General features: G+C 43.9%; 1 protein-coding gene across 4 annotated transcripts; it reads left to right on the top strand.

The window, feature by feature from the left end:
- The first annotated feature begins 22,633 nt into the window (after nucleotides 1-22,633).
- On the top strand, nucleotides 22,634-131,390 carry SFMBT2 (Scm like with four mbt domains 2). 4 transcript variants are annotated; one of them, XM_039730921.1, is made up of 22 exons: nucleotides 23,329-23,426; nucleotides 34,028-34,106; nucleotides 35,695-35,855; nucleotides 40,989-41,083; nucleotides 43,789-44,029; nucleotides 68,735-68,823; nucleotides 71,885-72,131; nucleotides 76,914-77,011; nucleotides 89,310-89,411; nucleotides 90,065-90,212; nucleotides 95,777-95,859; nucleotides 98,923-99,049; nucleotides 103,568-103,681; nucleotides 104,961-105,003; nucleotides 105,607-105,677; nucleotides 106,657-106,796; nucleotides 111,144-111,253; nucleotides 118,234-118,409; nucleotides 119,846-120,018; nucleotides 121,792-122,040; nucleotides 123,098-123,226; nucleotides 125,215-131,390. In XM_039730921.1, exons 3-22 carry the CDS (start codon nucleotides 35,750-35,752, stop codon nucleotides 125,353-125,355), a joined length of 2,682 nt encoding a protein of 893 aa, XP_039586855.1. In that variant the 5' UTR covers nucleotides 23,329-23,426; nucleotides 34,028-34,106; nucleotides 35,695-35,749; the 3' UTR covers nucleotides 125,356-131,390. The 4 variants fall into 4 exon arrangements, with proteins under 4 accessions (XP_039586856.1, XP_039586854.1, XP_039586855.1 ...); XM_039730922.1 differs by lacking the exons at nucleotides 23,329-23,426; nucleotides 34,028-34,106 and adding an exon at nucleotides 22,634-22,691; XM_039730920.1 differs by lacking the exon at nucleotides 34,028-34,106 and having other exon boundaries at nucleotides 23,303-23,426.
- Nucleotides 131,391-133,696: the final 2,306 nt, after the last annotated feature.

Here is a 133,696-nt window from a genome sequence, read left to right as displayed (position 1 = left end):
TGGAGTTGAGTTAGGGACAGGGATGAGGATCAGGATAGGGATGGGGAAGGGGATAGAAAGGGGACAGAGAGAGAGGGATGAAGATGGAGGCGGGGATGGGAATGGAGTTGAGCAAGGGGATGGGGAAGGGGACAGGGATGGGGAAGGGGACGGAGGTGGAGATTGGGATGTGGAAGTAGTTGGAGATGAGGATACAAAGGGAACAGAGAGACAGAGGGATGGGGATGGAAATGGAGACAGGGATGGGAATGAAAATGGAGTTGAGTTGGACAGGGATGAGGATCAGGACAGGGATGGGGAAAGGGACAAGGGACAGATGGGGAAGGATGGGAACAGAGGCAGAGGTTGGGATGTGGAAGAAGTTGGAGATGAGGATACAAAGGGGACAGAGAGAGAGAGGGATGAAGATGGAGGTGGGGACGGGGAAGGGGACAAGGATAGGGACAGAGGTGGAGATTGGGATGTGGAAGAAATTGGAGATGAGGATACAAAGGGGACAGAGATTGAGATGGAGACAGATGGAGATGGGAATGGGGATGAAAATGGAAATGCAGTTGAGTTGGGGATGGGAACAGGGAAAAAGATGGGGACAAAGACAGAGATGAGGATATTGAAAGGGTTGGAGATGGGGATGCAGTGGACACAGACACTGAGACAGAGGCAGCCATGGGAATGGAGATGGGAATAGGGATGGAGATGGAAATGGGAATGGAGATGGTGATGAGGATGAGTGTGGTGATAGGGAAGGGGATAAGGATGGGGATGGGGATGGGGAAGAGGTTGGAGATGGGGATGCAATGGGAACAGGCAGACAGAGAGAGGCATGGAGTTCAGGAAATTAAATAGAGGGAGGATGGGGATGGGGATGGGGAAGAGGTTGGAGATGGGGATGCAATGGGAACAGGCAGACAGAGAGAGGCATGGAGTTCAGGATGGAAATTAAATGGAGGGGTGGATGTGGAAGGGCTGGGAGGTGTGGATGCAATGGGGATGAAGATGGAAACAGATCAGGATGAGACAGAGATGGAGATGACAATGTGGATGTAGATGAGGTTGGAGATGGAATGGGGATGGGGAAGAAGATGGAGATGAAAAGGGAAATCAGGATGGAGGTGCAGGCAGAGACAGTGATGGGGACAGGAGTTATGGACACGGATGAGGACAGAGATAGAGGTGGGGATGGTGATGGAGATGAGGATGTGAGGTCCTGGAGGCAGCTGGGATTGGGGAAATTGTGCTGAGGTTGGCAGAGCTGGGCTGGGGGAGTCCTGGGCTGGGGAGGGTGGATAGGGATCCTGTTGGGATTTGAGATGCTGGACTGAGGGACTCCCAGAAGTGTTTCAGGTGTCAGATGTGGAGGTCCCAGCAGGGTTTGGGTTGCCCTGGCTGGAGAGGTCCTCACAAAGTTTGGGATGCTTAATTGAGGACGGACACTGGGCAAGATTGGGGTGCCAGGCTGAGGGGTTCCAGCAGGGATGGGGATGCTGGGTTTGGGAGGTCACAGCAGGGTCCTGGTGAGGTTTGGGGTGCCAGGCTGGTGAGGATCCCAGCAGGATTTAGAGTGCTGGGCTGGAGTTAGTCCTGGTGGGATTTTGGGTCTGCTGATGTGGTTGTGTTCTCAAACTGCAGCCTCAACTCTCTTTTTTTTTTTTTTTTTTTTTTGCTCCTCTGTGTAATAGTGCTGCCACCCCCCTCTACAGCCTCCTCCCCACAGGGCAGATTTTGTTTTTTCTCTCTTTTCAATACACTTGAGACCATCTTTAGAGAGCACTGGGGTCACATGGTGAAATTTCCCTCCCTGATTTTTCAGGCTAGGAGCTTGTGTTTAGTTACAAAACCAGAGAGGCTGCAAATCTTATCCTGTCATATGACTCTGAGGGATGGCGTTAGAAACAGCAGTAAATGTTATGAGAAAAGAAAATCATGGGAGCTGGCCTGCTTCCCAAATAGGTCCAGTTTACAACACAGGAGGGAATTGTGTTGTTCCTGATTTGGGAATCCCCTGTTCTGGGGAGGTCATTAGTGCCAGGCAGTTTAGGCTGGAGCCATGTCCCTCCTCAATTCAGTCAGCACATCGCTGAAATAACAAACATAGTCCCTCCTCCTCTTTTTTTTATTTTATTTTTATTTTTCTAAGGGTGAATTGAATCTTGGCTTGATTGCTGTTCACTTAGCTCACTGACTTTAATCATGGTTTAATCACAACTTCAGCCAGGAAGGTGGAAGTTTCATCTCACTAACTCATTTTCAGGTGATTTTGTATGTGCAATTGTTAGTTTCATAAAAAGGCTCATTCCCCTGAGCTGGTAAATCTGATTGTGTTTTGCAGTCAGTTGCCTTTATATTAAATTCTAAATCAAATATTAAAGTTGATACTTTTATGTAAGCCAGTTGAACACACGGTATGGGGAAGCATCTATTAAGCAGGTACACACTTTAACAGAGATTTCTCCAGGCTCTAACTTTTTTTGCATTTTCTCAGATTTCCTAGGTTGCTGCTATAAAGACATTTTCAAGAATTGCTGGATGGTAATTATTCCCCTGGGAGGTGCCTTGGACTCTATTTGCCCAGGTACAGAACAGCAATTGGAGAAAACAAAAGGGGGGGAAAAGGACATTTAACCAAGATGAGTATTTCTTAAACAAAATTTCAATTTCTCTGCAAAGCCTGTAAATTATCTGTGATGTATCAGGGTCTTGCCCAAGGGGACAATTTCTCAAAAGCTCCCTCGGAGCCATTGCTGCCTCCTCCCCGTTTGCAAGCTCAGTTAATGGTGATTTCTCCCAGCTGCTTTATCAGCAGGACGAAGTTGTGCGAGGCCTTATTTCCAGGTGCTGACAGTTTTACAAGAGAGCAGGGTGCCTCCCATGTGTGAAAACACTCAGGCTCCAGGAGGGCAATAAACAGAAAGCCTTGATTTCCCCCTCCCCGCAGGAAGAGGCAGATGCCCTTCAGTGGCCGCTGGTTCTCCACACTCCTCCGTGAAAACACAGCTTTGCCTTATCAAAAGCACCATTTGCACTTCAAAATATTTGTGTTTTCTGAACGCAGGCAAAAAGTCTTGAAGTTTTGTCTGTATCCCAAGTGGAGTCCAGGAGCTTTGGTTATTAAATTCTAAACTTAGAATTTTGGCAATTAAGACACCTCACCACTGGCTCCCTGCTTTTCTGGTTTTTTGTTTTGTTTTGTTTGGGTTTTTTTGTTTTGTTTTGTTTGTTTGTTTTTCTTTGTTTTGTTTTGGTTTTATTTGTTTTTTTTTTTCTCTTTTTTTTTCCCCTAAAGTTTTTCTCTCTCTGAGGAGACTTTAGCGCCCCTTTCAGTATCTAAAGGGGCTCCAAGAGAGCTGGAGAGGGACTTTGGACAAGGGCATGGAGTGATATGATAAGGGGGAATGGCTTCACACTGGCAGAGGACAGGTTTAGATCAGAGATTAGGAGGAAATTCTTCCCTGTGAGGGTGGGGAGGCCCTGGCACAGGGTGCCCAGAGCAGCTGTGGCTGCCCCTGGATCCCTGGAAGTATCCAAGGCCAGGCTGGACAGGGCTTGGAGCAGCCTGGGACAGTGGGAGGTGTCCCTGCCCATGGCAGGGGGGTGGAACTGGATAATCTTCAAGGTCCCATCCAACCCAAACCATCCTGTGCTTCTAACATTTGAAAAACACCCAGCAAAAGAAAAAGCAAGTCAAGTAAGCACTTATGCAAGAAGTAGAATTTAATAAAGGAATCTTTAAAGAAAAGAAAAAAAACTAAGAAAATTTAATTAAAATATTAGGCCATGTGCTTAAGCATAAAATCAGATACACCAAAGTGATTTCAAGTGATAAGGAATGTGAAAACTAACCCAGGTATTTATGAAAGTACAAGGAAAAAAAATGAAAGATGGAGGAAATCTGTGAATTTTCTACAAGAACTTCTATAAGTATAGAAGTGTATATAAGTAATATAAATAATACATAAGTATATATTATTCTATAATACTTCTATAAGTATTCTACTCTATGACAGAATGGAAAACCAAATTATGGAAACCACAGAATATACCTTAATTTCCCCATCCTTCAAAAAAAGTATTAGCAAGTGAAATTAACTTAAAGCAACATGAGCAGTGATAATACAAGACAAGAACAGGTTAAAAGGTGAGAGGAATCAAGACTTATGAATTCAAGAAGAAACCTGAAGAAACCTAAGCAAAAGTAGCTGTGAAGTGGGCAGGGTAAAGTTTGGTTCCACAGGAAAAGGGGAAATGCTGTGGCTGGCTGTGAGGAGGGGAATGAGGCTGTGAGGAATCAGAGACCCACCAGCTTTATTCCAGTAGCCAGGAGGACACTGGTAAAAATTACAAAAAAAATCCATTTATAAGCACCTAGCAGATAATAATGTAATAAAAACCAGCCAATGTGGATTTGACTAGAATAAATCGTGTCAAAGAAGTTTTATTTCTGCTCTGAGAGGATGACTGGGTGTATCTTGTACTTGGGGAAGGTTTGTGTTGCTGCCCCACAGTAAAAACCCATGAGCCCTGCAGGAGCTGAGCCTGTAACCCTTCATGAGGTTAGGGTGAAAATTAGGAATTATTTCATTAAACCGAAGGGATGGTTCCAGAGTCAACAGAAGGGAATGCAGGGCATGGTAGGGAAGGAAGGAGGCAGAAAGCGGCTGGAAAGAGCATCAGGAGATGTACATGTCCTGCAGACAAAATGTGAGTGGGTAACAAAAAAGGTATTGCAAAGAGGAATGTTGCACCTCCCTGTTTCAGGAGATGATCTGGAGAGTTTTATAGAAAAAATTGGGCAGTTGCTGGGTTCAGCCCAGTTTTGCCGTCACACAAAGATGTGCTGGAGTCTGGAGAAAGCAAAGAAGAATGGCAAACATTTAAGAAAATAAGAAACAGAAAGGAAATGGGATATTTCCTCCTCCAGAAAAAAGCCTGCAGAAATAGTAGCTGTCATTGGAGGAACAGGCTTTGTGGCAGAACTGTTCTGGTGCAGTTATAAAATGTTAATCAAGTTATTGGAATTTTTCTGCCTCAAAAAGACAAGTCAGGTTTTTTTAATTGTTTAAAAAAAAAATTAAAAAAATAAAAAGTGTTTGCAGCACTGGGGAAATTGTCCAGCCCATATCTGACACTCAGCACAGGTACCTGCTCACACCCAGCTGGGCCTGGGTTCAAAACAGACCTGAGAGCAGGACAAGGCTTTTCAAGGCTTCCTCACTCCAAGGGCACTTTACTGTGAAAAGTGCTGGCTTGGGATCCAGAGGGATGCTCTTTTTTTAGGTCTGCTCCCTTTTGTAACATTTCCAAGGCCTTGGATGCCCTTAGTGCAGTCCTGGTTTGGTGACAGGATGAAAAACCCAACTCCTGTTCTGCACAAGTTACTTTTGGGTGGGAGCCACCTTCAGATGTCCCTTTTTGAGACATCTCCTGCCTCCTTTCACAGCCAGGGGAGAGGAATAACCTCTTTCAGGACATCTTCCTTTGACCATCCTGGTCAGATGAATTAAGTCTGCTCCAGCTCTGGGCAGTTCAGCAATGGCCTCATGTCAGAAAAGAGCCACAAAAGCATCAGTGTCCATTTTTTTATAGCAACACAGTATTGTTTTCTTCAACTCACTTGCCTCCAAAACACTCAGGAGTTTTGTGCCCCCAGAGTCCCCAGCTTGATGGTGGGGATGAGGAAAGACAGTGGCAGGTCTGCAGGTGGTTATTGTGGTCAATTGGAGGGGGACACACCAAGCTGCACTTTCCAGGATGATGCTCATGGAAATTATTCATCTGGTTTTATTTATCATGTGGTGAAGAAACTACTTCTGAAAACAAGATCTCTTGAGAAAACTTCCTTAAGCTGATACTTGGAACAGACTTTATTCATGCTGCCAGCAGCAGTGATCCCTGCTGATTAAATAGTAGCTAGACCTTATTCTTGCTGAATTACCCATTTTACAAGGCCTAGCACATTGAACAATCAGTTCCAGGTTATATTCATAAGCAAGAGGCCAACACCAATTTTTTTTTGTATCAGCCAGGGCTTTGTATTGCAGGGTACTCCAAGGAGTAATTGTCAAGGTAATTCTTTTCTATTTTCAATAAGTGCTTTAGCTGTGTTTTTATGAGATGTTCAGTGTCTTGCTCACAATGAATGGGAATAATTTCCCACTTTACAGGGCCTGTGGCATTGTTGGCTTGGAGCTGTGCTTGGCTTGGAGCTGAGGCTCTCCAATATTCCAGCCTTGCTCACCCTGGCTGTGTAAGCCAGAGGGGCAGGGGACACCTGCAGGTCTGTGCCCAGCTGTGAAAGGCAAAACCAGGAAGGTTTCAGCTTCCCTTTCCCCCTTCCCTCATTCAGAATACCTCAGCTCTGCAAACCAGCCCCTTGGTGTCACTGTCATATTTTCTGGAAAAATCCCTTTGCCAGGATTTCTCTCCTGGGAAGCTGAGAAGCCTCAGAGAAAAAGGAAAACAATATTATCTCATTTGCTTCTCCTGTGTTTTGCTTCTTTGGAATGTGGTTTGGAGATTGTTTATCCAGCAGGTGATTGTTTCATTGTTTTCATGTGAATTGTTTTGACTTAGTGACCAATCACCATCAGGCTGTGTCAGGGCTCTTGAAGGAGTCATGAGTTTTCATTATCATTCTTTGTGTCTGTCTGGATCCTTTCTCTATTCTTTAGTATAGTTTTAGCATAGCACTCTTTAATTTTATATCGATCATAAAATAATAAATTAGCCTTCTAAGAACGTGGAGTCAGATTGATCAATTTCCTTCCTTCGACCCCAGAAACCACCAGACCTGAGCACAGCCCACTCCTCTGCATGGCCATCCCTTCAGCCAGGACAGAGGGAGCTCCTACAACAGCACCAAGGAAACCCTCACAGGTCCCACAGCCCTGTGGGATGATGTCCCTGCTTCAAGCTGGACTCTCTTGAGGTCACTGAGTATCACCCACATTCCTGCAGAGGTGAGCCCTTGGCAGGGGGTTGGGCTAGATCACCTTTAAGGTCACTTCCAAACCAAACCATTCCATGGTTCTAAGATGATCCTTGGGTTTGTGACTGTTGGGACAAGGATAGAACTGCTAGAAAGGCTCAACATTTGCTTTTTCAATTAATTTCTTCCTTGAAAATTAAACTTGTGTTGTTTTTATGTAAGAATGTCCAGATGCAAGTTCCTTCCAGCTTAAGATACATTTGAATTTATGGCCACTGAGACCTGGGCAAAATTCTCTGGGTCTGAACTGCAACAGAGTGGATTTAGGCTGGCATCAGGACACCTTTTCCAGGACTAAGGATAGTTAAGAGCTCCAATAAGTTGTTGGGGGCAGAGGGAGAAATTCTGCCATTGGAGAATTTTAAGAATATCCATCTTTTTAGAATCAGTGAATAATGTAGGTTGGAAAAGATCTCTAAAATCATCAAGTCCAACTATTAATTGAGTCCAACCAATACTTTTCTCTCAGGGAGAGCTGGGCAATTCCTACCTGAGGTGGGAGAATTGCTGAACTGATCTCCTAAATTCCCCATGAACTGCATTTTCTTGGCTGCCCTGCTCCCCTTTGCCAGCCTCTATCTCCAGCCTGACCTTGTGTTGCAGTGGTTTATTGGACAGACAGGAGGTGTCCCAGTCCTGTGCTTTTGGAGATCTTACTCCTCTCAACATCCTTCCAGTTCAGGAGGATCAGACTCCTCCTCAGGATAAAAATAAAAAAAGGGTAAAGAGAGGAAAAAATCCAATCAAATACAGTTTTGTTCCGTACAGCTCCTCTGTCTCTCTGGCAGACCTGAGGTTGTCTCAGGAAAAAGGAAGCTTTTTTCCCTGCACAGTCATGGGTCTGGATGAATCCTTTCAGGTCTGGATGTCAGAATCTGACAGCCTGGGTGACTATTTATGCAAAAAGATCAGTTAGGAAATGGAGACCTACCCTACTGGAGAAATGTTAAATATTCACAACATTCATGTAGCACGAAACAGAGAGGACCTTGGCTATTTTCCTCTGAGTTCTATCTCTCATTGGGAGCCTTGAAATGAAATGCTAATTTGCCAAGACCTGGTGAATATTCCTTGCTCCCAAGCCTTTCTCCATTAGCACTTGAAAACCACAGGCTCCTTCACAAGCCACCCTTGATGTTTTATAAATGTTATAGCTGAGACATCGCTTCTACTCCCTTTAATGCATTTTTTACAGCTGCAGCAGAGATATTATTTCCATTCAGGCTGCAAAGAGTCATCATGGAAGGAACCTCAGTTACCTCTCCTGAGGTGTTCCCAAAAGAGCACATGCTACCTAACCTTAAGATAATAACCTGCTCAAGGACTCCATTTCACATTTACTGTGCAATCTCAGCTACAGAGATACAGGTCAGGAGCGTGATGGATCCTTACAGGTACAAAAAAACCTTTCAGAAGAGAGCTCAGCCTTGGCTGAATTTCACATGGATGGATTTCCATGAGAAACAACAACTGGATGTGGAAGAAAAGGGGTGTTAATAGTGTTTGGATTAGAAATGCTGCAACAAATATTGCAACAAACAAACCTGCTCAAGGAAGAAACCTCAGTCAAATCTGCCTCTGTGATACCTACAATGTTTCTTCCCAGGGATTGCCAAATAAACCTCACCAACTGTCTTAAAACTTGATTTTTACTCACTTAGAGGGTCTCTGATGAGAAACATGCACACACAAGCCCATAATGATCCTAGTGGATATTAAATGGGAGGAGGAATTAAAGCAAGGAGATATGTATTACTTTCCTTAGCATCCTGGGGATCCTGCCCAGGAAATCAGCCAGTTTGATTCCCACCCCAGTTCATTATCCAATGTGCAAACATTGGGTGTGCACTGCAGAAGGCTCAAAGATCTGCTCAGCTAAGCCAGTTCTTCCTGAGGACCTGCTGGAATCTCGATTTTAGGTTTAATCCCTTCTTAGTGACTTCATCTAGTTAAGCAAGGAACAAAAGTCACAAAGATAACACCAAGGGGAGGATTGCTCATTTCTCCTGTGATGGGTAGCCTCAGATCTGGTGGTGTTTACTTAAACACTTTGCTCTGAATTATGCATTTCATTGAAAATAATAACTTGGCTGTTGTTATTTTGTTTTACACTACAATATCCAGTGGTTTTCCAAAGCAGTGAGTAGTGAGGTTGCTTTGGTCAGCCCTGTATTTTATGAATTCAAGGGGAATCTTTTTTCCTGATTCCAGCTGGCCTTAGATCAGAAGTGTAAATCTCACCCTTAGATGAGACCCGATACGAAACAATCTCAGTTGAAAGAATCCATGTACCAGAGCTGTGTTTTCACATTTTAGTTCCCAAACACTGGACACGTGCCACAATGTACAACTCCTTTTCAGGCAGAATTATTGCAGCATGAATCTGTACACACTCTGAGCCCAAAGCCTCCTTCAGCACTGGTGGGGAGGCTGTAACTGCAGGGAGCTGGGTCTGTTGCTTTTGAGGTCTTTAAGATGTAGCCCTGCAGCCAAAACTGGCTTTCTGGGCTTCCTCAAATCGTGCCTCCTCACCCCATGCCTGAATTTATCTTCTGGAAGGATCCTTAAAGTTATTTACAGAGAAGTCCCAGTGCTCACACGAGCACAGCTGGCAGACAAAGCTTTCTGTGGCTCTGAAGCCCAGCACTGTGTGGATGCAAAGCTGTACAAAATGCCTGCCAGCTGCATCCCAGAGAAGCTGCATCCCAGAGGAGCCATATTTTTACTGCATTTCCATCTTTAGCAGGAGAAGAGGAAAATATTTGAAGGAGCAAGGCAGCAGCTGCTAGAGATGATCCTACAAATCCATCCCACCCTGCAGCCCTGCTCTTGCTTTCTGTAACTGCATGGGCAAGACACAACTTTCCAATTTGAATGATTCTATGAGTCTATAACACAGCTGCAAGTTCTTTTTATAACAAAAAGGGTCAGAAAATTGCTTTACAGAGTGATGTACAAACCCCCAGTCACTGTATGTGTCTGACACCAGATCTGCTCTTTAAAAGTTTTTTCCTGGCAATGTTGTACCAGTGAAGGAGTGGAGTTTTACAATCACCTTCCTCTGGTACATGCAATTGAAAAAAGGCTTTTAACTGGCCTAAATTTTACTTATTGCACCAGGATAGTAACTCTACAGGCTGAAAACAATTTTTTTTTTCAAGGAGATTTGTGCCTAGTGACTCACATGAGTTCTGCAGAGTTCTAATTTTTTGGCATATCTCAAACTGGGGATGCCAAGCCTGGAACTTTTCCTTCTTGCCTGGGAGGAATAGGCCTGTACCATTCAATAAGAAATTATTTTTAACCCAATACTTATTTCAAGCTCAGCCTAAATGGTATTTCTACTTTCTTCTACTGTATTTTTTCTGTTTTCAGCTTCATCCTAATCAAGGGCTGCTGTTTTAACAGGTGACCCCTTAGCTGATGCTGATGTAGGCCATATGTTCTTTTCCTCCCCATTTCTTCACTTCTGGATGTTACAGCTGAAATCCAAACCCCTGAATGCCCAGGGATTTCCAAAGGCCAGAAGACATCTGCTTGCCATCACAGATGTTTGCAAGTTAACACATGGATGAAATAATATTAGTCAGTGAGATTCAGAACTGATTCAGATTTCCACAATTAAGCATAAATGGTGCTTTGATGAAGATTTAAACAGGGATGAAAAAATTGGAACATAGTAATTACTGATTTCCACTCTTCAGACTGAAGACACCCAAATCAGCTTGGTTACAGGAATCAGTCTTGCTGTAGCAGGAAGAAATGCCTGTGTGGACTCATTTTTCTCTCTTTTCAACAGGGAATGTACTACAGCAGCTTTGTGGTTTCTGGGTAAGTGTGTCTGCAGCACGGGTCAAGGCCAGGCTGGACAGGGCTCTGAGCAGCCTGGGATGAGACACTGAAATGTTTAGGGTTTGGGGATGGTTCCAACATTTGCCCTTTCATGTTTTGCTGCTGCCAGGTTTGCATCCCAGAGGGGGAGGAAGAGTTTCTGGGTGTCATTTCACTCTAACCTGCCTCTAGTGCTATCAACAAGAACCTGAGTTAGCCTCACCTCCTGCAGCAGGCTCTAACACCTGGTCCAGTGGAAAACATCCCTGCCCATGGCAGGGCGTTGGAACCAGATGATCTTTAAGGTCCCTTCCAACCCAAACCATTCTGTGAGTCCAGGGAGGCAAGCATGAATTTGGAACCCATACCAAACCAAAGAGGTGAAGTGGGAAATGGTGGCTTAGGCTTTATATAATGCATAAAAAAAGAGAGATGTGCCAGCAGAGATGAGTCCCACAGGGATATCTGGGTGATGTCCCTTTTCCTGGGGGAGCCAGCACAGCCACATTCAAGAAAAATGCAGAGTGAGTTTGTGTCTCCAATAAAGCTGAAGTTTTCGCTCTCCATAAATACCGTGCTGCTCAATTGCTGTGTCTATACTGATCTCCACAAGAAAACATCCCATTTTTTTTCAGTGGGATCCTATTGGCTGAGGCAAAAATAACTCCAGAAATCATTTATTTCTTCAGAAAGTGTGGGAGTACTTGTCCCTGCTGCTGTCAGCTCCCATCCATCCATTTTATCAGGCAGTATCAACACACTCTCTTCCAGCGAGGACTGCTCAACAGCACACAATAAAATTGATTCATTACTCATTTTCTCCTTATTATCTTTCAATTGCTCCAGCTCTTGATACCACTTAAAGTGGACATTAGCTCTTCGTAACCAGTGTGTGAATGCTTTATCTCCAAGCTTTCATTACATCTATTTTCATTTAGTATCATTACACCATGTGTCTTTCTCATGAACTTCTTATAATGCCTTTATACACATTTGTGTATGGCCTGTCATGGTGAGGAGTGAGAACCCAAATGGATTTCTTGGAAAAGCTGCCCCAGGTGCTCTGTGGGTGAAAATGAGAAGCATTTAGTGCTGGAAAGTGGTTTTATTTACAGGAGCTGGCTCGTGAGCTCTCCAGAATGAAAAAGCCCAGAATCGCTAAGAATGAAACTCAACTTTTGTGCTTGTCTTTGGCATGAAAACAAAACTGATTAAACTCCAGGAGGGGCAAGACTTTCTGTTTATAATTAGCCTTGAAATGGAGATGGGAGCCGAGAGCTTTGTTTTGGGATAGAGAGGAGGACCATTTAAACTTCTGTCTGCTTTGGGAAGGATTACCGCGACAGTGAATTTAATACAGTTTTGCAAACTCTGATTTATACTCTGGAAGGAAAAATCTTCCCAGTTTCCACACTCTTGCAGGGTTTAATTCAAAGAAGTTCAAAACAGTGTAGCTCCAGTGGAGCAAACCTCACAAGTACCTGCAAAATTTTGTCCTACAAGTAGTTATCCTATGGGGAATTTCTGCTCCCTACTGGAATCTGTGGGACCAGGGGTTCTTCTTGGCTTTGGGTTGGGTTTGGGACTCTTCTCAACCAAAGGTCCAGACCAGGGTGTCTCACAGGCTGCTTTGGGTCTGGAAACCAGTTTTGCTTTATTGAGACAGATTGTAATTAATACTCAAATGTGGAAGTCTGAAAGTCTCAAGCATAGATAAAATATTTGCTATTTACCCTGGAGGGAGATGAATTTCTTTTCCAGGTCCCTGCAGTGACTTCTTCCCCCAATTACAAAGGGGATTAATACTTCAGCTGCACTTATCTCAATATCTCCTAGCTCAGACAGATGAATACAACCTTCAACATTTCATGGGATCAGATTTCTTTTTAATTAAAGCAGCCCTTTGTTTCACTGTGGCTCTAAAAGTCTTATTTATCATTAAATCCTTTAGAAGTCTCTTAGGAAAATAATTTCCTGCTCCCGGTTTTACTGAGCCTTTGGATCTCCTATCTCTTGTCACCTGTAACAAAGTGCTGTAGGAAGGAGCAGTGCTGTATTGCTTTCATGTTCTCCATCAGCTCTGATATGGATGCTTGTTATAAAGCTTCATACATAATATATGCCATGTCTTAAAGCAGCCCTGTAAACGACTGTACAGCTGTAAAGGTTTCTTAACTCAACCAGCCTCCAGCTAGCAGCTATAAAAAGGCAGTTAAGCAGATTAGCATTAAAACTACCTGGTGAGATGAAAAATGGGGAGGCAGGACGGATCCTTGGAGTGTGACCAGTCACGTGGGGAAGTCACCTTTCTGTGCCTCACACCTGCAAGCGCTGGCACTAATCATTTTTGGGATATTTCTCTGTAATTGCCTGGTTTGCCCCCACAAGGGCCACCTCTCTGAGCACACGCGGGGAGGATTTTCCAAGCAGTCCAAAGGAAATGTTGACCCTCTCCTGCTGGGTCTGAGTTTTCTCGGTCTGCTTTGAGAGTGTTGCCTTGGCTGTGAAAATGCCTTTGAATGACTTTGCATGCTGAGTTTTCTGCCTTTTTTCTATGGCAGAGCTGGAGAAAAGCCTTTGGAACCTGTTCTGCCAGGAAGTGTGCTCCCATTCCTGTCCAAAAAAGCTTCTCCTGGCCCCAGTTTTTGACAAGTTGAGCTGAAAATCAAATACATTTTAAAACATGTCATGAGGAAAACCAAAGTCCTTTCCTACCTGGACACCTGTTGTTACTCAGCAGAGGAGGAGCATGAATTCTGTGTCCTGTGCTGTCACATTGATCAGATCTGGATCAGTCTCCATGGACATTTCTCACTGCTCCCATCCTACCACTGGGCTGGGCACAAATTACTGCATAGGAATAGAGGAACGTAAAAGTTACAGAGTCACAGAATGGTTTGGGTTGGAATGGACCTCAAAGATCATCTCATTCCAACCCCCTGATATGGGCAGGGATGCTTTTCCTTAGACTAGGTTGCTTAGAGCCCTATCCAACCTGATCTTGAACCCTTCCAGGGATAGAGCATGGAAATATCCCCAAAATACTGACATTTCCACAGGGAAAAAAAAAACCAAACCAATTCCATCTTTCAGAATGCAGTCTTGGGTACATCCATTGGGGTATTCCAAATACGAGACAGGACACTGCACTAGCCAGTTTTAGAAGGCATTTTCACACAAACTTTCATCCTTGACACTGCTTTTCAAACAGAAATCATTCTCCCTGGCCCTGTCTTGTTGGCACCTCTTCCAAAGTCCCCTTTTGCCTTTGCCCCTACTCTTCACTCTTTGTTTATGCTAATAGCTAATGAGCTGCCTTTGTGAATCTTGGATAAATAGGATATTTCATAGACAGTAACATAATCAATTAATCGACTGCAATCATGATTTGTTTACCTAAACAGTACTTTAAATCCAGTGCTTGTCAGCAAGCATTTCCTCTTGACAGGGCTGTGCAACATCCTTTTGTTTGTGAGGAGACAATTCAAAGGACATTGAGATGACTACTAAGAAGATGTGTCAGGGTAAAGCATTCTCTCATTTGACATTATGAAATTGTAGGTGTGAGCAAGAAAGCAGCAGTTGTTTGTGCCAGGCAAACAAAAATCTGATTTTTCATCTGTAAAGAGTTGTGTTCCTTCAGACAAAAACTTTTTTTTGGAGCATTAAAACCTCTTCTTTTCCAAACAACATGCCAAGAAGCTTTTACATTTATACCTCACATGTATAATGAGAGGTGATCAAAAAGCAAAGAAGGAGAAGAATTTTTTCATGTAAGAATATTTTAGCTGTTGGAAGCACACCTTCCCCAGTGAAGATCCTGAAAATCCTGTTCAGTGCTAGTGAAATGTTACCTGAATTTACCCTGCTGGTGTTGTTTGCTGTAAGGGCAGATCTCCAGCCTCCAGGACAAATCTTGTCCATCCAGCTCATGGCTGGCCTCTTCCTGAGGTGGCCATGTCCACCTTGGTCTCCTCTGGGATCAATGAAACATCTCTCTATCCCCAAGATAAAAGATAATTTGCAGAACAAAAAGGCTGAAAATACAGCCCATGAGGTGGCACATCCCTCCCTTTGGAGCCTGGCAGAATCTCCTAAGGGTTCTTGAGGGTGAGGCTTGCTGGGATGGTGTTGGAGAGCCAGGAAGGTAAACTCATCCTCAGTCACATTGTGGACAAAGGAAGATCCCTCAAGTGACCCCTGAATGCACCCTGGATCCATCAGGGATCGAACCTGCTTCAATCCAAAAGAAAACCTAGAGATGGTTAATATTTATAATGTGTGACAGGAACAAGCTGAGTAAGTTTTTTTGGTATTTTTTTTTTTCCTTCATGTTACAACTGAACACACAGAAAAATAGGGCTGGCATGAATGTCAGAATTTAGGAGATGTTCAGAGATGCCCACTATAAAAGACTCCAGTGCAGACTGTAAATCCTGGCCTGAAGCAGTGCCAGTTTATAAAATCAAAAGGGAATCAGCAATTAGGTTGAATTACACAAAATCTCTGTCTCGTTAAATGTCAGCACACCCTGTGCCATGTTTTAGGGTTTCAGATCAGTTCCACCAGGTAAATCAGAGTGGTTGACTCAGATGACACAGCTGGTGCCTGAGGGCACATTCTTCTCCTGGCACTGTGACTCTGTGTGAGGGTGTCTGCACACAGCCAAAACCCAGGTTCTTTTTTCCTGTGATCCTTCCTCTATGTGAATTATGAAAGAGCACAGCCTTTACTGTGCCCACTGGGACTCACCAAAACCCAAGCCACTTTTAACTGCTGGGATACTCAGGTAAGAGTCCTGGGTTTGGGGGCTGAAGTTGTGTCTCATCCCCTTAACAGGAATTTCTGAGCAGCCAGGATGGGTGCTGAGGGTTTTCACCCTCTCTACTTGTGGCAGCAGTTACAATTTTTTTCCAAGTTTGAACTTTTTTGGGGGTTTGGCTGCAAGTTTGTGACAGACGTGGAGCTGAGTCTCTCTGCAGGATTTCAGAGCGGGTGTGAATTTCAAACAGAGCAGATGCTGCTCTAGGACCAAATCTTCCTGAGGCTCCTACCAGCCTGGGGGTGCCTGAAGGCAACCAGAATGTCCTGAGCAGGCCTACTGAGAGTCTGAAAATTGGAGAAAATTGGAGAAAATTGGAGAAAATTGGAGAAAATTGGAGAAAAGGGTATCAGTGTCATAAAAGTAAGGACTTTGAGGAACTGACTTGATCCTGGAGTCATGTCCAAAGCTGCTTGAAGCTTTTTGAGTTCCTTAAAACTCTCCCTCCATTCCTAAAACCTGTTATTTGCAATAGGAAATCCAAGAGGGATTTTAATTATTAAATATTTTTATGGCCCTGGCTTTTAATTCACCGAGATTTCAATCTCCCAGCTGTACAGTGGTTCCTTTCTAAAGACAAAGTAGAGGATACTTGTAAGGTACAGAATATGGCATTTTTCAGTAGTGAGTTCTTCAAGCAGTTTATAAAACCAGGGCATTATTCTTCTTTTTGTTCTAGGGGTGGGGAAACTGAGGCACAGAGGCTGTCACTTGTCAGGGCTCAGCCATCTAGAGTAAAACCATGGCCACCTGCAGGCAGAACGTGAACTACCAAGGGGGCATGGTCTGAAATGAGATCAGAAAATTCACTTAATAAAAAAAACCTCTTTTTTTCCCCCTCTTTACTTATAAGCCCACAGCCATGCCTTGCTCAGCAGAGTTCTAGTAAGAAAAGTATTTATACACCTCCCCTCCTGATCTCTGCCCTGAGAAACTCAGTCCTGAGCTCATTATGACCTTAAATATGTTACCTATTACCTTTAATGGCATACTGTAGACTCCTCCACTCATATGCATCCTTATTAAATGTGCTTAGCAACCTGGCAATGAAGAACTGGAAGTGTCAGCCTCTTCAAATTAAAATAAAAAATCAATTATGCTCTTAGGGGCAGATGGAGATTAAGCTGAATACAATGTACAGTTACTCTGTTGTGGAAGCTGGGGCCTTTATGTGCAATTAGTGGCATTTTGTTCTTAATCTTCCTCCTCAATACAGAAGGAGCCATTAAAAGAGCAAAAGCCATCCACAAGCCCTTTTCATAGTCAGCTTCAGAGAGACGCTTCTAAATGCATCATTTTCATCTTAATACTGTCAAAAAGAAAGCCATCCACAAGCCCTTTTCATAGTCAGCTTCAGAGAGATGCTTCTAAATGCATCTTTTTCATCTTAGTACTGCCAAAAAAATCCCTCAAAGTACTGATATACTTTTAGTGTAGTATATTTAGCAATTAGTACTATAGTAATTAGTACTTTTAATACTTAGCTGTGAATTTGGGGTGGTGCTGAGTGGGGGCTGGAAGAAGGGAGGAGAAGGTCAAATGGGCAGGATTAGGATTACATTTTGTTGCATGGTGAGGTGTTTGCCAGAGAAATTTTGGGCACAAATTGTGTTGTGGATGGGCTTTTGGGCTGTTGTGGGAATGTGCCAGGGCATTTCTGCCCACAGCTGACCAGCTCCTAAATCCTATTAGCTGGATTTAAACCATGGAAATGCCTGATCTGGGTTTTGAGCCCACCATGCGAGGAGGGCACTGAGAGAGCCAGACCAAGTCAATATTTGCAGGCTGTGATACAGAATTCACTCCACGTGCAGCAATGATGAGAAATGCAGATGTGATGTATAATTTACACTTTATTAAAACATGAGCTCCTGGTCATCTTTGTCAGTCAGAGATCTGTCTTGTTCTGCCATTAAGGATATTCCTGTATGAAACGAGGGAAATGGAGAATTTACTTGTTTGACACCACAGAACTTGGCAGAAACACCCCTGTTAAGTGAAAGCTGTAAACACAGTGCTGCATCTGAGGTGTAAATCCATTTCCATTGTCACAGCCTTCCCTTGGAATTGCATGGCTGTGTGTGAGAGCTCAGCTCCTCCTGCTTCAGTTTCCCCATCCTCCCTTCCCAACACCAGCTCGTGAAGGCTAAAATCCAGGAGGAGCTTTCCTGCCAAGGCAAAGCCTGTAAATACTTGAAATAAATGAAGAAGCTGTTAGTAAATGGTAGAAATGAGCAAGTTTTTGATATGAGTGGATCTCTCCTGTAGTGCTGGCACGATCAATAAGGCTCATAGCTGTGAGCCTCAGTATTGAACCTCAGCTCTGTGATTTATTGGGTATAACATGTGCTTCCTTTTCATTTACTGCTGAGGTGGGAAAGCCATTGTTTAGCACAGAGACCACGCTTTCTGGGCATTCCTGAGCTGCAGGCATGAGGTACTGGCTCAGATTCTCCAGTTAATATTAAAGCCAGTTATTGCCCCTCTGCTGAATAGCCACAACCCCTACGCAGCGATTTCTAATCAACAGGCAGTAAAAATAAATTAAAATTGGGTAAATAAAGTGCTCTGGGCTATGGAGGTGGTGTGTGGGTCTCCACATGGGGTTTGTGTCTGGGGCAGGGTGTGCAGGGCAGCTGCTGCTGGAGGTTGTGGGGGTGCCTGGCCCTGAGACCTCCCATTTGAGAGGTGATGATCCCTTTTCCCTGGTATTCCTTGAGTTCCTGCAGGAGAAGGGCTTTCTTTCACCTTTCACCTCTCCAGGGGCCCTTTTCCCTGGTATTCCTTGAGTTCCTGCAGGGGAAGGGCTACACCAAGGCACCTTTCACCTCTCCAGGGAGTGTTTTGCCTCTGCAATCACTGCACACAGGGCTGGTGCTGCCAAGAGGTGTAAAGCCTGTGAGACCATAACCTAATGAATATTTTATGAATCCCAAGCCAGCAGTTTCTTTGCTGTTCGCAGCATTCAAGAGGCAGGACTTTTACTGTGAAGCATAAAGAGGGAGTTTAAATTTTGGATTAACTTCACTTATGTTAATCTCTTCTTTAGATCATGCCTTAAACACCCGCCTTCAAAGCTCAGATACATCGAAAAGAAAAAGGTATCAGAGAAATTCAGCCTAAATATGATCTCCAGGAGATGGCACTGTGAAACAAGTCTTTCAGCATCCTAATGCCACCTCCCAGGACCAACTTCTTTCTGAATTAGGGCTGATGGATAAAAAGAAGACAAAGGTAGAAGTGAAAGCCCTGGCCCAGGAGCTGTTATGAAATAAAGGCCTGATGGTGTGTCTTTACCTCCTGTAAAGATTGTGATAAGGTGGGGTGAAAACTTGGAAGCTGAAGGTCACAGTTTGTTGAGAGGAGAGGGAAAATGCAGAGAGAAGCTTTGCTGTGAGCCCAGGAGCAGTCCCAGGAGATGAATATGGCAGAGGAGCTAACAGGAACTGCAGTTGACTGTGGAGGTGGCCCCAGGTGATGTCCTGTGTCTCCTCTGTGACACCAAGCTCCTGTTAGACGCTCCCCACCCTTTAGCTCACTCAGGCTGGACACTGTTAACCAGCCCCAAATAATTCCCCAGTGCCAGCTGCACAGCTCTGCCCCTTCTCCAATGCAGGAATCAGCATCCCAAAAGCAAGTAAATACCTCAAAAAGTGGAGATAACCACATTTTTTTGGGTTAAAAGGAAACCTGGCTGCCACCAAAGAACTTCTGTAATGCAGGAATCAGCATCCCAAAAGCAAGTAAATACCTCAAAAAGTGGAGATAACCTCATTCTTTGGGTTAAAAGGAAACCTGGCTGCCATCAAGGAACTTCTGCCCAGTCTCATAGTGTTTATCACAGATGAAGCTCCAGAGCCTTGACTTTGCCATTTTACTTGCAAAAAAAGTTGTCTCAGATCCCCCCATTTACTCACAAATACAAATTTCATCTCAGCACCATGTTCAGCTTGTGGGATGCTCTGGGTCTTTCAGGCATCTGCTTAAATTTGGGCCAGAAATGGATAACCAAGTACACAACCACCTACAAATCCCATAGTGTCCCTCAGAGCATTTATCTTCCAAGCCAGGAGGAAAGAGAAAAATTAGGACTGTTAATGCCATAACATCACTGTTTGTGTGTGTGCTTGTTCCTCCTTCTGTAAGGGACCTTTTTACATCTCTATCTATCCTCCAAAAACAGGAACCTGCTGAAGGCAACAGCCTGGAAAATGGGAAAAAAAGTTGTGTCTTAGTAATCTTATCCTGCAGATCAGGAACTGCTAATATCTGATCTAAAGTAATAGGACTGTCTGAATTTCACTGGGTTGGACAGTTTTTGTGTGTCCAGCTAGGAAAGTTTGGAATGTGAGCAGTTATATCCTTTGGGAGTGATCATCAGAGGCAACAGCAGATGGATGTTCATTACAACTTGGGTACTTGGTATTCAGGTAAATATTTTTTATCAGTGCTACTTGCATAAAAGTGCTTTAGTTAAAAGCAACAAAATTTAGATGTGAAACTTCTGTTCCCAAGTTGACACAAGATCAGGTGCCATGATTGCCAGCAAACTCAGCACTAAGGAGCATGGACAGCAGTGAAATTAATGGAGTTGCTTTAGATCAGTGGAAGATACATCCCTGAGTGTCACTGAGTCTGAAACTGCAGCTGATCTCAGTGTGGGTTTCTGCCAGGGCTTAAATCCACTTTACATCCTGGGATACTACACTGGCACAATTCAGTATTTCTCAAAGCACTTTCTTTTTTTTTTTACAATGATGCTCTCAAAGCCAGTATTAAAATGAATCCTCTCAGCAATTACTGCAGTTCATGTCCACTAAACCAATTTGTATTCTCAGCAATGAGAAAGATGCAAAGTCTTTGCTGCCAATAGGAGATGTTAGAGTCATCTGCAGCTCAGACCTGATATAAATCTGCACCTTTTCATTCATATCTGAGAGCTTTTTTGTAGCAGCCTCTTAGAAAAGTTCCAAGAGAATTTTGTTCCTCAGCTTTAATTACTAAATTACTATTATTTTCTCTCTCTCTTTTTTTTTTTTTTTTCAAACCACCTCTTTGGACACCATCCACAGACCTAATTTAGATCACAAACTCTTAGAAGGCTTTCTTCCACATCTCTCCATAGAGGGCCAATTGAACCATCAGTGCTTCAGAAACAGTCTCTAAATGAAACTAAAATTAAAAAGTCAAGGTGAAGAGAGAAGAAGCTCCAGAGAAGACAGTTGGAACCAAAACTTCTGGGAAAACCCCTTTGGCCTGAATGGAAATAAAGTACAAAGGCATCTGGTGTTAAAGGAAAGGAGATGGAGAAACACCTGAAGTGCTGTGAGAGTCACTGGGGCTGTGTCTGTCCCTAAACTGGATGATGCCACCAGCTTTAGATGAGGAGAGGCTGAGGAATTTCAGAGGAATCTCAGTGTTACCTAATTCAGTGCAGACTAAAAGGAGAGAGAACACAGATGTGGTGTTTGCAGAGCATCTTCCTTTCAAATGTATGCTGAAAATTTGAAATGTCACTGTGCTGAAAATGTCACCCCCTTCCACAATCATCTGGATAAACAGGACTTCAGTGCTCTCCTGGCATCTAGTTGGGGTTTTGGTCTTACTCTGAAGTTCTGATCGTGTTTCCTGGCTGTTTTGAAGTCCCATCCAGCCCAAAGCCTGAAAGTAGGAGCTGCTTGATTTGTTTTCCAGGAAATCTGCTGGAACAGAAGAGGCTGAGCCCATGGCCACAGGCTTGGAGTGTGAATGGCAACAACATGGATTGTGCTGAAGAAACACTGTCTGCAATATTTTCTCTTCTTTCCCAGTCTTCACTATCTTCTCAAATGTATTCCAGAATCAAAATATTTCTTCATCTTTATTCCACCCCTCACTTGTCTTCTTGCACAAAATCCATGAGAGGCTGGTGGGAGAGAAAGGGATTGGAGAGAGTGGAAGGGAAGGGGATTTGGGAGAGTAGAAGGGAAAGGGATTTGGGAGGTTCAGTGATGAATCCCCAGCAAGAACCAGTGAAAAGGGTGCTGGTGCTTGCAATAGGGCAGAGAAGAGCTGGGGTCACCTGTGGGAAACCAGTGCTTCCCCGGTGTGAGATCACTCTCCCTGCTCCTGCAAGAAGGGAGGATCACAAAATCAACCTGGAAACTTCAAATCTCAGCTTGGAAATGACCAGAGAAAGGCAAGTGGAGACAGCACTTATATCTGAGTACGAGGGGTGATGTAAATTTGGCAGCCCAGGTGTGGGGATGGACACAGCAGCGTTTGGGGTTAATTCCAAAAGGAATTTGTGGAGAGGACAATGTCCAGGACTGGCTGCTGCCTCAAAACCAGGATGTCCCTTCCCTCTGCTCTCCTCCAGACCTGTTGAATGTGTGTGCCCTGCACCAATCTCCACCTCGGAGGATGCTCCAAAAACATCCACTTGAACCCTTAATTGTACCAATTGTGCCCGAAGGGAGACGGGAGCTGGGGCTCCAAAAATCCCCATCAAAGATGCTTTACACACTCCCTGAGCTGGGCTGCAAGAAGGAGGTGGAAACCCCTGTAAAATTCACCCCCAGCCCCGCTGCTGAGCAGACCGGGGAAGGGGAAGCTCTGGGATCCGTGAGGCGTCGGAGCATCCCGAAAAAACCCGGCTGCAGGAGCGGGGCTTTATCCCCATCCCTCCCATCCCGGGGCATTTTTCTGACCCCTTTCCCGAGGGCAGGACCAGCCGGGCGGGGAGAACGGGCAGTGGAGTGTGGCATGATTTTCCAGTCCTGCAGCGGGGCTGATTTTCTCGGGAGGGCAGAACAGAATATCTGTGCAATCTGAAAAACCCCGCAGCGTGGCTGTACATGCGAACACCCCCGCAGCAGCGCCGTGAAAAAGGAAGGAAAAACCATCAAATAACCCCAAAGGAAAAAAAAAAAATCCCACCCGACAACCTGAGGAGCAAAGGAGGGAAAGTTGTGCGTGTCCCTGCGCACACCAGTTGATTTTACATCCCGCCTCGTGCCTTCGCCGCCTTTTCGTGATATATTTCATTTATTTTCTGCAACAGGGAATAAACAGGTAATGCCGGAGCCCGGCGAAGCGGAGGGGGCGGGCGGGCTGAGGGATGCGCCGCATTTTTTTGCTTCGCCTCTTTCTCCCATCTCCTTCCCCCACCTCCCTCCCTGGAAGTTTCTTGGCGACGCGAAACGAGGAGGAAAAGCGAAATAAAAGGTTGTGGGGAGGGCAAGCCGGGCGGCAGCGCTCCGGTGTTGAAGCCTTGTATTTGATGGTATTTGGTGGTATTTGACGGTGTTTTGTGGTTTCAAGGCGCGGGCGGCCAGCCCGGGATGCCGCTGCGCGCTGCCCCGCGCATCGCGGAGCGCCGAACCGCGGCATCGCTTCCACGCGTGGATTCCATCCCTGCCCACAACCCCGGCTCGAAGCGCGGAGGCACCGCGGGCGCGGAGCACCCGGGGCGGTGTGGGCTGGGATGCGCGCGTGATTATTTATATACATATATATATTTTTTTAAAAAAAACCCTTGCCTCGAAACTGCTGAAAAAAAGGTCAGCGAAGGAGTTGGCTGCTAAATATTAAAAGGGGAAAAAAAAAAAAAAAGACGCAAGAAAGAAAGAGGGAAAAAAAAGCCCTAAAAAGAGCGGCAGGCATGCGCACTGCGCGGATGCCATATTGGAATGAGTCTGCCGCGGGTGCGGGCGCAGGCACGGCCGGGCTCCGCTCCGCGCAGCACCGCGCACCGCTCCGCGGGGCAAAAAAGGGGAAAACACCCCCAAATAAGCCAAACTCGCACAGGTAAGGCACCGCGCCCGGCAGCCACCCCTCCCAAGCCCTCCCGGCTGGCATTCCCCTTTATTTTATTTATCGGGTTTGGCAGCGCTTGGGTGGAGAGAGTCGCTTTCCCCTTTCCAAGATGTATTAAAATTTCTTTTTAAAATATTTTTTTAAAGCGTTGGAGGTGGGTGTGGATGTTTCCCCCCCCCCGTTTTCCGAGGGTAGCCCGCGGTGGAGTTGTTGGAAGTGTTGGCGTGCCGGGGCTGAGCCCCCGGCCGGGACCGGCGCTCGCAGCGCGGCTGCCGCTGCCCGGCTGCGCCCCGCGGCCCGGGGGGCTCCGCGCTGCCGCTCGGGGCTCGCTTGTTACCTCCTCAGATCGCGGTTTAGATGCTCTCATCTCCGTTTTCCCCTTCCCTTTCTTCCCCTCCCCTTTCTTCCCCCCCCCCCTCCCTTTCCCCCCCTTCTCCCTTTTTTTTTTTTTTTTTTGCCTTTTCCCCCTTCATTTTTTTTTCTGTTATTCCATTTCCCCACCTTTCTTCTCCTTATTTTTTGAATTTTTTTTTTTTTTAAAGTTATACCGATCGTTTTTCTGCTTTCCTGCCAAACGCGCGTGCGACCTCCTTTCAGAATTGCGAGGCTGATGCACATCTCTCGGAAAGAGTTATTTTGGGTGTGCGGGTGGGTTTCTTCTGAAATCTGCAGGGGGAAAGGAAGGGGGGGGTAAAAAAGCTGCTGCAGGAGACGAGAGGGAGGGGGAAAAAAAAGAAAAGAAAAGAAAAGAGAAGAAAGCAATCAGCTGTGCCAAAATGTGCAGCCCTGATCTAGACATATCTTCCCGTAGCGCTCCCGAACTGCGGTAAATGAATATTTATAAAAGCTTGTTCAACATGGCGGGTTAAGGTGTCTTCAAAAACTGCAAATAAACATTTGGAAAGGGGGGGAAAAGAGGGAAGGCGGGGTGCCACGCGTTTGCTCCAACTCTCTTTTGTTGCTCGGAGAGGTGCGCTGGTGAATTCGGTGCGGAGGGATGAGGATGGGATCCGCAATTCGAGGTCCTCCCCCGCAGGTCCCGGCGGTGGGAAAAGTACCGGGGCATTTGTGTGTGCTGGGAAAAGGGATGTGTGGAGTTGGAACCGCGGCCGATTTGCCTTTGAATGCCAAAATCGCAGGCGTGCCATGAGAGGGAAGAAAAAAAAAAAAAGAAAAAAATAAAATAATGCGCCGGGAGACGGAGCGCTGATTTATTTTGCATTAGCTGTAGACATGTCGTGGGATGAGATGTCCTGTTGGAGCTGTCAAACCTTCCTGGGCGCAGACAGCTAGGGATGTCTGGGGTGGTTTTTGTTTTTTTTTTTTTTTCGCTTTAGCATGTTTTTGTTTAGCAAAAAGCGCTCTGGGTTTGCTCCACGCGGAAATTCGGGCAGGCGGCTCGGGCAGTGCGAGCTGCATCTCCTGCAGAGAGAGCCTGGAAACGCCGCGGGGACGGAGCGAATCGCAGCTCTTGCACAGCGAGAGAAGGAGTTTGCAGAGAGTTCTCCGTCGCTTCAAACCCCAGCAGTTCTCCGCGAGTTGCTTGCAATACGTTTTTTTGTTTTTTTTTTTTCCCCCAAATGTATTTTTCCAGGGGAGTGGAGGAGCGAGGCTGCCTCGGAGGCAGGGAAAACTTCCCTGATACCGTGCAGGGAGCACTTGGGTGCTGCTGCTGTTCCACCGTGGTTGTGAGATGTTAACTTTGGAGCATCTGTGTTCTCAAGCGTGGGAAGCAATGGGATGCTCCAGCACCGCGGGCTGTCAGTGCCTGGGTGTGGATGGAGGAGCCAGGGAGAATCCAGGAGTGGCTGAAGAGCATCTCTGTTGCTCAATTTCCCTGTGCCTCTTGGAGATGCTGCCCAGCACCTCGCTGTGGTTTTGTTTAGCAGGGCTGGTTGGCGATGCTGTTTGCACACCTTGTCGTGCAGGGTGAGATTTCCCATTCCAAAAGGGCTCTGATCCATCAAGCCACCCGTTTCCCCCTCCTTTCTCCAGCCCCTGCCAGGACCAAGCTGGCTCAGGGATCCAGCAAACTTACATCTCAGGGTATGGTGGTGGAGGAGAAGATGGGGGTGAAATTGTGATTTCTTATCAAAATAGCAGAAAATGGCATTAATTACAAGCAGAGAGGCTTGGAAGGCAGTTATCAAACTGTGGTGGGATTTGGGTGGCAAAACCCAAGAGCTGCAGTGGGGTTTTCTTTGGGGTGGGAAGGGATGGAGACATTGCAGAAGGGGAAGGTATCTTCCCTCTCTGCCTCTCATACATCTCCCCATCCCCAACTTTATTGTCCCTTGGACAGGACAGCTTCTAAAATCAGTTTGTGCCCCTGTGTGATGGGGACGTGGAGATGGAAGAGATTTGGAAAGGTCTGTGGAGATCCCTCTGAACCTGGGGCAGACCTTCCCCAAGGAGTTTCTTCTTCTTACACAGAGAAGGTGTTTGTCAGGATTTAGTGCCATTTGTTTTCCCTCTCTAGAAGCCTTTAGGTAAAAACAGATTTTATTTCATTTGTTGCTGGCAAAGTAAGAGCAGGTGAGGCAGGTTCTTTCTCTGGGGTTGGGACTGTTGTGTGGGTGAGCCAGGATGCAAGTGGCTTTTTCCCTCTTTTTTTTTTTTTTTTTTTTTTTGGTCCCCTCTCTCCAACAGGTTATTTATGAAAGGGAAGAAAATATCCTCACAAGTCTAATAACTTCAGTACTTAAAAAGGATTAGGTCCTAATAACTCCTGCGATAAGATGGAGGCTCGGTGTAATCTGTTACTAAGTGAAAATCTAAAAAACATTTAAGTAAATGCAGCAAAGAGCAGTTGGGAGATTGGTACCTCGTACACAGCAAGGGAATACCTTTGTAATGATTTTTAAGGGGTGTACAGGGTAGTGGGACAGTAAATACATTATAAGCAAGGCAGTATAGTTTCAGTTCTATATTGAGAAAACGTTTGCAAATATTCAGCAGATGTTACATGTGGCAGAGGAGAGTGTGTTTTGCACAGATGTAAGAACATCTGCAGAAGACAGTATACAGTTATATAGCTGTGATTATGAGTGATAATTGACTGGCTGGACAGGCAGTTGATGTTTTAATGAAGCATTTATTAAAACTTTATGGAAGTGTTACTAGAAATAGGGTAAACACCACAACTGCCAACACTTTAAACTGAGGATGCTTTTCCCCCTACTCCTGGCTCGTGCTGTGCTGAGCTGGTGCATTTTGGGTCACTGTTTCTGGCCTTTCAGAGCCATGGGATGCTGCTCTGAGATGAGTGGGGGGTGTGATGCTAACCTTGCTGAAGGACAGGACATGGTAGAGAAGGTGCCACCTTGTTTTTCCAGCAGATATTGGGGAGAAATTCTTGGCTGGGAGGGTGGGGAGGCCCTGGCACAGGGTGCCCAGAGAAGCTGTGGCTGTCCCTGGATCCCTGGAAGTGTCCAAGGCTGGGTTGGACGGGGCTCTGAGCCACCTGGGGTAGTGGAAGGTGTCCCTGCCCATGGCAGGGGGCTGGAATGGGATGATCTTTAAGGTCTCTTCCAGCTCAAACCATTCTGTGTTTTTGTGAGTTTTCAAGGGCATTTCACTGGTTAAATTCACGTTGGTGTGGGGTAAGCAGAGGCAGGGAGAGCACCTGAGGAGGTTTACAAGGATGGTGGTGGTTGAAGGAGGTGGCTTGTCCTTGACTGTGTCCAAGTCATAAAACAAAGGAGTTGTGAAAAACTCCAGAACTTTTGAGATAGCCAAAACTTGAAGCAGAGGAGCCAGAGGTGTGTTCATAAGAATTCACAAAAACAATAATATGGTGACCACAGGGTCCATGCTTTAGATGACCTGAAGTTGTCAGAAGTATTTTATTACTATGAGTATTGATGCAGAGTCTGTCAGCTGATGCAGCAGGGTCCTCAGTGCTGAAAATGAAATGCTGTTGGTAATAGTGATGCCACCTGCAAATACGAGTTTGTTCTGTCATCGTAACATATGGCCCCTAGGAGCAGGGGTTTATTTTTGGGATTAGAGTAGCTGATGGTACCTTGTCCATACTTAAAACTCATAATTTGAAACTGTTGATCTTTGCATGGCAGACCCCGATGAAACCTGTCAAATCCATCATATGGGTTTTTTTTTTTGCCAAAAGATTTATCTTTCCTTTATTTTCTGTGTCTTGGGATATGACTCCTGCAGTCGTTAAAAATGTTTGAGTTGCAAAATAAGGAAATACAGAAATAAGAGCGAAGACTTCTCCACTGACATTTAAAAAACTCCTGAAAAAGTTTATTTTGAGATTGGCCTTTTGTAAGACCTCAACAAAGCATTCTTGTGAAGGCTGATTTGGAAAATGTGTTCACAGTTACTCCCATTTCTATGAATCAGAAGTGTTGATCTAAAATAAAATAGTAATAAAAAGAAAGAAGAAAAAAGCCTAAAACCAAGCAGCTCTTGACAGCTGACCCAGGGATCAGTTCTGAGTAGGTGTGAGGCTTAAAAAAATTATGTGCAGAATCCTTGCTATTTTTACTCCCAATTCCTGCTTTCATGACTAATACTCTTAGCATCACTGGGTGGCTTGTGCAAAAGAGTCATCTTTTCTTGGGTAAAGTTCTGAGACTCAATTTGAATAAAAGTTAATTAGAAAATCTTGCATTTATTTCCTTGGCAAGGAAGTGGAATTCCCTCCTAAAATCCAGGAGGTGACATTATGCCTGCCCTTGCTGTGTAGGAGATCAGACAGGACAGCCTCAGGCTGAGGATCTTTAAAGGGTCATAAGTCCTTTGTGGAGACTTTTGGGTAAAAAGCCATAACTCTCCTAGGTACATCAAAAATACATCTTTAAAGAAAGTTCAGGAAAAAGCAAAAATTAACTCGTTCTTGGAAGGTGTTTTGGGTGCTCAGTGCAGGTGTAAGATCAGGCTCCAGGGTGCTTTGTTGGGATGGTGGTGAGGCATAATTACACCTGGATGTTTTGCAGCAGTTCTCGTGTTCACACAAAAGGGAATCCAGTTTGTTTGACCTTGGAGAAATGGGGTGGAATTAGCCCCGTAAATGTGACTTGTAGGACTCTAGGAGTTAAAATGTCTTGCGCGGTTTGGTTCTGGATAGACCTTGGCAGGGCTCTGCTGGCTGCCCTCACATGTGCTTGGCGAAGGGAAAGGTCCTTCTCTCCCTGCTGCTGTGCTCTGGGGTGGCTGGAGATGCTTGTGAGGGCTGGATCTTTTTTAAATTTGTCTTTTTTTGGCAGATCCTGCCAGTCAGTGAAGCTGCTTCTGGATGTGAAGCACAGACAGGGATGTAAGTGTGTGTAGGACTAAGCCCAAGTGCTGATCAGCTGTGCTGTTTAAATGAACCAAACTGCCAAGATCTAAAATGTCATTTTTTTCCTAAAAAGTGTTGGAATCAGATGGCAGATGTTTCCTGGATTCTGGTTTGCATCTTGTATTTTTTTTTTTCTTTTTTGAGAATGACTCTTGACTGCTGCAAAGGCGTAGAAGGCAGAACTGATTGCCCTGGACAATGGGAGTTTGGTTGATGAGGGACTTCTGAATTGGGCTCTAAATTAAGTCTGTGAAAACAGTGTTTTGTGTTTCCTGCTGGGTGACTTCTGTCTCTGGGCTGATTGGTCCCACTCAGGGGGTCTGACTGATTAATTTGGTCCATGTGGCTGCTGTTTTGAGGTGATAAGCATCACATGGTGGGGGTTGGAACTCCATGATCTTTAAGGCCCTTTCCAGCCCATTCCACTGTGTTCTGTGATTTTGCCTGACTAGATGAGGTGTCTCAGGATGATCAAGCAGCTCTGTGTCTCCAAGTCACCCATCTCAAAGGTTTCCTGGTTTCGTCTCCGTTTCAAGCACAGAGGTGGGAGAGTACAGAGTGTTGCACATGGTTGTTGCTGTGCTTCTTCCTTGCAGTTCTTTTTCCTGTTAAAAAGGGCATCAAGGATATTGTCCCAATCTTCTTCATGGCCCTGGTTCAGCTTTAGAAGATGCCCAGATTTAAATATGCCATGTTTCCAAGTAGTTGGTGTATGTTGGGTGCTTAGCATGGGTAGGCGTGCTTTACCAAAGGAAACATCATGGAAATTGCCTGTTGAGTCATGAAGGAGGTTCAGGCACCTGTTAGGTGACAGAACAGCTGGAAACAGGAAAGATTAGAGTGTGCTGACCTCCCTCTCCTTGGCAGACATGCTTTGTGGGGTGCTGAAGGTGGGGATTTCCAGGGGCAGTGGCAGGAGTACAGGTAGCAGTACAAATTGGATTCCCTTTCATGTGAGTATTAGAATTGCTGCAAAATGTCCAGGTGTAATGCTCCATCCCAACAAAGCATCCTGGAGCCTGATATTACACTTGCACTGAGCTCCCACGCTCAAAACACCTTCCAAGAAGGAGTTAATTTTTGTTTTTTCCTGAACTTTCTTTAAAAATGTATTTTTGATGCACCTAGGGGCAGCAATGCCCCCTTGCCCCTGCTTATAAAACATCCAACTCACTCAGGAGTGGGCAAATTGAATGAAAAAGTGCTTTAATTTTTGGGGTTTGATCTAGTCCTCGGAGAAGTTTGTGGCAGGTTTTGGCTTGAAGTCCAATCTCTAGGTCCTTAGGTTTTATTTACACACAAGACAGCTGAGAGGGTGGTGTGTACCCAAGCCTGGGTGTCTGTCATTTCTCTTTCTTTTCTTAATACCGCAGGGCTTTTTGTTGTAAACAAGTTAACAGTCTCTAATTAGGTTTATTTTGCTTTCTGTTATCTTATCTTAGTACCATTTATCTCTGTGTGTATCCCGGCCTCGGGAGTGTGCCAGGTAGGGAGGATGAGAAAATTGCTTTGTAGAACAGGTTTGTCTCTGTTGGCATCAAAAGTGTGAAGCTTTTGGCACCAGTGCAAGAAGAGAGGAGAAAAAGGACCAGCTGAGTTACAGGGCTGCCACCCCCTTGCACAGTCCCTCCTCTACCATGTGTCTTCAGACAAGTTTGGTTCCTTTCCTTCTCTGACTTTGAGATAGAGAATCCAGACCATCCCTGCTCTGGTGGTTCCCTAGTTTCCTGGTTTTACATGTTTCCACTCCAGGCTTACTCTTTTATTTTCTGCTGCTGGACAAATGCTGACTTCAAGAGCAGAAAGATGAGTCCCATTGAGTGGCTGGAGCAGTGACTGGAAGGGATCTTGGACTGACCATCCCTTACCCCAGGGCAGGATTAACTCTTCCAAGATCCCTTTGTGGGCACATTAGCATCCTAACTCCTCCAAAAAGCAGAGCTCTGTGCCCTTCCCACAGTGTATCCCACTTCTTCACCAAATTCATTGTAAGTGATTTCTTCTCTTGCCCAAATCCTGTTCCCTCCCTGCAGTTTCAACCCAGCTGCCTTCTTCAGTCCACCAAGAACATGGAAAACAGATTCTGTTCTTTCCCCATTCAGCTGTTTCTTATGTATTTGAATATTGTGAACATTCCTGGTTCTCCAGAGTACATGGGATTTGTTTCTTCCACCCCAGAGTGCAACACAGAGCTGTTCAAAGCAGTAAATTTCCCTTATTAAAATCCTGTGGGGTCTTCAATATGAAAGAGAAATTGTCAGTTGATATAAGTGAAAACATTTGGCGAGGGAAGCTCTCAAATAAATAATAAAAAAACCCTCTCAGGAATTTGGAAGAAAAGGTCCTTTAAAGGTTTCCAACTGGTACTTTGTCAGAGAGGAGAGACAAGCCGTTTTTCTAGGAGGTGAAACTTACTTGATGTGTTCAATATCCCTTTTCAGTGAGCTTCCACTGCATTGTGCAGATGCTCAGGGATGTGAGCATTGTGCCAGGCTGTTACAGCAGTGCATCCTGGATCATATCCCACAGGATGAGATCCCCTTCATCCTGCTCCACAAACAGGATGAGGACCACATGGCATTGAGCATGTCCCTTCACTGGTCTGGTGGCATGGCAGCAGGGTTGGAACCTGGTGATCTTTATGGCTTCTTCCAATCCAAACCATTCTATGACTGATGCAGCTTGTCTGCTGGGAAATCTGGATATTTAAAACATTAGCAGGTGCTGTGCAAGAACAGGAACCCCCTGGGGGTTGTTCATCTCATCTGAATTTCAGGTGTCTGAAATTAAGTCAGTCATCCTTTGGATGTGATTTTTCTTGGCTTGGTTTAGGCTGGGTGTTTGGAAGAGGTTCTCCCTCCAGAGGGTGGCTGAGCACTGGAACAGGCTCCCCAGGGAATTGGTCACTGCACCAAGCCTGACAGAGACCATAAAGTGTTTGGACAACATTCTCAGGCACGTGCTAGGATTGTTGGGGTTGTCTTGATGATTCTGGTGGGTCGTTTCCATCTCAGGACGTTCTGTGATTCTCTGACCCTGCTGCCACTCTCAAGTGTCACCGTGTTGAGAGGTGGGACCGTCTCCAGTCAGTGTCTGTTGCTGGATTTTGGAGGGCCCAAAATCAATCCCAGATCACTGGGAAAGCAAGGAAATTTATTTCTCCACCATTCAGGACTCGGCATTGCATTGGCACACCTGGTTCGCTGTTCAGGCTGGAGGTTTTAAGGATGCAGGATCTTTTTTGTCTTTGTGTCAGTCCTGATTAACCAAGCATGCTTTGGAGGGAGAAAGTAAGTTTTTCAGGAGTAGCTTTAAGGAAGAGCCCTAGGGCTGCTGGATTTGTGTGTGGGTAAGGGACCTCTCCCTACAGAGGATCACTCCAAAGGAAGAAAAACCAGGATGGAGCTGACAGGGGATGAGAAGTGTAAAATGGTGTGAGGAAACCAATGCTGTGCTTGTACAAAGAGCCAATATTGATGACAAGGCAGCACGTTGGGAGATAAAGGCAGGGCTGAGACTGACAGCCGTGGGAAGAAGGAAATAAAAGAGATTCTTTATTATATTGCCTGGCTTTTCCTGCCTGTGAGTTAAGAGCCTGGATCTGAATTAAATGCCAAGGGAATGGGAGCTGCGTGGGGGGAAGAATCGGATCTGTCTGAGCCACCACTGTGCAGAAACAATGAGCAAGGGATCTGAAACCAGGGAATTTCCCCCCTCCCTGCTCCTTCACATGCATTTCATGGGATTTTCCTTTGTGCTTCTGCCTGTTGTAATGTCACCTTGAGCCTCTTTTGGTGCTGTTTCCCATCACCTTGTTCCCAGGCTGGCTTGTGGTCCTTGATTTGGTTTCCAGAGGATTTCACACTGGCAGAGGAATTGGAGTACAGTGGTGTGTGCTGCTCGTGTAATGTTGATGATTGCAGGCCAGCCAGTGTGCTACTGTTAACAGTATGGCTGGGGACTCTGTTTGAAGTGTTAATTAGCAGCAATTAATAAGAAGTGAAAAATTAATACCCTGTGTCAGCTTTCTTTGCTAGTTAGTTGTATCAACACTAAAGCTCAGCGCTGTTTTGAGGCTGGTGTTTGCATAAGAGTTTGGTCTCATTGTCACATGCTGTTGGAAAAATACTGACGTGCCCTCCTACCATGACTGGTAAACTTATTATTCCCAAAATAAACCAAGTAATGGCCTCTGATAGATCCAGCTTCCTTGGGATGTGGATGCTGTTTGAAACATGACGTTTCAAAGTCAGTAAAGTTGTCCATAGCTTAAGCAAAAAATACATTAAAATGGAGTTGAAAACCCCAAAAATGTTGACGTTGCTGAATGTGCCTCAGAGATTCTGTATTTCCCCCTTTTAATTGAAGTGAGCTCAAACCCAGTCCCAGATGGGACCACTGAGAATGGGTCCCACTTGTGTTGCTGACACCTTGGGCAGGTTCCTGATGATTTACCCATCCATTTTCCATTTCTGGTGGGAAATTCCATTATCCAGAGGTTTGAGTCCCTCTCATGGGTCTGGTGGCAGATTTGGGGCTTGGCTGTGAAAAAAAAAAGGCAAATACTGTTATTGTCTGATTGGGCACCTTCAGCTTTTTGTCACATCATAACTCTGTTTTATCAGCATCATAGAAGCATCACAAGATTTAACTACAATACTGAGAGGATTATGTTTCTTCTTGGTATTTATATTGTTACCCCTGAGCTCTCTTTAAGATGATGGATTTGTTGTGTTTAAATTGATACCTCTGTTTCTCTCAGTTTTTTGCATTTTTTTCGTAGACCCAGGTTATCTTCCATCCTTGTCTGGTCCCTGGCAAAAATTAAAGCAGCCACATCCCCCAAGGTTTAGCTTCAGCTGGCATCTCCCCTCCTCTCACAATTAACAAGCTTGATGTAAAGTCCTGATACTTAGCTAATTTATTATTAATTATATTTACGGAGCATCTCTATCAAAGGAGAAGTGGGGTTTTTTTTTTGACTTTCAGTAAACTGACTGCTTCTAGTGTCATGGTTAATTGAAACTTAATATACACTGGGGATGAGTGATGTGCATGTTCTGAGGTTAGCTGCACTCAGAATGCTCGGAGTCTATAATACACTTAATTCATTAGCAAGTCTCATGTCAACAAAGAATAAAGATGTAGTGCTGGAGTGGCCGTGGCAGTGGGGAAAGGGTCATATTTGTGGAGTGCTTAAAGTTTGCTGAGCACTCTGAACAACCATATTGCTCTAAGCTGGGTTATGATCTTCATTTTTTAAAATACTCCTTTTTTCTTTCATTAGCAGATTCCTTTGAGCTGGGGAACATAAATTTCTAACTTTGCCTGAACAGCCGTTGGTGGAGGTTGAATCACCTGCCTTGGTAATTTGCTTCCATCAGTGATTTTTTTGGTGAAACATCTCTAGTTTTTGCAGGTTTTAATTGCAGCTGTGATTGCCCCAGCAGACATTTCCACCATGGTCCATCTAATGGATATCAGACGCTTGACATGCTCCTCATCTTTTTCAGTTCTGATATAACTGCTCACACAAGTCCATTTCTTCTTTTAAATTGCCATAGGAGCGGCCTTAAAAACTGGGAGTGAGAAATCCATGGCAGAACAATCTCCTCCTTTCTATTTTATAACCATCATATCTAGTCTTCTAGAATATGCCTCCAGAGTAGTAAAAGTTGAAAAAATCCCATATATTTTTACCATCTTATTACATCCTGCTTTGCCTGGCCTCTGGCAGTAAACTTCTTTCCTACTTTTAGGCAAACATTTTGCAGAGCATTTGGCACAGTCCTCTGTGTCCTGCAGGATTTGGAGGCTCCTCTAATAAGCAGGACCAGTCCTCCCCATCAGATATTCTGGACACACACCTTCCCTACTGCCTGGCTTTGCTTTAGCATATCTTGTGTGAATAGCTGCTTCCCTCTGTGCCCATAACCCCAGCTCTTGGTTTCTCTTTTTCAGTCGTCCTTTGGCACCTCGTAATTCATCAGCATCTCAGAGTTTTACTGAAAAGCTCACTTTGGAGTTGTTTTTCATCTGCTCCTAAAGGTGTTTCTCGGGGTATTGCTTGTCTGGTGGCTTAGTGTGCCTGGAAATGCAGTTCTCATTTAGTCTGGTGTCTGACGCAAGATCTGATCAGCCTGGGTGCCCTTCCTCATATTGTTTTTCATTTCTGTGTGTTTGTATTCAGCTTTGAATTTACTATGGTCACACCTGCTAGAAGAAGCTCCTCTGCTAACACAACCCAATTTAAAATCAGCTAGTGTTTCCTGCCCTGCATGTTAAAACTGGTACAGTTACCTTAGGTCAGTCCTCATGCAATAAACAGTTGCAGCCAGCACTATTTCATGAAGGTATCTGGATTTTGCCTGCTCAGTTTTATTTTTTAGAGTTACTTTAGTCTCTTTCTCATGAGTGTTTTTGTTTCGGTGTTTCCTCTGTTTCATTATCACAAATCTCCCTCTTTGGAAGTTTGAATATTTATGGAGTGAGATATATCTCACACAGCATCAAAAACTGGAAATCGAGGGCTGAAATGGCTGGAAGATGGTGGAGGTGGTTTTTTTAGCATGGGTTGTGCTGCCTTGTGGGCTCATCCTTCTCTCTCTGTTGGTGAGCTGGAGGGAACTTCAAGATGTGAAACCTCTGATGCTGTTTATTGCCTTATTATCTTCTCTCTTGTCATTATTTTTGCTGTTGCTCTTATGATATGATATGATTGTTGTGGTTTTCATCCAACCCCAGCTGCAGGCTGGAGACGAGCAGGATGGAAGGGTCACCATCAGAGAGTCATAGAATTATTTAGGTTGTAAAAGACCTCTGAGGTCTTTCATTCCAGCTGTATCAAGATGGGGTGGCATGAAAACCATCAGGAAATGCTGAGGGAATGGGTTGGTGTACAATAAATCATTCATTGTTGGTTGTTTTTTGTTTTTTTTTTCATTTTCCTTGTAGCTTGTCCTCCTTGCTGCAGGATGCATTAGGAAGGCCAAGCCACTTCCTCTGAGCCATGGAGACGAGGGCATCCTTCATTGGCAGCATGAGAGAGACCCAGCAGCTCTCCCCAGAGAAGGATCCCAGCCCAGCCAACGGTGATGAGGAGCAGTTTGATTCAGGTGAGCTCCCCTTCACCCCCACGGGTCCTTTTCACTGCTGCAGCTCCTCACTGGCAGAGCTGGGAGCCAGGGAGGCGTTGGGAAGGGTTGTACAGCTCCAAGCCCTTTTTTGGGTCTTAAGGATTGGACTGTGTCCTGTGATGGATGGGAAATAGGAGCTTTTCCTCTTCTGGACCTCACCTGCAGTAGGTATCAGCTATTCAAAATTTAAACAGTCAGACATGGAAAATCTTTCCCAAGGTATCATATTGTGTTCTCCCAGCTTCCCCAGCATTTTTTATTCTGTTGAAATTTTGTGGTAAAGAGAGAGAGAACAAACATTCAGAATTTTACAGCATTTCTCCTTTGTTTTGACCTTCCCCCTAATTTCCTTCACTGTTTTTTGGAGTGCTTCAGGTGAGGGGGTTTCACAAACACTGAGGAGAGGAGAGCTGCTCACATGTTGTCCTTGTGCTCGTGACTGGATGCTTTGTAGTGCTCTGGGATGGGCTCCTGAAGGTGTCAGGATCTGCTGTGCTAAATTTGGGTGTTCTGTGGTAGATGCAGAAAAGTAAATGCTACATTCTGGTGATTTTTCATGGATTCAGGTGCTTTTACTTCCCATATCCAGTCTTAGCAGGAGGAGACTGTGTCGTATGATGAAAAAGTACACTATGGCTAGACCTAACCTACTTTCTTTCTGAAGCCAAGGTTTTCCCTGCTTCTCCCTCAGCATGTCAGAAATTTGGCCACTCAGCCTTCAGTTTCCTCACTTCTTGTAGCAGCTCAGTGATTTTCATGTTTCCTTGGACACCAGATCCTTGGATTTCCAGAGTGGACACATCTGGGCTGGTCTAGTCACCACTGGATCTATTTTCATCTGTGGTTGAGAGGTTGGAATCTCTAAGATGAGATTCAGTTGGCCAGCCATAGACTTTTTTTTGGGAATGAGGAGAACTGGCTTGCAATGCCTAAATTGTGATGGGGATAAGGATTTTGATGGTTCTCCCAAGGCTGTGCCAGAGGTTTGTGGTTGGTCAGGTGTCTGTGTGTCTCCCTCTCCCCACACCTGTTGTGGGAGCATTTCAGTGCTTTGTTCACTCAAAAAGTCATGTCTGTGTATCTAGGTGCTATAAATAAGATGTCTAAGCAATTTGCCTTAAATACTTTCTCCTACAGTGAAGCCTGGGAAAAAAAAAAAAAAGTAAAAATCAGTATTTCTGGGGTCACAGGGTTTGGGTATTTTATCCCTTTTCTTTTCCATAGCTGAACATTCCAGGGGGTTGTTAACAGCTGGAACAGTTGCATTTTTATCATGTCAATGCATGAGCACTTTAAAGCCATTGAGAGGCTCACAGATAATGACTTGTTGATTTTATTTGTCATCCTGGGCTTGTTTATACATCACTGTATTGCAAACCAGCCAGCCTTGACTCTTTCATTAAGAAAAAGCTCTGGACCTAAGTACCAATAATTGGAAAGGGAGCTGGTATGTAAAATAGGTTTAATGCCAGATTTATCACCTTTCAGGGTGTCCTGTGCTCCTCAGCAGTTGGGTTTTTGTGATGCATGAGGAGATTTGTGTGCAGCCCTGTTGCAGGTGTGGGTGGTGTTGGGTTCTTTGGGCTGGTCCCATCCCTGTGCCACTCTGTGTCTGCTCTGGGTGCCCCCCTGCCAGAATTCCAGCAGGGAACAAAGTCCATTGAAAAAACATTTTGAAAACATACAGTCCCTTCAGAATGTGTTGTGGTGAAATGAAGCAAAATAAACCACTGATGCTGTGATAAATGAGTGCTCTGACATTATTTTTACAGACCTTGTAAAAGTAATTTCCTGATAAAGTCTGCAGATAAAACATGGTAGAGGAGCCAGGCTGGTGATGTGTCAGAGAGGAATGAGCTGACAGCCAGGGAAGGCTGCAGCTCTCACTCTGCCTTGCCTCTGGGCATTGAAGCCTCTTTATTTGGGTTTAGAAAGGAGAGATCTGGGTGGTATTTTATTCAGCAGGTGGTGGTGGTGTGAGTTCTGCTGGGCAGCATGCGAAAGAACCTGCCAGTGAGAGTTTCTGTGCTGGCCTGTGGCAGAGTGGGTCAGGGTCAATAAGGTTGTGAAGGACTTGATGCATCCATAACTAGCATCTAGTTATACTTGTTAAAAAGCTTTTTACAAATTCTGGAGAAGACTCTGACCTGCCTGGAGACATTGGGCCTTGCAAGGGCTGGGGATGATGCACTGAACTGAAAACCTCTGTGGAGTGAATCTTTCCTGTAAGACTGCTGAGGAGGGCTGGGGAAAAGGAGACACGTGCTGAAGGAGAGACTTGCCTTGACTCACACGGGATGAGAGCAAAAACAAATAAAAACAGAGTGCACAGAGAGCATCCTGGGCTGAGGGAAAGGGAAATGCTCTGACATGGAAGTGCATTGTATTTGTGGGGTTCCCAGACGAAGGGAGGAATGATGGATCTGACTCCATGTTCTCAGAAGGCTAATTTATTATTTTATGATACTATATTATATTAAAGAATACTATACTATACTATACTATACTATACTATACTATACTATACTATACAGAAAGGATGCTACAGAATGCTAAAAAGATAATAATGAAACTCGTGACTCTCTCCCCAGAGCCCCGACCCTGACTGGCCATTAAGTCAAAGAAAAAGATAATAATGAAAACTTGTGACTCTCTCCCCAGAGCCCTGACCCTGACTGGCCATTAAGTCAGAACAACTCACACCAGAACCTGATGAAACAGTCACCTATGGCTAAACAATGTCCAAACACATTCCAAAGCAGCAAAACACAGGAGAAGCAAATCAGATAATTGTTGTTTCCTTTTTTCTCTGAGGCTTCTCAGCTTCCCAGGAGAAGAATCTTGGGCAAAGGGATTTATCCAGAAAATACGACTGTGACAGAAGTGCCTGACCAGGAGAGAAGAGAGCCCAGGGCTGATCTGGAAGTCACAGAATCACAGAGTTATTTAGATTGGAAAAGAGCTTTGGGTCCAACCATTCCCCCAGCACTGACAAGAGCACACCCTAAGCCATGTCCCCACATGCCACATCTCTGTGTTAATGTTTTAAATCCCCCCAGGGATGGTGACTACTCCACTGCCCTTTGCAGACTGTCCCAAATGTCCTGGCCATGTCCTGAGGTGGAGATGCCCTTGGGATTGTTGGAAAATTCCATCCCAACCCCACAGACAGAGGTATCAGGGAGAGATGAGGCAGAGGAGATGATGCCCTTCAAGCTTTTCATGTCAGGTGTTTCTGACCTTTGGTGGGATGGGGATTGGTTGAGCTCATGGTAAAAAGTTGCTTAAGCAATTTTAAGCCTGGAATGGATAATCACACCTGCCCATCTACTGATGGACTTGGTTTTCGAGGCTCAGCCTTTGAAATCTCTGCACACAGCTCTTCTCTGTAACATTAACTCTGCAGGGTTGCAGGCACGAAGGCTGAAAAATATCCCTGTTCATCTAAATTGCCTGCCTGCATGATACAGAATTTTTCCACCAAGCTCCTACCTTGTGGTTAAGTTGTGGCTTATCATTCAGTCAAGGTTGAACAAACCCCTCATTCTGGGTCAGATAGCTCAAGTAGAGCCAGCTTCTGAGCCTGGAGCTTTTTGCAGTCATTGCAAAAATCAAAACAAAGCCCATTCCTTATTCTGCCATGAATTTGTCTATTTTTGGATTGTAATCATGGAATTGGGTTATTTCTTGCTGAGTTGAAGAGTCATTTGGTAGCCTCTTTATCACTGGAGTAAATGTTGATTTTCATCTCCATATTTAAGAAGATGATTTGAGTTTAGGGTGAGGAGGCAGACTTGATGCAGCAGCATGCAAGTGTTTAATAGTGTTGACAGCTCAGCTTTGAACTCCCAGACAGATCTTTACCCTCCACCAGCTCTGTCTCAAAAACCCTCTTCTGATCCCCTTTTTTCTCCCTCACCTATATGGGTCTGGTGCCACAGGCAGCAAATAAAAACTGTGTCTTCCCCTTTTAATAATGAGAGATTCCCCCTGCACAACATAATTTTCTCTGGTCCTGGAAACTGGAGACCTGTAGCAATAATTGCAATAAATTAACCTAGCCTTTTTCTTCATAAAACTGTCTGGGGAGGGTTCTTAATTCAGTTTGTCATGAGTCACTTTAATTACATCATGACCACACTGATGAATGCTGGGGCAGGTAAAGGGTCTCGCAGAGTTTGCCTGATAAATGCTTATTGCAAAGAGCTCATTGCTAGACTGTAAATATTTTTGCTCTGGGGATGAAACTGGCCTTGCAAGATTGCTCGGGAACAAAATGAAAACAATCAGATTTGGCTGATTTTCTGTAAGTGAAAGAAGATTTATTTTTAATTATTGCTGGGTGCGTTTCAGGGATGGTTTGGAGTCTTGGCTCTGCCTCAGTGTGGTTTAAAAGGAAGGAAAGAAGGAGTGGTCATGTCCAGCCCTTGCTGTGGGGAGGGATTGTGTGGGGGAGAGAGGACACAGAGCCCCAAATTTGAAGGGGAGCAGACAATTAGAAGGCAGTAGGGGGGTCTAGTGAGGTTTGGGGAAAGCAGCTGTAGCCATGGGGAAAAGGGGTTTATCTGAAATTTATGGATGCAGTGATGCTGAGGAAGGAGGAGAAGGGGTGGCAGGAGTGAGAGTGGGTCTCACTCACCCAAGGGTTGGAGTGTTTGTTCTACACATGGCTCAGGCAACAGAAACATCTTCTAATTTATCCCTGGGGCACTGCTGCAGTCACCAGTGCTGGGGGAGCACTGTGAGGGCACAAGGACATTCGTTGCACCTCGGTGGTGGTGGCAGGCAGGGAGTCACCAAATGCAAAATAAAAGAGCCCAAGTGCCTCTTGCAGTGTGTGACAGTTTTGTGCCCCCACTGCCATGGAAGCAGAGTCATGTCTGGTCTCAGTGTTGGCTGCTAAAACCCCAGAGCCTGCTGAATTCATAGCAAGAGCTGGTCAAAACACAGATCCTCAGAGCAGGCTTTCTGTTTTCCCTTCTGTTGGTGTTTATACTGGTTGCTATTATCACCCTGAACTCTTTGACACAACTTTTGCCTTCTTTGGCTGTGTTTTCGGCTGCTTTTCTTTCCCTCATTTTAATTTTGTTTTTTTCTTTTTCTTTTGAACAGATGAGGGCTCCAGCATTGAGGATGCAGACTTCAACTGGGACGAGTTCCTGGAGGAAACAGGAGCCAGTGCTGCTCCCCACACCTCCTTCAAACATGTATGTGCTCCCTCTGAGCCTCGTGGGTGTTGTACATGTTCCCTCTTCTGGTTTTCAGGGGCTCCCTGGAGAACTGCAGTGGAGTCTTCCCATTTTGGGGAGAGTGTGTCTCCACGTAATTTTGTGGCTTGTTTTGTAGGGCTAAAGGAGTTGCAGGGATGAAAAACCTCTCTTTTATCTAGTCTGAAAAGCCAGGAGAGTCCTGCATTCCCTGTTCTGCTTTCATTTTAACAACAGTTAACCCAGGGTATTGCAGGATGAAGGACCATAATTCTCTAAACTGGAGATTTGCAGGGCAGTGCTTATTGTGGAGTTTATTTTTGATCCAGCAGCTGCTTGGAGAGGGCATCTTGTCCCAGATTTCTGCTCCAGGCTCCAAGTAGAAAGTTTAGTGCTTCGTGAGCACATCCTTAAGGATGTCTTCATTTGTGAGGAGATGCCCACATCACCCTGCTGATGCTGCTGGCTGCAGTGTCTCACAGCACCTCAGTCCTGGGAGTGTCAGTGTGGGATGCGTTGGTGCTGGGAACAGCCCTTGGTGACTGCTTCACAATCTGAAACTTGATCCTGAAAAATCTGGCTTAAAAAAAAGCTGAAAGCTGTTAGAGGAGATTGTATTACCTGTGTCTCCTTCTCCTCTTGATGTGACTTCCAGTCACAAGTCTCTTGGCTTCCAGAGTACCTCGTTGGTGTTATGGTGAGCACAGGGAGAAAACCAGCAGATGAATCACTCTCTGCAGGCATCAGGCTCAGGTGTTTGGAGCTGCAGCTGCCAGTCTGTACTGGGAGGAGGCCAGGAGATCCCATTTGTACTGGGACACGGGCCACTCTGTACCCTGGATTATTTGTGAGGACTCTGAGCATCACTGAATCCTGGTTAAGCACTGAGTAAAGCAGTGCATGTCTCAGACCACCTCAGTGTTTAGACCATGTCCAAAGGCCCCTCTCAATTGTTCTCTGGGCACTGATTCTGCTGGAAGTGCCCACACCAGGAAAGCACATGGAGTGCAGATGATGAATGGGTTTGGCTGGGCAGCCCTTGGGGTCAGAAGCTGGAGCTGGATGAGGGAGGGATTACTGCTGATGGACCAGAGGAGTGTTTTCTCAGCAGCTTGGCATCCCCACATCTGTGAAATCCTCAGCTGAGCAAGTACACCATGTTATATTTGTCTTTGTAAATAAAAGAGTCATTTAAAACTGCCATTTCAATTGGAAATCTATCAGAGACATTATATCTAGAGTTATAATCCCTCTGGATTCAGTGGTCTTTGTAAATAAAAGAGTCATTTAAAACTGCCATTTCAATTGGAAATCTATCAGAGACAGGCTTACCTAGAGTTATAATCCCTCTGGATTGAGTAGCTGATAAGGTTCTAAGAAACCTGTGACAACCTGTCCTTAAATATCTCCTGAGGAATGACAGGTTACATTTTGGATGGTTTTGTGAAGGCTGGCACCTGACCAGTGCCCTGGCATCCACCTCTTTATCAGCAGCAGCTAGAGGCATCCCACTGTCCTTGGAACACAGGTTGTGCTGCAGCAGGCCCTGGTGTTCATCAGCAGTGCCAGCAGTGTCCCAAAAGAGATGCACTGGCATATCCAGTGTTCTATGGCAAGTTGCAGGTGCCCTGTCACTGCTAAGTGGAAGTGACATCTCCATCAGATGTCAGGACAGTGACCCAGACAATTCACTTCTTTCAGTGACGGGTCATAACCTCATTTTCCATGGGGGGATTGATTGAAGCTTGAGCTGCTGAGGATGGGTGCAGTGGAAATTCTCTCCTTGGTCTGCCTGGTGCAGCATTCAGCCCTTGATGCTTGTCAAGCAGTGTTGTTATGTGCCCAATTATTGTAGTTGGGCTTAACTCCTATAGGTGCTCCATAGCTGCCTTTCTGCGTCCTGTGATTTGCCTGGGAAATGAAACTTCATTTGAGTTATGCTGACTGTGCCCAAGGCATTAGTGACATTTAGGGATTGAAGATGAGTGCCAGTCCTCTCTTGGATGCAGTACACCTGAAGGTACCACTCCTGCACTTCAGAGCCTCTGGGACTTGCATGATGGGCCAGTGAAGTAGGAATGGAACTGCCCAGACAGATGGAGAAGGAGGTGGTTGGATTAAGAAGCACAATCAGCCCTCCTATCCCAGGGCTGCTCTTTAACAGCTGTGGTATTTTCAGGGTCTCCAGGATGAAAGAGGAGTGATTGAATCTGACTCCATGTTCTTAGAAGGCTAATTTATTATTTTATGTTACTGTGATATTAAAGAATGCTATACTAAACTATACTAAAGAATACAGAGAAGATACAGACAGAAGGCTATGAAGAGTGATAATGAAAACTCGTGACTTCTTCCAGAGTCCCGACGCAGCTGGCCCATGATTGGCCAATAAGTAAAAACAATTCACATGCAACAAGTGAAATTATCACCTACCACATTCCAAAGCAGCAAACACAGGAGAAGCAAATCAGATAATTATTGTTTACATTTTTCTCTGAGGCTTCTCATCTTCCCAGGGGAAGAAATCCTGGCGAAGGGATTTTTCCAGAAATTATGACAGTGACAAAGAACTTCCAGGGGGAAGAAATCCTGGCAAAGGGATTTTTTCCAGAAAATATGACAGTGACAAAGAACTTCCATGGGAGGGGAGAGGGGTCTCCCTACCCAGCAGAAAAAGTAACACCATCCCTTTCTCATTTTACAAGGTTGAAATCAGCCTTCAGAGCAGTTTCCAGCCCGGGATGAAACTGGAAGTGGCCAACAAGAGCAACCCAGACACGTACTGGGTGGCTACCATCATCACCACGTGTGGGCAGCTGCTGCTGCTGCGCTACTGTGGCTACGGCGACGACCGCAGGGCTGACTTCTGGTGTGACGTGATGACAGCAGACCTGCACCCCGTGGGCTGGTGCACGCAGAACAACAAGGTCCTGATGCCTCCAGACGGTGAGCTCTGCCTGCTTTGTTGGGGTCCTGCGCTGGTGTTGGGCTGTGGGGTCATCTCCAGGTTTCTGGTTGGTCTGGGGTTGTATTTGCGGGGCGCCCCGATGAAGGAAGGAATGGTGAATCTGACTCTGTGTTCTCAGAAGGCTAATTTATTATTTTATGATACTGTATTATATTAAAGAATACTGTACTAAACTGTACTGAAGAATACAGAAAAAATACTTACTCAATGCTAAAACATAATAATGAAAACTTGTGACTCTCTCCAGAGTCCCGACACAGCTTGGCACAGATTGCCTCATGAGTCAAAACAACTCACGCCAGAATCCCATGAAACAATCACCTGTGGGTAAACAATCTCCAAATGCGTTCCAGACGAGCAAAACACAGGATAATCAAATGACATAATAATTGTTTCCCTTTTTCTCTGAGGCTTCTCAGCTTCCCAGGAGAAGAATCCTGGGCAAAGGGATTTTTCAGGGAATGTGAATGCGATGTAGGATGGGTACTCCAGGTCCTCAGCTGGTGTTGGGTGATGTGGGCAGGGTCCTGTCCCCACAGGATTCAGTTTGCCAGTCAGCCTCCAACAAAGGAGTTTTTGCTCTAGTTGGTGACAGAAGGCACTTCCATAGGGAGATGTCTTTTTACTGCTGAACTGTAATGCTGTGATTTTCACTTTGGGGAGAAAACTGTCCTGTTCTTGTAGAAAGGAGGGATGAAATTCAAGAGTGAGAACAAACTAAAATAAGCAAGATCAGCTTGGGTGTAACCAGAAGCTGACCTTGTACTCAAAAGAGTTTTGCCCTGAAAGTTTAAAACCTTCCATTGCCAGACTCTGTCAGCTCTTAATTCCAATGGTAGATCCACGTGATTAAAGATAGCAGAATTTGGTCATTATTGATTAGGGCATGTCCTGATTGGCAGCTCTTAGGTGCACAAAAGCTGAATGGAAGTGTTGTAGGTTCCTGAGTGGCCCATGTGGAGCAGTTTGTTAATAATACAGTTTGATCCCCAGTGTATAGGAATATAAAAATATATGTATATATAGGCTATGTGCATCAACAGAGCAGCTGTGGTGTATCCTTGCTACTACATTGCTCCAGGCAGAAGCATATTGTCAGTGTTGCTGCTAAGTATTCCTGCCATATATCCCATTTATTCTGGATCAAGGGAAGAAGAGATGAATATTCAGCCTCCAGCTTGTGCATACATTTAAGGAAAGTCTCATTTAAGGGCTCTGCTGCTGAAGTAACTCTTTCCCTTTTTGCTGTGTGGCCATTGGAAACAGTGCATGTGCCAGTTGTGTGCCACGTGGGAATTCTCCTGGAGTAAGTGTTCCCTGACTTCCTCCTGAAGTGAGCTGTAGACAGAGTCTTTGAATCAAAGCTGACATTCCTGCCTTGCATATGCCCAACTGTGAGCTAAACTTGTCTTTTTGTTCTGGTCTGTGTGTTTTGAATAAACACAAGATTGATTGCTTAAAAAAAAAAAGAAAAAAAAAAAGAAGCCTTGAAGATAAATATGTCTGACAAATCTCTTGGCTTAGTACCAGTAAATCAAGCTGATGTGAGAGGGGTGAGGTATTTTATTTTATTGGCCTCTTAAACTGCATTTTATTATGTGGATTACAATCAGCACTACCAGAAAGGTGTACAGTGCTACAGACTAAATCTCAAATGTGAGGGTCAGGGGGGTAAGAGAATTTACTGAATGTCATAATAGAAAATAACAATTCCCTTATAACCTGAGGCTACTCCTTTGCACAGATCTGCTGGAATTTGCCCTTTGGGTCGTGGCCACTCTGTGTGAATTGCCTTGCTTGAGTGACTGCAAGTGTGCAGTGTGACCTACATCCCTTTTTCTCTGGTGGGTGATGTAACTGGACACCAGGGTGCTGAATGTGGGCAACTGCCCTGTCAGTTTGGGGTGGTTTTTTTGTTTATTTTCTCACTCCCACTCCCATTTTCAGTGAATAAACTTTGTTGAAGATGTCACAGTATAATTTTCAAAAAGAAGAAATTAAATGCATGAGTTGTTATTGCAAAAGAGATTTAAGCATTTAAGAGCTTGGCTCATATTTTGGAGTGAGGCATCTAAAATGCTCAAGAGGATCTGAGCCTTCAGGACTTAAAGAATCATTGGACCCGTGCACTGGTAAAAGAGAAACTGATGTTCTCTGTGGAGATTTTTTTAAACCTCTGTATTTTGTTGTCAGACTTTTGGGGGGAAAAAAAAACAGCTTTAAATTGCACGGAGCTGGTTCTGAAGGCATCAGTTCTGCACTGTAATCTTGATTACAGTGACTGTATCTGTTGGCTACACCATGCAATCAAACAGCATGGCTGGGGCTGGTTGTCATTAGGCTGTGATTTTAATCAGGAGCTGAAGGCTTTGGTTAGAAAGCAGAGTTGCCCAAATGGACTTGTTTAACAGCCAGAATGACAGCGCTGGGACAGTGCTTTGTTTCTGCTCACGAGTCAGGTTGGACTGATCGCTGCTCATCTCGTAAATGTGGTGCCAGACAGGAATGGTGGAGTGATGGGACAGAGAATTTCATTAGATGGGAGAGAGATGCAACAAAATGGGCTGGTTCAGTTCAGCAGATCAATAGAACTTGATTTAAAGTCCAGCACACACAGAGCTTTTAAGAGGCGGCTGCCAAATAATTGTAGTTTATGATCCAAATCGAAGGAAGTTGATTCATTTGCAGGCTGCTGCTCCATTATTTATGGGGTGACATTAGTTGCATCATGGGGCCTGTGGCCTGTGAGTAAAATGTCAAGTCATGTTCTGTTCTCCTGTGACGTGATGGTGCAGTCACCAGATCAGGAATACCTGAGGTGGCAATAAAATGTCTTGGTTTATGGCAGGATGGTGTGAGTGCACGTGTGCCTGTGAGCTTCACGGTCCAGCCCCCTCCTTCACAGGAAATCAGAGGAGTAAAATTGTAGTTACTTCAGGCTTTGCCATTAATTATATTTTTCTCATTACAAATCGGTGTGTAATTTGAATTGCAAACTCAACTATCCTGGCAGAATAGATCTGTTTACCATTCAAAGCAAAATGAAAATTATTTAAATTAGTTAATATAGAACTCATTTGAATGAATTGGATGTTTATTCATGAACTAGCTGAGGCAAGTGTGAAGCTGTCCTTATGGTCTGTAGCTTTGGCACTGATCAGCTCTAATGTCACGTCCTGGGACAGAGATTTCTTCTTTATTGCATATTAACTGTGGTGTAAGCAGTGGGTAACTACAGCCTGATGTAGCTGAGTGTGAAATTTTCATCCTTCCTGACAAGGCCCTTCAGCACTTGTAATTCATATGAGGAAGGGCAGCCTGCTTCAGAGTTCACTGGCAGTGGCAGGGCTGTGGTGGAGGCTTTGTTTCCTCCACTGTAAGGGTGGGATGTAAGGCAGATTTTCCATCAGTTACTTAAAATTTCCCCATTGTATCAGCCTGTATGGAAACAGGGATAGCATTTATCCCCAAACACTCTTCCTCTTCTAAGTGCAGTTTGTTGCCATCCTTCATCCCTTGGACTGAGCATCCTTCATCCCTTTTACCCACTGAGCATTAGAAATTTAAGCCTAACTAAACTTTGCTGACTAGTGAGAGGACAAGAGGTGTCCTTTAGCCTGTTCTTTTCCATGTGCTGTTTTCCTTTGTTGGTGACAGTTGAGTTCCTGGACACCATCGGGTGCAGGAGCGGCGTGGGGAACCTGACAAGTGTAGTAGCTAAATTATGCATTGTGAAAGAGCAGGGACGTCCTGTGATTGACACTCGGGGGTTTTTGTACAGATTGCAGATTTCCAGCTGAGCTGACAGAGCCCAGGCTCTCCTGGCACTGTTGTAATGCATCCTGGAATGAGCTAAAGACACGGGATGACGGGATTGTTTTGTACACTTGGAACTGCAGCAGTGGCTCTGCTTTGATGCTATTGACAGATGGAAATTCAAACAGGGCATATCTGTGAGCTCGAGTCTGTGGAGATGGAAAGAAACACAGCAGGGAGAGAACCAGGTCTGTATTTTGGTTTTTTGGTGGGCTGGTGCAAATGGGGAAACCTCTGAACACTGGCTGTACCTGGGCTTGGTGACCAAGAAGATCAATTCCACTGTGATTTTGTGTAGGAAAGCAGCTTTTACTTCCCTGTTGCATCAATACAAGCAGGATTAAAGTTCAGAAGTCTGATCCTGGGTTGAAATAACCTTCTCTTTCATGGTGCTGAGCTTGATAAAGTTTAATCATCAAATCTACCATTAAGACAGGTAGACTTAAAGCATTTTGCCTGCCCAGGCTTTCTGTGAAGGCAAACACCATCATTTGGTCAGTATTTGAGACAGGTTTTCATGTGGCTGTTAGGTGAGATTAACTCCTATCCCAGATGTAGGCCAAAGGAGGGAAATGTCACTGTGGTTCCAAGAACTGGGTCAGATTCTGGGCAGGATGTGGTTGAAAAGGGAGATAAAGTTTGTGCCACGGTATATTGGGTTACCATCAAATGGCAACTTACTGCTTTTTTTGTTTGGTTGGTTTTATAAATTATCACGTGAATCTGTCACAGGGCAAAATCCTGCTCTTTGAGGTCAGCAGTGTAAAGAAGGGGAGAACTGAATCTGGTTTGCCTTGTTGAAGTTTACAGCAGGATGATTTTGAATGGCCAGAAGATGGTCTGCTGTGTTGCAGGTGTGGATTTGATGTCACTCCAAGGCACACAGAAGTCTTTTTTTGGGGTCACAGCTCAGGGTGGTGGTGATGTGGCCCATACCCTTGGCTTTCGGCATCATTATTGAGTTATCAGAATTCTCCCTTGCTGAATGCAAAGCTTGTCTGTGGGTGCTCAAAAGAAGGACACAGAGATGTGAGATAATGTTTCTGACAATGGATGAGGGTGTTCAGAGATTCCCTTTCAGACAATACAGTCATGGATATAGTTGGGGTTTTTTGTTTTTTTTTAAAATGAAGTCATCATCCCCCTGGTGATCTCATCCCAGAGGAAGTAAAAATTAAACTGTACTTGCAGGTAGAGGGATCAGATGGGCAGGGTGGACTGGACTTCTCCTTTTGCTTTTTTACTGGTATGGAGAGCAGATCTGGCCCTGGTTTAGCTCTTTCACCTGAAATATTGCTTCCTAAGAGCTTGAGGCTGGAGAAAATAAGTAGGCATTCACTGAGCTTATGCTGTTTTACATCAGCTAAGAACTGGGCCCTCGAGCCAAGTAAAATGAAACTCGGAAATCTTCTTTGGCAGGTTGCACTGTCAAAGCCTGTGGATGTTTCTAAAGCAGTATACAGGGCTGTTTCTTAAAATCTCTGCCCGATCTTTATCCTATTATTCCATCAAAAATGAGTTTAGACTAACCTAATGTAAATAGATGGCAGGATTTCTTTATTTTAAATGCTGCAAATGACTCTTAGTACAGTGTTTTATGTGTGCTTTTCAAGTCGACTTTAGCAGACTATTAATTATGCAGGGATGACGTTAGCATAAATAACTAGTCAGCAAATAAATGTCAATTAAATATTCTATTAGCATAGTAGGCAGCTTTATGCATTGGCATAGAACATTTAGCAGATCATACTTAACGAGCACATAAAAAAATAGATTTTTTTTTTCTCCCTAAGCTCTCCTGATGACGGCAAAGAGGAGGAGAGGAGGTAAAAATGCTGGGTTTGCCTGAAATTTGCTGTAGTAGGAGTCAGGTCAGTTGACTCTGGTGTATCTTGGGAGTTTCCAGGAGCTGGAATTCATTGGAGCATGTCATGGCTTGGCATTTCCTCCCAGCCCCTCGTAGCCCCTTGCAGCCTTGCTCCTGAGAAAAGCGTATTTTCATTACAGCACCCTCAGTAGTTTTTCCTTCCCTTCCTTGGCATGATTCAGATCCTTCAACCTGGGATGGGAAAATTTCAAGCTCATGGCTTGAGTGGCATTAGGATAATGTTGTCTTGATAGGGAAAATGCTCTTTTCAGTGTTGTGTGAAACTGTAAATCTTTTTCATGTGCTGCTGGCAAGCACATTTAGTTACTTTCAAAAGACTTAGTATGGCCAAGTGAGGCCCTTTTGGGGTAAACTGAGCATAACAGCCCCCCACGTGTCTTTTGGGAATATAATTAATTAATTGTTGAGCTACTTTGTAAATGTGACACAGCCTGGCCATGAGTCAGGCTTTGTGAGAAGTTTGATTTGTAGACTTTTTCAAATGCAGAGGATTTTTATCATCTCCAGGTCTGCTGGGCTTGAGGTAAACATCTTCTATTTTGATTATCCTTTTAATATAATTTTTCAGGTCCAGAGGCATAACTGCAGAGGGCCTTGCAGGGATGAGATGCTGGCAGGTTTATTAGGTGGAGTGGGGAGTAAATTATTTATCCTGATATTTCAGTTGTGAAACTCAGACAGAAAAATCATGTCCTGAGTGGGAAATGTGCAGTGTGCACTGCTGTGGCTCTTGATGGAGAAGATTGAGGGGGAAAAAGTGTTTGGTTCAGCCCAGGTCTTTTTGTTTAGAGTGTTTTGGGAGTGCAGTAGAAGTGTTCTTTAGGAATGTGGACAAGACTCCCAGCCTTGGCTCTGCAGGGGCCCTGTGGTACCTTGGGGCACTCTCAGCTCTCTGCTGAGGGGAAAGTTTTCCCTGAGGCCAAATCTCATCAGCTGGGGTCACTCTTCTTGCTCCTCTTGAGTATCTGGTGGAACTGGCTTAGAAAAGTTCCTTTCTCTCCTTCATGAAACCATAAATTCAAAGCCTCTGTACTCGCCAGCATTTTCCTTCAGGAAAAACTCATCATTTTTCCACTCAGAAACATCAGGGTGGCCGTCTTTGGGTTTAAACACCCAAAAAACTGTCTTTGAGTTGAGTTGCAGCAGACTCAGCACCCCAAAAATGGGTGCTGTCCCACCTTGAGCTTTTGCCTGGTTTAGACTTTTTCTCATAGGGTTTTGGCCTCTCCTTGTGCATTCATCTTGAGATTCTTCTCCTCCATGCCCATGAGATGCTCTTGTGCCGGGGGAACCCAGCCCTTGCTGAGGATCAGGCATTTGAAGAACTGAAACCGTGCAAGATTGTTTAGTTTTCCAGTGGAAAAAAGAAAGCCCAGAGGTTGCACATGAAGTAGGCTCTGTTTATTAAAAGCAAGAAAAGAAACACACTTTTATCAAAACCTAATTTTCCAGTAAGAAGCCGTTTCAGCAGAAACATGCCCAGCAAGCCTAGTTTCCAGGGCCTGCAACATCTGCTTATACTGTATTTATATTTATTTATGCTCACAAGCAAATGGAGGAAGGGAGGAAGGTGCAGGCCTGACCAGACAGCCTGTGGTCCAGTGAGGCAGGGATGTGTGCAGTGTCTGTGGGCACCAGAACTGCTCAGGAACCTGCACTGCACCTCAAGTGCCTGTTCAGCATCTGTATTTGGGTGCTTTTTTATCACAGAACCCAAAAATGGTTTGGATTGGATGGGATCTTGCTGATCATCTCATTCTAAGCCCTGCCATGGGCAGGGACATCTTCTACAGAACAGAGTATTACTGAGGATAATTTGGAAAAATCAGATTTGGCCTACACCTAGATTAGATATCAGTGCAAGTCCTTAGAGGGTTGACAGTTTCACTGATGCAGTTGTCCCCTAATGCAAATCCTGGATTTTTGCAGATTTCTAAATGGAAATACTTTTCATGTATAACTATAGCCTGTCCTTGTTCCTGTACTGGACTGAGCTGTGTAGTCAGCAAACCTTGTAAAAAAATATGACTTAGTTTTACAGCTAACACTGAGGATAATGCAGCACTGTTTACTCTAGTGTGTTATTAACCCAGCTCGGAGCAGGGGTTTAATCTGGAGCTTGGCTGGCAGCCAAGGAAGGGTTCAAGAAGTGGTTCTCCAGTGGATGAGGTTTGAAAGCCACTGACTCAGACATGGCCCTGCTGCAATGAATCCACTCTCTGCCTGCTTCTCCCTCACTTGGGTGGACTCTGTTCTGACTTTTATCTCCACATGCTGCTGCCTTCCCCCATAAAGGAGTGATGCTGCCATTGCCACAGCAGCTGGATGGTTTGCAGCATTTTAAGTGTCCCTTTTGGGTGGTGCAGGGAAGGCTGAATGATGAATCCTGTTATGATTAAAGAAGCAGCATCTTGTGTACAAGCAACAGCAAAGCTGAGGATCAGGGGTATTGCAATGAAAACTGAAAGCCTAATCCTTTTATAAACAGTCTGGAAGGGGGGGGAGAAGGAAAAGCAGTGATTTTCGGGGACTTTGACAAGTTATAAATATATCCTGAGTGAAACCAATAGTGTGGAGCTTTATGAAAGATTTAATGAATGAATATTTCATGCCCACATGGTGCTTCTTCTGTAAAGTGTGCTGTTGGTAAAAAGCAATAAACAAAGAACCTCCTTCAGGGTTTGTTTGGGCTTTTAAATTAAACTAATTTAATCAACTTTTTCAGTCAAGCTTGATATTAGTTCATTTCTGTACACAGCACTGTACTCTGTTCTGTTTGTTTTCTCCTGGTACCTGTTCCGCTGTTTGGAAGATGCTTGAATATCAGAGACTGATTCATTTCATCCTGCCCTTATGGTGCATCTGGGTTTTCAAGGCAGAGAGCTCCTGACTTTCTCCTTTTCCTAAAACCTGAGGAGCCATCCATCCTCTGCCATCACAGCTGGAGGTGTTTCAGGACTGCAGCTGAGGTCATTATCCAGCAGGAAAATCACTTGAGCATGTTGGTCATTTCTGATTGTAAGCAGATAGGATTTTTTTGGGTTTTGGAAGCCTTCAGCACCCAGTTTGCTGCTGCTTGAAGGACTAGACTAGCCCAAAGTGCTCTGGAGTCTGGCTCCCTATGGCCAGTGAGGCTTGGACATTTCTGCACTGGATATCAGAGATCTGTGCAGGGAGATGGAAATTCTCTTCAAGCTCAGGCTCTTGGCAGAGCTGGGGCTGCTGGTGAAGTTTCTTTATGGTTGGCAGTCACGACAAATGGCCAGGAGGAAACCAGGGTATGTGTTAGCTCTGTGTTCCATGTCTTTTGCAATAATTTCTAAAAAATCCTTGGGGATGAGATTTCTCCTTGGGAACAGCAGGACTGAAGCCAGTTGATGTTTTCACAGCTGGACCAGCAAGTGAAAAGCAAATGGGGCAAGTAGGGAGATAAAAGCAAGGGTGATTGGAGGAATGGAGTTAACTTTGGGAAGGCATCAGCATGAGCTGGGGATCCTCTCAACCCCACAGCTTGCTTGGAATGGTGGGGTTGGTGTTGCGTGGAATGAAGCTTTTCTTAGCTGCTTTTGCCATGAAAAGGTGCAAAAGTGCTTTTTTTTTTCCTTTCTTTTTTATTCCCTTTTTTTTTTTTCTTCTCCTGTGGAACCAGTTGATTTTGTAGTGGCCAACTTTGGGAACTGAAATTTATCCCTCCTGTGTGGATGGAGTCTGGCCCCTTGTGGCTTCTGCTACATATCAGCAGGGCTTTCTATTAGAAGAGAGGTTGTGTTAGAAACTGAGGGAGTTTTGCTTGTCCAACCCCACACAGATCCGAGTTCCATTTTTTTTGGTAGTGTTATTAGGCAATGTGTGAGATTCTGTATTTATAGATCAAGGCTTAAGCCCGTTGCACAGCAAAAGCATTAAACTTCAGCAAATCCTGATGCAGCAAAACTCCTTGCAAGTGATGCTGAGCTGCAACAATGGATTTACCCAGCCCAAAATGTTGGCAGAACCAATTTCTGCAGCAGCTCCTGACCTCCTGCAAGGAAAGCTCATTTCAGTGGGACTCAGGCTCTGTTCAGGATGCTTGGAGCACTTGAGGTGAGCAGTTGAGACCCCATGGCTTTGCCTTCTGTTGCTCGTGATTCTGATCACAGTCTGCAGCCTCCACCGTGACCAAACCATTGGTTTTGAGCCTGATGTTTAGTGCAGGTTGTGCTGGAGGAACAGAGATAGGGCAGGAGAGGAGTAATTGCAGCTTGAGGCAGACACTGAATGAGATGCTGCATTTCTAAGGAAATACTGCAGGAAAAGGCTGTGAGCAGACACCAGACTTTTCTGCAAGTAGAGATTTCCTGAGATTTCGTCCTTCTTTAGCAGTGAGTGGAACAGGGTAGATTTTTGGGTGGTACCTTTGAGACCATTTCAGAAAAAAAAATTCCCTTTGACAATTCTTGCAAAAAACTTTTTCCATCCACTGAGTGAAAAAGCAGAATCCTTCTCCCAATATATTTGTGTCAAGATGGAAATAATTTCATAATCAGCCTCTGTGAGGCTTCTTAAAAAAATTCAGAATTACTGGCCCCATTGCTCTTAGTTTAACCAGTATTTGACATCATCCATCTCCTTGTTTCAGACCATGTGAATATGAAACAAAATGCAGGAAAGTTGAGAATCTGTTCAGTATCTAACAGAAGAATTGCAGCCCCATTTGTAGGCTTGGTGTGTTGTCATTGAGGAGACTGCAGTGTCATTATTCAAGCAGACACCACTGACATGTGCACCTTCTTATGACTCTGGAGATCCCCACACCTTGAATATCCAGCAGTGAATATCCACAGTTGTTCTTCCACACTCACACCATGTCCTGGGACATCTGCTCTCAAGCTGTGGAGCTAAAAAGCCCAGAAACCACAGAAAAATGGGATGATTGACCCTGAAAGCATAACAGTGGGTGCAGACCACTCATTTTTGTAATTGTCAATTTAATTAATGTCTGGCTGAATGCATTTTTAATAAAATACTCTTAAAAATTATTAGTTTGAGAGATTTTTAAATAGTCATTCTTGATAATTGAATTTAATTTCCCTTCCCCAGTCTCCTGTAATTTTCCCCAGAGGAGTTCTGGAATGGAAATGCCACTTCAACTGTAAGACTAGACTTAGGCAGTTAATGATATAAAAGGTAAAGTGTGGTCAAACTTAATTAATCTCTATTGGAGACATCTGTGGAGGCTTAAAAAAAACCAACCCATGTCTTTGATATTCAAAGTTAGGCACAGCATTGGGTGTTTATATCAGAGAAGGTGATATTTTTGGTGCATTGGATAGGAACTGGGAAGGGTGAGTAACACAAGAGATTTGATCCAGAGCATGCCAAAATTGAAGTACACTTTTCTGCAGTGTACCTTTTTTGATCAGTTTGAATATTAAGTTATTATTTTTAGTGCTGAGGGAGGATTTTCTGAGCTCTTTTAGGCCAAGGACAAACCAGCATGTCCAGTGCCATGTCTTCAGCAGAGCTTTCCTTCAGGTGCACCTCAGATTTGTGAGGAACAGGCACAGAGTGAATTTGGGAAGCTGCTAGTGGCAGATGCAAGCAACAGCATGATCCCGAGCCAGCTGTGACTTGCACTTGATTTTTCCTTCATTATGCATGATAATGTGGGCTCCCAGTCACCGTGGAAGGGGCTGGATTCCTGAAGCAGACCATATGCTCCTGGAGCCCGTGGAGGTGGCTGATAACACAGAGTGGAGGTTTAAGGGATGGTCCTATAAAGCATTTTCCTGATGACAACTAAAAACCAATTCTTCTAACCCAGTTAATCAAATTCTGGGTCAGTTCTGGCCCGTCTACATTGGAGAACTTTTGCTCTGAATTCTCAAATAATCTGTTTCTGTGTCTCTGTGTGCGTGCTCTCGCTTCCATTTGATTTTGGTCACAGAAGGAATAAAACCTAGACCCACAAATGAGCTTAAGGACATGCTGAAACGCATCCTGATTGATGGTTTATTTTGTGTTGAGAGGCAGAGCATCCACCTCCTGTGTTTGTAGCTAAAAAAAGCTTCTTTGCCCACGCTGTCACTTGGGAATGAAGAAATGAGGGGAAAGTCAGCGTTTTTTATGTGTAAAAAATGTAGCTACTTCCTAAAGTGCTGGAGTTGATGTAGAAGATTAATTATATCCAGGGGAAGCCTTTCCAGATTCAGGAAATCATCCTGCTATGTGTTGTACCAGGGCTCTGCCCTGATGAGTACAGAACCTAGAGAGGGGGAAATCCTGCAATTCTCCTGTGCCAAACAACTCTGGGTAGGTCAGTGAGGAGTCCCTGCCCATGGGAAGCATCTACACCCTGAGTGTTTTGAGTGCTGAAATTACATCTTCCACAGATTCCTGCTTTGCTTTGAGCAGTTCTGCTGTTGACCTTGACCTTTTTAGCAGGTGCATCTTTTGGGAAGACCTGTTGATGTATGACATCTAAATTTATTTAGAAAGAAGCAAAAAAAACCTTAAATCATTGTATGATGAAGATGAGATTAAGGGCTCACAAACCAGTTGAATGAACCATGGCTCTGCACAAATACTTGATTTAGCAGTGAAGACATTTGGGTTCACCAGAGCATGATCATCTCCAGTCAGAATATCCCAGGCTGATGGAGAAGCTAAAGTTTTATAATTCAAAGGAAATTTAGAGCACTGTGGAAAAGCTGCTCCTGTTTCAGGTCCTGTAGCACATTGTTATTCTCATTTCACACGTGGCCTTGCATAATGTTCCACGTTGATCTCTGATTCAGTTTTAAACTCTTCAAAGTTTCGGAGGATGTTTTTGATCCTGGGATTTATAGTTCAAGCCCCTTTTCTGTTTCCAAGTGAAGAAAACACATGTTTAGCAAGCACAAAATGAGCCTTGATGGAGTATTTCTTTGATGGTGTTGTGATGATGGTTATGAATTTACATTTTGTGCATAGGATGTTGAGCACCTCATGGGGCCTGGCTGTGCTTTGACTGTACCATTAATTTCGGGAAGGATGCATGATGAATGTTCATCAGGCCCTGCAGGTTCTGATTTGTGGTGCTCACATCACACAGCTGAAAGGCTCCAGAGTGATTAAACGGGATTCAGTCATTAGGAGCTGGCAATACAAATGTGATTAATTACAGAACACACTGTAAATTGTGAAATGAGTTTGATGGGTTTTTTTTGAAAACATATGTTTCTGCTTCATGGGGTGTCAGAAGTTGGAGTCGTGGTGAATGAGGCTTGTTTGCTATTTCCATGATAATTTGGAAGGGTGCTGGGTTATGGGAATAGTTAGATTTCCATTGTTGTCCCAAGCTCTGGGGGTAAGCAGTGAGATTTGGGGAGAGTCACAGGGAAATCTTAAATCAAACCGTACAAGTCCATCTTGGAGCCCACAGCCAGGCTGTTGTACTGCCCAAGGTGTATCCTTTGAAGACCTTATAATAAATTACTACTTTATTCCTTCAGCTCTGTCTAGCCTGTGTTTCAGGTCAGCCTCTTTAAACATAAATTCCTCACTAACTCAAGTGCAGTGGCACCAGCCTCCCCCTGAGTCCTGGCAGAGTTTTCCAGCAAAGAATCCCTTTGCCTGTTGCCTCTGGGATGCATCTTTGTGTTGGGAGTGTCAGGCTGAAACTAGTAATGGCTTGCTTTTTCCCTTTGAAATCACTGCTGGTGAAAAAAAAAAAAAAAAAAGAATATTGGAAAAATATTTGGAACACACTGCCCAGGGAAGTTGTGGTTGCTCCATCCCTGGAAGTGTTCAGGACCAGGCTGGATGGGGCTTTGAGCCACTTTGTGTCCTGGAAGGTGTCTCTTCCCACAGTAGAGATAGAACAAGAGATCTTTAAGGTCCCTTCCAGTCCAAACCATTCTGTGATTCTAAAAATCCACTCTCCCAATTTTAAGCATTAACCAAAACTTCAGTCCTTTCTTTTTCTTCAGTTGGTATTTCTTCTGTTGTGTATTAAACAGTATAATGCATACAATAAACACTCCCCCAATTTTAAGCATTAACCAAAACTTCAGTCCTTTCTTTTTTTTTTCAGTTGGTATTTCTTGTGTTGTGTATTAAACAGTATAATGCATGCAATAAATGATGCAAGCATCATCCACACTCATTCTCTTCTGTCTGTAGAATGCAGAAAATGAAAAAAAAGGAAAACCCAAAATCCCAACCCCAAATCAGACTGGATTTCTTGGACATCACATCCCTCTATTTGTCTTCTATGTTTTGATGCTTTTATTTGTGGTGGATATTTGCTGTAGACTGTTGGCACTACCAGGGAAGAACAACAATAATTGTGCAGTGAACTGGTTTATGCTTTATGTAAGAACATTGTGCTGCTGTAAATTTGTTGGGTTTTCCAGAGCTGTCTCCAAAGAATATCCTTCAGAAAGTGACCATGGGGTTTGGGAGTGAGAAGAGTCACTTAGTGTGGGGGATAATTGGATGGAGTTTGGAGGTGTGAGGTCAGAGCCCTGGGCAGGATATTTATACTGCAGTGACATCCCTGGATGGAATGGCCCATAAATTTTAGGTGTTGTTATGCCACAAAATCTATTTGGGGCTGGTCTGTGAGATCCCAAAGGCACAGGGCGTGGAGCTGCCTCTTGTGTCCATTGCCAAGCCAAGGGGAGGGTGTTTGTGTTCAGGAGACCTGCAGGTTTTCCTTCTTTCACTGTGTGGCACCAGTGACACCTGGGGCAATGTCATTTTATGTGAAAGACCCCAGTTCCTACCTGCTGTTGGCATGGGCCAGTGTGTGCCCGTGCTGCCCAGAAATTCTGATTCAGCTCTGAACCAAGCTGCTGGCTGGCTTGCAGTAGTTCTGGCTGTGGTTAGGAATTCTGACTTGGATGGGGATTTATCTAGGAATTCAGCATTTTGCTTTGAAGACAGGCTTTTTTCCCCTCTTTCTGTGTTTCTGGTGTGGAATTAGTGCACGAGGAGCTGTGGACCGCTACAGGAAGACTTTACCAGAGTTGTTAGCTGGGCAAACAGCACAAACATCCTCCCCCATGGCTGTCAGAATGTTTAAATTTTACTTCTAAAAAACTTATAAAACTTTTAAAACTTTTAAACTTTTCAGGATTTTACAATTTCAGTTACATTTGTCTGTGCATTTCTGTCTACCTGCCACAGTAAATCTCTTTGCCTGCAAAGATAGCTAAATACTTTTTTGGTTGTCACCCAGAGGGGCTACAGTTTGGAAGGAAATAACGATGCAAATGCCTGCTAAGTGCAAGGAATCTGGTGTCTGTACTTGTTTCTCACACAGATGAATTCATAACCTTCTCATGCAGTCACTCTGAGCTCTGTGATCTGGTTTTGCTTGGTTAAGATGCTGATTTTCCCTCGATAACAGGGCTCTCACAATATTATTGCTATTATTCTTTTATCTCTATGGGCTAAAAACTGATGTAAAATTACAGTCACAATACCAGGTTCCCCCCTCTTTTCCCTGAAAGCTCCCAAACTGCTGATTTGACAAGGCCTTCATTAAGACTCCTGGGTCTGGAGATTGGGAGCTGGAGCTCTCAGTGCTCATGATCCATCTCTTCTGAGCCCTGGGCACGGTGCTTAATGCACAAGGAAGGAAAAAATAATCAGGGAATGTGCGTGGAGGCTTGGGGTTAAGTGCCAGGAGCTGCAGAGTTTGGATGCTCATTTTCACAGTGAGCCATCACCCTAATGGTCATTGATACTAATGATGGAAGAACCCCTATGGTTATGTGGTGTGTGCAGAGCTTTCATAATCCAGGCGTTGCCTGCCTCTCAGAAATGCCTTTCAGGAACTCTGTGTACACATCCAAGATCATTTAAGTCAGCCAGTCCTGATTTGTTTCTAAGACTGTTGTTGACAACAGTGAAATTCAGTTACCTTGTTCCTAGAATTCAGTGGGGCAGAGAGCACTGTTACTGCTGTTGTTTAAAGTGTGCAATTTCTGTTCAGGTAAGACATTTTGGAGGAGCACAAATGGCTAACTCTGGGTGAAACACTCTGACTTTGTAGTTACACGTCAGGTTTTTTCCTAATTTATCACAGAGGTGACTGAGACTAAAATCAACCCATTTTTGCCACGCTGGATTCTGTAACAAAATCAGAATGATTTTCAGCCTTCATTCATGCCTGCTGATAACTGACCCAGTCTCCTAGGGTGACTTTATGCTGCTTGTATCCCCAGTTGTTCTGCTTATGCTGGATATTGAGTTCTGTGCTTTTAAAACCAGATCTGGGAGCCAAGGGGGGAGAAGGAGAAGCAGTGGAATATCTGAGGTGGCTGTATCCAGAAACACAGAGATAAGAACTTCAGCTTTCCTTCTCACAGACAGTGTTGTCTGCAGCATGGACAGCAGGAGAGAGCTCTCTTTGGCTTTTAGTTAGTTTTTAGCTAGCTGAGGCAGAGAAGTTCCCCAAACCGTGGCTTTTCTTCTTCTTGGAACTGATCAGCCTGCTCAGGACTGAAAACCCAGAAAAACGCCAGGAGCTCACACTTGTGACCCACTGGAGCCTGGGATGTGGCATTTCCCAGCACAGGAGAGACTGATAAGAGACTGAGTGAGCTGAGCTACAACCCCACGACAAGGACCTTCTGCATTTGCCATTTCTTCAGAACAATGAGAGTTTCCATTGTTTAATATTATCCATTTTTTATGCTTGTGAATACTTTGCTTGTTACATAAACAGGTTTTTTTTACACTTTTCTTGAAGGAGGTTTACCTCCTGAACTGGTTGGGCCGGCGGGCTGCTTGAATTTGATTTCTAGAAAAGATCACTTCAGAAGTTTTTTCCCAAAATTTTCCCTAAACCAGGACACCCACTTAAAAATGGTTGTGTCCAGAAGATATTTTTGTATTCCCTTCCCAATTTTTGGAGGCATTAATGAGGGTTGGTTTTGGTACCTAGTCTAGGTGACAGCATTGCAGAATTGTGTTCCGGGTGAAATCAGTGTAAAAACACCTTAAAAATAAATAAATAATTGTAGAATTGTTTGGGTTGGAAAATATCATCGAGCCCAGCAATTAACCTAGGCTAGACTTATGTGGTAAATGCTCTGAACAGCTGAATGCTTCATCATTAAATTCCAACCTGTTGAGGCTGGATGGCCCCAGGTGACTTTTTGTTGTGCTGAAGGACCAGGTGAACGAATTGGTTGCATCCCTGCAAGGTGAAGGGTGGGAAGAGATTAATTCCCCTCTCCTCCTGCCATGTCCCACCTGCATCTCTCTTCCCCCATTCCCCATTCCCAGATCCTGAGGGAGAGCAGTGCTGTGATTCCAGGCTGGCTGGTGCTGATCACACTTGGGTGAAGCCTTGAAACAAAGGGATGTGACAAGTGCAAGGGGAGCTGATGGATTTGCTGCTGTTCCTTATCTACATCATCTGATTGCAATTGATAAGTAACACCACCAAGACAGAGTCCCTTCCCATTATCAGCACCCCTCTCTTTTTTATCCATTTTCTAAAAAATTTATTTTAAATACTTCAGTGCAAGACAAGTATTGGCTTTGACTGAAGGGAGGTAATGAATCACAGTACTTAGGAGTAGATAATTTACTGCTGGGTGGGTACCTGAGGCTCTTGTGCTCTGGGAGTCAGGACAGGCTGGTCTGGGTTTGTGGCACACTGTGCTCTTGGGATCTAGGAGGCAAATTTCTCTTCTGATCTTGGGCAGTTGGACTTGGAAGCAGAAAGCCACAGAGTGGGGTGTCAGAAGAGGGTGTCTGTGTCCATAATGTTGTGTTTGGGGTGAAGGCAGCTGATCCTACTGTGTGGGAGTGCCTCAGTAGTTGGTGGTGGTGACCCTTCTGCCATGACAAAGTGTTTTGTTCAGCTTCCTGAGCTGCAGTGAGGTAATGGAGGGGATTTTTACTAGATTTTTGCATTATAAAAAAAAAATCAGTATAATGGCATCCACTCACTCTGCACACACTGATGGTTTTCTCCCACAGCATCCCACATCCACCTTTTCCACCCATAGTTCCCTGCAGGTGGGTTGGAATTTGTAGCCAGTGCAAGCTTCAAGAAATGAAAAAGCAGCTCCCAAACCAATTGCTGCTTTTTTATTTTTAAAAGGATAGCAGTTAATTAAAGACTAGAGAAGCCCGAGGGGAATGGTGTGCACATCTGTGAAGGGCTCAAAGGATGGTGGGAAGCAAAGTGTCCTGTGGACAGTGAAGCAGCTTTTTGCTCACAAACTTGCTTGTTTTGACCCAGAGGATATAAGCAGATAATTTCTGGAAATGCTGAATGGCAGCAGAAAGGATGAAAGTTGCATTGTACTGAAATTCAGTGTAGTTGAATAGAAAAAAACTGTAAGGGAGTTGTTCAGGTGAGAACCTAAAGCATGTGTTCATGCCTTTGTCTGTTGGGTTTTTTTCTAATCAAGAACTGCTTTTTCATGCAGTGTTGGGTGTGCAAGGATTAAAGTCTGTGTGCTGGCCCTTTCTTGGGTCAGGACCACAGAAACAACAGTGTAATCTTCTCTTAGAAATGAGATCAGAGTGGTTTGGATAGCCTGAAAAAACAAAGGACACCAAATATATTGAAGAAAATTTAACAAACACGCAGAATACTGTTATTAAATTAAGTAGCTCCCATGGGCTGAACATTAATTTGAAGTTTGTACTTAATCAGTTTTATTTTTTTAAAAGTGAGATAATTAAGATCAAGCAGATTCATTAACAGCTTAAGGGATCATCTACTCAGAGAATGCAAGAGTTACACATTCTCCTACAGACTTCACACTTCTTTCCAGCATCTGTTCATTAGCCTGTGGTAAATTCACATGAATGGCACCACAGAGTACTGCTGGTCCAGAAGTGTCTTTTGAGCACCTGCATTCTTTGATGGGCAGTTGCTTATGACTTCTGGTTTCCGTGAAAATCCTCTTTATATTACATAATTTGCCTTGAACACTTTATTTAAGACAGGTGGATAGAAGGCAGTGACTGAGCTCTGAAGTTGGGATCTCATGATATTTGTGGCTGCACCACAAGGAAATCAGATCAGCAGCTTTTGATGCACTTCCTTTTCTTTTCTGGACTGAATTTGCATTATTTTGTGATCCAGTTCATACCACAGAACTCTGCTGCTGTGAGAAGAGAAGACTGTTTAAAGTTTTAAGAAAGAAATTGTTTGAAGATGTCTTTAGCCCCATTTGGCTTTTTTTTCAGGGAGCCCACAAAAGAATTCAAAGTAAATAGTCATTTTTATAAAAAAATGTCATTAAAGCACTAAGTAAATTTTTTCTTTAAACATAGGTTTTACTGATTTATTTTGGAAATTCTTAATAGGGGATCTGGCTTTGTAGGGTATGCAGTGGAGTGTGTTGCCAGCCCTGAAGGTCTTGGGGAGGGTTCAGAAACAGCCTGAGCCTTTACTTGGGGCAGCACTCAGCCCCCATCCTGTTTCCACATCCAGTCTGGTTCACAGGGATGTAAATAGTTCAGCAAGAGGAATGAAAATGTGGGGATTCAACCGTTTCCTGTCAAAATGCTGCTTTATCAAAATGGAAATATTTTGTGAGAACATGTCAGTTTTGACAAATTGTTTTGATGGGTGAAGTCTAAACAAATTGTTTTAGCATTCTATGTTATTTTGATATAAAGACATCTCATTTCGACTCCATCATTTAGACCTTTATAACATAGTTGCAACATTTATGTGTTAATATTTTTGTAACTTATAAATATTGCATTGAATGTGTGACAACTTCAAAATTAAAAGAAAATGTCAATATTGTAAGCTTTCTATAGTTTTGCAATATGCTGTTTAGCTTTTAAAAAAACTGCATATCTTGTCACAGAGTCACAGAATGGTTTGGGTTGGAAGGGACCTTAAAGATCATATTTTTCCACTTCCCTGCCGTGGACAGGGACATTTCCACCAGACTTTGGATGCTCCAAGCCCTGTCCAGCCTTAGTTTTCCTGGCTGGGTGACCTGTAGCAGATCTCCCCCCAGCCCTGCTGGATGGAGTGGCTGGAATTCCCTTGTATTGCCCTTCAGGTGCTCTCCTGCTGATCTGGGATCCTTCTCTCCAGGCTCTGGGCATTTCTTTCTGACACCAGCAGCTTTACTTTAATGTATCTTAAATGTATATCTCATTCTTGTATCTATTGTATGTATATATATATGTGTGTGTGTGTGTGTATGTATGTATGTGTATATATATATATGTATATCTGATTAGTGTATCTGTATTAAATTTTGAAGATCCTGAATTATTTGTTTAGAAAATTAATCTTTTAATGAGATCCTGGTATTTTAGTTTATTTTACAATGGAGGGAAAAGAAAAAAAGCTGATCCTACCCAGCTATAATTCCCATTATTAACTATTTTTGTTTGTTCCAGTCCTAGGAAAGAGTTAAATTTTTAATGATAAAAATAGTTTCCACACTGAGAGTGTTGTCACTTAGCAGATTAATCTGAAAGATCTTAAACCATTTTATAAAGCTGTTTAAGATGCTGTTCTTCACATATGAGAAAATTAAAACTCTGCTGTTTAGAGGTTGATGGGTTCCAGTGGGGATTTTCCACTAGAGGTGTCGACAGGTTGCTGGTGATCCTGGGTTATTAAAAAAAAAGAAACCCAGCAGGAGGAGTGTTTTGTTGTTTTTTGGTTGTTGTTTTTTTTTTAGGTATGGACAAAAATGAGCATAATTTGATATTACTGCTTGTTGGGCACATGTATCCACGGGGCATGCTGAGGTGTTTCCAGGAGTAGCTTATTTTTAGGTGCTGTATGCCTGTAAGTTGTTTATGCTACCATTCCTTTATTTTACCAAACGCAGCAGTTCAGATTCCTGAATCTTGTTCTTGCCAATCAAATGGGTGCCTTGGGGGAAAAAACAGTCATGGAAAGCAAAAAACCAACCATGTTCTTCCCATTGTCTTGTCGGTCTTTCAGATTTCAGGGGTTTTCCTGCACTTTGCAGTGTCCTGTTCTTGGGGGGGGGAAATAAAAAAAAGGAAAATGAGAATTTCCATGTAAACCTGAGAGGAGTGGCTCTTAGCAAAACAGCAACTACTAGAAAACGAGATAAAATCCCAAGAGTTGCTAATGTGATAATAGTATCTCATATTCATTGAATGGAGTGCCTGTGCCTCAGTGCTGTCATGGGACTGCGAATGTGCTTTTAATCTCTTATTTCTCTAGAGAGGCAGATAAATCTGAACCCATTATGTGCTGAGGCTGAGGCAGGGCACAGGGATTTGCAGGGTTGCAGGGAATGAAGCTGCTGTCCTGGCTCTGGGGCACGTGTTCAGGGGGATTGGAGGGGATGGGGTGTGCCTTGCTCCAGCATTTCCAGCTGCTCTTGGAATGGTTTTCATGGTTAGCACGCACAGAGCAAGGGGAAAGGGCTGGGCTTGAGCAGCTGATGGGGAAAACGTGATGATAAATACTAAAACCTAATGATAATACTCATTTAAATGATAAATACTAATGGGGCTTTGCACATCAGCCAGTGGCCTGCTGGCAGCAGTCCTTGCTCCTCAGGTGGTGCCAGGTCCGAATGTCCTGGAGTCTCAGGACACAGCTTGGGAAAATGAGACCAAAGTGAGGAAATGGCAGTGGGTTAGAAGGGGAGGGAGGAATTGGAGTCAGAGATGTTCTGGGAAAGGTGAACTGAGTGGAGAAAAGTGGGAAGAATTTGAGGGATATTGGATATGATCCATTTCTTGATGGAGTTCAGGTCTCTGGAAGGGGCACTCAATTTTATAACCTGAGTCTTGATGTTGGAAAGGTCCTTTTTCTTTCTCATTGAAGAATTAGCTGTAATATTCGCCAGACTAGAAGGTGATCTCTGAAATGGTTATTTTTTTCATGGAAGGAGGCAGTGAGCTGCAGGAACCTGGTTTTTACTTTTGCAGGTGTGGATAATTTCACTGAGGTCTGTTGGGAGTGGTTCACCTTCACCAGCCCATCCCTGAGTCTGGGAACTGGTGCATCACTAGAGCTGCTCCTCAGGAATTCGGGAAGGAAATGTTGGGTCTTTTTCAGGTGTCTGAAGCCCATGGACCACTCACTGAATTAATTTAATGTTTTGAAAATGTTTTGAAAACAGGAATACTAGTGGAGTTTAGGTCACCATGGAGCAGAATTCTTTAGCCTGGCCACCTTCCCTTCCCACCAGCTGCAGAAAAAAAGCAGAGTTCTCCCAGCCTGTCCAGCAGCAGGAGAGGTTCAGTAGAGCTTTTTCCTGTAGGCAATGAGGGAAAATGGGAAATAGTGATGGAAAGTTCACTGCTTCAGTCCCCAGGTGCTGTAGGAGTCTGATGTGCCAGAGGAGCAGCAGCAGCATTTCTGGAGAGGGATGCTCAGGTTGGGCACCCATGCATTGCACTGAGAGCTATTCTCATTTACCCAGCAGATTTTCCTTGGTTTGAATATATTTGTTTAACATTTTGCTTGGGCCTCAAAGGCTTTTGCAGATATTGTGATCATTCAGATTCACTTCATTACTACTAAAAATTAATATTTGCACTGTGGTGACTTGAACTGTAAAACTGAGAAGGCTGATTGTTCTCTGTAGGCACAGAGGAAGGTACAAATCCCTGTTTCTACAACTTCCAGTGCAATTTCCTGTCTCTCAGAGGTTTTCAGAGTCGTTTTATCTATGCCACAAAAGCATAATAAAGGAAAACCCTAGAAATTAGATTTGTATGGGAAGGATGGTTCTGAAACCACCTAGAAAGTGAGAATATCCCAGTTTTCTTTTTCAGCTGAGCCTGTTTAGTCTGAAAATAGAGTCTGAAAATAGACTTTTGGACTTTGGAGGCCTCTAATCCAGATCTGAATGTGGAGAGGAGCTTATTTAGATGTCAAACTGTGAGGTGCAAGTCTTTCAAAAAGGACAGGGGATTTTATTTTATTTTTTTTTCTCTCTCTGAAAGGCACTGGGAGACTGACTGACAGACAGCCAGATCTGTGAATCAGGCATCGTTATGACATCTCCAGTTGGGCATCTGGAAGTGGAAGCCCCTGAAATCTGTTAATCTGTTGTCAACTTTGAAAATCCTATTCTCCCCCCATCTCCCTCCCCCCCACTCCTGCCAGCTTTGAAAGTTCAAAGTGTGTGCTTTTTATCACATTTGTCATTCCTTGGTAGTGAAGCTCTGGCATTCAGAAATTTGGCTGACAACTTTGTGGGAAGGAGCCAAAATCGAGTTAAACTTGAACCTTTCTGTGCTGCACCCAGTGCTGTTCTCAGGGAGAGGCAGAAGTCTGAGCTAGAGGGACTCCAGCCTCATTTATTACCACAATTACTATCCTCTCCCTGGTGCCAGAATTCAGCTTGTTTTCTTTATCCTGAGGTAGGTGGACAGGAACTGATGAGGTGTACACAGCAGGAGTGTTGAGAGAGAAAGTGCCATATCTATACCATTTCTTCTCAGGCTGTTCTTTCATCTTAAATAATGCAAAGGTTATAAATCTTCTGGAAGTCATGCGAAATCAGTGCTGCAAAAGACTTAGAATGGTTCCAGGCAAGTTCAAACACTATTTTATGGAAGCTGAAGTCCAGCAGTGCAAGGTTTGATAATTTTAAGTACATTTAAATGCACATTTAAAGTAATTTAGATAACTAAATGGGATGTATAGCTCAAGCTGGGAGAATTGGCTTTTGGGGAAGGAGCAGAACTCAGAAATGAGGTTGAGGTAAGGTGCCCTGGGCATGGCTTGTGTCTTTATCCATGCCCAATCCTGTGGATTACTGTGGGGTAATGGTCTTTAAACAACATATCTAGTTGTTTATTTAGAGGAAATGCTTAAACTTTCAAATGTTTGTGGTTTTTCCCTTTTGTAGGTGTTTCTAAGTTAGCAACATAACTGCATTCCTGATGATTCTCTCACATATAAGTAAGATTAGTTTGGAGAGAAAACAAAATTTCAGATGTAATTTAATTCTCATTTACAGGCAGGTAGAATTAAAGTCGAATTTCTGGATTTTTGATTGCAACTGCACAGTGCATTTGAAGAGGCATCTCTGTCTGTCAAGCTGAGATATGCTGAATTATTGCCTTTATGTGTCTACTGATTTAAACAAGAACTGACCAGGAATGTGAATACTAGAGGCAAAATTTATATATTTTTATATTTATTTTTATTTATTTATAAAATGTAGATATTTCTAAAACTGCATACATGTCCTAAATTAATGCTGGTTCACAGTATTTACCTCAGTAATTATTCATTTTTTTTCCTAAATGAAATAGAAGTTCCTGATAAGGGAAAGACTTTGAGTCTTCTTGCTAGTGTATTGACTCAGCAGCTGATATATGATGTTCTCAGGGTTGATTTTTCTACTCTGTTGGAAAAGCACCTGGAGTTTCTGGTCTCCTGTCAAGGAATTGAAAGTTTGCACAGCTTCTTTTTCCCAGAGGTCATTAGTGAACATACAGAGAGACTTTATAAATCACAGGTGATAAGCAGGAAACGAGTGGTTACACAGGCAGTGGCCAGTTCTGAGTGGGAGAGATGGGGATGATAAGCCACGATGTTGTAAATCACTGTCAGTGGCTACAGTGGAGCAACACCTTCCCTTTTTTGAGATTTAACTGTGTGCACAGGTTGCCCAAAGAACTGGACAACAAACCAGCTTTTTTCCTTGTATGAGTTGCAGTTGCATCCAAAACTTCAGAGCTGGTAAACCCAAAGAGATGTTTCTAAGTTGACTCAGTCACAGGATGGCTTGGGATGGAAGAAGCATGAAGGATCATCTCATTCCACACCTTGCCATGTGCAAGGACACCTTCCACTATCTCAGAGTGCTCCAAGCCCTGTCCAACGTGGCCTTGGACACCTCCAGGGATGGGGCAGCCACAGCTGCTCTGCTCACCCTGTGCCAGGGCCTCATCCCTCTAATAATGAAGAATTTCTTCTTAATAAATACACCAGGACAGCTACGTGGCAAGTAGCTGCAGTCTGCTGTGCTAAGCATTTCTTTTCTTCCCTCCCCTTCCCCAGCAATCAAGGAGAAATACATGGACTGGACAGAGTTTCTCATCCAGGATCTGACCGGCGCCAGGACGGCCCCTGCGAATTTGCTGGAAGGTGTATGTATTAGATTGCAGTTCCTCCTCCTCTTCCTCTTCCTCCTCGCTGTGTGCTTGCAGTGTCTGTGTGCCAGCCCTGGGACCTGACCCAGCCCTGCCCCAAAATCTCGGTCAGCAGTGCCTGGACTCTGCTGGCTCTGCTTCTCGGCCTGGTGGGAGAAGTAGAGCATGGAGGGGATCCACAGAAGGGAGAGCCCTTCAGTGCCCCATTAGACCCATCAAACTGGTGACCTGAGCTGCTAATCCATCTCTGCCCCATCCCTGGAAGTGTTCAAAGCCAGGCTGGATGGGGCCTGGAGCAATCTGGCCTAGTGGGAGGTGTCCCTGCCTGTGGCATGGGGTTGGAACTGGATGATCTTTAAGGTCTCTTCCAACCCAGACCATTCTGTGGCTCTGTGGCACAGGTTGGAGAGGGGGTTTAGTAGGTTGATGGGGGCACTGTCAGGTTTATCTTTATATGGGAAGTGCTCCTTCAAGAGCATTCCCTCCACCTAAATCTGGCAGTCGCATTTAGTGGGGAAGGTATTGGGTAAGGTGTCCTCAGAAGGGCAGAAAGGTTCATTTTTTAGATGAACCCATTCGGCCAAAAGCCCAGTCTGTGCAGCAAATCCATGGGGTGGCTTGCATCTGGGACAAGCCTCAGTGTGCCTTGAGATCCTGCACAAAAATCCCACAGCTTCACCTTGAAACCAGGGTCAGCTTCTGCATCAGGGCCTGCCCTGCTCTCCTGTGTGTGCTGTGGGGGCATTTGCCCAGGAGACAGATGATCCTGCAGGAGCCCCTCATTCTTTGTCCCTCTGTGCTGAGAGCAAGGGCATACAGGAATTTACCTTTGTGAAAGTGCTCACTTTGGCTTGTGGGAAGGCAGTGTCCATCCAGGCACCATTTTTGATCATTTTGTCCCTGGTCACTTCCACCATCCACAGCTGCATCCTTTTTCCACATGCCCAAGCAGCATGAAGGTACCTGGCAGGGAGAATTTTAATATTATACCATTAGGGTTTTTTCCCCTCATCTAAGGGATGAACAGCAGTGCAGACCCCAAATAATCCACATCCTCATCCTGCTGCATCCCCATTCCTGGACTACGCCCAGGTGGGCACAAGAAATCTGATGGTCTCCAACCCCCTCTCTGGTGTGTGCCAAACCTCCCCTTCCTGCAGGCAGGGAAGAGAGGCAGCCCCAGGCAGAAAAGCAGAGAGAGAAAGCATTGTGTTGGCTTGAAACAGTTTCTGACCCTTTCCTGGTGTTTTCTGTGCTCAGTGCTGTCTGTGTCGTGCAATGTATGTTGGCCCCTGTTGACAGATTTGCTGTTCATGAGTGCTGCAGATTGTTGTTAGACTGTTAAATCAATATGTAGTGCTACTTTTTAAATATTTTTTTTTTTACGTGCCAGCTAGGCATGTGAAGGGTTCTTGCATGATGGTAAATGTTAATATTTCATGCAAGCTGATTATTAATCCTAGCCATTCAGTTCTCATGGGGTAAGTGACAGCCCATTGGCTTAAAATTTAGCACACAAATCAGGGAAGCAATATTCACTTTGATACAGCCAGGGATTTATTATAATAAGTTAAATCATTACACCATCGTTTCATATTAAAGAATATTTTGTTGCAGGCAGTTGTATGAGAGGGGAAAAAATCCACATTAAAGTGGATTTCTGTTGTATTATTAAATTCTGACACTACATTTTGCCATTAAATAATATTTGAAGAGATTATACAGATGCTTGCAGCTTGCACTGTAGAAAAGTAGTTTATTATAGCAAATACATTGTTCTGAGAAATATCTGTTAATCTTAAATTTGTTTAAAATTGTACATGTGATAAGCTTTTTGTTTATTTTAATTGCATTTTTGACCATGTTCTCATGCTCTTGCCTGCTTTTTTGGATTAAGAGAGATGTATGAAAATCGATTGCATCTCAAAATTTCAATATTTTCAATATTCAGTAGGAAAAATAACTTCTTGAGAAATAAGACTTTATCCTTGTTTTATTTTGTAGCCATTGTTAGAAAGAACCATCCTGGACTGACTCTTGATTTACAGAATTAATATTTTAAAAAGTGATGTGAGATGTTTATATGGTTTAATTAAGTAAAAGTGGGACAAACACACAGGAAAAAAAAAGTCTTTGTTTTTAATGTATTTTGCCTTTGCTTAGCATCTCCTTTGGGGACCAATGCTTCCAAGTCTTGGGGTCATTTTAATGCTGCTCGTAACTGAGACACTGCATAAGAATTCAAACTTGTATTTAATAACAAATAAGAAATCTAACCATTATGTTAAAGTTTGAGAACACAGAGATGCTCACAGGCACAAAACAAAACCACTGAGCCCCAAAGGGGTTGTTCTGCAGAGCATCTCATGGTTTTTTAATGCCTGTGCTTGCAGGTGGAAAGTTGCACACGTGTAAAAGGCTGCAAAACTGGGATCCCAGAAAATAACCATGTGGAAGCAAATAACCTCAGTCACTGGGATTTTTTGGGCGTGGTGGCTTGACCCAGCAAATCCTGTGTGCCTTGGGCTTTGGAATAACCCCTCACAGACTCCTGCATCCGTGGCTGGGGGGGAGAATTTGCTCTCTGTGCCAGTAGGAATAAGATAAAGCTGATCTTTGGTGAAAGAGATCAGTACACAGAGTGAAATTTCTGGGTCATGCACAAAGTAGTCGCCTTTTAGGTAAATATTAGGGTCCAATCCTGTGGTTGGTTCTTATCAGCTGCAATCCATGAGAATTTGTTTAAAATCCTTCAATACAACTGGGCTTTGAGTGGATCAGGAGCGTGTGCTTTACAAGCTGTTCCACCTTTATTATTCTTTTTTTTTTGTTGTTGTTGTTGATGATGTCGGTTGAGAAATTAGCACAACTGTTGTTTTCTGTTTTACTTCTGAATTTGCACTTGGAAGACATTGGGTAAAATAGAAGAAGAACAGACTGTTTGCTGATCGCTTGGATGATGGTGTGAAAAACAAAAATAATCTTCTGCTGTCATCTGTTTCCTTGAGAAGTCTTCAAATAAAGTTTAAAATAAGGAGTTTTGCTTCTATTCAAACAGCCTCTGCGAGGAAAAAACCCTGTAGACCTCATTACAGTTGATTCCTTAATAGAGCTGCAGGATTCCCAGAATCCCTTTCAGTACTGGATAGTTAGTGTGGTTGAAAATGTTGGAGGAAGATTACGCCTTCGCTATGTGGGATTGGAGGAGACTGAATCCTATGACCAGTGGTTGTTTTACTTGGATTGCAGACTTCGACCAGTCGGTTGGTGTCAAGAGAATAAATACAGAATGGACCCACCTGCAGGTAAAGAACCTCCTTGAAATATTGTCTCCCTTTGTGGGTGTTCACTGATGCTTTGAGATACTTTGTCCTTTTCCAGCGTTCACATTGCTTTGTCAGTGGTTTCTGGCTGTGGCACAGATGGGAGGTGAGATCCATCTAATTTGGGTTCAGAGTGGGTCAGGTGGACTGTATTGTTTATTAAATAAATTCAGCTGAAGTCTTTGCAAATTGTCAGACCATATGATACACCAGGAGATCACAGCTTGCAGATGAAGCTCTTTGAGGTTGAGTTTAGTGTTCAAACCAGCTTGAATGGAAAGTGATTGGGACTGCAGTTAAGCCAGTCTGGGATCACACATTGATCCACCTTCTCCTGTGTAGGTTAACAATGTGTCCAGGTCTGTGCCTCATTTTCTTTGTGCTGTGTAAGTTTTTCCATGAGTATTAAATTCAGCTCCTCTGGAAAGGTGTTTCTGATGTGGCTTCTGTCCCTCACACCTAATGAGGAGAGTTGACCCTGACATGTTCAATTCTCGTGTTCACAAGTTTGTCTGGGACTTGGGTCTTGAGTGCTTTTTGGAAGTGTGTGTTTTTCTTCACTGGTAGGTAGGAATCAATGCTTCTCAGCACTTATAAATTAGTTGTGAATGCTAGAGAGCATGAATATCACCCACTATTATTTTAGAGTCTTTGTGTTACAGAGAAACAACTTTTTCATTGACCATCTCTGAACCCTCTTGGCCTGTATAGGTTTGGGGAATATAGAAATGGCTCAGAGGAGGTTTGTGCTTCCTCTTTGTTCATTCCATTTGCTTTCTACTCTTTCCTCCTTTTATCCAGTTGTACATCCTTCTCTACCTCTCATGCCTTTCTTTTCATTTTTTTCAGTTGTCTTTCTCTAAACTTGTTACTGGACTCTTTATTTGCTGGAGTTGTTTACTTTTCTTCTCAACTCTCCTTGATGTAACTTTTAAGATTTCTGTTTTTTGTTCTTACCTGTTTTCATCTGATAGCTGTTTCCTCTCCTTTCATTTCTCTGGTCATTCACTTTTTTAGTCAGCATTGTTATTAATGGACTCAATGCCCAGATCTTCTTCCTGACTTAAATAGTTCTTCATTACTTTACATCTCCTAAAGTTGAACCTTGTAGGATTTTGCTGTGAAAAGACCCTTCAGGTCTGAACTCTTCTTGTTTTGCCCTAATCCTCTCCAGATTACTTCTCCTGGGGTCTTTCATTGATCCCCCTTTCTGACCCAGTTGTCAGGCTCTGCCAGTCAGGAGTGGAAATCTGAGGAGTTTCTGGAGGCGAGAATGCTGGTTGTTCCACTCCTGATCATTTATGTCCACCTAACATGGAGTCACAGAATCATCAACGTTGGAAAAAACCTTTAAGATCTTCTTGTCCAACCATCCACCGTGTCCATGAGGTGCAATGAGTTAATGAGGTGTATGAGACATGAACTGAGAGGAAGAAGACAGAAAAAACCCCAAGTGGCTCATCTTATGGGATCTGCTTCAAATTAGAGGTCTGCAAAAGGAGTCTTGGAGCAGTCAGGGCAGCAGTAGTGAGTTGTGAGGACAAGATGCTGACAGCAGAGAGCTCTAAAGAAACTCAGGGATAAGGCTATTAAACCACAAACTCAAAAAAAGACGTTTTCTAAGGACCCAGGGCCTGGAGACTGTGCCAGGGGTATATCCCCATGTGACTTCTTTAGGGAAGAGCATTTGGACTAGGAAGATGTCTGTGTGAAAGACCTAGTGTGGACCTTCTTAGAAAGGAGAGATTCTGTGGGCAGTATCTTGGTTTTTACACATCAGGGATTAGATTTACCTGCCATGGTGCAGGCATCAGAAGGCAGTTCTGCATGAGAAGTCTCTTTCTCTTTATAATGGGTAGGGTAAAGAGGGTGCTAAGACACATCTAACATAGATCTAACATAGGTAAGATGACATGACATCTTTTTAAGCCTATTTGTTTTCACTCACGGGGGTTGAAACCAACGAACCAATTTTGAACACCTGAAGCCAGTCAAGGTGACTCCTTGATTGATAGAAGGAACAGCCTTGCACTGTTTATCAAATCTCTTATGAATCTCCTGTGAAGAGATGCTGAGGACATGTAGCTGTTCCCAAATCAGGCTGTGTGTCCCCTTGCTGTCAAACAAGGCTGTTTTTATACATCACTTTTGCAGCTTGTGGCAGTGCTTTGCCTACCCTCGACTAGGATTCTACATATCCACCCTGAGCTTTATTTCCCTCTGTGTCTGGGGTGTGACTTTCCCTGTTGATCCACCTCTGGCACCTGACAGGTTTCACTTCCAGGTCAGTCTTTCAGGATGCAGAGCACCTCAGATAAAGGAGATCCCATGGACCCAAACATGAGGGGTCTCTTTCCTGAAGCCACCCACATCCTATCACCCACTTAATGTGAAAGAGGGTTCTGTGGGGCTTGGAATTCAGATGATATCTAAGGTCCCTTCCAACCCAAACCATTCCACGGTTTTATGAAACAGTATCCCAGCTGTCTTCTTCAAACAACTCTGTATATCTCACAAGGCCATTAACTGAAGCAAAGGGGTTATAGCTTATTTTCCCCTTCAGATGTATATCTGAGTATGGAATAAGCCTCATTGCTAGTGCAAATTGGCACAGAGCCACTGATGGCCTGAGCTCGGCTGTTTATGCAGGACGAGATCATTCTATTTTGTGCTACTTTCTGTTTAAAGACAAATTGCCAGTCATTTTAATTGCTCACTGCTTGTGAACCCTAATACAAATTGACACAGTACACTTTGTTCAATTACCTGGAGCCCTGGCACTTAAATAAAATGCTTTATGCTCTTTTAACCATGCAATTTAGTGTCCATACACTTGCCCAGCATAAGCGAGATGCCACTAATTAAATGTGCACGTGATATTCCTTGCTGGTCCTTGAAACCACTGGAGTTGCCTCTGTATCTTGAATTTTGTTGACACTGCCCAGAGAAGTTGCTGCTTGTTTTCACTGATAATTTATGATCAGCCAAAGTTGCCCAAAAAGTGGCCAGAGTTGGCCAAAATGGCAGTTTCATCTTTCCTGTTCTTCACTGGCATCACAATAGAAAATGAGGGTCTGTTTCCAGCAGGGAAGCATCAGGCAGAGTTTTTCTGAAGTCAGACCTGAAACAACAGACTGGCTGCAGCATGGGGCAAAATCATGTTGTGTTAAGTATTTCCCTGTAAATTAAACCAAAAAAGAAACGAGGTGAGTCGTCCCCCTCCCTGCCCTTCATGCTGATCAGAATTCCTGCAAGCAAGAGAGAAGTGGGACAACAAAACTATAAAATAATGAACAATTAGATAAAGAGTGCGCTTCTTAACACTTGTGCCCGCTGCACATGCTGTAAACAAAGACTTGAAATCTATATTCCCATTAATAACCAGACAGCTGAGGAATTAAAAATACTGCCCTGAAAGGTTAACATTCCCCTTCAAGTGTGTTTAAATTCATATGCATATCCTTGATGTCTGTTCTGAAGTAGTGAGATTTGATATAGTGGAAGTATAAATACATCCACTTCAGTGAGTGATTCTGCAAATCCTGCTTTGATAAGGTCTTAAATCTGTTGAGTTCACAGCATAAAATTCTCTTGTACCATCAGTGCTAGGTGGAAACAGTGCTTGCCAATTCCTTTTCTTTCTTACACATATTTTTTATTCCCTCTTTCAGAATTGTTAGATACAGCAGTAAATCTTCTGCTAGCTAGTAAATATATATGGTTATTAGATGTACAGGATTTAAATGCAAATTGGGCCAAATTGAACCTTGGTGTGAATGTGGTGAGCTAGACTGGCCAAAGAAAAGCTCCACACTCTTCACTCTATATCAAGGTTCGAGTTTATTACTGAGCAAATGTTCATTTCCATTTTAATAATTGTTGCAATCTATCTACCTATCTTCTCTCTTTGAGGCCTTGATATGAATGTTCTGCAATAACTTGTTACGTGCAAGATAACAATGTGTTTTCTAGGCAGGAGCACATCCAATATAATGTTCCTCATCACACCATTGTTTCCTACATTGTTCCCTTTGATGATTCATAGGCATTTCACTGCACTGAACCATAAAGAGCTTGTTAATATCATGATTTAATAATATTAAACCTGTGTAAAGAAACTCACTGGAAGCAATGTGAAGCTGCACAGAGATGTTGCCTAAAAGTTTAATGATGAAAATTCATAAGTGTTAAGTCCTTGATCTGGTGTCATGCTCTGGTTTGAGTGTGATGCCAAAAAATGTGTCTGAGTAGAGATTTAGGTGAAATGTTTCTTCCATACCCACCAAAACCTTGCAGTTAAAAAAACCAAAAAACCAAAATCCAAACACTTTCTGATGAACAGGTGCCTTAGTAATGATCATTTTTGTTTTGTTCAAATATGACTAATGTTGGCTGAAGACCTGAGGCTCCTCAAACTAGGAAACATCAGGTATTTTGAGAAATGAAAATGAGAGTTTTTTCACTATTTTCAAGTAATGAGATAATATAATTCTCATTCCTTCAGCAGTATTGGAAGGATGTGAATTTTTCTGGGTTTTACTCCAGATTATAAAACACAATCTTCTTCCAGTGTGCCCCTGCTAGCTGCTTTTGTGTTGAATTTATCCATGCTGCACAGCTTGGAGTATAGACACTGTTCATTTCTCTTGCTCTGTCCATTCATATGACTTAAGAACTTTAGTCTTCCAAAAACGTTTGATCTCCTAACAGTCACCTCTTGGTTTTGTTGTTCTTTTTTTCTTTTTGTTATTGTCATCCCTTTAGATATCTATTCTCTGAAGACTATAACTGAGTGGAAATGCGCTCTGGAAAAATCCCTTAATGATGCAGCAAATTTTCCTCTTCCAATGGAAGTGTTCAAGGTAAAAATACTTTTCCTTTGCTTGTGGAACCCCTGATGAATAAATATCATGCCATGTTTAGTAGCTAATGTTAAACTTTCTCTGGAAAGGCCTTTGCTGTAATACATAACCATGGAAGGTCACAAGTTGGATGTTTGTATAAAACACTTTTTATGTGGGGACTTATTTCTTGGTTGGTGTTTCTGGTGGCTGGGGGTGACCAGCAGGGATTTCTCCAGTTATTTTTCCTGTGTCTTACTCTGTTAGATCTGTGCAAAGACATCATACATAACTGCAATAGTAAGGCTATGAATATAAAAGTTTACACAAGCTGGACAGATTTCTGTAAGCCTTGCACCAAAGGTTTCACCTGATTGCAAGCCACAAGGTAGAGAAACCTCCCTCAGGGACCTGTAGAGGAAATGAGAGATGATTTTGTTCCTACATCTTCTTTTTTTTAAATTTCTTTATTCTCACTCTGGTGCTTCAGCCCCAAGACACTACCTTTAATTTCCCCTGTAAATCTGTACTGCTGTTAACCATGGTGGCTCGAGGTGATCCTGATTTACAGCTGTGCCTGCCTGGTTTCCAGCAGTTCCATCCTGGCTGGGGTGGGATGGGCAGTGGGAGGATGCTCAGGGAGGTGTGTGAGAGCACAGCAGTGCCCCCTCTTGCTTGGGGACCTGCTGGACCAGGCTGCCCTCCCCACCAGCAGCCTGGCGACCCTCTGGGTTCCTTCCCAGCCCACTGGGATACTCCAAAACATCCCTGGATTTGGTGTAGTTCATGTGTGGATGTGGCACTTGCTGGTGGCCTTGGCAGTGCTGGGTTAATGGTTGAACTTGGACCTTCGAGGGCTTTCTGACTGAAACAATTTGATGGTTCTATAATTGGAATAAGTCTCTTACCATGTCCCATTCTGGCTGCCACAAAACCCCAGTGCCACCTTCACCCTCCCTGCAGGGATGTGCCAGCAGCTTCCCACGAGGCATCCAGGCTCCTTGCCCAGCTGGGATGCACTCAAATTAGCAACATTAATTTGGGGACGCTTTGCTAATAGCCCAGGCTCTTTGGCAGTGTGGCAGCTCTGCTGTGCTGGGAGAAGAGGGAAGATTGGAGTTGGACTTGGGCATGGATGTGGGCTTGAGGAGCCCTGTGTTGGGATGGAAGTGGCGTGCAGAGAGTTCTGGGTCTCTGCCATTCATCTCATCCAAGGCTTCCATCTGCCAACTCTATTAAAAGTTTGCATTGGCAGCTTCAAGATCAAAAATGCTTTGTGTGGGGCAGGGATTAAATCACAGAAGGGAATTTCTAATGTGTAAATTTTATTCCTGTCTGTGTGAAAGAGGGAAGAATGTTTCTGATGAGGCTCGTGAAACATCCTTTTTAAAAAAAAAGTTTATGACTAACAGCTGTGTTGCTGGCTCTTCCCAGTGTGCCAGACTTATACCCACTTAATTATTGCATGCAGGTCATAAATTTGAATTCAGCTAATCCCAGTTGCTGTGCTGTGTGCTTGGAGCTTGCAAAGATGTTCCTCTTAGAAGACGGTGCAAAACCTTGGAATGCTTGAATGGCCCAAGAGTACGGTTACTTTGGGGCCAAATGTGGGAAAAATGTCAATGTTTAGGTCCATTATTAGGTCTAGGACTTATCTGTTTATCATAATGTGGAAGGTGAGCACAAGATGAGCAGAATTCAGATTTTGGTGATGTCTGAGCCCTGGTTCTGGTGCTGGGAAAGCAGGAGACTGAATAAGTTTTCTGTGTGTGGGCATCACTTTATTCTGCCCATTTAGGGTGAATCAACCCCATTTTGTACATCTTCATTAAGGAGGAGAAGAAAAGATGTCATCTGTGCCTGTGAGCAAGTCTTCCTCTAGTAATGACTTAAACATGAGTTAAGGCTTTAGGAGAATATCTGGGAGTAAACTCAACTGATCTTGCAAAGAAAGACAAGGATTATGTGTGGGACCTTCAAGTAGAATCCCAGATGCCACCAAAGAGTGTCATATCCAAAGGTGTCTTTTATAACTTCCTTTTAATTTTAATTTTTTATATTTTATTTACAAACCCAGCACAGAAGTAGTGTCTCTACACGGTGCCTGGGGCTCCTTGCTCTTGTAGCTGTTGTTTGTTAGATGAGATAAAAAACACAAGGTTTGGCAGCTGGCAACTCCTAGAGATCTTCTGGAAAGCTGAAAATGTCTACTTTGGCAGAGATGGTGGCTGCACACTGAGCAGTTACATTCTGTTTTTTCCACATTTCCCTGCAGAATTCCCTGGCTGAGCAGGGTGTAGGTGTGTGCTTGCTCTTCATGAGCACTGGGCTGGATTATGGCTTAAATCCATGTTGTCCTTAAAGCTGTGCATGACTGAGGGAAGTGTCACTGTAGTGCCATCAAGCTGTCCCCAGGAGGTGGCACTGGCAGAGCAGAGCCACATTTGTAGGGTGAGAAGCAGCTGCTCTCAGGAGTCTGTCAGCCCATTGCTGCTGTGACACTCCTCAGTTTTGGTGTCACAGGGGTTGGGTTCTGCCTGAGAACTCAAAAACCACGGGTTTGAGCCTGAATTATCAGTGCTCAGAAGTGTGGCAGAGCTGAGCTTGGCATGTGGTGGTCTTCAGCAGCAGTTCCAAAAACCCCTTGCAGAAGCACAGCCCTGATGCCCTCTTGGCATCCAGGGAGAGGACACCAGACCACATGAGCCAGTTGCAAAAATCAGGAGAGAAGGCTGCAAACAGGATTTTTTTTTTCTTCTTTTTTTTTTCCTGGTGCTGTTTTACACTTGGCCATATGTTGGAAGTGTTTGTAAAATGCTTTAGGATCCTTTGAGAAAGGAACATGATGTTTAACTGTCACAAAATGCTGCTATTATGCAGCTACTAAACATAGTGTTTTGCAAACTGCACATCCTGGAATAAATTTTCCTGCTCACAAAAGCTTTTTGCAATGCACCTGCTATTTTGTCGTTCCCATGCTTTTCAGAAAACATGTTGATCCTTGAAGAAAAATAAATACAGACAGAGTTTTCAAGGATGTTTGAACGGCTTAGGAGCACAAATCCTTCCAAAAGGCCACAACCCAAGGACATGTGTCCTTTGCTGTGTCTGCTCTGATTCCGGGGTGCTGTTGGGATGCTCCCACACTTGGTTTGGTACTGGCTGTAAATGGTGGCGTGGGCTTCAGGTGACACCTGATAAAATGGTTAGGGCTTGTTGTGAATAAAGGTGGTCAGAATGTTACCAGGGCCTGATTTCAAGTTAAGCGGAACAATTTCAGTGGTTTGCTTCAGTGCTGGCATTGCTGGTGCTCTCTAAGAGGGAGCCATGCTCCAAACACAGCCCTAATAGTACAAACCAGTGCATATTTTAGAGTTACAGCCCAGCAGCTTGTGTAAGATGAACGGGTTTCATTTCCTGGAGAGAGGCAGACAGGAGATCCTGGATATCCTCTCTGACCTTCCATTCTGCTTTCTCCATTCTCCTGTGCCAGATCTGTGCATCCCATGTAGATGTGGTGGATCCTCACCTCAGACACATGTGTCTGGGCAAGTGAATCCTACCTAGGATTTTGGGTGCTCATCATCTTTCCTTGGGTTTTGCATGTTGGCATCCTGTTCCCAATTCCTGTGAAGTGAATCCTGATGACTGGCTTGGATGGAGCTGTTACCAGCCACATCCCTAAACCAAATCCTGATAAACTGCTTGAAGAGCAGCTAGGAGAGAGAGGTGTCAGATATCTAAGGCAGGTAGAAGTTCCTGGTTTATAGCCTTTGGTCGCATTCTTCTACCCTTCTCCTTTCCTGAAGTTGTTTTTTGTTCTTTCCAGCTCTAAATCTTTCTAGCAAAAACCCCTCTTTATTATGCCCAGCCCCGTGTTCCCTGTTCCCCTATTTCTGACTGAAGCTTCTGGATGTCTCCTGTTACCAGTTAATAGTATTAATTAATACTAAAACTAATGACATGGAAGGAATCAGTTGGGACAGATCTCTCCTAAGGAGACAGATGGAGGCACCATCCACCACCCAGGCAAAAGCTGTCCCAAAAATTATGGACAGAGTGGTGCTTCTATTTCTACACTCAAAAGCCCAAAGAGTAATATTGAACAGGACTCCTTCCTACCAAAAAAAAAAAAAAAAAATTTCCATTGGATGAACTGTGCATTTTAGTAGTGAGAGTAAGAGCAGTGCTTTCTCCAAGATGTTGATGGGGTTATTTTTAAAAAAAGGAAGACAAGATCTCTCAGAAAGACAACATCTCTCAGAATTTAGTGACCATTGTGGTTGTTTCAGAGTGTTTTCTATGCTGGAAGAGTTTAAATTAGAGAAACTCATGGGATCCTTTTAACTCGTAGACAATCCTGACCTGGCTGCATGAGTAGCCCTGAAGCCCAACAGGGTTTTTGTGTCTTCATCCCCCTCAGTGGATGGGCACGTGCTGCTGCAGCAGCTTGAGAGGAGCGTGCCTTTGGTCTCCCTTGGAAGCCAAGCCCCAATCCCAGCTCCTTCATGCCCTGATGCTTGGCTAGCCCTGGCTTGGCACGCTGTTCTTTAATAACCCGTGAGTTGCCGCGTTGTCTGCAGGCTGCCAGATTATTTATACTCCATCTGTTCTCCCCCAGCCGTGGGCTCGCCAGCCCTTCTCCATGGCTGCTGTTTGCCTGGCTGGGAGACGTGCATGGTGTCTTGGTTTGGAAGGACAGGTGTCTGCTAAGGAAGGCAGAAACCTCCCCTGAAATAGTAAATGTAAACGACCTCCCTCCGAATTGTTATAAATTTGAAATTGAGGGGGAGCTCTCAGGAAAAAATACAGGAGCAGGAATAACAGTTGTTTATTAGGAAAGAAAAGGATAAAATAAAAAATGCAGTAAACTAAAACAATGCTGACAGAGTCAGAATACAACCTGACACCCTGTTGGTCAGGGTCTTGGTAGCAGTCCAATTGCAATTGTGGCTGTAGCCCTCCTGGAGTATCAGGTGTGGTTCTGTTGGAGCAGGGATCCTGTGGAAAGGTGTAGTTTTCCTCTGAAGATCCAGTGGAAGAGGCAGCTGCTCCTCTGGGAGTCCAGTGGAGAAGCTGTGTTGGTGTTCCAAAACTCAAGATTATACCTGGGTAGGAATGCTTGGCTCCTCCCTCTGGGATCACATCTCCCAGTGGGATGCTGTAGTTCTTACCAGTCATGCAGTGACATTCAATAGCCTGTTATCAGCACATGTCTCCCCTGAGGGAGGAGTGGGTGTGGAAGAGATAAGGAAAACTGCCCAAGAACCAAGGGACACCACAGAGGGAGTAAGGATGTCTTTGATACCAAAGGGTGAGATGGAGCCTGGTGCTCTGTGAGCAGTGAACAGCTCTAACCCTGTCCAGCTCCCTCCTGGCTGTCCTAGGCTGTGCAAGGATTTGGGCTGGGAGAGCAATCCAAGGAGGTGGGCAAAGCCAGGCCCTGTTTGAGGTGCCCCCAGGGTCTGTTTGGCAGCACCATATGAAAGTCAGGGTTAGGAGAGAAAAGCTAGAGGCAGTTCAAGCCAAGCAGATGGGATGAGTGAGAACCAGATCCCTCAGCCTTCCTCATCCCTCTGGCATCTGTAGTTTTCTTCATTACATGCTGGGGTCTCTCAGGAAGTGGAGAGGTCAGCAGAAGAGCCTTGTTTAGTTGAATCACTGCATCCAGCCTTGTTGTGAGGAAGTTTGTGACATCCTGAGCTCCTGCCTTCCACATCCCTGGGCAGTGTTTTTTGCTGACAGAGGCTGATGTGCAGCTACAGCAGCATCTGCTCCCATGTACAAGGTGGTGATATCTAGAAGTCACCAATTTTAGGGCATTTTGCAAGGGCATGTAGTGATGGGGCAAAGGGGAACGGCTTAAAACTGAAAAAGGGAAGGTTTCGATCAGATATTAGGAAGAAAGAATTTATAAAGAATAATGGAGGGTTGGTGAGGCCTTGGCACAGGTTGTCCAGAAGTTGTGGCTGCCCCATCCCTGGAAGTGTCCAAGGCCAGGTTGGATGGGGCTTGGAGCAACCTGGGATAGTGGAAAGTGTCCCTGCACATGGCAGAGGCTTTGAAATAAGATGATCATTAATGCCTGTTCCAACCCAAACCATTCCATGTGTCTACTATTGTATGATCTAAAGGTGAATTAATGTCCTCAAAGAAAGCAAAAGCAGCTGTGGTTTGTAGCTGTTTTTCAGGGTGGTTGCAGCTAATAATGTGTATTGAATGTGCTCCTGATCCTCTCTGCTCTCACAAATTCCTGTTGATTTCTCCGTAATAATTCTTCCCATGATGTTACTTCAGGCAGCCTCAGTCCCTCCTCACAGTCGAGGGGCTGTGTGTTGAGGGGGTGTGAGCAGAGACACTGCTGGTTTCACTCTGAGCACTCAAGTAGCTGTTCCCACCTGTTCCACCCTTTATTTGTGACTTTACCCTCCATGAAACAGGACCTGGGCGTGTAACGCAACTGGCACTTGCGAAGCGCTGTTGCTCTGAGATGCTAAAAAACCCAAACCAAACACACCAAAAAAACCCCAAGTGGATGAATATCCATCTCTTTTACCTCTGCCCATGCTACCAGTGGCCAGGCAGAGCTAAGCAGGCGCTGTGTGGGAGGGGATCTTTGCCCCAGTGCCATCTGCGGCGGCCCGAGCCATACGGAGAAGGTGTGCTTGGATTTCGACTGGCTACTCTGCAATGTTGCTGTTTCTATGGTAACTATTTTTTATTCAACAAGAGGAGCTTAAAATCCGTAGGGCTAAATCCAATCCTCGGCAGAAGCATCTGCAGTTTTTCAAGGGGCTCTTCAGTTAGGTGCAGGTTGTAGCTGGCTCTCGTTGCTTCAGGGTTGTGGTGTCTCTAAAACCTCCCTCCCGGCACTCCTTCCTTGTCATTCCACCCCACATCTCTACATTTTGGTCTTTCTCTGGTGGCTCTTGTCAGAACAAGGGGACAGTCTGCGCGTGTTGTGCCTTACAGGGATTTCTGTCTCCCTGCAGAGAGTGCACCTTCAGGGAAAATTGCTCCGTGTTTAGCAAAGGAAGTTGGTGAATCACAAACAAGACTGATTCATCTGCAAATCATGCATTGGGTAGCGTTGCTTTCTTTATTGCCTCTTTTTTTCTTTTTCTCAATTAAAAAAAACAAATGCCAGATTCCTGTGGAGGCAGTTTAACCACTGCTGTTACTGTGTTTGTGACTGGTTCCCACACGTGAGCTTTGTGATTAAAATTAGGCTATTAGAAACAGCCAGTTTCTTGGAAAATTAGAGAGAAAACACGGAGGGGAAGTGATTTCTCCAAAAATAAAAACCAAACCAACTAATATGTTCCTAGTTATACCAGATGGGGCCTGCTCCTCTCTGTCCTTTATTAGGGTAAACCAAGAAAGATAGGACTGAAGGCAAGAGTAGTTCACACTGTTAGGTTAAAGGAGGCTCAGGTCAATAATTTATTAAGTGGTCAGTGTTTCTAATCAGCCTCTCAACCTCACAGCTTTTCAGCATTCAGACTTAGTTCTGAATTTTGCATGAAGTTTCAGTTTTGTAATTTGTGTGCATCTGACTGTTCTGGACCAAAAGAGCCCTGACTTTTAAGAATATTTGAAAATAAGCCTGAAATTTGAAAATTAGACACAAATGAGAGCCTTTTGCTCTTTTCTATACACTGTGTAAGCTGCTGTGTTTGAAATTTTATTACTCCAGTGGTCTTGAGCAGAATGGGCTAAAAATGGACATTTCACAATCTGAAAGTGATGCCCTTCATTGGGTTTGGGAACACAGACAGAGCAACCAGCTCAGAGTGCAGCTTCCCTGAGTGTCACAGACAAAAGCAGCTTAGCCAAGTTCTCCTGCTCTATCAGCTTTACCCAGTGCACTGTAAAATTACCTGAGCTCCACTCTTGTGACATGGACAAAATTGAGTTTATTTACAGCCAAATGGCATTTTTTAGAAGAAATTGCATTTGTTGACCTGGTATTTAGCTACCAGCTTGGGCAAATGGCAGGGATGATTTTGAAATTTATGAGTCCATCACCTAAAACTAATACTTACTGACTTAATTATCAAGATTTAAGCATGTCACCCACACAGGTACTTCCCTAAGCTTACTCAGATCCTGAAGAGTTGCAGTGCTTTTTTAAATCTGCTTGTGGATCTCTTTTAGAGTGACATTTAGGCTGCCATGTCACCTGGTATTTCTGAAATGCACTGCTAGTGGCTTGTTAGCTGTGAGGGAAAAAAAAATGTGGCTATCTCAGATCCTGAAGAAAGAAGGGAGTTTGGGAAGGGAATTAATTCCCCTAATCTGGGAATTTGGAGCCTGTTTCTGCTCCCAGCACTGTGGCTAACTTGTTAGTTGACCTCCAGATGTTGCAGTTCCCAGCCCCGTGTGTGATGCTGGATGCAGTGCCCATCAGTAATTTTTGCAGAATAATTACAGAAACACAAGCCATGTAAAGATGGGAATCATGGTGCAGATGTGTATCAAAGCAGGGCTGTCTTTCAGGTGGCCCAGAGGGTCACAGCCTGTGCATTTGCAAACGCACCCCCTGCTCTGAAGCTGTGAGCGTGGGGCTGAGTTTAATTGCTTTTTTTGGGATTATAGTGAGAGCTGTGACAGCTCTGGCTGTTGCCAGTGGGTTTGTACTGTGAGTGACAGACGTTCATTGAGGGCTTTTGCAGTGCTCCACTCATTACCCCTGAGCTGTAATCCATCACGTTGGAGACTGTGACCCTTGGAGTGAGCAGCTGTGGTGCCCGTGCCACGTTAATTTGTTGAATGTTTTGTGGCATGATTTTTCACTTTGCTCTAAGGGACTCTCCTGCATCCTTGTTGATTGTCAGTCCAGGTCACTTGGCTGCTCCTCAGCAGCCAGAGGGGTTTCCATTGCCCTCTCAGGGCTTGTGAACCCCAGGACAGGCGATCTGCTGGTATAAATTATGGAATTACAGAATCATTGCCTCATTTGGTTTGGAAAACACCTCCAAGATCAAGTCCAGCCATTAACCCAGCACTGCCAAGCCCACCACTAACCCATGTCCTCAAATGGCACATCTACACAACTCTTAAATCCCTCCAGGGATGGTAACTCAGACACTTCCCTGGGCAGCCTGTGCCAGTGCTTGGCAGCACATTCAGTGCAAAAATCTTTCCTAATATCCAGAGCAAACTCCTGTGTGGTCAGCAAGGCTGCTCCTGGGAAGCACTGACTGCCAGCAGGAGTAAAGGCCCACCATGCAGGAGGCTTTAAAATGCTCCAGCTGGTCAAAACTATTCTGCCTGTTGATCTCCATTTCAAAGGAAATTGAGTCACTTGGAGAAGTCGCTAGAAAATAATGGCTGGTGACATCCTCACTGGTGGCACTGAATGCTGTGAAATAGCAGCAAAGGGTCGAATTCTGCCACCCATTATCATGTCAGGCATTTCTTTTGTTCAGCTGCAGAGTCTGGCTGGGACCAGGAGAAAGTCTCACCCCTCCAGTCCTCTCCTTGTAGCTGCTTTTATTAAACAGGCGTCTTCCTGTCAACGTGAATAAAGGGAAGAGAGAGCAGTTCATTATCCAGTGTATCACTTTGAGTCTAATACTAATTAAAAGCTTTGCCATCACTTCTCTGGAACCTATTCTTAGAAATTATGTAAATTAATTGGAGTTTTGAAGAGGAGCATATGCCAAATCCTAAGTAATTCCCTGCTGGCTGAGGCAGCTCCAGCACTGGAACTGGAGAATGGCATCAGGATTCTTTTTTCTTTCCTTTTGTGGCTGCAAAAATAAAGCTGCTTTGGTAAATTCTGATGATTCTCTTCAGCCAGTATTTGAGACAGATCAAATATCCAGACCCTGACCATTTTCCAGAGAGGTGCAATACAAGGGCTTTTTCACCATGAAAGCTTTTCCATCTCAAAAATGACATTTAACACAGAAAGGATTTTTACTTCCACAGCATTTATCTAAAGAAATGCATGTTTCTGCTTCAAAGAGGATTTTGACCCTCAAAAGGGAGACATACTTGAGATCCTGTGAACTCCCTTGTGAGTTCACTCTTGCTACTAATTTAATGGGGAAAATATTTGCTTGCTGTACTGAAAGACAAGGGAGATTTGATCCCAAGGTACACAGTGCTTTTGAAGTAAAATACTTTTAAATAATATTAGTGCTTTTTTCCCCCCATCTGATTATTTTTCCCCTTTGAAAAAAAGCCAAAACAAATAAAAGGAGAAGCACCAAAGAAAATGGTTCAGATAAAAAGGAGAAGCAGTGTGGTTTGGTGTCAGTATATTTTGGTCTCAATCAACAAATCACTTTAAAAGTTGATTAAACTACTTGCATGTTTAAAGATAAACATGATTAAGTACTCTGGTGGATCTTGGCTTATTACATATTGAGGCTGGATCCGAGCGTGAGTTGAATCATGGAACGTTTGTGGGGAGATGTTGATTCCAGATGCACATTTTGCAAAGTTGTCTTTTCTTTACAACCTCACCCCAAGCATTAAGAGAATCAGAGTGTGGATCCTCATGCAGGAGGAGGCAGCCCTCCAGTCCAAATGCTATTTTTTGCTTTAGGGGTTTAAAGTTCAGTGCTAATGATACTGGAGTTTTGCAGCCATCATCTTTTCCCTCTGAAGCTTTTTCAGTATTAAAGGTGGCAGTTTTTGATAAGACCTTAAAGCTCATCTCCTTCCAGTCCCCTGCCACAGGCAGTGACACCTTCCACTGTCCCAGGTTGCTGGCCTTGAGCACTTCCAGGGATGGACGTCCACAACTTCTCAGGGAAACCTGTCCTAGTGACTCAGTTCCCTCACAGTAAAGAATTTGTTCCTAATATCTGATCTAAATCTGCCTTTTTTCAGATTAAAACCATTCTGCCTCATCTATCATTGCATGCCCTTATGAAAAGGATGCTCAAACTCCTGGATGTCTCTGCTCCATCCTCAGCCATTAGTTTGTTTGGCTCTGGACCATTATTCTTATTTCCTCAGTTTTCTCATCAGTATTTTCTTCTCCTTTGAGACAAAATTCATTATTATTCCGTTGGTGTTTTTTTTTTCTGCTTTTTGGTTCTCACTAAAAAGGGCTCTGTAACACTGCAGGTTGGTAGGATGAAAACAACTATTCATTTAGCTGTGGTTGGAGCTTGTAAAAATCCTTATCTCTAGCAGCAGTTGGAGTGTAAGATCCCAAAATAGAAGTTGTTAAGCCCTTACAAGTGCAGACAGTTCTTGGGAAAAGAAAGCACAATGAAACACAAGTTTGGATCAATAGAAAATCATTTTAGAGCAAGAATACCACATGTAGCAATGAATGTAGATGGGATTGTTGTTGCTAACCACTTATTAGATGGCAAGCTTTATGCATGTATTTTGGAGTAGTCTGTGAGTGTGTGGTAAATACAGCATCATCTCTCTTCATGCTTGTATTGGCTAATGCACCAGTGGTTTAGAAATACTGTGGGACATTTTTATTGAATGAACACAAAATGCAGTCATTACCCTGGAATTAGGGTGGCAGCTTGTGTGCCTGCTAGATAGGGATCACAAGGGATGGAGTAATTAGGTGTTAAACTAAACTGGTGGTACACCAGGGAGTTGAATCTGGGTTGCTTCTGAATTTCAGGACTGCATCCCCAGAGCTGCTGTGGGGAACCCTCTGAGTGTGGCCTGTGGGTGCAGCCAGGTTTTATCCCAGGTGGAAGTGTTATGTTGGGGATGTACTTGAGCACAGCTGTCTGTTTTCCCTTCATCATGTTGTCTGGTTGCCCACATTTTGGGTCTGAGTTCACTGTCCAAGCTCTAATCCATTTCCAGTGTCCTGGCTGGAAAAAAATACCTTTCCATCTTGCCATCTTGGAGAAAAGCCCAGTGCTTGTTTTGGTGCCCTGCAGGTGCTGGACATCCATCAGGGTAAATCAGGGCCATGCTGAGCTGTTTGCATCCATCTTGTGCATTACCCTGGGGGGCTTCAGTTTGAGTCTTGCCACTCTCAGTTGCTCCCAGAGGGTGGTGGCTGTCAGAGATGGAGAGGCTCTGCCCATGGGAGATTTTCAGGCAGCAGTTTCTCAGCCTAGTTCTCATTTTGATGAGTACAGTCTCCTTGTGGACCAAATTCTGGTTGGATGCCTGAGGTGGACATACCCTGTGCTTCAGGTATGATGGGCTTGGTGCTGTAGATGTGGACTGAGGTTGTCCCCTCTCTTTCTGTGGCTGGATTGGCATGAAAAGAACATAGGAGCAGCTAAGTTGACAAAACCCACATGGACGTCTTTCAGGTGGATTTTCAGACGTATTGGCTGCTTCTTGGTGTCACCACATGTTCCTCTTCCCACAGGACCATGCTGACTTGAGAAACCACTTCTTCACTGTGGGGATGAAGCTGGAGGCAGTGAATATGAGGGAGCCATTTCATATCTGTCCTGCATCAGTGACCAAGGTGAGTGCTCAGAAAGGAGGGATGGAAAGAGCCTGTCTGGGAAACCCTTCCTGATTTTCACTACATTTAGGAAAAAAAAAAACGAACCAAGAGTGGTACTTAAGTGACTGGAGAGTATGTTAAGAAATAGGTTTAAAATCCATGTATATTCCTAATTAATTCTTTCCCACAAGCATCACCAGCTGATTCCATGCACTTAAAACCAGTGGTGATGAGCATGTTCATCTTAATCTTGCAAGCAAAAAAAAAAAAAAAGGATCCCTCTTTTGTCTTTGTCTCCCCTCCATCTATATGTATTTTCCCTGCACATCTGAGAAACCTTTGCAAATAGCTGAATGGAGGTGGTAGCTGGATATTTAATCCACACACTCAAATACAAGAGAGAGGAAGGCTCTGGTGTCTTCCGGATCATCTCCAGTCACTGCTCAGCTGTGGGACCCTGAACCTCAGCACTTTCCATTGTTTCATTTCACCCATCTCTAAAACTCAGGCTTTGATCTCTTGGGTAGAAACACTTGGATGAAAAGGTTTAGGTGGGAGCAAATTATTTTCAGTAGTTTGATCCCCAGGTTTGGCTGTTTCAGCTTTCCATGTTACCTAATGTTGCAACAAATCTAACCCCTGATTTTGGTCTCTTCTTTTTCATCCCTTAGGTTTTCAACAATCATTATTTACAAGTGACCATTGATGACTTGAGACCTGAACCCAGCAAAATCTCAATGCTTTGCCATGCAGATTCCCTGGGGATCTTGCCAATACAGTGGTGCCTTAAAAACGGAGTCAATCTCACACCTCCCAAGGGTTTGTATTCCTTCTCAGTGATTTTTGGAGTTATTCTGAAGGACATTTGCTTGTTATTATTGCCTTTCAAATTGTGGTGGTGGTTGCTGCAGAGCATCAGCTGAAGTATCTCAAGCCAGAGTAGTTCTCTGGAGTGATTGGGGCTGTTCTGGCTCCTACCAGCCCATGAACATCTCAGCAAATGTTTCTTGCTGGTGGATTGATGTCCCTGTTGCTTTGAAGTCTGATTAAGGCTTGTGAAATCCTCGTGAATTCCTGTGGGATGAATCCTAGCAGTTCTTTGTGAGTGTAGAGAGCAAAAGGAGCATTAAAAGTCCAATCACTGCAGAGGCAAACCCTGTTTCATCTGTGTCAGTACAACACTGAGGCCAAGCAAAGCTCCCAAATCTGAGTGTCTGAGCTAAAAACAGCTGCCTGCCCAGGAGTGTGGAGGGATTTCCTTGGCTGTCTCAACAAATCCCAGGGCACACTGCAAACAGTTTTCAGGTCAGATCCAGGAGAAACAGCCTCCAGCCCTGCTGTTCCTCAACTTCGTAGCAGTGCAGTTAATTACTCCCAACTTCAGACAACCACCTGTGGTGCCCTAGCAATATTTCTTTGCTTGCAAAATGTGTTGGTTCCCTGGAATTTCAGGTTTTTGAAGCTGGCTGGGTTGTTGATCTGTTGCCAGAAATCAGTGTTGCTTGGGAGTAAGAAATGCCTCAAAAAAAAAAAAAATGAAGCTAAGTTTTGTGTGTGAACTTTTGCCTTCATTTTGGAAAAAGCATGATGCTGCCAAACCCAGGGAAGGGAAGGGTTATTCCCTACCAGATTCAGAATCCTCTTATGTATATCCAGAGTGCTTCTTCGGCACATGTAATTTGAAATTCCCACCAAAGTCCTGGAGCCCTGTGCCTGCAGCTGCATATGGTGCATCCGTGATTGCTCTGCTGCTTCTGCTGAAATAAATCTGCTGTCTGGGGCTTCAGCTCTTCCTGCTAAAACCCAGGTGCAATGATAATGCCTGGGTAAGCACTCACTGATACTGGCCAGAAAAGTTGCTAGAAATCAAAGTAAATGGAATATTTTGGGTTTTTTCCACCCAAATTCACATGCAGCTTGCCCAGGCAGGATAATTAACTGAAAGAGATCATAGGCTTAAAAATTTCCATTCTATCCTGACACAAAGCCTGTCTGAGATGAGTTTTTTTGGGTCAAGTGTGTGCGAACTCTCTTTTAGATGCCAGCATTTGAAGACATATCTGAAGCATCTGTCACGTGAATATTTTTCAGCTTGTCCAGGTCTAATGGGACGTGTCCCTGCCCATGGCAGAGGGGTGGAACTGGGTCACCTTCCAGACCCCTTACAGCCCAAACCATTCTGTGATTCTGTGGTTCTATGATCTTGTGTGGTGCATGGTTATTGGGATCCACCTGGGCACCTGAGAAAGTGCAGAAAGTCTCTCCTTATCCCCCTGGTGAAAACCAATTTGGCTTTCTGCTGTGAGACCAGAAATCCTGGGGTAAAGCTATTAAAAAGGCATAGAGCCAGTGGCAGATAGATGCATTCTATGTGTTGCTTTATTTTTTATACTGTGTATAAGGGCTGCATGTACAAACTGAATTTTAGCACCTTAAAACCTTTTCCATGGGCAGACAGGTTCTTTGAGTTACTAAAATGTAATCAGATATTAGAATGAGTTATTTGAAAATGAACACAAACTAAACACAACAAAAACCACCAAAAAAGAAAGCAGATGGAAAGTGAAAAACATCCAAACCCCTGGTTAATGTAGACTTGACAAGGAGGTTTTCTGATCTCAAAATCAACTGGTTTTTTTGGTCAGAGCACTATGCCAGGTTGGGATATTGGAGTTTGGAGTCCTTTATTTGTCTGATAGCCATTCTCTTTCCTTTTTGCTTATCAGGGCTTTATTGAAGACAAACAAAGAGTAAATGGGTCATGAACAGGAGTTGCAAATATTTGCTACTTGAAATAGAGAGCAGTATTTTCTTGTACAGTGCCAAAAATGAATACCCATTAACTGCTGCTGTATAAACATTGAACAAGCTCTGTTTATATTTATTAGAGCAGGATTTATAGACCACTTCCCTTTAGAGTAACAATCATTGTTTTATGAGCTATTATTAAGTGGGGGAAAAACACTTTGATACTGCTCCTAGTTGTAAAGCTTACTAAGGAAAAGCCACTTCCAAAACCTCCAGTAGGTTTGTATTGTTATATTTGCTTCGAATTAGCTTCTAATGCTGGGCTCTTCCATGCCCAGAGCTGATGGCAAACACAGTGAAGGTGTAGCATGTTTGAGGAGCAGCAGCTGAGTTGTACAAACACAGCTCTCAGTGCTGTCCCTTGGGCTGAGCCTTCCAGGATGGCAGAGTGTGAATGCTGGGTGCTGATGGAGGCACTGGGCACCTGGTACCTCCCTGTGTGCTGAGGGAGGCAGCTGAGGGCAGGATCATGGAATCTGGGAGTCAGTGAGGCTGGAAAAGACCTCCAGGCAAGCTGGGTCATCTAGTCCAACTTTTGATAGCCATCTTGTCAACCAGACAAGGCACTGAGTGTCCAGCACTGAGTATGCAGTTGTTTCTTCACCATTTCCAGTGCCTGTGGCATTCACATTCTCTGAAAAAATCCCTTCGCCCAGGATTTTTCTCCTGGGAAGCTGAGAGGCCTCAGAGAAAAGGAAAACAATTCTTACCTCATTTTCTTCGCCTGTGTTGTGCCCATGTATGGAATGTGTTTGGAGATTGTTTACCCAAAGGTGATGGCCTGATTGGATTCTGGTGTGAGTTGTTTAGACTCATTGGCCAATTAGTGTCAAGCTGTGTCGGGACTCTGGAAAGAGTCACGAGTTTTCATTATTATGTTTTAGCATTGAGTAAGTATTTTTTCTGTATTCTTTAGTGTAGTTTAGTATAATATAGTATGGTAAAGTAATAAATTAGCCTTCTGAGAACACGGAGTCATATGCATCATTCCTGTCTTCGTCAGGGGGTGCCTTGCAAATACAATACCTGACAACGCTTTCAGTGAAGAAATTCTTCCTAATATCCACCCTGACCCTCCCCTAGTGCAGCTCTGTGCTGTTCCCTCTCCCCCTGTCCCAGTTTCCTGGAGCGGAGCCTGAGCCCCCTGGCTGTCCCCTCCTGTCAGGAGCTGTGCAGAGCCACAAGGGCCCCCCTGAGCCTCCTTTTCTCCAGGCTGAGCCCCTTCCCAGCTCCCTCAGGTGCTCCAGACCCTTCCCAGCTCCATTCCCTGGACAGCTCCAGCCCCTCCAGGGCTCTGTGGCCATGAAGGCCCAGAACCGGCCTCATCCCTCACTGTGAAAAGGCCACAAACAAGGCAGGGCTCGTGTGAAGTTAATTCCTGTGTGTTCCCCTCCTGGGATCCTCCCTGTGCTGCTGCAGTGAGTTATTTTTACCTCCCCACTGCCCTCCTGGGTTCTGTTCCTGCTGGAGCCTGAAGGGAAAGGGCTTCCAGTGGTTCCAGTGGTGCAGGGCTGGGTGGGCGGTTGTGTAGTGACAGCACAGTCAGGTTTTTGTACCTCACTAAACACCTCTAATGGCCTTTTCCATCCACTCTGACAAGATCTGTGTAGCTTAAAATTGAGATGCGAAACCCATCCGTGAGGGGTTTAAATTTGAGATAAAAAACGAGATGAAATGTGAAGAAAATACTGTTGCAGAAATGGTTAAAAACAGTTTTAAAAAAACCCAGTTAAACAGTTAAAAAACAGTGCAAGGATATTTTCTGAATGAAAAATGGCATTCTTTATAAGTAACTGCCCTTTTTTTCCTTCCCTGTGCATGTTTAGTTTTTTAATTATTATGCACTTTAATGCCCCATAGAGACAGGCATCGTAGCTCAAGGCTTTATCTCAGTAATTTGTTTGTCATGAATGCAATTACTAGGACTAGAAATCATCTTATCCAAGATACTTGGATCTTAGCAGGATGCTTGGCACGTTGTTTTCAAAAATTTTACCTCCTTTTTTTGGGATCTGGAAGACTGATAGGGGATTACACTCAGTATTCCAGTCCTCGCCTATAAAAAAAGTCACAATTTTCATTGTCATAAGTGATTCATTCACATTTGATCTTGAGTGTCCCTTTTGGAACATCAATGCAAAAGGCATTTAGGGATGTTCTGTGAAAGGAGGCCAGGCTGAGATTTGAAGGGAGATTGAGGGGAGAATTTGGCCTTTGGGTGACTCCTGAAACTTTCCAGTAAGAGTAGTTCTGCAGTAATGTCATTAGAGTACCCACAGGCCCCGGACAGGATTAGCACTCACTGGTTTCAAGCACTGCAAAAATAGAGACTTAAGAGGCAGGCAAAAAAACCCCAAAACAACCCAAAAGCAAATGAAAAAACCCCAAACATTTCTGTCCCAAGAATTTATTGCCTAAATTGCCAAGAATAGTGAATGAGAAGAGGTCTGATTTGTCTTTCTGTGATGGGACTCCTTGAGAGATGCTCATATAAAGGAATCCCTTTATTTTACCTAGAAGCAGAGGCTGAAGGGATGATCTGCTTGCCGGGATATCTGCATTCATTTTCCTGCTCTGCTCCAGATTTCTGTAACATTTTTACTGTGATGGGATTCAGCTCACACACCCTGAGCTGCTGGGGAGCCAGTCAGGAAGGGTACATGAATAGAGAGAGGAATTTATCTCCTGCTTTGAAAGGGAGGATGGATCAGCTTCTGATTGTGCTGATCCCCTCCCTGTCCATTCCTGAGGGTCCAGCAAATAACTCATGTCCAGCTCCATAACCTTGTCCACCTTTTAGACAGCTAAAAGTGTCACCGTTGTATTTTCTGGAAAAATCCCCTTGCCCAGGATTTCTCTCCTGGGAAGCTGAGAAGCCACAAAGGAAAACAGTATTATCTCATTGTCTTCTCCTGTGCTTTGCTGCTTTGGAATGTGTTTGGACATTGTTTTCCTACAGGTGATTGTTGAATTGGTTTCATGTGAATTGTTTTTACTTATTGGCCAATCACAGCCAAGTTGTGTTGAGGCTCTGAAAAATGTCACGAGAAGTATTTTTCTAGCTTTCTGTCTGTATCCTTTCTGTATTCTTTAGTATAGTTTAGTACAGTATTCTTTAATATAGATCATAAAATAATAAATTAGCCTTCTAAGAACATGGAGTCATTCTCATTTCCTCCCAACATCGGGGAACCCAGCAAATACAGGACTAAAAACAGGAGAAAGAAGTCCATAACTAGCCGCATGTGGAAATCTGGGACAGTGGCACTTGTCATTAGTTATGGGTTTATTCACAGTTGGGAGATGCTCACAAAAAGGGAAAATAGGGGAAATAATTATGTCTTACTACTTTTTAGAGGAGATTTGGCAGTTAAATGCAGGAGGTGTGTGAGTGGAGGCTGGAGGAGCCATTGGCTCTCATGGGTTGTGACCAGGGGCCCTCCTGGCCCTGCAGGGATCACTGAGGCAGGATGAGATGCTGAGACTCAGATGTTCATCTGCTTGGGGCCCATTTTGTCCTCTGTCTGTGGTGTGCAGTGGTGGCTGATGGCTGTTTTTGTTTTGTCCTCCTGCAGGTTATTCTGGCCAAGACTTTGACTGGGCAGACTACCAGAAGCAGTGTGGAGCTGAGGCAGCACCTCACCTGTGCTTTAGAAATGTAAGTTCTTCCTTTTGCTCCTGTCCAGCCATGTGAAACAAAATGGCTTGGACAGAAAAAGTGCTGCAAGGCTTTGAGGGGTTCCTCCCAAAGCACCATGAGGATGCCTTAGGAAGGAAACTGGGGAGTGTTCCAGGTCTCCATCCCTAAAAGAGAAAAAAATAAATTTATTCTTGTCTTTATCTGTAATTATCCTGCTCTTCTTCCCCTCTCTGGTTTTGTACAGCACTAAAAGGATCTCAACTGGTTATTGCTATTAATTCAAGTGCTACTAAAAATAATTCAGGTAAAGAAATTGCATAGTATCATTTGCCTCTTTTTACATTTTAGGTGTTTTATCTGTATCCCAGGGATACAGAGAAACCAAACCACATGTATTAAAATGTAAATGTTGAAGACGTATGAGAGGATGGTTAACCCTCATGAATGCTCTGGTCCTTGGGACAGTTCATGTCCTTCCCTGATGCAGCAACAGAGATGTGAGATTGATGGATGCCATTAAGATTCACAGCTTTTGAAATAATCTTTTGCAGGCTGTTTCATGGCAATGACAGTCCTGTGTGGCCTGGTCCGACAGGTATTCATTGCTTGGAGAAAGGCAGATGTAGCCTTCTGCCTTTTCCAGTAACTCCTTCATGTGCCCATCAGCTGATGGAGGTTGAGATCCCATCAATGACTGAAAATATTCCTGATGGTGGTACCTAAATGTTAGTGGTGCACCTAAAATGAGCACAGAAAGCTTTGCAAAATAAAGTGCCGTGGTGAATGATGGACAGCCAAGTTTCTGTAGGAATTGTAGCATTTCACTGGGCTCAGAAGTCACAGGACTGAGGGATGTGGTATTTATGGAAAGCAGAATGGAGACAGGCACCAGTTGTGGTTTTCCATGGCCTTCCTCATCTGTGGTGGCCAAGGGGCAGCCTGGCTTGGAAGCTTTGACGGTGAATTAGTGATTTTTTTTTTATTGATAAACTCACAGGAGCTGTACCATGAACAGAGTTTGAGTTGGGAGTCAAACCAGACTAAGGATTTCTTTGCCTGATAAAGTCCCTCTTCCTGGAGGGACTTAAAGCAAAGATTTCCAGCAGTCCTGAGGGAAGCTGCATCACACCAATATAGTGGGGCTATTTTTACATTTCTCTTCTGCAAGCATCCCCCACCTTTTCATTTTGCCAAGTAGTGGATCTCTTCTCTCAGCAGTGGCAGCCTTGAGAAAAGTCTCTGCATAATATACTCTAAGATAAAGTCAGGTCTGGGCATTTTTTGGTCCTTTTTTTTTCTTAAGGAAACATTCACCAGATGAGCATGTCTCTCTTATTCTTCCACTCTCAATAACACAATTCTTTTCAGAGGGAGCTGCTCTGTTGTCACTTGTTCAGCCTGCTGGCTGGCTGGTTCCCTTGATTTGTGGCTGTGAGGGGCTCTTTGATGGAAGCTTTTTTTTGCATATCCCACCTTGTGCAGCCAGACGTGGTGCTGGCAGTGGAGGTGCTGTTGCTGTTTCCCCAGGAGGGATTTTTAACAAGGAGAGGCAGTTATGGAATGGATTGACGTGCCCAAATGCTTAGTAAAATAAACTCCACCTAACTGTTTTGCCATTGATTTTGTATAAATGAGTCTCCAGCACCGAACTGCAATGAAAGGAGCGGGGTGATGATAAATGGCATTTCCTTGTTAGGCAACATAAAAGGCATTTAAAGAAACTCAGCCTGCATTCCTGCAGCCCTGGCCATTAGCAGCTTTTGCAGGGTGAAGGTGATCTGTGTGCTGAGCAAGGCTTGAGGCAGTCCAAGGTGTGTTTGAGAGTAGCAGCATGTTCTTGGATAGAAAAGAGACCAAAGCCATGAGTTTTTAGTTTCTCAGAGCTCTCAATGGTTGTTCAAGGTGAAGTGCCCTTGGTCCTTGGTGTAGTACCAATAGAAGGAGGGTTGAATTTGAGCCTGGCTTCCAGTTTCTCACATAGGATGAGGGTTTGGTGTCATTTTGAGTCAGTGGCAGTTATTACCCATCCCAATTATTATTAGCAAAAGATCTCATTTCAGAGAGGGAACCCTTTCTGTGCTACTGTGTGCAGAGAGATGCAGAGCAGGTGGAACAGAGGGGAGGGAGATCTAAGGTGAGGAAGACCTGGTATGGACACAGGTACTGCATTAGTGTGTTTTCAGGGACAGTGGTGGGGAGATGCTGGGAAAGGACTGAGAATAAGTGACAGGAGGGGACATTGGAAGGAGCAGTGGCAATGAGCACAACTGGATCCATCTACACTCCAGCCAATGTACCTGAAAGCCTTGTTCATTGAGCTTAAAATAGACTCACAGGATGGTTTAGGTTGGAAGGGTCATTAAAGACTGTCTAGTTCCAATCCCCCTATCCCATGGACACTGCTGCTACCCACTAGATTGGGTTGCTCAGAGATCCATCCATGAAGAAAAGCATACTTGAAAAGGTTACTCAGATATCTTCAGCTTCAGCTTTCTTGACTGAATGCTTGAAGAGGTTTCTCTGGTCTCAGGCAAGATGATTTTTTGCTTTATAAGGTTTCTCCTAGCAAGGTGAGAGATGCTTAAGCATCTGGGAATCTTCTGGATAGTATCACATTAACAGAAAATGCATCATTGGCAAAGATTCAAACATCCTTGGAGCTGATGTGGAGCAGCAACCTCCTCCCAGTCCCCTAGGAGTCAGGGATAGGAGTAGAACATGGCATGCATTTCATCATTGATTTTTCATATGAGTGTTGGTGCAAACCTGCTCCTGCATGGGCTCCTCTCTCCAGGGTCACAGCCTCCTCTGGGTATCCATCTCCTGTGCCAGGGATCCTCCAGGGGCAGCAGTCTCTACTCCCCTGCAGACCCCCATGTGCTGCAGGGACACAGCTGCCTCACCATGGGCTGCACCAGCCCAGCTCTGATTTGACTCTGGATGCCTTTGCATTTTTCAGGATATCCTTCCCTTCCAGCAGAAAGCAAACCATGCTAAATTTATGCTTCCCAGCAGATAGTCTGGTTGAAGTTGTGCAGTGCTGCAGTGCCATGTTTCAGCATTGTCTCCTGCCTCTTTCAGACATCCTTCAGCCGTGGCTTCACCAAGAACATGAAGCTGGAGGCAGTGAACCCCAGGAACCCTGCAGAGATTTGTGTGGCTTCCATCACCTCGGTGAAAGGACGGTTGATGTGGCTGCACCTGGAAGGTACATGCTCTAAAGGCTGCTTGTGTTTGTCTGCTTCACTCGCTCGCTCAATCACTCATTCACTCACTCACTCACTCACTCACTCACTCACTCACTCACTCACTCACTCACTCACTCACTCACTCACTCACTCACTCACTCACTCACTCACTCACTCACTCACTCACTCACTCACTCACTCACTCACTCATTCAATTTTGTCCTTTATCCTCTGCACAAAATTGCTCTCCAACTTTTCAGTTTTATACATATTGACCAGTTGTGTGTCATCAGGAATTACATTTACCTGCTCTTTTTCTGGGGGAGCTGCAAGTTCCTCCACCTTTCCATCCACGTGGTCTTTATCACTATGATAACAACCTCCTCCCTGCCATCATCATACACCTTTATCTTAGGAACAGAAGTTTGCCTCACTTGTGCAGCTGAGACTTCTACAGCAATTCCCAACCTGACAGTTTGTACGGGAGGAGAGATCTCTAATCAAAGCCCTTAAAGTTGATAAAAATGTTGCCAGGTAACTCAAAGTATTATAGTTCTCCCGAGTGTTTGCTTTTGGTAGAGCTGTGTGCAATGGCAGGTCTTGTTTTTTAACTCTAAGATGATTGTTTGCCTTCTAGCTCAAGGTAGGAAAAGCTCATCTGGAGCCTGGTCCAGACACAGGGCAAATATTTTGTTTTAATTGCTGGAATCAACAATTGTTTGAAATTTCATTCTCATTAAGGCTGTTGTTGAATTTACACCCATCTGATCAAGGAATTTGACCCATTTTGGCAACTTCTTTTCTTAAATGACCAGATGCCTTCACTTGTATATGCCAAAGATGTGGATAGATGCAGGAAGGGTGCAACACGTTCTCACGTTGCTTCCTTCCCTCATTTCTTTCTTTCTGCCTTTTACTCTTCTAATTACTTAAAGGATTTTTTTTTTTACAACTTACCATAAAAAAACCCTGTGTACATCTACTTTCTTTTGAGTTCCGATATATAGATGCTTTAAGCTTGGTTTATATCTCAATACCAGGAATTGAATGATCTGTCGTAAACAGAAAAGATGCAAAAGACTGCAGAAAACAGAAAGAAATCTTTGCTGCTCTAGGAATACATCACTACAGTATGCACAGTGTTATGCAAAAAGCAGGCATTAAAAAAAACCCACAACCAAAAATCCCCTGCTTGCAGAGTTGTAAAATAAATGTGGCTTGAAATGTGGCATGGGTTTTTTTGACTCCATTAATATAGTGTTGCTTCTAACTGATTATTTATATTCTGGAAGCAGCAAACCTCCCCAGCTTCCATGGGAGCCCCTCACTGAAGACCTCAGGTCCCACCATCCATCACAGGCACCTCTGCAGCTTTCACTGTTGCCCTCCCAGTTTCCCAGTTTGACAGCCCAGGCTGCAGCCATAAACCAGGAACTCAGGAGTTAAGCAGGTTGAGTTAGACATGAGGGAACATTGTGTGATAAATCACACTTTGTACAGTAGCAAAACCCTAAACTGGAAGGCGAGCGTTTAATGAGCAGCAGTGCGGTTCCCCCGTGGTGGAGAAGCTCAGGACTGATGGGATGCTCTGGGCTCTCTGCTACTTTATTACTCATCATCTGCATTGTTAATTTTTACTGGTTCATTTTAGATTTTAGAGCTTGAAGCTTTCTGGTGTGAATTTATACAAGTAATAATGCACGCTCCCTGCACAGCCCAGGAATTTGAGGAAAACCCTTTGGTTAATCACTTCTCCAGGGAGGTTTCCTGTAATTTCCCCTTTCACAGTTTTCTAGAGTTGCTGCTCTGTTCTACCCATCCTGTAAAATTCATGGTTTCTAGTCTCCTTGTTTTCCCTTTAACCTCCCAATTCCCATGGACATTTCTTGCTCTGAGAAGAGAGCAGCATAAAACGCAACAGATGAAACTAATGAGTCTCAAAAAAGCTGTTTTCCACCCCTGTGACTGGGGCCAGAGGAAGCAGTAAGATGTTGGAAGTGGAGAGCAGGGTTATCAATTGCCAGAGGGCAGAAGCAGTGCCAGGGACGACAGAGTAGCTGTGAATATGTCTTTGCTGCTTTTTTGCTGGTCAGGGTGGCTGCAGCTGTAAACTTCAGAAGCAGAATGTTCATAGAACCATTTTGGTTGGAAAAGACCCTTCATGTCTCATTTATTGTTGCTTGTAAGCAGGAAAGTACATTTCATGTGGTTACTTTATAATAATTTTGAATTGTAGAATAGTTAAGATTGGAAAGGACCTCTAAAATAGTTGAGTCTGATTTGTCAGAGTAACACCATTACAGTAATGAAGTAATGGGTTTTCCCAGATCTGGTGACATTTCAGTGGAATCTGTGTTGATTTCTTGCTCTGTTTAGGGCTTGATCCATGGCTTGCTCATTGTGTGCATGTCTTGCCACTGACTCACTGTTGTTACGTGGGCTCCTTGCCTGGATTTGTGGTGTCAGATGAAAATGGAGCTCCCCACTGTAGCTTTCATCAGGTTCAAACTGAGCAGTGACCATGTGGTAGTATCTTGTGGAGGGTAATGGTTTTTCAGGGAATTTAAGCTGCTGCTGAGATCTTGTATTCAGCAAGTTGTGTCCTTGCCCTATGCCTTCATCCCATTCTCTTCCCCGTATTCTAGTGTGTATTTTAAATGGACAGTGCATGAGCACAATGCAGGCCTCAGAGAAACACCATGAGGACATTCATGGATCTACACAGATGTCATTATTCCATTTTTTTCATTATTTCCTCCAGCAGTGTGATCACCAGCACCTATTTCCCTGCTTCCTTTGAGGAGGAGGCTTTTTCATGCAGCCACACAGTCTCAGAGCAGCAGGTTTATTACTGATCCAAATGCTGCACCTCAGCCTCAGTGCTGTTCCCATCACAAAGTTCAATTACTGTTTCAATTACACCACAAGCCCTTGATGAGCACACATTAGTGGGAAGCTCCCCGTAGTCATCTGGCTGTGCACAGTCAAACACTTGCTGCCTTTAGCAGGAGGCAAAGATGTTTTAACAGATGCCAGGGCGAGGGTGATGCAGGGGAAGCTGTTGATCCTTTGGTCCCTTTTATTAGGAGATCACCCCATGCTGGTGCTGGAGCTGTCTGTCCTGGGGTGGAATTGGCAGAGGGAGGAGGTGAAGTTGCTGGCTCTGCTGTACCAGCAACTTGAACTTGAATTTGGAGTAGTTAAGTGGTGCCTTGACTCAGGAAACAGTCATCTGGCTGTGCACAGTCAAACACTTGCTGCCTTTAGCAGGAGGCAAAGATGTTTTAACAGATGCCAAGGCCAGGGTGATGCAGGGGAAGCTGCTGATCCTTTGGTCCCTTTTATTAGGAGATCACCCCATGCTGGTGCTGGAGCTGTCTGTCCTGGGGTGGAATTGGCAGAGGGAGGAGGTGAAGTTGCTGGCCCTGCTGTACCAGCAACTTGAACTTGAATTGGATTAGTTAAGTGGTGCCTTGACTCAGGAAATAAGAGTTGTTTTTGAAAGAACTGAAAGCCAGTAGGAATATCTTCATTGGTTTTTGAGTGGAAATCAGGTAAATTAGGGAAAAAAAAGTGGGAAAAATTTCCTCCTCTGAAGAGTGGTAAAGCATTGGAACAGGTTTCCCAGGGTAGTGGTGGAATAACTGTCTCTGGAAGTGTTCAGAATCATGTAGATGTGGTGCTGAGTGACATGGGTTAGGGGTGGGCCTGGCAGTGATGGTTAATGGTTGGACTTCATAATTTTGGAGGTCTTTTCCAACCTAAATAATTCTCTGGTTCTGGGAGTGGGACCAAATCAATGAAGACAGGAGGTTGTCTTCTAAAGGAGGTGTAATAACCAAATCGGAAGATAATTGCTTTAAAAAGCTACTTAAGGTGAAGTTTTGGAGTCAGCATCGTGCCAGAGACCTTGGTGCATGTGTCCCACTTGGGATTTTCATACTGCTTCTCTCCTGCTGGGTGATCAGCTCTTGTTTCATGTGAGGTACCCTAGAAGAATTTGTGGCACTTCTGGACAGAAGACTGGCCATCTCTCACCCTTAAAAAATGGGACTCAAGGGCAGAGGTGCACAAAAGGGCTTCAGGAAAGCACTGGGACAACAAAAGCCTCTCTCCAACATCAGCTACCAGCCTGGGAAAGCCTGGATACACTCTCCTGCCATTGAGAGCAAGCATTCAGTTCAGGTCCTTCTGACTCAGTTGTGCAACTTCACAACATATCCAGGGGGCAGCCAGGCTGTCTTGTTGAGGGAAGTTACATATGTTTAACCTCCCTGGCTCTTGGCTGCTTCACTGCACACCCTCACAGTGCTCTTAATGGGGTTTTCCTCTGAACCACATTGCACTGTAAATGCAGCAGCCCCATCCTTGCTGTCTGTGCAAACCTGAAGATGAAATGGTGCCTGATTTTGGTGCAGGGAAGCAGATTTATTTTTACATATTCCATAATTTGCCTCCCCAGGCTTGTGATGGATGCTTGGATGGCTCTGAGCTTGGTGTTCGCGTGCCTAAATCCCATTGTAAATTTGTGTTTATAGGTTCACAGATGCCCTCTCCAGAGTACATTGTTGATGTGGAGTCTATGGACATTTTCCCTGTTGGCTGGTGTGAAGCAAATGCTTATAACCTCACCCCACCACACAAAGCTGTTTGTAAGTACATGGAGACCTGAGCAGTGCAGATGATATCAGGGATTTTTCCTAGGGTCTGTAATCCCATTTTGACACTATCAACCTATCCAGGAGACCAATAACCAGGCTGCAAGTATACTGCAATAAATTGTAATAAATCTAATTAGTGACCAGACTGTAATGATGGAGTTTGTATTTTTCTCTGTGATCAGCCCCTCCAAAAATGAGTTTGTCTGTGCTGGGGAAGGCTATTCCAAGGGTTGGGATTGCAGAGGGGGCTGTGGGTTTGCAGAGGGGTTGTTGGTCAATGTTGGTCAGAGGGAAACCAGGTTTTGTTGTGCTGAGCCAGGTTCACTCAGGCAGCTGAGTGGATTAGGGACAAAGACCTCAAATTGAAAAAAAACCACCAAAAACGCTAAAATGTCAGGTGCAATGGACAGAGAGAGGCCATCCAGGTGCCCCTTTCCAAAACAGCATCTGCTCCGTCTGAATGGAGAAATAATTGCTGCCATTCTGTGATGGAATTTCTGCCCTTTCCCAGGGTATCTGTCCCTTATTTCACTGCCCTTGCCAGCTCAGAGGTTTTCCTAGTGTTCAGTTTAAATCCCCCCACAACACAATTAAGCCCATTAAATGTTTTGTCCTGCCTCCAGTGCATATTAAGACAAATTTCTTTCTATTTGCATTTGAAGGCAGTTTATGAGAACTCAGTGTTGTTCTCCTGTTCCAACATATCCAATCTCAAGCCACCAGGTGAAAAATTGGCCTCATTGTTTATATTAATTAACATCCAAAAGGCAGATTTTAAAATGTATCATCCCTTTCAAAGAGTTAAATATGCTTAAGTTAAAAATCAGGCAGCCAGAGCCTAATTTAGGAGAATACTGCTATGGCAACATTATGCAGCCTTATCACAAGTTATTGCTGGGGATAAATTATGCTGGAGGTAATCATGCTTGTAAAATGTAATCTTATCCATATGTGTTGCTGTATGGAAAAATATTTGTGTTTTTATTTTATTTTTTTTTTCTTTTATGCTGATCCCATAAAACACAATATTAGCATTCCAGAGGAAAGATTAAATGTATTATTACATCCTTAAAGTAGGTTTTAATGATGTAGTGACTTACTTAAAAAATACCAAGAAAAGATGGTGATAGTAATTAAGTACCATTTCATTGTGTTCAAAGTCATTTTATAGTCAGTGCATTTACACAGCTTTTTATGCATTCTGGGTGTACTTAACAGGACAGAAGGGTACAAAACTAGCTTTTTTTTCTTTCTTGCTTCATTTTTGCAGTACGAAGGAAGAGGAGAATTGCAGTTGTGCAACCAGAAAAACAGTAAGTTGTTTTGGGTTTTTTTGTTATTTAAGGTGTTGTTTTCACAGGAATGCATCAGGTCTTCCAGGGGGGATAATACACAGCAGCTGTGTGGCTTGGTAACTACTGCTGAGATACTGCAGCACAGCCAGCAAGAGGATTCTTTTAAGCCTGAAATATTTGTTAGCATATTAGGAAGTCTCTGTAACAGCAATTTTTTGCTGGCTGGGGGTGTACAGCCCCTGTCTGATGGCCAGCAAGGGATGCTTAGGGAAGATGGACATGTATCAGGAGGGCATTTTCCTGTCTAGCTCTTGCAGTTTGTAGAAACTTGAATTTAAGGGATTTAAGGGAGGATATTTGAAGCCTGGAGGTCTAAAGCTGACACATCAGAGTATATTTTTAGAGAAGGGATGGATCTGGCTCCTTCATCTGCAATACCCTGGTCTGTGATCAGCCATGGAGAAGTGGAATTGTGTTGGAGGTATCTCTGTTCCTCCTCCCAGGGTGTTGCAGGTGTAGCTTCTGGTCCAGCCTGGGGACTGGTTCTGTCCCTTTGTCCTGTCTGATGCTATTAAATACACCAAATACTGTATTAAATACACCAAATTTCTCTTTTAACAGGTTACCATCCACAGTGCCTGTTGAGAAAATACCTCATGACCTCTGCCCGGTTCCTCAGCTTGACACAACAGGTAAGGATCTTTGTTTCAAAGACCTATGTCCTGTGTGGAGAGGGAGAACCCCAAAAAGGCAGTGAGTTCTCATAGGGCTGGGGAGATGGAACCACATCCTCAGAGGGTGTAAGGTGGAGTGAACCCACCTGATGCACAGCAGGTGAGGGTCTGGTTCTCCACATGTCTTGCTGGGGCTATCAGAGTTCCTCTGGAGCTTGCCCATTTCAGAAGATGATATTATGACAAGGCTGATGAATCTCTCTGGTGGAGATGGGTGCAGTTGTTAATTGACACCGATGTAATTGGGTACAGCAGGATTACCCAATTGATGGGTCCCCTGTGTTAGGACATAAGCAGAGGCTTCCCTACCCTCTATCCCAGGGTATAATTTTGTGCCTCCTTTATTCTCCTCCCCTTCCTCCCACATCTAGGAGGAAGTAGTATGGAAAATAGAAAAATAGAAACTTCCACAGGCACAGGAGGGTTTAATTTGCAGCCTTGGAAGATGCTTGAATTGATGTAAAAATAAAGTACACAGACATTAAACAGAAAATTCATAAACTTATGTTTCTAAAGTTATAAGTAAGAATACACCTTAAGTGAGAAACGTATTGATAAGATAGTGAAGGGTTTATAATGTAAGGGTGTAATTGTATAGAATAAGCTAAGAGTTTAGAAGTTATAATAAAAGCATATGTGTGTACATGTGATAGTAACCCATTAGATGAAAGTATGCACATTACAGTAGAAGTAAGTAAAGGTGATAAGTTAGAAAAACAAACTTTGTGGCAAATCCATTAGATTAGAAAGTTACATATTATCTTGTAACGCTCTTAAATCTCACAGCCTCTAAGACTAATGTTCATTTAAACAATAAATTGTTTTTAACCCAACTGTAGTCCCATCCCTTCATGAAAACAATGATAATAATAAAGAAGTGCCCTTGATTTATGGTATAAAATGCTGCAGGCACCTCACTGCTGCTTTCTCCTTGCAGGCACCATCAATGGGAGGTACTGCTGCCCCCAGCTCTACATCAACCATCGCTGCTTCTCAGGTCCATATTTAAACAAAGGCAGGATTGCAGAGCTACCTCAGTCTGTGGGGCCTGGAAAATGTGTGCTTGTCCTCAAGGAGGTATGGCCCAGCTCTCTTTTGGGGGGGATTTCAGAGGAAAGTATGGGTCATGGCTTGCCAGACCCAGAAGTTGCAAACAATGCACCTAAAATTGTCCTGGAGTGGTTTCCATGGGGCAAAACTGCAAGCCAGGAAGAAGGGGCAGGTTTTGCATTGTGGGTTTTCATGGGAGAGCTGATGTTTTTGAAACATGGAAAGTTCTGTTGCTTGGAAGCAACTTTAGTGTGGGTTGCTATCAACACAGGAGCAAATAGCAGTGTCATGGAGACATGGGCATCTCATTTGGGAGACATAACTTCCCAAGGAGCAGGACAATGGCAGTGGCCCAGCATTGGTCATGTTACTTTGCAGAAAATATTCAAGCTTATTATGGCCATAAACTCAAGCTTGTTCTGACCATGGGAACCAATTCCAAATTCTGGAAAGGATGAAAAGAAAACATTCAGGATGTTGCTGTAGGGGAGATACATCTGACTCCTGGTAGCTGTTGCTGAGATGAGAGAGGTGCCAGCAGCACAGAGAGCCATGGGCAGGGTGGAGGTAAAAAATGGCAGCTCAGTTGAAGTTCCTGATGCTCCTCAGCCCTTTCCACCCAAGGTCTTGTCCTTAGCTCCACCACTGATGCAGTGAAGCATCATCCTGTGTGTGTACATTAAATCCCAAAATCTTAGGTGAGTAACAAGTAACTGTTGTGTAGTTTAGTACCAGAATTATTTTTACAGCCTCGCTGTTCATCATTCCCAGTGCCAGTAAAAGTTTTCTGCTGGGAACACTGGTTAATTGTGGTTCCTTTCACTGGAAGAGGCAAGTGAGGTGGCAAGGCCTGTTGTTTGACATCAGCTGCAAAGTTTGTCTCACTTCTTAAGTATTTTCTTGGAAAACAAGTTGAAACCTGGAGCCAAATACAATGGAGACATCAGCTACTGCCATCCAGCCTTGCACCTGGGCTGGAAAGTGGTGACTGTAAGGTAGCTGTTCAATATAATAAAGGCTGACTTGAAGGTAAATTAAAATAAATACATGGTCAGCTTTTAATTTTAATTCTGGGGTCAGAACATCTAAGAAGCACAAAAAGTTCTTTATATGTGCCAAGAACTCCTCAGCAACATTGTAAAATAAAACAAGGTGTCTTCTTAAGACTCCAGATGATCTATAACCCTTCATATCTTAGAAAAATATGCTGTAAAGATCAATTAGCTTAATTGCTTACTGCTCTTACTATTTTTAAGACACTCTGCTCTTTCTCTATTTAAAAAGAAAATGACAAAAGATGCCTTTAAGATCCTTGATCATCTAATGAAAGAATCTCAGATGACTCTTTGCTTTCCTCTCTCTGTCCCACAGACATATCAGTATTCCAAGTTTAAAAAAAATAAGTTTACTGCCCTGCTTTGAGCCCACCCTGGAATTTAGCATCTCTTGTTAGGTAGGAGTGTGGGATTATATCTCAGATAGAGGAGGGAATTTGAGTTTTTCCTTATAAGAATGCTGATCATTGAGGTCTTGAATAGGAGGAAAGAGTTGTGATCATATTTTTAGCTGTACCTTGACAGTGAAAATTAGGAAGGAAGTTAGGAGTTTTCTTAAGAAAACTTCATCCATCTCAAAACTTGAGACTGTTTCAAGAAATGGGAAATGTGTGAACACCAAAGAGCTGTGATGGGAAGAAAAGTGCTGAACCGCCCAGTGTCATCAGGCACACCAGATATGCTCAAAAAAGAGCCCCTGTGCACATGAAAATACATGACATGGAGAACTTTATGAATGTCAGGTGCTGGTGAGGTGGGGCAGAGGCTCGTGATGGTGCTGCTGGTCATGTTCACTGGTGTGACTCCAACTCACTCAGCTCTAAAAATCCAAAGGTTAGCAGCATCAAAAGAAAACCTCACTGGTGGATAACAGCAAAGGCTGAGCTTGCCTAATCCCCCCATGTGCTCCAAGGCACAGGTGGCTGCACCCAAACCATTCCTGATGCAGAGGGCTGAAATTAAACCACCAAAATCTCTGACTGGTCACGCTCCAGCCGAAGGAAATTTGACCGGTCTGAGATGGTTGATGTAATTTTCCATCTCCAGAGAAAGTTGAAGACTGGTCTAGGTTTCTTTACTGGTTTTGTTTAAATCACAGTTATTTTTTTTCCAAAATTCTGTTTGTTTGCATTTAATAGAGTGCAATATGAAGTGATACTGTTGCTATAAGGTACCACTGTTACTGTGATGATGAACCTTGGCTGTAGGGTAAAATGCCAAACCCAGTGACTCACTTGAGATACAAAAACAGTAAAAGCCAGAGGTTTTATTTTTTTTCCTTCCCTGAAAAGGAAATAATTGTTCTTACAAAACACTCATTTTTTGAACTGAGTTTAGAAGTTTACAGAGTCCTGCTGGTGACAAGCCAGCTTTGAGAAAAGTCCTGGCACTGTGGGTGCCTGTGCAGGGCTGGAGTTGATTAGGTGTCTGGGAGAACGCCCAGACAGGGCCACACTGGTATTGCAGGGTTGGGTTTTCTTTTCTTGCTCATTTCCCAGCTATTCTGACAACTCATAAAAAGCACCATTTCACTGGTGGGGGGGCAGGGCAGCATTGCTGGTGGAAATTGGTCAGCAAGATGCTTTCTGCCCCAGATGTCCCAGCAGCCAGCAGGGTGGGTCTGGAACTGTGCTTAAGGAGAGCTTTCCTAACAAACTGCTGCACAGGGGTTAAAAAACTCCCAGAATTTGCTGATCAAGGCACCTGATGAGCTGTGAATGAGTGTGGCAGCTCCGTAGGCAGTTGATGTTTTTGAAGACACACTTGTGGCTTCCTGACATCAGGTGTCACAGGCCAGTGCCCCTCAGTTTCCAGTGTGGGGAGAGACCAGCAAGAGAGATGTGTGTGAGCAGCTGGAAGGGCTCACTCAGAAACTGTCTTCTCATAGCATTTTAAAATGGTTTGGGTTCTATGGGACCATAAAGATCATCCAGTGCCACCCCTTGCCATGGGCAGGGACACCTTTCACTATCCCAGGTTGCTCCAAACTCCATCCAACCTGGCTTTGGACACTGCCAGGGACTGGGCAGCTGCAGCTTCTCTGGGCAACCTGTGCCAGGGCCTCACCACCCTCACAGGCAAGAATTTGTTCCTCATACCCAGTCTAAATCTACACTCTGTCAGTGTTTGGTGTCTCTAATTGGACTTCTGAAGAGTGGTTTGAGTTATGTTTCCAAGGGCCTAATGATAAATTAAATTTTGCTTCTAGTAAATAACCTATCCAAGCAACTCCAGCCAGTGCCATTTTAGAGAGTACTCTGCAGCATTAAGTGAAGCCCTTGCCTGAAAATGATTAATCCTGTAGGGTTTTCAAAATGCTAGCAAATCCTCAGGTTGCTGGATTTAGAGGGGGAAAAAACCAACCCAGAAAAAACCAACCGAACAAACACAAACACATTGGTCACTGCAGTATGACCTAGTTATTTTTTCATTTCTGATGAACTCTGTTCATGGTTGCTGGGTAAACTTAATGTTCATCATACTGAAATCATTTGCAGGCCCCCAAGGAATTAAGAACAGGCATTAGGTAACGAGCTAAATTAGATGAAAACCAATCCAGATTCACTGTGGGATCACTCATGTGCATACAATGCAGAGTGTTCAAACACACGGTCTGGTGCTGTTAAGAGATTTGTTTTCCTTGTGTTTATCTCCCTATGCCAAGTGTAGGCTATTAAAGCTTGGATTTCCTGAGCCAATAGCAAGAATAATTTTTATTCTCAGTGACTTTGGATTAAAAGGATTGGCACATGTGTTCTGTTGTACGGAGTGGACACACACTGGGCTCCAGGCACACCTCCTGCAAACTCTTTTTGTGGAGACTTCATTACTATTCTGTTAATACAGTCAAGGCACACAACTCTCAGGCTCTTAAGCACATTGCTGACCTCAAAGGTGTGAATTTCCCCTTCAGTGTTCACTGTGTGGTGCTGCACATGACCTGTACCTGGTTGTGCCTTCAGAACTATTTTTGTTTCATTTTTTTTTGTTAAACTGGTCCATGGCGGGTGCAGTCTGTGGAATCTGCTTTGGGTGAGAGGGTGTGTCACAAAGACAGAATCACTGGTTAGCAGATTTTTGGTGTTAAACAGCAGCATTTAATGCAGTTACCTTTTCAAACTCAGGTATTATCTATAAAATGGCAACAATGATCCATTCTGAGACCCCTCCTCCTTGCATCCAGCACTTAACATGTGTAACCAGGACAGAAACAAGCACTTGCATGCTGCTCCTGCCTGTGCAGCACCTGGGACTGTATTCAGTGTGGTCAAGGACTACTTTTAAGCCTATCATTGTTGTTGGTTTTATCTCCCCATAGGTCCTCAGCATGGTGATCAATGCAGCTTACAAGCCAGGGAGTGTTTTACGAGAACTGCAGCTTGTGGAAGACCCCCAGTGGAATTTCCAGGAGGAAACACTTAAAGCAAAGTAAGTCTTCAATGTGTGTTCCTTTATTTGGGAGGTTTCAGAAAGGAAACTGACTAGGAAAAAGAAAAGATAAGAAAAGGCCTTTTTTTCTGTTGTGAGAGTTTTACTTTTCTAATTATCGTTTTGCTTCATTGAATTATTTGACTCATTCTTAGCAACTTCAGAAATGAAATATTCACCTGAACAGTTCATTTCTATTGTCTTTCTCCAAGCAGCCATCCATTTTTTGATGAAGTCAAGTCCTGAGTTTTGTGATAAGCTGTTCTTACAAGCTTGGCTATTACTGAATAAACTCAATTCTTGGCTTTCAAAATGGAGAAGTATGGCTGCTTTTAAATTAGAGCCTTTCAGGCTAATGCAGAAAAAACTGGTGAGAATGAATGGCACCAAAAAGAGTTCAAACAAATTAGCAGGGACACATTTTTTAGCAGGAGTGTGATTAGGGCAAAGTAGTAACAGTAGTAACAGAGAGTCAGGTCAAAATTTGATGCCTTTCTAGAATATATTCTTCAATTCTCTTCTAAACAGCACCAAAGAATACATAATTCCTCCTTCTAGCATTAAAATCTACCTGTTTATGTCTGCTTTATAATGGGCACTATACTTAGGATGTGTTTCAACAATTGTTGTTTGTCTGAAAGAGGGGAGTCTTACCTAAGCTCTATCCAGAGTCCTTCTGAAGAATAACTCTTCCCACTTGAAGATGGATCTCAGTAAACATTTCTTTGAAGAAAGCTTTCTGTGTTGACTAATGGTCACCTTGACTTTTTAAGTACTGTAGTTAAATGCAGTGAATCTCACCCTTTGTACTGAACTCTGTAACTCCTTTTCAAAGAAAAGCAATTTTCTCTTGGCTATTTGATATAAATAGCTGCCAAACACAGCACAATTGATGGCTACTGTATTTGCTCTTTGCCCATGCAGATATTGCAGAGAGTTCATGTGTTCTCTGGTTGAGGGAGGGAGTTGAGGAACTTTTACTCTGTGTACACTTAAACTGATTTCCTAAAGGGGGATTGCAAACTGAAATGAAAATCTACTAGAAACATCCTGGTTTTAATTTGCTGCCTTCACTCATGAAGAGTGTCAGGCTTTTGTGTTAGTTGTGGATGGAAGCCTAAAAGTCAACTTTGTGCATGCAGATTTTCACTTAAAACAGGTCTTTGTCCATGACCTGGTTTTCATTGATTCCAGGATCTCACATCTTGTGCTACAAATATCTAGATAATGCACTCCTACAGGTACTTAGCAGTTGTGAAATCAAGTTGTTCCTATGCCCTATATTACTTAACATCCTCTCCTGCAAAGAACTGAGCTTACAGGCAGTTTTCCTATTAGCTGTATCGTGAGTAGGATTTTGTTGGGGTTTCCCATTTGAGTGTGGGGATCTGCCTTATGCAAAAGCAGAAATACCTGTTTCTTAAAGCTGCTGCTGTCCATATTTCTAATGGGAAACAGCCTGGGAAATGTCTAATTGACCATCCATGATACTATTTTATGTTGGCCCCCCAGTCGCAGTCCATGTTTGTGTTCCTGTGTGCTGGCTGCCCCAGCAGGCATCCACCTCAGCTCTCCAGGGAGTCAGGCAGCGTCTTACAACTTTATTAAGCCACAGAATGGATCATCACAGGCTCAGAGCCCTGACAGCAAGTTTTGAAGTGCCTTCTGAGAGCAGCAATCCTCCAGTGTGGCATTTCCTTCTGGCTCCTGAGGAGACAGAGCTCATGGGGCTGGACAGTGCCTGGTTCCTGCAGCTCTCTGGCTTCTGTGACTGATCTCTTCACAGGGCAGAGCTTGGTGGTGGTGCCAGCTTGTCTGTGGGTACTTTGAGTACTTTTAAGAGTGGATGGCAGAGGATTGACATGCCCCAAGACTGGCTACCCTAGGACTTCTTCTTTTTTTCCTTTTTAGTTTGCTTGAGTTGCTCCATCCAGAAGTTTTAATTGCGTTTGGTTGTTCAGGAGCAAAAAAGAAAACAGTCATGAAACGATACTGTGGAACATGCAAACAGCACATGACATCTTCCACCAGGTGTGACAGTGCTCCAGAATCTTAAACAGAGACATCTCATGAGCAAGTGACACCTGCAATGAGCAGCTTCCAGCTCTATGGGCTCTGGATGGTGTCTTTTGCTAAGGATGACAGCTCCAGAGCCAGCTGTGATGGGACACATCTTGTCACCTTCTTTCTGATGTGGACTGGCACCTCCTTGGATCTTGGCAGTGCTGTTTGTTTGCAGTGCCTGTGCTATGGTAGAGCAAAGGGATTGGTGAAGAGAAAGCTGCTTTTCCCCCTGTTCCAAATGCAAGGTTTTGCACTGCCAGGAATGCATTATCTCAGTCCTGTGGCAGCCTGTGTTTAGTTCACTCTGCTGCCATGAATGTCCACTGTGGAATCAATTAGACTCACCTTGCAAAGAAGATAAAACAATTTAGATTGTCCAGAGAGATGTGTTTGCAGTGTGTGATGGCAGCTGCCTCCCGTCAGCGCTGCTGGCTCCATGTGAGAAGAGTCAAACCTGATTTATTGGTGATGATGGGTTAGAAATGTCAGGCTTGATCTTCCTGGGTTCCCATGAGGGCCAGTTGAAGCTGTCGGCATTCAACCCGTACAGTTTTGATGCTCTTAAATGCAGTGCCTACATCTTGATTTGCCTTCCCAGTTTTACATAAAATGCTGAAGGGACTTTATGCTTTTCAAGGGTTTTCATTTCTAAGGCTGATAATGGGGCTGTTTGGATTTACCCATTTTTGCAGGACTTTGGATATAAACAAAAGTAGTGTGTGCACAAAGTTGTCTCCTGGGTCTTCTATGAAGCCCAGTTGATCAAAATAATAAAGACGAGTATTCGTGGACTCCTTCATTAAATGAAATCCTGAGAGCTGCTCAAATCCAGTAGCTGAACTCTAGGAATATTTACCCCTATGCCAGACATCATTGCTTATTTATGAGGCAGCATTTCAAAGAAAGCCTTTTTACTGCAGCTGCTTTAGAAGACTGCCTTTAACATGCGATAGGTGAGGTGTTTGAAATCTTCTTTGCCTCAGCCTTTGCTAGTGAGGGTTTGCTCTCAGGCTTCGCAGAGCCCTGATCCTGTTTGAGGGATTGAAGTGTTACCCACACAGTCTAAAAACACTGGGAGCAAAGAGGATGTGTACAAGTGCATGGAAGCAGTTGGGATGCAGCCAGCTCTGCCTGGGAGAACTGGCCAATGTCATTGCAAGGCCACTCGCTGGTGTGTTTGGAAGTTGATGAGGATGAGGGAAGAATCCTAATTTTTGGAAAATGGCAATTAGCACACCCCTCCTTAGGAAGGGCAAGAAGGAGGATCCAAGTAACTATATGCTGTCAGCTCAGTTTTCCTGGAAAGGTTATTAGCCAGATCCTTCCGGAAGCCATTTCTGAGGACGTGCAGGACCAGTAGGGGACTGGCAAGAAGCAAAGGGTGAGCTGTGCCTGATGGGATGAAGTAACTGGTTAGGGGTTGAGGAGGAAACAGTGGAAATTAATTTGTGTTCATTTTGAGCAAGGCTTTACAAGCCAGCATCGGTGGAATGATTTAAACATTCTATTTCTGTAATCAGGAGACTTAATGAGACAAGGCCTTACAAACCAGAGCAGTCCAGTGCCCTTTCTGAATCCTGTGTTCAAGAGTGCAAAATGCCACTGGAAGATTAAATAGCTTTGAAGGAAGTTAACTCCTTATGTTTGGCACTTTAAGGTAGACAGACAAAATAGAAATTTCTTACAAAGAATATAAAAGAGTTTTCAGTCCCCCAAAAGGAAATTGAGACTTTTTAGTTGTTCAAATTAGTCTCAAGAATTGTCAGAATGCCTTAGAATGGGACTTTTGAAAATGAAGTTCTCTGGGTCTTTTGAAAATGAAGTTCTCAATGTTCTTGCTTTTTGAAGTTTTTCAGTAAAAGACTTCCTGTGTCATCACACAACAGTCCCTAACTGGAGCTTCTGGAAGGCACTATGTTCTCATGAACCTCTAATCTATTTTAAGGAGCTTCAACAGAAGAATTCTATTGCAAAGTGCTCTTCATTTAATATTTTTTTGCTCATGGATCAGCAAGTGTATTTTTCATGGAAATAGTTCCAGCCTTAAGGTTTTCTCTGACTTTGGCATCTGAGGGCAGAGAAAGGGGAAGAGGAAAGATTCTTTTGGTTTTAGCTGGAAAATATATATATATATTTTTTTAAAGAACAGAGGTTTCTAAGAAAACCAAAAATATTATCCTTGACACAGCAATTTTCCAAGTCTCTAGTGGTGCCATTCTGTGCATGCAGATACTTGCTTGCAAGTGATTGAGAAGATAGGAGACCTGGTATAAAATCATAAATAGGAGCATCAGTAGTTGGTAACTTTTTGAGAGATGCTAATGGAAAATGTTTTCTGACAAAGGAGCTCCTTCCACATGGCTGTCCTAGAAACAGCTCAGATTACATTTGGTAGTGCCTGTGTTAAAAATTTTGAGTGTGTGAGGAATATGGAAAATATGAGTAGAACCTGGTTTATAGTTGAAAGAGGTACTGCCAAGACCAAAATGATGTAAAAAATATTGCTGTGGCCAGTACTAACACCTTGGGTTATTGAGACTGATTGCTGCAGTCATGGAGATCTCCATTTTGCCATCCTCTCTGTTAATTAAAATGTGTGTTGCATTCAAAGCAGACGATGAAATCAGTCAGTTGTTCATTTTCCTAGTTTCATCTTTTCCTTTCAGCAGGCATTGTAGTACAATGGGTCCTTCCTGGGCAGCCAAACACAATAAGAAGCACACAGTTAGAAAAAGTCAGCCATCCTTGAATAATACCCATCAGGCAGCTTTCTTAGCTTATAAGAAAGAAGATCAAGAGGCAATTTGATTAGAGTGCTTTTGCAGGGAAACAAAACCAGATGCAGTCTTTTCATCCTAGTGGTGAAAGTCAGAACAAGGACAAATAAATGTGAGTTAAATTCAGATGCATCCAGACATAAAATGAGGTGTAGGTACAGGTGCTCCCTGTGCCAAGATTCTTCCAGCATGGAGACCCTCGAGGCTGGTGCTTGTCTGGAAGTGCTGGTTTAGTCCAAGCAGAGGCATTTGGGTCCAGGTGAGAGCAGCACAGTGAAATCCTGCAGCCCATCTCTGAGAGCAGACTCGCCGACCAAACGATCCAGGCTGTCATTAAACTTAATGGCTCCTGGAGAAGTAATAAGTGCAGGAGTCTTTTCAAACACATTGAAAAGAAATATAAAACTTTTATAAGTAGATGCATTTAAATGCCTGTGGCATTTAGTGGTTTTTGTATCAGGTATTGCCAAACCCTGCTCAGCCAGCCTGCCTTTGCAGCTGTTTCATAGGGAAGCTGGGATCATAACAGTGCTCTGTACCTGAAAGGAACTTCTCCCTTTTACATCATCTGTCCAGGTCTCTAAGGGTGTGTGAAAAGTCAGCTCATTAAGTCATTCATGCATTCAGGTGAATGAATCCAGGATTGTCTTGGCACCAAAAGGGGTATCAGAGCCTGGCACCTTGCAGGAATGTTCTTTTGGGTTTTATGCTGAGGTGATAATTTGGATTGCGAACTGAGGATGGTTGGACTGGGCTGTTCTCACACCCAAGTTTCGTTTGGGTTTCTCCTTTATAATATTTCATGTGCCACAGTTTCAAACCCTTTTCCCACACCCCTTTGTTTCAGAAAGAGCTGTCTGAATGTTTTAACTCGCTGGTCACATCTTTATTTCACCACCTTCTCCTCTTCCTCTCCCATATCTATCAGCAGCTGCTAGGAAACTGCAGATCTTAATACACTGACAAATGCTTTGTTTCATTTGTCCTGGTGACTGTATCTTTGTCTTTCCTTGCCTCTCATCCAGTAATCTTTCTTCCACTGTTGTTCCCTCTTTTTCTTTTGTTTTGTGTTACTTTTCCCTCTTCTGAGCACATTTGTAATGCCAGCACCGGGCTCTGGCACGGTTGTTTCTCGTGTTGCATTCCTCAGGATGTGTAAGAGATGTTTTAAAAACCTTATCTCACTGTTTACAACAGCTTGCTGCTGCTGTTTAATAAATTACAGGGATAATTGGTTTGCCAGGGTTCACATCTACAATGTACTACAGCAGGGATGTAACTGTATCTTTCTCAGCCATTTATCACTCAGAAACACTTCATATGAAACACCGAAATAAATGTTTTAGTGGCGTAGCAAATTTAAGACAAACCTTTCATTGAGGGTTTCTGCTCCAAGCATTCCCTGTAGTAATCAGTTTTTAGGGCCTGTTGCTGCAGCCCTGTTAAATAACTCCAGAGACTCCTGATGAGTTCCTCAGGTTTTGTAGTGCCCACGTCTCAAGAGTGGTGAAGTCATTTGGTCCTGGGGGTGGCAGAATTTGGTGTTTCACCCAGATATTTCTTCACAATGAGTGTGTCCTGATAGCCACAGCTGGCACCATGAGTCTTGGGGATTGTTGGGAGCTGGAACAGGATATGGGAGCAGGAAAGATGGCAATGGAGAAAACCAAAAGTGCACTGAGGGCTTAGAGGGTTTAGTCCAAACACAGGTTGGTGACCAGGAAGTTCTGCAAGGTGTATAAGCATCTGATCGTGGGTCAGTATATGAAGAGAGACTGCATTCCTCTCCCAAAACCTTTGCTTCAGTTCACAATAAGGGCTTGCCCTCCTGTGTAGTATCCTCACCAAGCCTACTGAGATTTTTTTTTCCTTCTCTTGCCACATCTACAGGTAAATCCAGTGCACATAGATTCCTTCCCAACTCATGTCCACACCTTCAATTTATTTCACCCTTTCCTTCCTCAAGTCCATCTGAAATGGAGCCACTAAAAAAAGTAAACCTGTTCTGCCTGCATTCTCAAGAGAGGCACTCTCCCAGAATTCCCTGGAGAGGATCTCTCCCTGGCAGAGGAGAGTCTGGTGTGCAGCACCAGAGAATTTTGCTGGATGGGTGACGTGGGGTCCTGTCCTCCTCCCTAGGTACAGGGGGAAGACGTACAGGGCGACCGTGAAGATCGTGCGGACGTCGGACCAGGTGGCAGATTTCTGCAGGAGGGTCTGTGCCAAGCTCGAGTGCTGTCCCAACCTCTTCAGCCCTGTGCTGGTGGCTGAGGTCTGCCCCGAGAACTGCTCCATCCACACCAAAACCAAGTACAGTGAGTATTGGAAAAATGCCTCTTGGTGCTGGCTGGGAGCCAGAGAAGGGGGAGATGGTGAGTGGTGAACAACAGGAGCTGTGTGATATGTTAATGCTGGTGAGGATTCATCTCATCTAAGAGCGGTTGTTTAGTCATGGGGCCACCACAGGTTCCCTTAGAATCGTGTACCAGAAAACTGTCCCTCTCACTCCATCCTAATTCATCTGTTTGAACATAATCACTTTTTGGAAGTCTTGAATTTTCTTCATATCTAAAGTTAACACAAGGAGCACTTAAAAGGAACCTGCAGTGGGAAGCTGAGAGTTTAACTTGCTACATCTGAGACAGCTTCGTTATGTGAGATGAATCCTCCTTGTAAAGAGTTCCTGACATACACCCCAGCACAGGCCAGAACCACAGTGCTGAGGTGCTGGGAGGTTTGAGCACTGACTCTCTGCTCAGAGTGTTTAATATTTAAATATGATCCTGCCTGTTCAGGAAGGCTGCTGTTAGTATTCAGTGCTTTTTGTTGTCAATATTATTGGTATTATTGGTGCTCAAACGGGTTAGGAAAGTGGAAGTCAGTGTTGTCCTTCTTCCACAAAGATTGCAGAAAGCAGTGTAATTGAGCTAAAGCAGTTCTCTTGAGTTTGGTGCCAGTAGAAGGAGGAACGCACTCAGGGGGATACTGAGATCCCTGGGGATGGGTTTCTGTGGCAATCTACACCTGAGCTGGAGTCCTGGCTCCCACTGGTAGCAAATGGAGAGCTGGAGGAGCTCCAGCTGAGGTTGTCCCATCTCAAAGTTGATGGTTTATGTGACTGGATGATTTTTTCCTCAGAACTCCATTGATTTGCTGAAAGGCTCAGTTCAGTTATGAACTTTGCCATGGGTGGCAGGGGCCATTTTAGTTGTCCTGGGATACTCTTGCCGGTCAAGGACAGTGTCTTTAATCCCCAGAGTGTGTTAAAAGGCATTTAATACAAACATTTACTGCAAGGTCAGAGGGCTCTCACATCCTTAATTTCAACCTGGACCACAAAATAGTTAAAAGTAATAAAAACTTACTCCTTTGTACATGACTGAGGCTAGCTGGCCCTCTGCCCTCTCTGCTGAAAACTTTAGCAACTTTACCTCACACAGTACTGCATTTGATCAAATCTGGAACTTGTTGGCCTCTTTCCCTCCAAATCACTGCTCAACTCTGCCTAAACACATTGTTAAATTCTGAAGTCTTCATTCATCATCAATAATTCTGGATACATAAGAGCTGTAACACTCTGTGCTAGTCCTACATGACCTATTTGTGCTGTACATTTTTTTTCCAAATCAATGTATTTTAAAGTTTAAATTGCACTTAGAGTACAGTCCTGAGCCTGTAGCAAGGAGCAAGCCAAAGTTCTCTTCTTTGGATGGTTAAAGTTTTTAATGGGCATTGTGCTTCATTTCTCCAGCTTATTATTATGGGAAGAGGAAAAAAATCATTAAGCCACCGATTGGGGAAAATAACAACATGAAAAGTGGCCATGTCAAGCCAGCCAGACGCAGAAAGAGGCGGAAATCCATCTTTGTGCAGAAGAAAAGGAGATCATCAGCTGTGGATTCGAATGCTGCAGGCTCTGCCGAGGTTTGTGTCACACTGGAGAAATCAGCAAAAACCCCTTGGTGCCTTCTTCAAGTGCCCCATTCTGCATTTTCCTTTTGGGGGCTTCTCAGCACACCTGAACACTTCCAGTTTCTATTTTGGATTCTTCCTTGATGCTCTGTTCTTCTAAGATCACACTGGTTTATTGGGACATGTTTGGGGATTTTTACCTTGTCCATTTCAGAAGTAGCAAGCAGATTTTTTGCTCCCACCTTTCCAATGCTCAGTGGCTGACATGCTCTAATATCTCTTTATTTTATTTCCTTCCTGAAAAGCAGGCAGATGAGCCTGTTAGATGCTTTGTACAGCATTTAGCAGAGTGAAGGAGCTCTGTGATCCATGTCTAAGATCTCCAAGTATTGCAATAAATAATAATAGTTCATAGCCATTGTGGTTTCAGGGAATTTTATTTTTTTCATTAACTATTCCTAATATTTTTGGCTCATAACATCAAGCTTTAGCATAGAAGCAAATGGTTTGTGTCCCAAATACATGGAATTTGTGGGTTCAGTCTTTCCAGTCTGCTGTGTGATACAACAGGTTCTGAGCCTCAGCAAAGATTCATGTCCAAATTAAACCTGGAATAGACTTAGTTCTGTGTGGGCTGTTTTCTGGGGACTTTTCCCAAGGTGGCAATAACAGAGCTCATGTGTGGTTTCACTTCCTCAGCTGAGTGCCAGTGATTGCTGCTTTGTGCAATGTGAAATAAAATTGGTTTACTTAAATTCCCTCCACTTCAGCTAGAGTAGGTTATTTTATTCAGCTTTCAGTTGATTGCATGCATCTTCATGGCTTGGTCCTCATTTAGGTGTAGTTCTGCTTCATTTCCTTAGATTATACCTGCTTCAAAGGAACTTAAACTTACGTTGAGCCTAAATCAACCATTAGCCAAGTTTTTCAACCTTTCAGCCAATACAACTATCTTTGTCTAAATTGCTCTTTCACTCAAGACCTGAGCATATGGCTTTAGGTGCCTGCTCACACTTGGATCACAGATAAGCTGTCCAAGCCATTTGGGCAAGTTATATATATATAAAGTTCAAAATGTACAGTTTCCATCATATGGTGAGTGCTTGTAAAGACCTGTGTGACAGAAATAACAAGAATCTGCTATAATACTTCAGATGGAACTTAGGGTTTCACCTCCAGCAGTTCAGTGTTGGGCTGAAAGCAGAGAAATCTAGGTGAAATCCTCTGTCCTGAGTTTCTCAGAAATGTCACTAAAGAGTGCTATCTTGAACATCTAGACATTTTCAAAAGGCACCAAAATTGCCCTTTTTCAGGAGCAATAACACCCAAACCAATTCGAAGCAATGTGAAAGTTTAAAGTCAAGCCTGTTTCTGAATTTATTTCATCTGAAGTTCATTTTATCCTCTTTAAACCTGAATTTAATTTTCTTCTCTTAGTATTTTCCATTTCTCCTCCTGCGCATTTGCAGCGCCACAAGTTTTGAGATACCAGCCCAAGAGAGAGGAACATTTCATGCCAGATGAGTTATTGCTGTTGACCTTTAGCTGGAAGGAGAAAAAGAATTTCTTGCCATGTACTTTTTTTTTTTTTCTTCTGCGTTTTGTAACAAACCTAAATCGAGGGCTAATTCACTTAGCGAATTCACTTAGTGCGGTAACAAAAACAAGGTAATTCAGTTAAAACTAATGTTACCCTGGACCAGCACGGCCGTGGGAGTGCAGTTTGACCATATTCCTTTGGATTTGGTGCTGTGCCCATCTCCTGGATGCTGTTTGTGCCTGCAGGAGAGCGAGGAGGACGAGGCGGACGCGATGGAGGACGAGACGGGGAGCGAGGAGACGAGCTCGGAGCTGCGCGACGACCAGACGGACACGTCCTCGGCCGAGGTGCCCTCTGCCCGGCCCCGAAGAGCCGTCACCCTGCGGAGCAGCACCGAGCTGGACAGGCCCCCTGCCACGGAGAGAGCCCGCCGCAGCCGCAGACCCCAGCCCCACGCCTGCAGCGAGGCGGACAAGGGCTCGCCACCCAAGGAAGTGAGTGTGTATTCCACAGCGCCGTTCCTCCTAAATTAACCTTCAGTGCCAAACTTTGCTGGTCTGAGGAGGGCATCCCTGCCATGGTTCTCCACAGGAGGTGGTTTGCTGTATGATGTCAACCTTGAGCCAAGAGTGACACAAAACCAGACCCAATTGCGAGAGGAGAAAAGAAGGCCTTGTTACCAAGGATTCTTCGGTTTTTATAGATCGATAGGATACATTCCACTTGATTGGCTAATTAATAAAAAACATCTTTCTCACACACCGTCCTTGAGAAGAGCAGGAAAACAAAGTGAAAAAACACCACTTGCAGATTGTTTATTGTGAAAGCCCAGGGCACTGGGAGTATTTCTCTGTCTGCTCTGGGGTTCCCTGACCCCCAGGGGAGCACTGACTTTGACCCTCATTCATGCAGAAAGTTTCCTAGGCTTCAAGAGAGACTGGAATCCACAAAAGTGTGAAATAGATTGTAGAGATCAGTGTAGGTGTGTCACTTGGTGAGAAATTTAAGTTTTGGGATTTTTAGTATGTTGTGGATGGAAGCAAGATGGGAGGGCACAAGATGTTGTCCTGAGTTTCTTCTTCGTGGTTCTTCTTCCTTCTTCTTCATGGGGTTGGGTGGCATTTTGTAATTGGGCAGAAAAATCCACATTGCAAGCTCTTTGGGATCAGTTATTGGGTTAAAAGGGAAAATAATCTAGGTGTCAGTTCTTAATTGGATAGTTTAGTCTTAAAAGACCTTGTAACGAGATTGTTGGCCATTTTGTGCCTTCTGATGAAAAGCTGCTGTACTCACAGTAGTGAGACTGTTTTACTGATAAGAAATAATAAACACCTGAGTCTGAACATGACCTGCCATCTCAAGTGCCTTCAATCCAGACCCAGAGAAACCAACAGCTGGGACCCCCACAGTTTATACTAACAAGTTATCACATTCCTACAACTCCCTAAAAATTCTCACAAGCCACTGTGAAAAACAATTGCCATTTCTCTTTCCCTGACCAGCTGGCATCCACATTATGAAAACCTTTCTTTGTTATTTTTTTCCTCACAGGAAATTAAGCAAGAAGAGGAAGAGAAGCTTGTCCTGGACAGTAACCCACTGGAGTGGACTGTGACTGATGTCGTGAGGTTTATTAAACTCACCGACTGTGCACCCCTTGCCAAAATATTTCAGGAGCAGGTAGAAATCCTTTTGTCACTTGTGCTTCTGTGTCTGTGGTGCCTCTTCATGTTATAGGACATCACACCTTGCTGGCTAGGCCTGGGGCTTTGGTACAGAGACTATGACCAGACTTCAGATCCATCAGGCCAGGCTGTAACACCAGTTTTGGCAAGGCATGAAAACCCTTAGAAACTTGAGTCAGAGCCTTGCCAAATCCTCAGAGAGTCCAGAAACTCATTAGCCTTGTGAAAAACCCTTGTGGAAAGCAGTAGGTTTAGTCCTTTCATGCCAAGGTTCACAGTGCCATACTGATGTTCCATAGGTAGGAACCTCAGTGTAAAAACAGGTACAGGTTACCTGGTACATACCAGGCTTTCTCCAGGTCACATGGGTTCCATCCTGTTCTAAAATACTGGCCTGGGAAGCATAAAAGTGCTGCTTGAAGCCCAAACTGGCTGTCTGAATTTTGCCATTAACACCTAGATGTCCCAAGTGTGTAGACACCTAATTCCTAACTACGTTTCTCTGAAGATCTGCCAGTCAGGCCGTGGATAACCTAAATTTAGGAGATGTCAGTCTTCTCCCCATTAAGCAGATAGGTTTGCAGGAGCAGAAGCCAGTGTTCTTCATCTCAAGCTATGTGAGTGTGTACAATTTCTGTGGAAAGAACCATTCTTTGGCAAATGAGTCGCAGCCACTGCCGAGGGTAAAGAACAGCACTAACGAGCTGTAGTTGGGAAGAAACAAGTATGCTTAATTAGTCAGTGGTGTGGCCAGCTGCTCATTGAACTGTCTCTGATTCTTCACCATGGATGACTCCAGTTGCTGTGGCTGGGAGAAGGTGGAGAGTGAGTCTGGTCCCCAGGGCAGGATGCTGCAGTTGCTGTGTCACAGCGAGCTCCAACCATTTGTTAACCAGCCTGGAGCAACGCCAGGGCTTGGAATCCAACCCTGTCTCTCCTTTGCCAGAGAGTTTTATAGGGGCTTGAATCTAACACAGATGACTGGAGCTTTTCCTTGTGAAGCCTTGGTGCAGTGGTCTGTGCCATCAGCCTTCAGTGGAGGATGGACCTGAGCTGTGGGCAGTCCTGATCAAAGTAGCACTTCAGGTCTAAATCCTCTTCATGTTCAATGCTGCCTAATCAGGGCTGTCCTGGGGAGCTTTATGTTGGCTGTGAGTTGCTGTGCATAGACTCTGATCCTTTCTAAAGAGTGAAAAGCAGTTTTGTGGCTTGATCATCTCAGTCTATTAAAGAATTAAGAGAAATTGAGCTCTTCATTAAGAAGAACATCATAAAGCCAACAGAGGTTCCCAATAAAAGTGCTCATCTGAGGTACTGGTTCATGGAGTTTGGTGCATAGTTGTGCTTGAGGGGAAGACATGACCTGCAGAGGTCCTTTGTAGCCTACACCATTCTGTGATTGTGGTGCTTTAGAGATTGCAAGGGCTTTGGGTGGTCCAGGCCCCTCTCTTGCTCATGCAGCAGTGGAACAAGGCAGGTCCTGGGTGTACCTGGCTACAGGGCATGGAGCAAGGCAGACATAATCTTGGGCTGAGCAAATTGTGGGCCAGAGGAGGTGGGGAAAGGATCTGACTTGGCAGTGGGACCATCATCAGTTTCTCCATTCAGCTCTCTCCTATGTCTCCTGGTGTCTCTCTGCAGCCTGCCCCTTGTTTCAGTTTCTCAGGTATAAAATGGACTGATCAGATCTCTGTGGACTCTGCAGAAGTTCTTTTGGTGATCCCTCATTTCAGCAGCTGTGAGGCTTTTCCCAAGCTGGGGGTCAAGATGAAAACCTATAAAGAGACACTAGACAGCTTCTGAAAAATCATGTTGTATCTCAGGGAAAGGAGATGGGCAGCGTCAAAGTGGGAGAAAAAAGCAGAATCTAAAATCACTTAATTTTTAGGGCAAGTTGCCCTTGTTGTTCCTCCAGACTTGCTTATGCATTCTGCTCTCCAGAGTCCACAAACAAAACCATTTTCCCTGTGTTTCTTTCCCCAGGACATTGACGGCCAGGCCCTCCTGTTGCTGACACTGCCCACAGTGCAGGAGTGCATGGAGCTGAAGCTGGGTCCAGCCATCAAACTGTGCCACCAGATCGAGAGAGTAAAAGTTGCTTTCTATGCACAATATGCCAACTGACTGCACTTCTGCATTCCTTCCTGTTCCCCTCCTTGTTCCCTGTATTTTTTACCATTTCAGCTTGTTCAAGGGGTTTTCTTCCCCCATATCCTTTTTCTTTTCCGAGAGCAAGTGGAATTGGAAGCGCTGGGAACAATCCGTAGGGGGAAGAAAAACAAACACAAAAAGAAACAAGCTACAAATGGAACTAACTTTTCTGTACTTGTAAAGCACATGGAAATACTGCTGGCAGCTCTCCTCATGAGTCTCTCCAACCCATTGACCAGTGGTGCAAGGCCAGCACGGATCAGGTGGTTTGTCACCAAACCAAACCTACCAGTGGCAGACACATTCCCAAGGAGAAGGGTCAGATGTTTCCGGGTGGTCATGGTTTGTCTAGGACAATTTCTGGACATGAACATTTCTTTTAGACAGCTCTGACACTCTTCTTTCATATTGAAATGTAAGTCATCATTTGTAGCATTACCTGGGGTTTAACTGCAAGTTTGATCTTGGTGATCAGTGGGCTTTTTTTTTTTTTCTTACGCATCTGTGGTTTTACAAAAGGAAAAAGTGTTACACCAGGCATCTAATGGTTATTCCTGACTGAATTTTGAAAGGGGACTCAACCCATGGTCTCTGTGATATCAGACAAAATTGCAGTGGACTGACAGGGGTGACACAAGACCTGGTGGGGCAGGAGCCCATCCTGAGCCTCGCTGGCTCTGCACAATCAGCTGAATATCTCTGTGATGGGATCTGTACAATGCTCCATTATTGTACAGGAACATGAAGGCTTTCATAGTCAAAATCTTAACTCCAAGTCAATTTAAAGACCTGTCTGTGAGCCATAAGGTGACAGCAGACTGGGATCAGGGACTCCTGCTGACCCCTGTGCTCAGAAGAACCTACTGACCATCACCAGGCTGCAGCTGCTGCATTCTCCTTCATGGGTTTCCTTCTTAAATTCTTTGGAGAAGAGGGAGGACCTTCAGATATAAATACTCTGGAATACATCCAGATCTTGGCCAGAGGGTGTTTTAGGCAAGAAGCATTGACTCTGCCATGCATCACTTGGGAATTCCTGGCTTGCCTTTCAGCAAGTTTCCTGATTTGTCACTGAGGACTGGGATTGGTGCAACTGCTGCAGGCTGGACCAGATGCTGAGACTTCATCAGAAATGTTCTTATATGGGAGATGAGCAGGACTGGATCTGTTCTCAGCTGTTGCTTTGTTCTGAAGATCTTCTTCAAGTTCTAATCGGTTCAAGGCAGTATTAGTTGCCTCTGCATTAAATACTGGGGTTTTGTTCTTCAGAAATCCAGAAACAGGGTTCTGTATTGGGGCAGTTACTAAAAAACTGGGGTTTAGACTGGATTTCCTACTGACAGTGGCAGTGAAGTGTGTCAGTGCAACTGATTGGATAACGCTTCTGGATCCCTCTCAGGGTCCCCTGAAAGGGTTGCTCAGTGTTTTGCCTCTGAAGACAGAAGGATTGCACCCAGCAAAGTGAGAGAACAGCTGAGAAAATCAGGGAGGCTGCTTCTCCCAGCTCCTCCTCACATCAGCCCAGTCCTGGTGTTACATCTGTCAGCAGGAGACACTCCTGGGAGGATTCTGTCAGGAGAACTGGTGCATGAGGACATTCCAAGGAAGAGAAGCAGAAAGGCTGTGTGCTAAACAGCATCCCAGCACTGATCCTTTACTCGTCAAATCCAGCTTCTTCTGCTGCTCCAATGTTCTTGGAGTTTCTGGCCTCTGGGATTTGTCAGAGACATTTCATGCCTTCTGGGACACACTGCAAAAATGTCATTTTTTGTCTCCATCAGCCTAGTAACTGTAGATATTCCTATGGCAGCTAATTCCTCGTGGAGGCATGACTGGGGAGCAGACTCACACAGACTCTGAGAGCAACCAGCTCTAGTGCTGGCCAGTCAAGGAATGGGTGAAGCACTGAGCCAAGAACATGGGAATCTTTACTGGCTGTTCAGGGAAGTTAAATCATATTCAAAACTCGAACTATTAAACAACAAAAAAAAGTTTTCATTTTATCTCATGATGGCTCTTTTATTTCTGCAGATTTCTCTCTCACTATTTGTCTGTCACTTTATTGTTCTTCAGTGTTGCCTCATTTATCACTTTCTGTTGTCTCAGAGAAGTTGATAACTTGAAATCTTTATGCTAAAATTACCTTGAGTGGTATATGCTTTACTATTTTCTTTTTAGTCTGCAGTTTGGGAAGAGATACAGGATTGGGGTACTGTTGTCTGTTGCATTGGTTGCTTTCCAGAAAAAGTTGGAGCTGAAATTCTTGGGCCATTTTCTTACACAAGTGGAGAATGAGTGATGTAGAGTTTAACTGGACAATATGCTCAGATTGAACAGAGATCAGAAGGAACTAATTACCTTTGCCTGGACTTCATTTCAATTCTGGAACATCAGTAAAGCTTTGGAGTAAGGTACTCCAAAGGAGATGATGGGAATCCAATCTTGCTGGAGTAAAATGCCACTTTACATTGCAGTGTACAAGTGCAAACCACTGTAGGTTTGTGGGATTTTTTTTGTTCCAGACCTGATTGATTCTAAGTTAAATTCAGAGCTGCTGCAGTTCCGCAGATGCACTAATGACAGTGGTGAAGCCACACCTCCCCTCCCTGTTGTGAATTTGGCATCGAGGCCTGAAGTTTGTTGTGTTACCAGCTGCAAAAGGCCACTGCTGTGAAGGTAACTCCTCATGGTTATCCCAGGCACTGCCAAGGGCTGGGGAGCAGCCCTGCTGTTATTTCTGGGCTGTTGGGTGCTGACCTTCAGCATACTGACACAGACACTTGGCTCCCACAGCAAAGCTGTGCAGGTGTTCCTGGATGCTCTTCGGGCACAGGACCAAAGATGAGTATTTTTTGAACAAAAATAGGGGTCTGAAGGGTGTTTGATGCCTGCTCATCCTGATCTGCACAGGCTTCTTTGGAGCTTGCACTCAATCAGGCTGAGCAGATCCATGGGCAGGTCCCTGCTCCCTTCGCAGCCCTTACCTTGGCAGAATCAGCCAATTCCCACTCTTCAGACCCAAAGCATCCATCTCTGAAATTGGAAGAAATAATTAACTTAAGGAATGTCCATGATTTCCTGGTTGGTTGTCCTGCCTTCCTCCTGCTGTCATCGATGCTCTCAAGAAAAATGATCTTTGTTTTCAGGGCTTTTCTTCCTTTTTCAGCTCACAAACACAGTTGCCAGGATTACCAAACACTGGTTTTTCCTGCCTGTCAGAGGCACAAAGGCCTCTCAGCTCTAGGAGGATTTCAGGGTTTCCAGCTCTTTTGTGTTATCCATACTCCATAACCCTTGATAGTTTGGTCTTGCAGGGTGCAGAAACCTCCTAAAAATGCTGTGTGCCCTCAGAAAACGCCAAAATCCATGCACACCCTGTCCTTGGTGAAGTACTCAGTACATGCATGTCATAGCCTGACCCACCCTAACAGATGTATTTGGATTCTTGCTGAGATTTTAAAAGTTTCTCACTAGGACACCTAAATGCCTTTATTTTACTCTGGGCAAAGAGCTGATTTGCCTTAAACTGGAAAGTCACCATTCCTTGGCTTTAACCTTCAGCCTGTTGCAGTCCCAGTTGTGTGGTGTCCCCATCTGAGCCTTTTGAAGGCAAACCAGGCAATGTTGGGCTGCCATCCTCAACATTTAGTCACCTTAAAGCCTGCCTTGGTCTTTTCATGGCACAAAATCAAATTTGGCAGAGCTGCTGTGCTATCTCAGTGTTTCAGAAGCTCTGTACAATCAGGGCACTTCAAATACTTTGTGCTTTTCTGGTGCAGTGCGTGTGGAAAACGAACTCAGAGTGTTCCTCTGGTTTCCAAATTCAAGTGCCAAAAGAGAACAACATGCTGCAACTGAACACCATTAAAACCAGCTTTATTATGCGTGGATAAATCCAGTCCCAAGGGCTCCATTTTGGTGCTAAGATATGTCACGCTGTATTTTCCATTGCTTGGGATTGCAAAGCTGATTCCTTACTCCAGGAAATATTTTCTGTAATCTGCAACATCTTGAACATTAGGTTTGTTGGGTTTTTTTTTTGTTTTGTGACTGTACACTTTTTAACTTGGATGCATTCAACAAATACTCCTTCACCCACAATACTGGGTGTTTAGGAGATGTTTTATACAGTATATTTATGTAAAAATTCTTTCAAAATGTGGATGCATGTATATTTTTCCCTCAATAATATTCTTCATCACATCAGCTGGCCCAGAACTAAAGGAATCTGTTACTCAGGATTTGATCCAGAAATAACTGAGGTTAGTATTAGGGCCCTCAAGACGTGTGGGCTGTGGGATCAATTCTTCACCAGTTTCTCTCGCATAGAAGTCAAAAAGTCTGCAGTTAATTAACAGAAAATTTAAATGCCTCCTTCTCTTAGCAGGCAGAAATGCAGCTGCAGTCTGTCAGACTTCACAAGAGAGGGCTTGTGTCCTTAGGTGCTCATGAACTCCCCATAAAGGAGCAGAAGCCTTTAATGGTCTCATTTATTCTTTGGTACAATACTCCAGCAAGAAGTGTAAATGGTGTTAATGGCTGCATGTAGAATATGAGCCAGTCATCAAAGATGAGAATTTTATAGCCCAGCAGTGCTTTAAATGTCAGCTGTCCTGTGGAGTAAGGGTGGTTTTGCAGTGATTTGGTGCCATGGACGGGAATTTTCTTGCAGAAGACACACTCCTGGGTCATAGCTACAAATACTCGTGGCCTTTCTCTTTTTTTAGTCTATAGTGTTAATTTTTGCAGTGAAAAAAGTAAGTCTTGATCACTGCCAAGGATGTGGGAGAGGAGAGAGAGGGCTTCAAGAGGAGAGAGCCTGGAGTTCTGGACTTGAGTTGTCTTTGTGGAGAGGGACCTCTCAGAGCAGAAGCACAGCTGGGGTCTGTGAGCATCATCCCTAAAAGCTTTTCTTTTTCACAGCAGAGATGGTTTTTGAGTCACAGTAGAGATGGTTTTTGAGTCCCAGCAGGGGCCAGGTGAGAGGAGGGAAAGAAGCTGGCAAGAGACTCAGAGCTACAATGCTGAAAGGTTCTAATTTTGTTTTCCCAGGGGAGATAGAGAAAGCAGACTCAGATTTCTCTAGGCTCATTGACTGGATAGGAGGGAAAATAATTTTTTTTTCATTCTACGCAATTCCTATGTGTCTTCTGGAGTTTGGGGGCTGAAGAATCTCCTCTTGCACCTTCCAGAACTCCATAGGAAATACCAGGCTAAAACTTGAGGTCTCTCCCGCAGGAAAAGGTGACATTGCCCTGAGTTCAGGTTGTGGATGTACAGAACCCTCTGCTCTGTATTGTGACAGGATGAAAATGCTCCCAAGGGATGAAAATTCCCAAGGCACCCCCCTGCTTCTTGGTGCTCCAGCCTCACTGGAGATCATGGACATAAAAATGTCTGTAAAACACCTGGGGAATGGTACCATGACACTTCACATGCACAGGCAGGGGTGTCCTGTGTGTTCCAAGGGAGGTGAAAGTCTCAAATGCAGCCGTGGAGGGGAGTTGAGTCTTTTTTGAGTCTTTTCATGTGCCTTGTGTAGGACAAGGCAAGCACTCAAACCCTCCTGTCTCTCATGGAGCAGCAGGAATTGGTTCCACAACCAGCAGTTACCCTCCATTCGTGGTGGTGCATGTTGGAAAACTTTGAATTGTTCTGCATTCCAGTTTGTACTGAAGGTTTTGACTCCAAGTTTGTGTATATAATCCCTTTGGTGTGTTGATACATATGTGTGTATATATATATATGTATATATATATGTGCGTGTATATGTATGTGTATATATATATACATATAAATCAATCAATGCTGGTGTTTTTACTTTTTGAAGTTCCCAGGGCGAAGGGCATGTTGTCAGTTTGCTGTAAGATTCTATTCTGTATATATGTTTCCATGTAAATAAGTGAAAATCTATATTCAGAGTTATATTTTAATTTTTATTCAGAATGAAATCCCTTTTTACTTGAAACAGTTGTAAGCCACGTTGTTAATAAAGTAACAATAAGTCATATATCTCTCCAGGCTAGTTTCTTTTTTTGTTTGACAGGGCTGTGTTTTGATGTATCTGTGTGTCCAAGCTGCCTGGATCAGTTTTGCCTTCACTGAGCCCCCAAACTTCCAGAGGTACAACACGGCCTCCCTGGCTCAGCCCACTGTAGATGCCAAGCTGAACAGTTTGGGTTTATGCATCTTGAAATTCTTCCCAGAAGCAGGACATGAAACAGTAAAGGTGGTGGGTGGTGAGGAGACACAACAGCATCCAAGAATATTTTAAGGAAGTGATGGGAGCAGGGTGAAAGACAGGAAAGAAAATAACTCAGTGAGCAAAAGGCAAAGGAGGGTGTAGTGACAGAGGAGCTGATGGTGGCAGGACGACAGTTCCAGCAGCACATGGAGCAGGGAGACAGAAAATAAAACTTCCCCAGGTGCACAGAAGCCATTGAAGATGGGGGAAGCCATTCTGCAGCCATTCTGGGAAAAAATAGCTGTTTGGTGAATTCTAAAGGGTGGGCTTCAGACATGCCTGCTTTACAGACAAAACCTTGTGCGTGTTATTTGCCCCGTGTGATGTTTTCCCTGCACTTACAGGCTGTGCTGAGCTTAAATTCCAGCTTTGCAAGTCCTGTCACCTTTCAGACCTCTCAATGGCATCCCGAGTCCTGCTCCAAAGGCCTCTGTTTGTTGGGCTGGCTTGGCTACCAAGCACTTGCCACTGGTGTCCTCACCATCCTCTCTGCCTCAGTGAAAGCAGGGTCGTGCACACAGAGAATTGGCTAACAAGAATTTGGATGACTCTTTTTGGTTTTGCTCCATCAATCCTATTTAAATGCCTTTTGTGGATACAGCAAAAAAGCAAAACCAAAATTTCTCCCTCCGTGTTCCATCGTTTCTCCAATTTTATTGAGACTGGCTATTGTCTATCAGGCAAAACCACAACCATGGGCAAGCAGGTGGGGGTAGAGTGACTTAAAAAAGAATCAAGCCATTGAAAATTTGTTATTTTACAATAATCAACAAGTCTTGGGACGATAATCCTGTGGTCTGACTCCTTATGACACTGTACTAAAGCCCAGGTTTTGGGAGGGACAGAAGTGCAGGTGGTCAGTGAAGTGACCTGTCCAGCCTTGGGAATAAAGCATCAGACCAGTGGGAACTGCTGGGTGTTGACAAATGGCCTGCTGGACCACAGAAGAGCTCACTGAAAGGTGAAGTAGAAAATGGGAAGGATTTATCAAAGGAAATAATTCTGAGGTGAATCTGATGGCGACACAAAACCAAAAGAGCAAAAGCTTGAATGGTTTATGATATTCTTCAGGATCCAGAGGTGAAAATAAATCCATGTGTCTCCCCATAGCTCATTACTTAGTCATTTTAAAGTAATGCAAAGGTCAGACATTAGTTTTTAAATTTCTGTCCCAGCTCAGGCAAGACTCAGAGCTCTGCAGAGCTAATTTTTGAAGAATATAAAGTGATTTTAGTCAAACCCTAGCAAAATACTCCAACTGAGTTCTTCAAAGTTAATGTTCAACACATGAAATATGGTTTCCATATATAATTTCCTGAGGGGAAAAATACCTGCCAACCAGTCTTGCTTCTGGTATCACAGACCAAGATTTTGAATACACATCCATTTTTAGTGTTTTTCATGTGCAATTAATTTGTGAAAGATTTCTAGATACTTGATCTGATTTGTTGACACAATCAAGCAGTCATGTAAGTGGAAGTATGAAAACCAACATGTAGTCAACCATCCCCACAACAAAAGCACCTCCAAAACAAAAGTTATATTTTCTGGTCTCTGAGGAAACACCATTTTCTTCCCTGCATACAGAATGAACAAAACAAGCAGGTAGTTATATTTCATTCCCAAGGTTTCTAGACAGACTTTCAAGGCAAATAATTATTGTTTTTAATAACCATGTTGTTGCTGTTACTGCTGCTGTTGATAGCAGTTTTATTGCTTTTTTAATTTCAAGATTCATGCCTTTCTGTGAAATTTAATGATTCTCCAAGTCCCTCTACTGCTACAATATTTACTTAAGACTGATACACCTCTTGCTGTAGTGTCTGTACTCAATTACAGTAAGTTGATTTTATAACTACATCTCAGCTGAAGTTGTAATTATGCTGTCTTCTCTAATATGTCATAAAATCTTAAAACCAGAGGAAAAAAATAGTGCTGCAGGACACCTTGAGGTGTCAGGTTGACTGTTTCCCTCCGCAAGGCAGAACCAATTAGACAAATCTTGTTCCTATTTGGCATTTGTTTAACCTGACCTTCAGATGGGTGTCAAAGACCTCCAGCAGCAAGCCT

This window comes from Passer montanus, unplaced genomic scaffold, assembly GCF_014805655.1.
Source record: "Passer montanus isolate IOZ18808 unplaced genomic scaffold, ASM1480565v1 scaffold74, whole genome shotgun sequence".
NCBI lineage: Eukaryota > Metazoa > Chordata > Aves > Passeriformes > Passeridae > Passer > Passer montanus.
This window is presented reverse-complemented; position numbering and strand designations above follow the sequence as displayed.

Coding starts and splice junctions, on each gene's coding strand:
- SFMBT2 (XM_039730922.1), top strand. CDS start 35,750: ATGGAGACGAGGGCATCCTTCATTGGCAGCATGAGAGAGACCCAGCAG. Junction 41,084..43,788: donor CCCACACCTCCTTCAAACAT/GTATGTGCTCCC, acceptor TCATTTTACAAG/GTTGAAATCAGCCTTCAGAG. Junction 111,254..118,233: donor GAGGAAACACTTAAAGCAAA/GTAAGTCTTCAA, acceptor CCTCCTCCCTAG/GTACAGGGGGAAGACGTACA.